Below are 137,665 nucleotides of genomic sequence, written 5' to 3' on the forward strand. Positions count from 1 at the left end.
GTCAGTATTTTGCATTTGAAATGGGTCTGGCTTGGTCCTCCCTAGAGGAGCGTGCTTTGGCATCCCTCTTGGCATGCCATTGCCATTTCATGCCAAGCACACCGCAACAGGCTGGCTAGCACTCTGGAACGGTGGTGCTCAACCTCCAACCCGCGGGTCGAATGTGGTCCGTGGGGCCATGCCGTCCTTCCCATGGGGCACCCCACAGGTCTGGCAATTCGGTGGCAGTGACATTAATGCTGCCACTGCTCCCCCTCCACCCCATTTCCACACCCATGGGGAGCCCTGCAAGCTAGATGGCATGGCTCCCTGTGTCAGATTGCATTAGTACCCGGGTCGCTCTGCAGTCAGATCCAGCATGCAGGTTTGCCCTGGACTGCACCCATGGAGAGACCTGCACGCTGATCATCCCAGGCTGGATTTGGCTTGTGGACTAATCCCATCTGTAGGATGTGGCCGTGCATGTCTAAAGCCCATAGGTGCTACATTGGGCACAGTGCATCTACAGCCGTGTAGGCGCTGCACTGAAAACCACGCACTCTAAGGATGCGTAGATGCTACCTTGGGACCCCTGCGTGTCTAAAGCCCACAGGTGCCATGCTGGGCACTGTTTGCCCCTAAATCCCCACAGGCATCGTGTTGGGAACTACGCACGTCTACAGCCTGTAGGAACCCTGCGCATCGAAAGCCTACAATGGGAGCCACGCAGGCCTAAGGCCCATAGGTGCCATGCGAGGAGCTGAGTGCATCTAAAGCCTGTAGGTTTTAAGTGGAGAAAGCATGCCTGCTGGGACCAGTGCACACCTAAAGCCCGTAGGTGCCACGCGAGGAGCTGCGTGCACCTAAATCCCGTGGGTTTGCTGGTGGAAACGGCTCGTGCCTAAACCCCGTAGGTGCGTCCCCCAAGTCCCGTGGGCTCCCCGCCCGCAGGCCGCGACCTCCCCAACATGGCGGCGGCGGCGGCAAGGGCCGGGCCCCCCCCATGATGGCGGCGGCGCGGGCCCTGACGCCGTGCGTCGCCCTCCCTTCCCCCTCCCGCCCTCCCCCCCCCGGCCTCCTCCCGCCGCGGCCGCTGGTCCCCGCCTCTCCCGCTCGGCGCTCGCCATTGCGGCGGCGGCGGCGGCTGAGGGCTCGCGGCGCCGCGTCCCCCGCTGCGGCCCCCGGCCCTCGCGCTGCCCCGGCCTCGCGGCCTCCTCCCTCCTTCCCTCCCTCCCTCCTCCTCCCCGGCCCGGCCCGGCCGCACGGCGCAGGCCCGCTGCAGCGCAGCCGCTCTGAGGTGAGTGTCCTACCGCGCAATCTCCCAGCTCCTCCAGCCCCGGCGCAGCCGCAGCAACGCGGGCCCCGCCGGCCCAGGCTCCCCGCGCCGCCAGCCCCGCACCCGGACCGGCTCGGCCCGGCCCGGCCCGCCTGGAGAGGCCGCGCCAGGCCCGGCCCGGCCTGGCCCGCACCGGGGTGGGGGGGAGCGGGCCCGGCCTCGCGCCGCGGGCGTGTGACCCCCTGATCCGGGGGACAGTCGGGGGGGGCGATGCAGTCTGGGGTGAGGGGGAGTGTCCCCCTGATGCGGGGTGGGAGGGAGAGGTGCGGGGCCTCTGGGTCCGAGGGGGGGCGGGCGGGGAGACCTGTGGCCCCCGATGCAGAGTGGGGGAGAGGTGCGTGGCCCCTGGGCCTGGGGTGAGGCGGCGGGTGTCCCCCTGATGCGGGGTGGGGGAGAGGTGCTTGGCCCCCGGATCCGCGGTGAGGCGGGGGGATGTGGCCCCCCGATGCAGAGTGGGGGGAAGTGTGTGGCCCCTGGGTCTGGGGTGAGGTGGGGGGCACATGGCCCCCCAATGCAGAGTGGGGGGGAGAGGTCTCTGCCCCCCGGATCCGGGGTGAGGCGGGGGACGTGCGTGGCCTCTGGATGCAGGGTAAGGCAAGTGTGTAGCCCCTTGATCCAGGATACAGGGGAGGGCAGGGGATATGTCTGACCCCCTGATTCAGGGTAAGGCGGGGGTGCCCCCCCGATCTGGGATAAAAGGTGTTGGGGGTAGGAAAGGTGCATGCTCTCTTGATCTGCAGTAAGGGGCAGGGCAGGAGATGTGTGTGGCCCCTTAATCCAGGCTCAGGGAGAGGGCAGGGGGCTGCTGCCTTGTCTTCCCTGAGAACAGGGCCTGGCTGACCCCCATGCAAGTAGTTTTGGAGCCAGGCAGGGGCTGAAGCATGTGGGTTGCGTCGACTGAGCACCTGGGTGTTGCAGCTTGCGGTGGCAGACACCACAGATATTACTGAAATCCCCATGCGCTCCGAGTGGAGCTGGCACCGAGCAGAGGGAGTGTGGGTGGGTAAATACCTAGTGCCCTCTCCTACCACATACATGTGGCCTGGGCTAGCGTGGGTGTCTGCCATCAGGGGCAGGTTGCTTTGCAAGTGTCTCCTCCTTTCCCACCTTTTGGAAGTTCAGCATGTGGTTCCTGCAACCCAAACAGCTTAGGTAAAGACGATGCAGATGATATTTTGGGGGTTCAGCGGTTTGTTTTAGAGCTGGTCAATCTGTCTGGTGGAGCTGGGCATTGCTGGGACAGAGAAGATAGCTTAAAGGTTGCTGATCAACCAGAGTTTTCTTGTATTCAAAGGGGAACTTGAGTTCCTTCATTTTTTCCCCTGAGTTTGTACAGCCCCCCCAGCACAGTGGGGCCTGGTCCATAATTGGGACTCCTACATATATGTCAGTACAAATAACAATTGCAGAAAAAAATGCTCCACTCCAAAGTTTTAATTTGTCTAAGATCTCTCTTTTTTTCAAATAACTACTCGCAATTTCCTGTTCAGAACATGGGGAGACTGTTTGTTATTTTCACATGTTCTAATCTTTTAATCTCTCTTTCTTTTTGCTTCATCCATTGTGCCCTCCTCTCTTGGTTCTGGCATGTCTGACTCTCATTTTCCTTGGGTCTTGAAGTTCGGTTTTTATTTAATTATGACAGACTTACTAGTGTTGCAAACAACTGGAGGAATGTGGCCTTATTCTCGCTTCTCCCCAGTTTTCAGCACAAGGAGGGTGTTTTAGTTACTGTGGTGGCTGTGTGGGGTCATATGGTTCTTAGCATTTCCTATCTGACATCACGGGTGATTCTTCTCACCCTTACGTCAGCTAGTACTTCAGCAAGTGCACTTGTTTTCAAGCATATTGCCCCGGCGTGAGACTTGCTCACTTTTAAAAAACTTTATATTGATTTATTTTTCAGGGCCTGATGCTGGGAAATAATCCCATTTGACTCGAGATCTCCTTCACCCCCAACTTTACTAAGCTTGCACAGTGGAGCTGTCAAAAGTCAGCAAATGTCAAAATTAGAGTTGCCCCCAGAGCTTTACTGCTGGCCTTTGTGCACATGCGTTGTGATGCTACCCCTAATTATATGATTGCGTTCTGTTTTTCAAATAATTAGGTAGTTCTCCCCCCCTCCCGCAGCATTAGACACATTGATGACGTATCTTGTATAGCTGCATAAAGCAGTTTGCACTAGAGCCCACACGTGCCTATGCAAAGCGTGTGGTGGATGAGGCGAGGGCTCCTTCAAATCCATTACCTTTACCATGAATAAGGCAAGACGATAAGAGCCCTACTTTGTTTAGCATGTGCTTTATGAGGGTGCAAGCAGCCTCATGTATTTGGAATAGCATTCACCTTTTATGAAATGTCTGTGATTCACAGGGAATGAGGCATGGCTTTTGCAGTTTGAAGTACCATTTATTGGTTATAAATATTTCCTAAGGTTTTTTGCCCTCTGTATGTAGCTGGGTTATTGCACATGCATGTACTACATACCTGCTTTGCTTGCAGTGTTGCATGAATGCTGAGAATATTGCTGTTCTGCTAAATTAAGTGTCTTAGCACGAGGTGTGAAGCGAAAGCGCTGCTGAGTGGATGATCTCTCGTAGGTGATGTGGCCTTAGGCCCATTCCCTGCTAAGAGGGCTTTGTCCATAGAACAGCCCTTGGCGAGGTGCATGTAAAGTGGGTACCTTATTATTTTAGATCTGTGCTCTTGTCAGGATGACTTACTGTTTTGCCCACAAGCAAAATGAACCACACCAGCAAAGTCAGTCATGCACAGGTTTGCCAGTTGGGAGCTGCAGTTCGTCAGCAAGAGTTTGCAGTGTAAGCCTGTCCTTGGGAGAATCCAACTACAGTGGACTCAGGGTATTTTGCTTCTGAATGAGTGCCTGCCTTTGGGTTTAAACTAAGGGAACTGATGCATTTTTATATCATACCTGGCTAAATTTTCTTGACTTTCAGAGAAAATGAGGATTGGAAGGGACCTTGGGAGGTCCCATCTAGTCCAACCCCCTGCTCAAAGCAGGACCAGCCCCAACTACATCATCCTAGCCAAAGCTTTATCTAGCTGGGCCTTAAAAACCTCCAAAGATGGAGAATCCACCACCTCTCCAGGTAACCCGTTCCAGTGCTTCACCACCCTCCTAGTGAGAGAGTTTTTCCTAATACCCAACCTAAGCCTCCCTCCCTTTCCTAAGTGTCCTCTTGGAGGCAGGTCTTCACACTAACACATGTCTACACTTCGAGACTCTGAACATTTTGGTGCTAGAGCCATGAATGACTGGTACCTCCCGCGATTGCGGGGCCACCATGGTGGCAAGCGGGGACCGCCCACAGCTGTTGGTGGCAAGGCGGGGCAGGAACCACCTGCAGAAGCCAGCGGCAGCTTTGACGACGTGGCCAGTCTTGGGGAGCCACGTGCCCCTCTGTGCCCCACCAAGTGTCATCTGTGGCTAGAGCTCTTTAAAACAGTTACAGTTTTTAAAATTTTTCAGTCATTCGAAGGCTTTTTGGGGTATTATCCCACTGTCCATTTAAAAAAAAAATTAAATTACCATTGTGCAGAAATAGTGTCTGGCAAATTTCAATTCCATAAGGGAAAGTTTTGGAAAACTATGAATGACTTCAAAGTGTAGGAGCTTGAATGCAAGCCCTTAAAACAGCTCAAACTGTAAATATTGCTTGTGTTCACACTTTCTTAGGATGCGTCCTTGCACTCGGTAACAATCTGAAATATTTCCACCAGTTCTTACCTGTCTCTCACTTACCCTTCTGTCCAGCAAGGAGTGTTTTCATGCTCTCTCTCAAAAATATACATTTTTTTTTTAATCTCCTCCCTTAATAAAGCGGTTGAAAAAAGAGATGGAGTTGAGTGACTCTGCGGTGTTCCTGTTCCCTTTTTTACTAAAGTAGTTAAATGTAGATTTGGACACATGGCAGCATGAGGCAGCAAAGACTCATTGTTGCTGGTGATACTCTGTGTGAGGTGAGTTTTTGATATGGCCTTGAGACTTGCTTACCTTCCTTGATACTATTTCTAAAGATTTTTTTTTAAAAACCAAGGAACCAAAAAAATACTACAACTTGAAAAAAATTGATTTGCTTTCTCCAGTAAATAACTTAGTTATTAATAATCATCCAGTTCTTTAAAATGTCCAGTACTGGTTTTATCTAAACTTGGGCCCTGGATCTGGGATGAGGCCTGAGAACAAGATAGTTTTCTCATTGTGTCTTCTTCCAGATCCCTAAACTTGCTGCATGTTCAGCAGCTACTTTCTTGGCATCATTTTAAATAAATTTTGAAAATCTGCTCTTTGGTCTTGCTTTGGATCTTCGGTATGTTTAGCACTATTTATTCTGTGTAGGTGATGGCTTAGGGTTTTTTTGTTTTGTTTTGTTAATTTTTGTAAATGGAGAAGTAACTTAGACCCTAGAGTCAAAGATTTGCTGCGGCTCTCTTAGCTACCCCACGGTCAACTTCATTAGCTGTTCAGGAAATAGCAGTTAAATATATTTGCCTAAAATTAGAATTGTTTACAGCCAGTTGCACAGCAGTGTAAGCAGTGCGAGGTTTGCACTTGTGCCAGGTTAATTTAGTCTCTGTACCACAAGCTCATCTTCCTCGTGAAGGGCTGTGTTGCTGGATGAAACGTTTTTCCATAGATTTTCAAAGACCCGGGAACTGCGGAAGTGATGGGTAGATTTTTGTGCACCAGGAGGTGTTTCATACCTTATTTTTGTGGGCTTTTCCAGGGGATTTAACCCGTCCTTTTCATGACCCTTGGACACATCTGCTCTCATAAAATACCAATTTAAGTTCTTCCAGAATTCCTAGATTCTCATCTCACCTTGTCCTTTAGCCTTTTACCTTGGGTGTGTAATTGTGTGTCAGTTATCCTTAATGGCAAGCCTCCCGTTATTAACTCTAGCTTTCTAGGACAGTCTAATATAATAAAAAAAAGGTGTACATCACCACAGTATTCAAGTAATAGAAAATAAGACATGTTCAACTGCAAGTTTACAGGTTTGAGTTGCAGTCTTCTTTAACACCCATGCAATTAGTTCTCAGTCCATTTCCATGTGACTTTACCTGTCTCTTCCACCCATGCTTCAGCTATCTCTCCGCTTCCTCAGATGCAGGCATTTGGATTATATCTTCCCTGGGACATCTTAGCAATCTGATCTTAGTTTTAGACATACCTGTTTTTTTTCAGACTATCTTTTTTGTCTCCTAAAATTCCAAGTTTGGTGAGAAAATGCTTTTGTTTTCCGGTGCATTTTCTCTTTTACACCTGGGTTTCCGGTTCTTGAATTTTTGTATAGGATTTGTGTGGGGCTTTTATGTGAAGGGCAGAAATATCCAGATGCAAATACATGTTTGTATAGTTCTTAGGAAAGCATTTTCCACATTCCTTTCTGTCTGCTCGCGCTCTTGAACACCCCAATTTGATGTTTTTTCATTGGTGTCCCTTGAGCTTCCACATCAATTTTAACCTCCCCTTCCTTACCTTCGGGGATTAGTGCATAACTGCTTTTTCCTTGCTCCTGTAGGTTTTTCTTCCCTCTGCTCCTATTTAATTCGGCTCATCCTGCCTCCAGCCCACTCCCATGCATTCACACCTTCTTTTATTCAAGGACAGTCTTCCCCTCCTGCTGCAAATTACTGCCCTGCCCATCAGCAGACCATATAAAACACTTTTTCCACAAACAATTTTGGCAACAGTCCACTAATGAGATAACAGCATGCATTCTGTCTCCATCTGCAGAGAATTCATTGCCCCCCCCCTTTTTTTTTTTTGGAGACTGGATCTTCATATCTGCATAAAGTGATTTGATTTCACTTCTTGGATATAGTATGCCTTTTAACTATGCATGTACTGGCCCATAATTTTAATATAAATAGCTGCAGATTTTGGAAAGGATCTTTTTTCTGCAAAACTGATTTACATCTACTATAGAGGGGCCTTCTGTCAAACTTCAGGAAATAGTCCCCAGCATTGACAGACTTTGCCGACCCTGGGATTGAAACATTGGGGTTTTTTTGTATTTTCATGTAAGATGTGGTAGGGCTTAACTCATTGGGCTTGTATGTTTGTGAAATGAGGAATATTTCCTGTAATAATGAAGCCTGAATGCATGAAGGTGGGCATGGGATGTGTGCTCGTACTGTGTAAGAGTGCTAAGTCAGCTTTTCCTGGGTTTTGTTCTAGCATTCATATTTAGTTCCTTTCTTAAGCATAATTCCCCCTTCTATTAGTAATGGAGCACGAGTCTGTGTACTGAAGTATAAAAACAGGTGTACACTCAGTAAGAAGCAGAGACACTGGTGAGTGCATTCTGCTCTGCTCGCTGCAAGGCTCACAAGTCCTGCTTCCTCATTTGAAATGATTTTTTGGGTCTTGATCACCTTGTTTCTAATGAGGATTGTATGTACAAGAAACGTGCTGGTTTTTTGCTTGTGCCTACTGAGACATGTAAATAGCAAGAAACTCATGTACCTAAAAACTAAGGATTGTGAAAGGCTTGGGGGCCAACTTTTCAGTGTATTGTACAGTTTTTGAACATGGTCCCAAAATGTATCTATTTTCAAATGCATTAATTAAACGTATGTTCCATCCTAAATTTGTCCAGCTGTGGAGTATGTTCCGCCTTGCACCTTTATGGAATGAGAAGTACAGTCTAGAAGAGTTATCAGTACTTTGTTCCCTCCCCTTGTTGCATAATGGTATTGTTGATCAGACTCCATTATGGCTTATGTGCTTCCCCAACGCTAATTAGTCTATGTTAAAATCCATTCAAAAGCTACGCCTCTGAAGTGATGCTTCACTTTATATTGCATCATCTTTATTTGGGAACGGAGTATAAATATTCTGCTCCCCTTAGTTTTGTATCACCAGCTACCTTCTAGCTCCTTTTCTTGAAGGAAACCTCGTTTAGATACTCCCCTCTCACTATCCTCCAGTATGTTTTAAGCCCCAGTCAGCCTACTTGCCCTGGGCAAATAAAGTGTGTTGTGTTGCCCCTTTTCCCCCTCACCAACAGTTTTTTTTCTACAGTATCATAAGTGTACATGGCAATTTGCTGATTAGTTAACCAGATAGGTGTTTTCCCTGGAAAGGAATCCAAACTCATGGTAGAGGCCAACTAGATTTTTGCAAATAATAAAAGATATCACCTCTACCATGAGTTCGGATTCCTTTTGCCTCTAGACCAATACGACTACAACTTGGATTCCCTGGAAAGTAAATTTTTATGGCTTTTACCCTTATAATATGGAACAGATGTAGCTTGTTCTCAGGGGGGTAGGAAGAAATGATAATACAAATTATTTGCTGCTATATTTCGCATCTGGATAATTCTAGCATATGAATACCTGGCATGCTTTTTCATGGTAAAGACTTACCTCTCATGGTAGCCATCCTTGAACCAAGAAAAGACCCAATTGGGTGGTGACTGAGTGGGTCTGAAATCTGTTTAGCTGGTCCAATAAAAGATATCACATTTACCCAAATAACTTTGTCTGCCTATGTCCTTAGACCAACACAAGTACAGCCAACAACTCTGCAGTCTAACAGCATTAGTACAACTGGGTTATCCCCAAATGTTTTAGGATCAAGGAAAGTTTCAACCCCTGGTAGTGTAGTACTCTCTAAACTCCTACCAGAATTGTGTCCCTTCCGTCCCAACACAGAGACAAAGCTGAAATAACCATGCTTCATAAAAATAATATTAATAGAAATTTGATGTTATTTATAACTATGCCTCTTTTAAACAGATTCTTTCAGCAGCTTTTAAATCTGGTGTGATTTGCGTGCGTATGTGAAATTGTTGCATGATTCAGTTTAATTCAAGCCCCGGTAGAAGGGCAGCCCCATTCACCAAATCTTTGTCTGTCCTGGAAGAAAACAGAAAATGGCCGAGCCATTGTTTACATGAAGTACTTGCACTGCTTCAACTTCTGCATCTTTTTACCCTTGTGACATTTTGCTTGCAGTGAAAGCTGGTGAATCTTTTAGAGGAGCTGCAGGCGCCAGTTTTACTAGCAAGCTCAGCTCTAACCTTGCAGGATGTAAAGCTGTGAACTTGGCAGAAGCCTGGCTTGCCCAGGATGCCTGCCGTCATCTTTAGAGAAGCAGCTTGTAGCCTCTCTTCCCCACATCTTTGAAGGAGCTTAGCTGACCCACTTTCCCAGTGAGCCTTGCTGCTCTTGAACTACAGGAAGTTGTCTGGAAGGTACCTGCCCTGCCTCTCCTTTCTCGTGTTCAGAAGCAGAAGGTTTTCTTTTTAGTTTTTGCTGACAAGTGACTGAGCTGCACCGCAGTCTGAACCCGCAGGGACGGCGTGATGTCATGTGAGATCACCAGAAAAAACCCTTGCCCGATAGATTTTGTACAACAAACCCACAGCTCTCTTTTTTCCTCCTGTCTTGTTCTGATAGAATTGGAAGAAGCAGGGCTGGAAGGGACCTCCACCGGTCATCCAGGCCAGCCCCCTGCCTGGGAACAGCCTTGTCCCAAGCATCCTATGCAAATCCATTGTCCAACCTCTTCGCTACCCAGTCAATCCTGTCCCAACACAAAACAACACCCTAGGGATATGTTGACTTAATCCTAGAATCTGTTTTGAAATCTTACCTTCTTTATGAAGTATGTGTAATTAGTTTGCTTGTTTTTGAAGATATCCTTACCTGGGATCCTGGTTTGTGTTCATTTGCCTAGAAACAGCACATACATTTTTCCCCTTTTCCTCTCCTAGATAGTCCCTGGGGTCTAGCTACCTTGAAAGCAGGCAGTTTGAAGGCTTCGGCATGGGGGGAGGAACAGAAGCAAGGCGGGGGGGGGCAGGTATGAAGGAAAATGAACAGCTTATTGTTTCCCTAATGCGTCTAGTAACAACTTTTCCAGCTGGTGTGTACTGCCTTCACTCCGTCATCCTTGTAGTTGCTCCTGTGGCTGGAACTGTTGCTCGCTACTTCCAAGTCCTAGATTAGATGATGACTGTGGATACAAATTATACTGCTTAACTATGCTGATGCAGTCCAAAGTTGATACAGGGCTTCCTTCAGTTGTAAGGTGTAGCTCCAGTGTGGAGTAAAACATACCTGCATGAGGCATTTGGGGGTATGGGCAAATAAACTGGTTACTGGGAGATTAAAGAGGGCTGGAATTTATCACATCACCTGTGCTGCCATAACTGGCCATGTGCATACCCCTACCTCCTGATGTAGGAGGAGGTTAAATGAAGGAGGGCTAAGTGACTCCTGTTCAGCTTACCGGGGGGTAAGAATGTATGCAGGGCAGTTAGCATGGAGCAGCTGATATGCAGTAAATCTTCACCGCCTTTTACCTCCCTGTAACTTGTTGGTTTGTCATGCCTCTCTAGTGGTTGCAGGGATTATGACTATCACGGTGACCGTATCATGCCGACTGAACAGCTGAACTGGTTTAGAGCCTGTGGGTTGACAGAGTCTAGGTGTGAAGGAAGCATGTCGGTACAATCGTCTAATGTAGGTGATGCCTGCTGTCTTTAACATGTTAAATTGCTTGAGTTTGAGCACGGGTGTTGAACTCTTCCCCAGGCTGGGTACAGACCATGGGACCAGCTATGGCAGGTCTGGTGGCAGCAGTGTGGGTCCAGGGGTGGCAGCAGCTGTGCAGAAGCAGGGGTCAGGCGGCAGTGGTGCAGGTTGGGCGGTGGTAGCCCTTGCTCCTAGCTCTCACTTGCCCCCTTGCTGCTGACAGCCACGCTGGCCCGTGGACCCTGAAATCCATAGCAGGTGATACCCCACTAATCCTGCCCCCCATCTTCTGGTAGCCTACTGGACTACTGACAGCCTGGGTGGAACAGTTCTGTGGACTGAATCTGGCCGTACGTTCGACATCCCTGAATTACTGTTGTGAAGCCTAGGCTTTCACTCAGCCAGTTTAGTGCATGTTGAAGGCAGGGGGCCTCATATGCCAGACCTTCACGCTCGCACGGTAAATTTGCACTCTTAAATCCTAGGCTAGACACAGGCATGGTGTGCCAGGCTGCCACCCCCCTCATTTAGATCCCCCCTTAAAACACTTCTATTGTACTTTTTGGTGGTAGTCCAGCATAACCACTAATCCTCTCTCTATAAAAGAGGATTAAAACCAGGAACGTTTGCACCTTAATTCAGCTAACTATGGCTGCTCTCTGTTGTGTTGTGGATGATAATCCTGTTGGGGGAAAGGACTGTGCCGTTGCACAGTGCCAAGAATGCTGTCACCGATCGGCAAATAACAGATCTCAGCAGTGGCCCTTACTGAGTTAGTAATTCTTTAACGACCATTTTGTGCTAATTAAGACTGTATCGACTAGAAATGACTAACACGATTCTGTATGACTGTATGATACATAGGTCAGAGGAAAATGGTTTTATATTATCAGGGTTACTTAATGGGGTTTTTAAAAAAAGATTCAACCATCACAACATCCCTTCAGCACTACCAAAATCCGGGAGAGAAATGTACTGCTTACAATGGAAAATCTACAGGCCGAGGAAGGCTGTCTCTATCCCAACCATGCTGCTGGTCCAATAAAAGATATCACACATGAATTCTTGCCTCTCAAATTTAAAGGGTTATGTAATTCCATAGGTAAAGCATGACCTTTGAATAGCTTGTTTCTTCTGCCTGTGTATGGATGTCCATGTGTCAAACAAAATCTTTTGTAAGACTGACAGCAGAAGCATATGCTCTGTCATCAATGTGTGTGTAATAGTTGGGGATAGAGCAGAGTTAGCAAAGCATATCAATGGCAGATTAGACCTTAAATGCACAATGTGGAGCTTGCACCGTCTCCTGAAAGAAAAGCATGAATGCTAAATGAGATTTCCATCCGGTGGTTTAGGATTTTTCAGTGCAGTTTAATGTCACGTTTTGGATTACATCTCCATAGATTGTTGTTTGAAGTTCAAAAAAAAAAAAAAAGGGTTCCTCCCATGTATACTCTCTCTGTCACTCCATTTTCTTGTCTTTACATCACCGTCCTTCAAGCCAAGATAGACAACTGGATGGAGTTGGAGCAAGGCTGTTCTCAGTGGGGGCAGGTGACAGAACAAGGACCAATGGGCTCAAGTTGCAGCGAGGGAAGTCTAGGTTGAATATTAGGAAGAACTTTCTTACTCGGAGGGTGGTAAAGCACTGGAACAGGTTACCTAGAGAGGTGGTGAATGCTCCATCCTTGGAGGTTTTGAAGACCTGGCTACACAAAGCCTTGGCTGGGATGATGTAGTTGGGGCTGATCCTGCTTGGAGCAGGGGGCTGGACTAGATGTGACCTCCTCAGCTCCTGTCCAGCCTCATTTTCTGTGATTCTATGATTGCCTTTCGAGCTGGGCAGAAGCTGCAACAAGGAACTGCGTGTTTCTTTTAGAGGGCTCAGCATACGCTCCCCACTGCACTATTTCTAATTCCTGCGAGCTGGGGAGAAATCTTGATGTGGAGCTGTCTGCACTTGCTGTCTGCATTCATGCCAAACCTTGAAGAGGGACATTGCAGGTTGCTTTGCATCTTGTGAAACAAATGTCAAGTTTCAGAACAGTGCCTTCATAGAAAATCAATTGACGTTTCAGCAGTGAATAGCAGTTATCAGCAGTTGATGATTGTATGTGAAAATCATAGTGGTTTTCTCTCAAGTGTAGTTCCTTTCCTCAGTATGAAATGCACATTTTCTCTGCAGTGGTGTTCAATTTGTGAATTCTGGTGGAAAATTGGAAGTAGAAGGATTGCATTCTCTACAGTCGAGTCTCCTCTTGGTTCTTTTGATTTTGGACTTGGCTACATGGAAAATTTACCAGCATAATTATACCGGTAAAATGCTGTAGCTGGGTGCTGGTGTTCCAAAATAAGAGTGCCCTTTTTCTAGTTTCTTTTGTACCACTTCCAAAATGGCATAAACTAAACCAGAAAAAGTACTTGCTTTGCACAGTAAATGTGTCCGCATAGGGACTTTCACCAGTATAATTATGCCAGTACACTTCTGTATGTAAAGAAGCCCCTTACTCATGGAAAAAAATCAGAGTAATAGATTTTAGGTGTACATTTTAAATGACTTTCAGAAATAACAGAACTTTTCAATTAATAATACTGCTTCATTATTAAGGAAATTGTCTGTGCTAGTGATTCTCAACCAGGGTGCAGCAGCACCCTGTGGTGACATGAGACCCTTTTAAGGGTGCTGTGTAAGAGCAGCACCGTGAGATGAGCAAATACCTTCACCTGATTTAGAAGATATACCCAGGCATTTCAAATAGGAGTCCATGGTGCCAAAAACGGTCTGACCTGTTGTGGTCTTTCTGAGTTTGTTGCAACAAGAGATCTCTTTTATTTGCCCATCGTCAAGCAATGAATAAATGCTAAGAATTGGCATTTTTTGAGTGGTGTATTGGGGCTATAAGGGTTGAAAGCCACTGATCTGCATGGATCCTACACTCAGTTTGCATAGGTTAAAACAGCATCCAACCTTCCCCAGTATGTGAAGCCCCTTACCAATTTTGACCCTCTGTAGAAACCATTAAAGCATGATTGATGGGTTCCACAAAAGCTGCTAGAATCTATGGTGTTGGGAGATTCAGCAACCTGTGGTTAACGGGAGGCATGAATGATTATATACTTTTTTCGTGCCGTTTTAAACACAGCCAGGTTTGGCTTCAAACATGTATAAATTTGACAGAATTAAATTACGGAGCTGGAAGCTTTGATGAAAATGCCCTTTCTTCTGTTCTCATTAATGTTGCTCTTGGAACAAGGAACAAGAACATGTGTTCAAGTACAGTTGTCATCCAGAAGCCTAGGGCAAGAGGCTTTCTCTGAGGTTAGAGCCCCAGACCATGTAGGGCTTAATAAATGTCAAGCAACACCTCCGATTTCACCTGGAAATGATTTCCCAAGCAGACTAGAGCACACAGTTCAGTTGTAATATGGTCCCGTGAGTCTAACTTATCTCAAAGGTGGACAGCCGTATTATGTGCCAGCTGGACCTCTCAAGCGACTTCAAGATTAGTCCCAGAAACAGCACAAGTCTAGCCTTGATATAGGGAAGACACAGATACTTTGTTTGTCTTAATCAGAAGAACTGGCAACAATCTTATGCCCGATCATGGATGAAAGGTGTTCCCTGGTTACAGAAGTGCTTGGGAGCAAAGGAGGCTCTTGCAGGACCCAGATGGCGTGAGTTAAAATGATGCAAGTCATCATGACTTAAATCAGCAACCAGCATCACTTAAATCATTTCTGCTTTGTTATTTTCTTAAAGAACGGTTCATTCTCATTGGCTCGTATACCCATTAAAGCTGATTGATTTGAAACTAAATATAGCCCTACTACATTTCCTCTTTTTTTCCTAACCAGGGGGGCACGCTACCTATAGGAAGTTATTGAAGCAGTTCTGTAACTCAGCATACATTTAATCCATTATGTGTGTTACATTAGCAAGTAGTGAAGGATGCATTTCTTATTAAATCATTTTTTTACTTGTGATTTGTCTGTCTGCATTTAGTTAGAAGTTGGAGTAAGCCCACAAGCATCATTTAAAAATTATTTTAAGTAATACCCCCCCCCCCCCAAAAAACCCAAACAAACCAAAAACAACAAACGAAGAACTGCCATTTACTGGGTTAGACCATAGGTCTTTCTTGCCCAGTATCTGGTGTCACAGAGAGGCAGAGAGCGGATGTTGATCTGGGTCTGACCAGGTTTTTTCCTACTATTGTTTCTCACTTGCAACCTTCAGCATTGAAGTTGTTGTGCAGAGGCTGTGCCCCTCACTCCTGTGCTCCTGATGCCCCTTCCCTCCAAGACTGTGTCAACTCCCTTTTTCAATCTAGCTAAGCTATCGGCACCTTGTGGCAGCGAGTTCCATGCTGTAATGGCACATGGTGTGAAAAAGAACTTCCTTTAGTTAGTTTTAAATGTTTACTGCCTGCTCATTTTATTTTGTGAACCCTGGTTCTTGTCTTGTGAGAGATGATAAATAAGAAACCCTTATTTAACTTTTCTTCACCATTTAGTATTTGGTAAACGCTCATCGTGTTCTCGTCCTTCAAGCGCCTTTCTTCTAAACTGACCAGGTCTGGCCTCTTTAGTTTCTCCTGATATGGAAGTCTCTCCGTCACACTTACCATCCTTGTTGCCATTCTCTCTGTACCCTCTCTAGTTCTGTTGACAGAATTAGCAGCATGTGTTGGATACAGAAGAGCAAAGTAAATTTATCAAACCATCCTTCCATTTAAAGCTGATCTCATTAAAAGGAGTTTTAAGCATAGTTAATGAATTGATAATTTGTTTCTGATCACTGCAGGCCAGATCTCCAAAGTACTGTATTGTACTGACATACTATGCGCACCTTGTTCTGAGAATGCAGAGTGAAGAAGAAATGATTTTTCTTAGAAAGACCTGCCACAGCACTAGCTCACCCAAGGCAGAGCTCTCCGGGCTGCATGGAGTAGGGATCATTAGCATCATTCCCTCCCCTCCACCTCTGCACGCCCACCAGTCAGCCAACAGCTGCTGCATAGCTGGTAACAGTTGTGACAAGGTTAAACCAGCAGCAGGGCAAGTGATGCTCATGATGGGATTCTCCCCCTGCTCCATATAGCCCAGGAGTTCAGCCCTATCTAAGCCAATGCCGAGCACAGCCCCCTGCCTCCATTCCAGCTCAGAAATCGTTTTTTTAGCTTAAGACGCATGCCTCAGTTTTGGATGGCAAGTGGAGGGGAGAGGGCGCGTGGTATGCAAATAAATACGGTAGTTTAAGTTCCAGAACATTGATACAGGCAACCCCCGCCCACACTCTTAATTGCTTCCTGAAAAACCAAGCGTTAAGTGAAACCAAAAGTATTTGATGACTCACGATGGCAACTGCAAGTGTTTTTAATGGCACAAGATGGTGACCACAGGTCTTATAGCAAAACTTGCTGAGCGCTAAGTGAAACCAGGTATCAATTTATAGTGAGCGTTATAGCAAAATAGTGCTAAGCAAAACAGCGTTAAGTAGGGGTTGCCTTTACAGATACAGTATTCCTTACTTAACGTCGTCCCGGTTAACGTTTTGTTATTATGTCGCTGATCTATTGGAGAACATACTTGTTTAAAGTTGCACAATGTTCGGGTTATAAGGTTTGGCCGCTGCCTACTAGTAGGTAACTACTGTGATGTAATTGGATTCACTTAACATCAGTTTGCTTAAAGTTGCATTTTTCAACAACGTAACTACGACGTTAAGCGAGGAGTAGCTGTAGTGAGAAGCACATACTCCACAGTTCGTCAAAGAATGGCAAAGCATTATCACTTACTAAATGTCAAGCTGCAAGACATTGCAAAGCTAATACGTGTTCTAGCAGAGCCTTGCAAGATAGATGCAGACCCTACTATCCTTGATCTCATAGAAAATGAGGGTTAGATGGGACCTCAGGAGGTCATCTAGTGCTCTATATCTCTCTCTATATAAAGGCATAGCTTGCAATCTCCCTATAGCCTCTCCTAGGAGGTCCCCAATCGTTCAGGATGCAGCCTCTGGTGGCCGTGTCCTGTCCCAGTCCATCAAGGGAGAGAAAGCACATGAAAGAGCAAATATACTGAAACCTATTTCCTGAACAGATTTCATTATAGAGATGCTGGGTCCTAAGAGGGAAGGCCATTGGAAACCACAAGGAGTGATTTAGCAGCCAGCTAGTGCTGGGGACAGCTGGAACCCTGCAGGCCTGTGTCCATCACCCAAGCAAGGCACGCCCTGCCCGGAGAACTGCTGGATAGGAGCTAGCACGCTGGGATCACAAGGTGCCTGTTGGTTAGCTCTCTGCAGCAGCATGTGAGAACAAAAGTGCCAGTGTGATCTTTATTGCCTAATGCAAAGCAAGCTTCACTACTTACAGTGCATGCTTGAATCCATTAAGGGTAAATTAAATTCCAGCCGCTTGTCAACGTTACAAGTAGGCTGCAAGCAAGGGGGCGCATATGCTGCGCTGGGTAGACAGTACAGTGGAATCACACCCCGGCCTTTGGGAGCTGAGGGCTAAACCACAAAGATCTGCTTCAATCGGTGGAGTCACTTCCCAATGTCCTGCGGGCAAGACACGTGCTAGGCACCCGAAGATCCAGCCAGTGCCTCTGCATGGGATCCTCATGGCGTTTCACGTTCCTCACTGCTGTCGGACTCTAGGATAGTCGCAAACATGTGACTAGTCGGAAACTTGCACTCCATCATAAAATCCTAGGGTTAGAAAGGGCATCTAGGCCAACCCCCCTGCACAAATGTGGGGTGCGTTATTCCTGAAGCATCCCTGTTTACTTGTCCAGTAAATGTCAGGTGTGCTGGAGAAAGATCTGCGCCTCTGCCCTTGTGCTGCTTGCTGTACCGAGGCGTGAACAGTCCCAGCCGTGACGCTGGCCGGTAACAGCACGTTGCTTGTCTGGTTCATCCTCAGGCATGGTTTTCCATGGAAGATGTACAGAGTCTAGTTTAAAATATCTGAATTGCAGGGCTCTTGCTGGAGCTTGGCCTGGTTATTAAAGTGAGAGATAGGGGGGTAGTTTGGGTAATACGTTTCCTTTTCCTCTGGTCTTGCTGCCGGGCAGGGAAGAGATCAGTTCGGTGGTGTAGGGGAAGGCAGCTCAAGCCAAATTCTCATGTTCTTTTGTTAACCCCAATTAATCCCAGATATTACTTCCTCTTATAGCAGATCATGAGCAGGTGCTCACAGTTGTTAGTTCTCTTTCTTTCCGCCTGCTATAGTTTGTCAAACAGAGTTATCCATTCGCAAATGCACCAGGCGGCAGCAGCAGGTCTTTCACTTGGCCACCAAAGTGAATGGCTACTAGTCCCATTCATGGAGTCCTCGCCCCTCTCTGGCTCTCTCGCATGGGATGGGATCCTTTGAGCTGCTCCTTTTGTGTCTGGTTAGGATTGCTCACAGATTTTATTTTGGGCAAGCCGTGCTGCAGCTGCTTTTGCAGTTTGAACAACAATTGACCACTGCAGTTGCTACCAGTGACATTGTCACCAGAATGCAGATCATGCCTCACAGGGGGGTGGAAAACATCTGACTTTTCATGGAAAACATTGGAGGCAAATACAGAATAGCGGCTGAACTCTTCCCGTAACTGTTGGGTTCACACTAGGTGATGAAGCCAAATTGCAAATGCACAAGTTCCCCCCTGATGTGATCCCTGTTAAATAAAAATCTCTGCCTCTGTTTGTCTTTGATCATCAAAGTTAATTTGAAGAAGATGCTGTGATCGGGTGAAGCCATGTTGGATTTTAAAGAGCAAGATGCAGTTATTTATTTGGGTCTACTATAAGTAGCCTATTCAAGAGGTCCCTTCCAGCCCTACTTTCCTATGGGTTTTTGACATGGATGATGCAATACAGATGTAAGCAAACTTGACTTTAAAACATGAGTTCATTCTCTGGATAGCTTCTGACATGCCCAAGACAAATGCAGATCTAGTTATGTACCTTGAAAACAAGAAGACCGTTTTATCGGTAACAGTTTGGAGGAGACCTAACACTGGGAAAACCTGCACTCTTCATGGCCTGTTTCCGCCAGCCACTTCCAGATCAGAAGTACATCTGTGTTCTCCATGCTGTTATCTCTGTTCAGTCTGTTTTTTACTGCGGGGTCTGGAGCACATGGGGTTGGACCAGACACTGGGTATGTGAGAGCTGGTTTCAGCGCCAAGTGTCAGAAATCTCTGACCCCACAGCCTCTTCCTTCATTCAAACTCCCTTCCATTCGGAGAGTGCACGCGTGTCTTTTTTTTATTTGAAGGAATCTGCTGAAGGAGCTAGACCCAAAAGTTAGTTTTCATTTTAAAAGGAGCCCTAAGCTGGAGTGTGAAATGGGTTAGGTATTTCGTGGAGTCTGGCGAGTGAAAAATGACTGAAGTAATTTCAAGTGATGGAAAGCAAATTAGATTTCAAATGCTCATCTCTAGGCTGAGACTCTCTTGATGGGCAGCATCCTCATCCCTCGCTCCTTATCACAGCCGAAGTAACACCGCTGGGAAGGAGACGAGTTAAAAATGAGCTCAGGGCTTGTCTGCCTAGGGAAGTTTTACCAGTCCATTCCTCTTTCTGGCAGCAGGGATATTTGTATTGTAGTAGAAGAGGCTTTTTTGATTTAGCTTTAACGAAAGCAAGACAAACTGAAGTGTAGGGGGAAGTGCACTCTATTTATCTAGTCAGGTATGCAAACGGGGTTGAATCCGGTAGGGCTGTGTCAGTTTTAAAATCACAGCGTGGCTACTGCCCAACTACATAGACATGGCTTCCATCGAATGGCCTCCATTGAATTCATACTGGTGTTTAAATTCATGTGCCCTATCATCGTTTTTCCTTTGCTTCCTGCCATCTCAAGTGCTGTGACCTCTCCTGATTAGTTGGTAGTTTGGTTCTGTTCTTCTGCGCGTTTGCTATGAATTGTTGTGGTGTCAACAGCAGATTTGCTCACAGTTGAATTTACATCAAAGAAATCTCTGGTCCAGAAAGAAAGGAGTGACTTCACATGGTGTTGAGGAAATTTTCCCTTTTTTAAGTAATTGATTTAAAAAAAAATTTTGGATAACATCAAAGACTGGTGAACTGAGCTCCCCAGTATCAGGAAATGTCCTCATCAGCACCATGCTATTAGAACAGGTTTGCACAGGCAGTTGTTCTGATTAACTTCATATGTGAACACTCGTATTAAAGCAAGAGCGTCTTGTTCCTGTTTTAACAGCAAGTGACTGTTAAGGGGGAACAAGGCATTCTTGTCCTGGGGGAAGTGTCCATGCGCAGTGTTCCTCCAGAACAGGTGTTAGATGTGCGCGTCCTGCATTGTCCCACGTTCACTGTGAAGTGTAGACAGGTTTCACCCTGCACGCCGGCCTGATCACTGCTTCACTGCAGAGGCGGAAAGAGAGTTAGTAGGCCGCAGTTTGATAACGGCAAGCAGAAGCTGGCTTACGTGCTCACTTGCCAGGACTGGCTTCATGTGAAGTTGCGGTCCAAAGGGTTTTAAAAGTGCAAGCAAAATGCCTATGATCTTTAGTGCGGATGTCCAGGAACTGGAGCTTATTGGAAGAATTTAAACGGAAGAAAGCAGGAGGAATTTAGTTATTCCTTTATTGCCTTAAATTACAAATTACCTTGAAAATATTAAATTTATTAAAGCTTTTTCATGTTTTCTTAAATGGAATTTTTCTAAAAAACAAAAAACTTATCCAGTTGCCTGCTCTGGGAACTTCTACTGCAGGCTACAAAGAGCAGGAGCAGTCAGCTCTTAAAGAGAGTTTCCACATACGTGCTTGAGAAAAGGCAAGAAACCTCCCCAAAAATCTAATAATGCAACAGTGAGATCAAGAAACCTTAATTCACTACACAAGGTACTTGGGTCTTGTTTGGAGGATGTGCGAGAGGTGAAACCATTTTGTCTGTCGTTTCTTTTTGCTGTTCACGGGTCCGGTTGTCATTGGTTGCAGCTTATTTTGGGAGACAATCCCAGAAAACCCAGAGTTGTGCTGTGAACTGAGCTATAACGAGTGTTAACATTCCCTCGCTCAAACGCGGAGGTGGAGATGTGCATGGTTCCCCACCAAAAATACTAATGTCACTTAGGCAGCTGTTCCTTTACTATCTCAAAAATGCGGTGCTGAGTGGTCCAGTCTAATACAAAGTGCCCAAACTTGACCCAACAAAAGCATCAGACCTCACTGTATCAAGGGGAATGGCACCCACCTCTGTGAAGTCAAACATCCTTCATCTGGGAGGTGCAGCTGCCAGCATGCAACGCTGCATCTTGTTCCAAGTGGGCTTTATTTTCAAGAGAATGAGGCAGCTTCCAAGGGACGATGTTAAATAAGAGTGTTTGAGCTCTTTGGTCTTCAGCACCATGCTTTGAGCATCCCCACTCTGCTTGTGTCGACCTTGTTGAGAGCATGCCTCTCTAAAAATGGAGACCACATGAATGGTGCATTACTCGGGCAAACAGAGAAGGTACCCCTTCAAGAAGCCTGGGTCATCAAACCTCTGCCCTTTAGGGTGTCTGTCTTTCCTTCCCTGTTTCCACAGGGCACGAACAAATCAAGCCCCTCTGTCCTCAGTTCTGGCTGATTACTTTCAGTCGGCCGCTCTTGGCATCCTGCTGTCTTCTTGGAGGTGATTGTTTTGCTGCTATTTCTGGATGGCTCTTACATTATGATCTGCCTTGTAAACAGAGTTAGGCAGTAGCATCATTGTGCTCCACTGGTCTTGGAGGTTCGTAGGGAGGGCTGTGAATGGGAAGGTGGCTTAACATTCAGTGTAATCTCTATTTAGATGCAGCGTTTCTTTTTGTTTGTGCTTTCATGCAGGTTTGAGTCCCTCTGGAGCATATTTCACTAGAAAATACAACGTAGACCACAAGTAGACGAATTTTTCTCACTTCCCTTCGTACTGTTCAGCAGCTTTTAGTCCCAAATGAGAAGTCTTTCCTCGTCTCTCAAGGGGCAGGCGCTGGGATTGTTCTTGTAACACTACAGGGTACCTTGGTTCATAAATGAGAAATTGTTTGACTCTTCTCTGTCTGGGTCAGGTCATGGGATCAGAGAAACTTCCAGTAGCGCATTAATCGGCGTGTGCCATTCACTCTTTTGCTGGTCCAAGTCATGCAGCTCCCAAGTAAGGGGTGAAATTTGAGGGTCCTGATTCCCAGGTCTCTGTTCTGGTCTCTGTCTTCCATGCAGGCCACCAAAATGAATGTCCAAACCAGATGTCAGCTCAGATCTTCAGTGACATGCCTCCCATGTGACCTGTCACCGGCCTGGGCTCAGGGTTCCTGTTTTTCATCTGGCAATGATGAACTGTGATTTAAATAATTTCACTGTAACCTTTAGAAATTATTTTCTATGTATAACAGCACTGCCAGCATCTGATTGATTTAAGCCTGCTGCCTAATAATACTTAACACTTCCCTGCTGCCTTCTATCCCGTGATTTCAAAGCATGTCATAAATAGCACTCTACCGTGGAGCCAGTCTTGCATGCAGTGCTCATAATAAGATGGCACAGTCTGGCTGCTAGCCGTGGCTGTCTTGTCATGCACATCACCCACATCAGAAAAGTACATAGTAAGGGACAAGAGAGAGAGCAGCTATTAACATCCAGAGGAGGAAAAAAAAAGGGTGGCTTGGTGGAGTTCAGGCCCCGGAGCAGCTTTGAAGACTTACAGAAAGAGGCTAAGGGGAACTAGGAAGTAAGTTGTCAGTCCCTTCCCTTCTAGAACGGGGAGCAGAGGAATCACAGACAAGGAGGGCTGGAAGGGAGCTCAGGAGGTCACATGTGGTCCAACCCCTGCTCCAAGCAGGACCAGCCCCAACTAGATCATCCCAGCTAAGGCTTTGTCCAGCCGGGTCTTAAATACCCCCAAGGATGGAGACTCCATCACCTCCCTGGGTAACCTGTTCCAATGCTTTACTGCTCTTCTAATGAGAAAGTTTTTCCTAATCTCCAACCTCAACTTCCCGTGCTGCAACTTGAGCCCATTGCTCCTTGCTCTGTCATCTGCCCCCACTGATAGCAGTCCAGCTCCATCCTCTTGGGTACCACCCTGCAGGGAGCTGAAGGCCACTATTAAATCCATCCTCCCTCCCCCTTTTTCCAGACTAAATAAGCCCAGTTCCTTTACCCTGGATGTCACCCAGGCTTGCACTTGGGACCAAAGCTGTCCTATGGGAATTGTGGAAGTAGCGACTCTGTTCCAAAAAGCTTATGTGAAGCTGCTCCAGCCCAGGTGCTGATTAGATATGCCAGTTATGTGGCAGGGAGTTGTCCTGTGTGATATCCCTGCAGCCAGCATGGATGACATTATAGTCAGGCTTACCTCAGCTGCCCCTGACACAGGAGGATGTGTGTGATGAAATTAGATCTCTTAAGAAATTCCATCTTGTACACAGTGGGGGTTGTGGGAGGACACACTCTTTCCTTTCTGTATCCAGGATCCTTTATTATGTGAGCATCGTCCTTCCCACTCTGCTCTATTTCTGCGGCAGGCTCTGCATTTGGGCCATTAGAAGCCTCTTGTCAAGGTCCTGGGTCCACTTGTTCTGCCAGAAACTGTATCGCATAACACTCAGCTCCACTCCAAGGATTCAGTCGCACGCTGCCAGCATTTGTACAAGCCAAATCAACCCAGGTGATCTGTGGCATGACAGATGTCAAAGCGAGATTGCCTGCACATCCAAGAAGCATCCTCTCATTGTCCTGTGCAGAGACTTTGTCCCCTGAACTTGCGAGGCACCGTTTGTTTCCTGTGAAAACATGAGAACTGCTATTGACTGGATCAGACCATAGGTCCATCTTTCCCAGTGCCCTGTATTGCACAGGGGCAGAGAGCAGATGCTGAAAAGGAAAAGGACCTGGATCTGTCCAGGGGTTTTTTCACCGTTCCTCTCTCACTTGCAGCCTTCAGCATTTAGGGTCTGGAAAGGTCTGATTCAGAGGCCATGCCCCTCACTCCTGTGCTCAATAGCTCCTGATGCCCCTTTCCTCCGAGCATGTGTCCAGTCCCTTGTTCAGTCTGGCTGAACTGTTGGCTTCCACCACATCTGGTAGCAATGAGTTCCACACTTTAATGCAGGGGCAGGCAAAGTCTGGCCCACGGGCCAGATATGGCTGGCAGTGGACTCCATTTCCCAGCAGCTCCTGCCCATGTGGCTGGGCTGGTTTCCATGCAGACGCAAGCAGCAGCTGCCTTGTGATAGGGTGGGGCTGGGGTTTCCATGGAGACTGGCCCCAGCAATGCTGGCAGGCAGCAGTGGTGCCAGCCTCTTCCTGGTGGAGGGGCTGAGCGGGGGCTGTTCTTTGGGCGGGAGCGGGGTGGGCTCAGCTGCTGCCACCTGTGCGAGGTAGACAGCGGCAGTGGCACCATGTCTACGGGGGCTATAGCCTCCGCCCCCAGTGCTGCTCCTGCTGGCAGGCTGCGGAGCTGCTCTGGAGTCCCAGCTGGGATCTTGCAGCAGTGACAGTGACAGTGTGTGGTCCAGAGCCAGGGCAGAGCCACAATCTGCAGCTTGCATGTTCTGGGCAGGGGTGTGCAGGTAGCGGATCGCGGCTCTGCCCCAGCTCCGGACCACGCTGTCACCACTGCAACGAGCTGGGGTAGAGCCATTATCCACTGCCTATACGTCCCTGTCCGGAGCACGCAGGCTGCAGTTCACATCTTTGCCCTGGCTCCAGACCATGCTGTCACCACCTGAAGATCCCAGCTGGGCTCTGGAGCAGCTCGCACCCTGCTAGCGCTGCTGGGGCCACCCTCCACGGAAACCCCAATCTTGCACAATCACAGCAGAGCTGCTGCTGGGGTCTCCATGGAAACTGGCCCCAGCCACGCAGGCAGGGGCTGCTGGGAAATGGAGTCCAGCCGCTGGCTAGATCTGTCTTTTTGTCCACCCCTGCTTTATTGGCACGTGGTGTGAAAAAGAACTTCCTTTAGTTTTAAACTTAACACCTACTTGTTTTATTCTGCGATCCCTAGTTCTCGTCTTGTGATGCAAGATTAGCACAGGCGGTCCTCGGACTTAACGACACAATTGGTTCCTGAATAACATTTGACTTGAGACGCAGTTTAACTCGAAACCAATTTTCCCATAGGAAGCAATGTTATAAATGGGGATTGGTTCATGAACCAAGGCCCGATATGCTATTTTCATCAAAATAACCCAGAATTTTGTACTCAGTCAATTATAGATGAGTAATATAGCTACATTAATGTATTTACATTGTAAATAGCAATCATATTGATTTGGAAGGACTTCTTTGAAGTGACTTTGCTGGACTTTTTGAAGGGTCCTTGGCTGGAGTTTTCTCAGCAGTCTCGGCTGCAGGTTTCTCTGGAGTCTCATCTGCTTTCTTAAAGAAAAGTGTCCAAGGAAGTTTGGACAGATGTTCTCCAGGGGGATGGGCAACGCAGCGAACTTGTTTGCTGGCGTGGCATCGCATCGGATCAAGTGTTGTAAAGTCAAAACTGACGCCAGAAAGTTGAAACAGGGTGTCAAGTTAGAAACATAAGTGTGAAGCGTTGTAAGTTGAGGACTGCCTGTAACTAATAAATCCATATTGACTTCCTTTTCACCATTTAGTATTTTGTAAGCCTTTATCATGTCCCCCCTCAAGTGTCTCGTTTCTACACTGAGTAGGCCTAGCCTCTTACAGTAAACCCTCCATACTGCTAGTCATCCGTGTTGCCCTTCTTTGGACCTTCTCTAGTTCTTCTATATCCTCAGAGCCTGGGCGCAGTTTTCAAGGTGTGGATGCACCGCAGATTTATAAGTATCACGATACTTTCAGTTTTGTTTACTGTTCCCTTCTTAATAACACGTATCATTTTGTTTGCCTTTTTGGTGGCTGCTGAGCACTTCGCTGATGTTTTTAGCGAACTGACCTCAATGACTCCCAGATCTCTTTGCTGTCTGGTAACGGCTAACGCGGAGCCCAACATCGCGTAGGTAGAGTTTGGGTTATTTTCACCCATGTGGTTCACTTTACATTCGTCGACACTGAATTTCACCTGCCCGTTCGCTTAGTAGCGCCAGGTCTTTTTGTAGTTCCCCACGGTCAGTCTTGGTCTTCACCACTTTGAATAATTTTGTGTCATCCATGAATTTGACCACTTTGCTACCCGCTCTCTTTTCCAGATCATTTATGAATTTGTTAAGCAGACCTCTGATCCCAACACAGGTCCCTGGTGGACCCTGCCATTTACGTCTTTTTATCCTGATAACTGCTCATTTATACTAACTGTTTGTTTTCTATTTTTGAGCCAATTTCTGATCTACAAGTGGACATTCTCTGTAATCCCATGATTACTTAATTAAGAGTCTCTGATGGGGGATCTTATCAAGGTTTTTTGGAAGTCCAGATGTATTATGATCACCTGGATCCACCTGCTTACTGATGCCTGTAATGGACTCTAGTAGGTGAGGCATAATTTCCCTTTGGCAAAGCATGCTGATTCCTGCCCAACAAGTCCTGTTCATCCATATGCTGAACTTTCATTATTGTTTTCTTTTACCAGTTTTCCAGAAACAGAAGGTAGGCTTACCAGCCTGTAGTTTCTTATGTTCCCTCTAGAGCCTTTTTTAAATATGGGACTCACGTTGGGATCCCCAAGTCCTCTGGTACCAAGACTGGTTTCAGTGATGATTAGGTTACATACTACAGCGAGGAGTTTAGCAGTTTCCCATCTGAGCTCCTTCAGGGCCGCAGGGTGAATGCCATCATATCCTGGTGGGGGAATCTCCCTGACATCTTCCACGGTGAAGACGGCTGCAAAGAATTTATTTAGTTTCTCGGCAATGGCCAGTCATCTTTTAGTGCCCCTTTCACAGCCTGATTGTCCAAAATCCCAGCTGGCTTCATGGCAAGTCTTGGGTTTCTAAAGTACTTAAAGAAATTTTGGTTGTTACTTTTTGTGTCTCTAGCAAGTTTCTCCTCAAATTCCTTCTTAGCTTGTCTTATTACGGTTTTACATTTGATTTGCTAGAGTTTATGCTCTTTTTTTATTTTCCCCTTTAGGATTTGACTTCCACCTTTTGCAAGAAGCCTTTTTTTCCAGCTCATTGTCTCTGCAACTCTGTTGCTAAACCATGCTGGCTTGCTTTTGGTCTGCTTTCCTTTTTTTTTTGATTTGCAGTCTGCTGCACACATGCTGCTCTGTGCCTCCAGTATGGTGTTTGTAAGTTGTTCCCATGCTGCTTGCAAGTTCCTCACTTCCTTAGGGGCCCCTTTTAACTTCTGTCTAACTAGCTTCTCCATTTTAGTGTACTCTCCCTTTTTAAAGTTAAAGACTACTGTGGCCAGTTTTCTTCTTGCCTCCCTTCCAGCATGGATGTCAAACCCAGTTGCCTGCTGGTTGCCGAGTGGCTCAGTAATACTTACCCTTTGCACCAGATCCTGTGCCCACCTTAGGGCTAGGTCAAGAATGGCCTTTCTTCTTGTAGGTTCCTGGAAGAACTGCTCCAGGAAGCAGTTTTTTATAAAGTCAAGAGACGTGCTCTCTGCTTTCCAGCTTGATGTTTGATTGTCCCAGTCTATTTGTGGGTAATGGAAGTCACCCATTATTAATTACTGTGGTTTTCTGCTGCCACAGCCTCTCTCCGCTCCCTTAACATGTCTGAGAAGCTGAGAGCTTATTTGCATGGGGGAAGGTGTGATGGGGCCATTGCTATCTTGGAAAGTGCCTCGTAGGTACATGGCAATGAATCTGGCAAGGATGGTTTACTTAGGGCAGGTCCCGTTTTAAGTAGGGGCCTGGACTAGATGACTTCATAGACTTCATACACATTTGGGCTGGAAGGGACCTCGGAAGATCGTCGAGTCCAGCCCCCTACCCAAAGGGCAGGAAGCCAGCTGGGGTCATAGGATCCCAGCAAGATAAGCATCCAATTTGCTCTTGAAGGTGTTCAATGTAGGTACTTGAACCACCTCTGCTGGCAGACTGTTCCAGACCTTGGGGGCTCGGACAGTAAAGAAATTCTTCCTTATGTCCAGCCTGAAACGGTCTCGCAGGAGTTTGTGACCGTTCGACCTCGTCATCCCTTGGGGCGCTCTGGTGAACAGACGTTCCCCCAGATCCTGGTGGTCACCCCGATAAACTTACAGGTGGCCACCAGATCACCCCTGAGCCTGCGCTTTTCCAGGCTAAAGAGCCCCATGGCTCTCAGCCTGTCATCGTAAGGTCTGTTTTCCTGACCTGATCATGCACGTGGCTCTCCTCTGGACTCTCTCAAGCTTCTCCACATCCTTCTTGAATTGTGGAGCCTAAAACTGGACGCAGTACTCCAGCTGCGGCCTCACCAAGGCCGAGTACAAGGGGAGAATGACGTCCCAGGATTTGCTCGAGAAGCATCTATGGATGCACGCCAGTGTTTTGGTCGTTTTACTAGCTGCAGCATCACATTGGAGGCTCATGTTCATTTGGGGTTAATGATGACCCCCAAGTCTCTTTCCTCCGTAGTGCTATCCAACGTAGCACTGCCGAGCTTATAAGGATGCTGCAGGTTTTTCCTCCCAAGGTGGAGAACCTTGCATTTTTCACTGTTAAACACCATCAGGTTCTCGTCCACCCATTTGCTGAGCCTGTCCAGGTCAGCCTGGATCACCCGCCTGTCTTCTGGCATGGATGCTTTGCCCCAAAGTTTGGTGTCATGGGCGAACTTCGCCAGTCTGCTCCTGACTCCAGTGTCCACATCATTAATGAAGATGTTGAACAGGATGGGTCCCAGGACAGAGCCTTGAGGGACCCCACTGGTCACAGGGCACCACGATGAGTGACTGCCATCAATCACAACCCTCTGGGTCCGACCACGGAGCCAATTTCCCAGCCAGTGGACCATGGTGGACCCAAGGCCACAATTGGCCAGTTTCGCCAAGAGGTGATCATGGGATGCCAGATTGAAGGCTTTTTTGAAGTCAAGATATATGACATCAATCTCTTCTCCCTTGTCCAGGTGATAGGTCACCTGGTCGTAGAAGGAAATGAGATTGGTGAAGCGAGACCTACCCGCAACAAACCCGTGCTGGCTGTCCCTCAGGATGTTGGCGTTGGCCAGTCCATTAAGGATGGCCTCTTCGATAAACTTTTCTGAGACCTTCCCCAGGATAGAAGTCAGGCTGAGGGGCCTATAGTTGGCCGGATCCACTTTCCTCCCTTTCTTTAAGATAGGCACCACCACATGGCCCTTCTTCCAGTCCTGGGGCACTTCACCAGAGCACCAGGAGCTCTCGAAGACCCGTGCCAGGGGCTGGGCTATGATGCTCGCCAGCTCCTTGAGCACCCTGGGGTGCAGATTGTCAGGGCCGGCTGACTTGAAGGTATCCAGCCTCTCAAAAGTGTTCCTTCACGAGGGCAGCATTGATGGAAGGCAGGGGATCTCCCTCACCCGGACCTCCCTGCCCCATAGCGGGAATGGGCATCCCATGGGACTGATGAAAGACTGACGCAAAGTACCCATTTAATAGGTTGGCTTTTTCCTGGGCGTCAGTTGTCAGTTGCCCCATCTGGTTCAGCAGGGGTCCAACGTTGCCCTTGCTTTTCCTCCGGCTCCCCACATATCTGAAAAAGGACTTTTTAGTGTCCTTGATGCTCGAAGCTAGTTGGAGTTCAGTTGCAGCCTTGGCTTTCCTGGTTTGCTCCCTGCAGGATTGGACCAGTGCAGAATAATCCTCCTTGGAGGTGAATCCCATCCTCCATCCTTTTGTAGGCTTTTCTTTTTAGCCTCAGGAGAGGCCCTGGAGAGCCAGGAGGGCTGCTGTGCCCTCTTGCTGCCTTTCCTTCAAGATGGAATAGACTTAGCTTGTGCATTGAGAATTGCTCCCTTGAAAAGCAACCACTTTTCTTGAACTCCCCTCTCCCTGGGGTCATGGTCCCTTAGGGCCTCACTGACAAGCCTTCTGAGCTTGTCAAAGTCGGCTTTCCTGAAGTCAAGAACTTCCGGGTTGCTGACTGACTTGCCAGCTTTACAGCAGATGGTGAAGGTGATCACTTCGAGGTCCCTTCCAGTCCTACTTTCCTATGATCCTAGAACAAGACAATAAAAAAGTTTGTTAGACAAGCAGGTCTGTTGTATTAGCAACACATCTTTTTTCATCTCTGGTGCTGTGCAGTTGTCTCCTATAAATACAACTTTGTCTTGTGTCAACTGATAAGACGGACATGATGACTAAACCTCTGCTCATCATGAGGTGACAGGTCTTCTGGGGATGTATTCGTTGGGTATGAAGATGGAGCTTTGCATTCGCCGTTTCTCCCATTTCCACGGGCTGCGTCTCCATATTGAAAAGTTGGGGGCTGCAGGCCAGACGGAAGAATTCTGCAGCTTGCACGTTTAGTGGTCCCTGTAAATTGCCATTTCTTCCATCTGCGTTTTAGCTTGAGCTTTTTCAGATACTGTGTGAAAGGTTCATGGATTCATGTTTATATGGCGTTTGGACAGTACAGTGCTCAATGAAAACTAGAGTTGTTTTTTTTTTTTATTCTTTTTTGAGTGCGTAGGAGGCACGCAGCTCCCAAAAATGCCTACAGAATTCCACTCGGGTTCCTTGCCAACAGAATTATGCTATCAGATGGATGGCGGCTCCGTGGCTGTGCAAGCTGGTGTTATCCGCTCATTTACCAGTAGCCAAAGGTGCTTTATTTCACGCTCGTGTTCAGACCACATTGATACTATCCTGATGCTCAAACTCTATGCAAGAGACACTTTTACTTGGAAACTACTTCTTGTTTGGTATTAGCAGGTTGCATCCAGGATTGGCTTCCAGCTTTGTGTCTTGAACTATCTGGGTGGGAGAGGGAAGTTTTATGTCTTGCTCAAACAGTCTGCCTTCGGACATGTCCCTGGGGTAACAATGATGGGCTGCGGTGACAAATATGAGTGCCAGCCTTGGTCACACCTCTCAAAGCGTGGGTGGGATGCAGTTATCCCCAGGATAACTGGTCCTGTGAGAGCCCAACAAAGACGATCACCTCAAGAGTACCACAGAGTAGTATGTAGAAGCAAGGATTGTCCAAATAGCCTGTCTTAAATTTACAGTGATCTGCCTTCTGGTGTGGCCAACAATTCAGTCTCCTGGGCCGCATCTAGATGAGCACAGATGTGCAGTATGTGGCACGGCAGCCCTGCCTGCAGCGCCGCGCGCTGCACATTCACATGTTCCCTGCACTGCTACCTTGCCGGGGCCGGGGGTGGGGAGCGTTGACCCGGGGAGATCCTAGGGTCAAAAAAACCCATACAGAAAAAAAAAAAAAGGCAGGATGGCACATGTGGTGGCAGCGTGCACCACCCAAAACCAGAGCCTGGCCATCCAGAGCTGCACTCCAGCTGCTGGCCAGGCTCCCAGCTGCAGGAGCAACGGGGCTGCAGCTTTCTTGCTCCCAGGACCCCAGGTGAGGCTGCTACACCCAGCACAGTTGCTGGCTCTAGCCTCCCCTACCCCACCTGGGATAACCTGCTGCACATCTGAGCACATGTGGCACAGGTGTTCCCCAGGGACAAGGAGCAGTGGCACAAGGTGTGCTGTAGCTACTTGTCTGCAGGGAACCAAACATCCGCGCTCGTCTGGACGTGACCCTAGAGAGCAATTGTAAGACAGATGGGCAGTCTTGAGGAGCTTGGGGGGAACTCGGATCAGAGGCTGAGGCTGCACACAAGGGTCAGTCCTAGTTGGTGAGCGGTATCCACTTCTGCAGTCCAGGCAGTGCCAGAAGTTAGGAGCCTGGGAATCCAGAATGCATGCACAATGTAAGTGGGACCAGGGAGTGGGGCAAGAACTAGGCTTGAGGGGGAACAGGAGCAGCTGCTGCGGGTTGTGAAACAATGAGCAGCCGAAGTCCAAATAAAGGGCTTGGCCTTACAAGTCAGGCCCAGCTTACTCTGCAGCCAGCGGGCTTGACTCTGCAGCTGATGCCCCTCTGAAACCAGGTGGTCCTGCAGAGGTGGCAGATTCTCCTAACATCAGCCTCCATCGGGCAAGGTAACTTCTGGTCCCTTTCTCCAAGCTGAATGGTGGGAGCATGGCAGGAGGGATGCTCAGCCCCATGTTATTGCTGTGCCTTAGTGGCATTATGTCTGTTCTGTGATCTTGTCTCCTTTCACAGTAGCTCTTAATGGAAGAACACGGAGTGACACAAACAGAACACATGGCCACTATCGAGGCCCATGCCGTGGCCCAGCAGGTGCAGCAGGTCCATGTGGCCACCTACACTGAGCACAACATGCTGAGCGCGGACGAAGACTCGCCCTCTTCACCAGAGGATACTTCCTACGATGACTCGGACATTCTCAACTCCACTGCCGCCGATGAAGTCACTGCCCACTTGGCTGCTGCAGGTAAGGCTGCCCAGGCACTCAGGAACATTTGCTTTGTGCCTCATCATTCACACTTAGGTCACAGTAGCTTTCCAGGTGGTAGCTCAATGTGGTGAGCTGCTGTCAGGACTGATGTGGGGGCAGGGGTTCCCAGGACTTCTGGTTCAAGTTAGGTTTCCTCTCGATGTGCCACAGTGGTTTCCTCTTGGGGCCCTTGCAAGTGCTGCTGCATGGAGCAATGTCTCTGTGGTAGCCATGAGGTGACAACATTAGGGATAAAGCTTTCATTTCTGAAGTATAATCTCCAGAGGCGTCTGCTGTACAAAAAGGTGAAAATAATGCACTGATGCAAGCTGGGACTGACTGGCTGGGCAGCAGCTCTGCATGCAGGAAAGGACTTGGGGGTGACAGGGGATAATAAGCTGGATATGAGCCAACAGTGTGCCCTTGTTGCCAAGAAGGCTAATGATATACTGGCCTGCATTGGTAGAAGCGTTGTCAGCAGATCAAGGGAACTGACTATTCCCCTTTATTTGGCACTGATGAAGACACATCTGGAGTCCTGTGTTCACTTTTGGGCCCCCCACTACAGAAAGGATGTGGACAAACTGGAGAGAGTTCAGCAGATGGAAGCAAAAATGGTTTGGGGCTGGGAGACATGGCATGTGAGGAGAGGCTGAGGGAACTGGGCTGATTTAGTTAGGAGAAGACAAGACTATGGGGGGATTTAATAGCAGCCTTCAGCTTCCTGCGGGGGGGTTCGAAAGAGGATAGAGCTGGACTGTTCTCAGTGGGGGAAGATGACAGAACAAGGAGCAATGGGCTCGAGTTGCAGCAAGGGAAGTTGAGTTTGGATATTAGGAAAACTTTTCTCATCAGGAGGATAGCAAAGCACTGGAGCAGGTTACCCAGGGAAGTGGTGGAGTCTCCATTGTTGGACGTTTTTAAGACCTGGCTAGACAAAGCCCTGGCTGGTCCTACTTTGAGCAGGGGGTTTGGACTAGATGTGACCTGAGCTCCCTTCCAACCCTCATTTTCTATGAATGCAAAAATGTCACAGGCAAATGAGTTTAATCACTGAATGGGAATAGCCTGACCTAGTAAATAGTACAAATAATCTGCTAACTGCCACACCATCCAGGCTGGAAAGGAAACTCACCCAGATATGGCTTGACCCAAAAGGATCCTTGAGCCCATTAGTGGAATCTTCCATGCAAGATGACAAGACAGAGTCATAGGCCCTTCCCAGAGAAAGCCCTTGAAATTTCATCCTGGGTTGGTTTTAACCCTACTGGTTTAAAATACAAAAAAGATGACTGGTCACCATCTGCCCTCCTGTCACGTCAGGCTTTCTTTTGGAACAGTAAAACTTTGATGTCCGTTTGTTGAACTGAAGGTGACCTGCAAGGCTATAAACAGTCATTGAAACTCACCTGCATTACTTAGTGCCATGAAGTAAGCATCAGGGCTGTATGACATGGAAATATATGGAAAACCTTGAAGAAGGTGAAACACAGCATCATACAGGAGAGCAAGTCCTGGGTGCAGCAGGGTCAGAATTTACAGCCAGATTGCTTTAAGGTCCAGGTGGGACCTTTTGGGTGAGAAGTGGGATAGCAACTAGGACTTAAGAGTCATGTGGGTCTTAGGAAAGTAGAGGGGAATAGGAAGGAGATCCAACCACAGGGACCAGGGCAGATGTAGCTGGGAAAGAGGTGTGAGCACTTGGGGCAATATGCAGAAGCTTGGAGGGAAGAATGACTCAATGAAATTTGATATGAAAGCGAGCAGAGGAACTCCAGAGATGCAGGTATGTGGGTTGGGGTCTGAGCTGGCAGCATGTGGATGGACCCTTTTGTGCCTACCATTAACCTGTGAAAGACTTAAGCCCTTCTCTCTCAGCAAAGGCAGAACTAGCAACCCATGGGAGATGAATGACTGGGTGCAGATGCTAGGTCTCAGTATCCCCACTGCTTGGAAGGCATTTTAATCACCAGTCATGCCAATCTGTCAGCAGTGCAGGGAACCTTTTGCCAAGGAAGTTAATGCAGGAAAGGAAATGGATGGGTCATCCCATGTCGCTTCTCCTTCTGGGGACATAGACACTCCCTCGGGGTAGCAGAAGGCATTGGGGGTACAGCAGTGATGCTTTAGAGCAGGGGTGGGCAAAATGCAGCCCGCGGGCTGGATGTGGCCCACCAGGTCATTCTATCTGGCCCACAGGGCCCCTAAAAAATTTAGAAAATTAATATTTATCTGCCCCTGGCTGCCTGTCATGAGGCCCTCGATGGCTTGCCAAAACTCAGTAAGTGGCCTTCCTCCTGAAATAATTGCCCACCTCTGCTTTAGTCGCCTCCCTCTGTTGCTCATTTCACCCTAAAGTCATTGCGGTCATTGTCACTGGACCCAATTCCAAGGTCACAGCCCGAGGCTGATGGTTTTAGATGACTAAAACCAAGTGCCTTATTTTGACTCGGATCTCTTCTGCTTCCCTCATTCACTGTTATTTAACACCATCATCCTCCTAGTCTTGCACCCATCTAACCTATGACTCCCTCTGTTGTATGTTGCTGGATCCAGCTGTTCCTTCACCACATACTGAAAACTCAACCCTTCGTCGTTGTCCCAGCAAGTAACCTCCCTATCCAGTCCCCAGCCATTTTCTGGCATCATTATTGCAACCTTCTCTCTGCTCTGATTTACATCCATACTTTGACCCGGCCCTCCAAAGTCTGTCCAGATTGTAGACCCTCCAGTAATCTTTCTTGGTTAGATTAGCAACCAGTGACCCATCCCTGCAGTGTCCAGGGCTGACTCTCCTTGTGAATGAGCTGGAGCGTCTCATCTTGGCATCGAGGTACCACGTGACCTCATTTGCCCCATGTCTGGGACCTCCTGTGTTATCACCTCCCTCAACTCTTGATGATATCAGTTCTGCATTTTTTATATATTCTCAAAATCCAGTCTTTCCATCTTATTTCATTTTGCTTTCTTGTTTCCTACACTCTGAGTAGTTTGGCTTATCATCACTGAGGGTGCAACACAATGGAGCATCAGCCTGGTTGAGTTCTCTCAGTATAGATACTACTGCTATTTAAGTATTAATTAATAACATTAAGTCGCTGTTAATTCCCTCACTGAAACCTCCTGTCGTCTTCAGTGTCCACCACTTGTGTGTTCTCAATTCAAAATCAAGCAAAAAAAATCCTTAAATATTTCTTCTCTTCTCAGCATGTTAGATTTTCTGGAGCAGTTTTCCCTGTGAAATTCTAGGAGTGGTCACCAGAGGGCATCATAACAATATGAATTGCTCTGATCTAAAAGCCAGCTGCTCCGGTGCTGATCGCTAGCCACCTGTGTCTGCTGAAATAGAGAGCGATGATTATTTATGAATTCAGGATAGAAACTGGGAGTACTAGTGTCTGGCCAGAGATGCTCTTGTTTCTCTTTCTGCTTAACTGCTTCCCTTCCCGATCAGATCACCACACAACCAATACCCATGTAAATTGGGCTTTGAGTTGCACGTCACGTGAAATTCTAGTGTTCACGAGTACAAAGGCCTCCCCGCGTCTGCAATTCTTCTGCTAGAAGGGCCAAGTTGCCATCTCTTTCCATCTTAAAGTGACTGCCTGATAAAACAGCAGCAGCAGTAGATGCCCTTCTCCTTCTCCCCTCATACCTGGAGCCAGAGGTCAGCCCCTCCATGGTTGGATCAGAGGAAGAAGCTGTTTCGAAGATACGAAGACTACTGTGTCTTCTGGAGAGATACATAGCTAATCTTAGATCACTGAAACACCATGGTGTGGTGCTTGATTTTTCTGGTTCTTAATCTTTCTGCAGCAACTAACCACCAGACTACTAAACGAACAGTCTTCCAGCAAGAATGAAATAGGTTTTGAAATACTGTGTTGGGGAAACTGAGGCAGGGGACAGTTGTTTCCTGCTCAGGAATCCAGGAGCAGAAGCAGGAGCAGGATCCAGAGCTTCCTGAAGTCGAGCTCTGTTCTGATACCTTCAGGATGTTAACAGGAGCGTCGACTGCCTCTGCCCTTCAGCTCAGCGGTCAGAGAGCAGAGCTGCTTGCTGTATAACATCAGTGTCTGAAATTTGATGATAGGGGGGTTTGATTTGTTTTAACCCTGTGATTGCTGCATTCCTTGCTGCTCTACAGATCCATCAGGGACATCACTGTTCCCTGGCAGCATGGAGTCCCCCTATCAGAGATCATTTCTGTCCTGACAGTTGTGGGACATAGAAGGATTTTATGGTTCATAGTGAACTTCCCCAGTCATGTTGGCAGTAGCAGCAGCAGGTGTTTGTGCCATAGGGATGTTGCCTTGGTAGTTTCCACGTAGTCTGTACAGAGCCACTTGACATGCATCACCCATGTAGCAATAGGTATGGCTGTTAAAGATCTACATGCAGGGACTTAGGTTAAAGACATTGGTACAAGTGCTTGTGACATGGCCTCTCAAGCCACCTCTGACCCAGAGAAATCAAAGAACCTGCATTTTAAATTCTGAAGGTTTAAGGTAGAAAAGCCTTCTTTAAGCTGGGGGTTTCCTTTCTTCCTTAGCCTTGGAGGAAGAGAAATCCAGTATTTTTTCCACTCCTTAGTGATTCTCCTGGATTTAAACCCTTGTGCAGGGTTTGTTTCATTTGCATTGGGTAGAAAGAGGCAATCAACCCCAAATACATCTAGGCAACTTTCACCTGAGGTCCAACTTGTGGCCAGGACCGGACACAGGCATGGGCGAACCAGGTGGCTGCCCAGAAAGAGGGCCCCAAAATGGTAATTTCTTTCCATTGTTTGATAATTATTATCATTATTTCTGGCAAAAGGGGGTCCAATACTAAAAGTATGCCTGGGACCGCCAGGAGTCTAGGTATGATGCTGCTTGTGGCCTGCTGGCCTGGGTGGCATTGGTTGAAATGCTCTGATCCAAGATGGGGGGAGATCTCACTGCTTTGTGAGAGCTTTGTAAGCAGTTCTGGTTTCTTTGCTCTTGCCGTGGATGGGAGGTAGATGGGGTGAGCCCTTCAGCCCTGGTCCAGCTGGTGTAATGCTCCGTTCCCCCTTGTCCAGGTAATAAACTCTGCTCTCACTGGGCCTTTGTCATTTGTCTGCAGGCCCAGTGGGAATGGCAGCTGCCGCCGCCGTGGCAACGGGTAAAAAACGAAAACGGCCTCACGTTTTTGAGTCTAACCCGTCCATCCGCAAGAGGCAGCAGACGCGCTTGCTGCGGTAAGTCCCTCTCCTCCCACAGCTGCTGGCCACGTCCACCTCTGTGTCCCAGTGCCTGGCTGTTGCTCACAAGACCATGGGTTGCTCAAAGCTGAGGACCTACTTGGCAACCTTCCTGGAACTTGAGGGCTGCGTTCCCTTTGCATAAATGGCTCCAGTTGCAGCTCTTGTGTCTCGGCTATGCCAGCATGGCCCCCGGGGGCTGGAGGGGCCGTTCTGGTGGCATGCACGATTCATTTCTATTCCTCCCTGCTCATGCATTCAGTCGGTGTCACTGAGCTTTTTTCTACTTGAATTCTTAATGGATCTAGTAATGGTTATCTTGAAAACCCCCGGAGTTGCCATGCCCCAGCTCCGGGTAGCAGAAAGTACTTCTTCCTATTGCCCCAATGCCTTCATTACCAAGATTTGTACTGTGCTATGAGCTGTGACTCCCTTGGAAGCCCTCCCGGCTTCCTTTGCATCTGTACCTGCCCTCCCTCGTCCAATAGAGCCTGCCACAGCCCTTTGACTCCCATGCTGAAAAGTGATACTGCCAGCACTGCAGCCCTGGGGGAGGGGAAGTTTCTTGGTCAGAAGCTGAAGCAGCTTTGGAAACTATGGGGCCTGCTGTACTGTGGGCCAAAAAACTTATCTAACCCTTTAAAACAGTTGTTTTAAACATCTGGCCCATGGAGCTGTGGCATCTGGCATCTCTAGGAGCTGCATAGTTCAGGAATTTGAGAGCAAAGCAAATAGGTGGCAGGGCCCACTGCCGAAATCCATGGACAGAGCCCTATTAGGAATGTATTTTGGTTGGGTGGGGTGGGAGCGATTGCTGCAGTAACCTCCCTTTTCCCCTGCCATTGCTCCCTGACACTGCTTGCTCTGCCTCTAGAGGTGGGTTTGGACCTGGCCAGGGTAGAACCGCTTTGCTGGCCGTGTTTGAAAGGATCTCCAATGCCATTGATCTGCCAGCTGGCAGATTAAAATAAGTCCTCATTTTCCAGGATCTTGCAAAGTTCAGTTGTGGAAAAATGAGGACAAGCCATTACCCAGAATGCTTCCAGATCTCCAATTGCTTCCCATGCAGCAATTTTCTTTTTTCCCCCCAGCCTTTTATGAAAGCTTTTTTGAGCGGTCTCAATAGTTTCCTTCCCCCTTTTTTGCCATAAAACGCTAGTATCTGGGTTCCTCTCCCCTGTTTTTCGTCCTCCTACTTCGTAAGTTTTCGGAGGTAGGTGAGTGACAGTTAGTTTTGTTTTACCTCTGCTTAGTCATCTGCTGAGTCGCATGATTGAGCTTGTATGTGACCAGACAGAAAGGGGAGAGCAGAGTTAATATTTATTATTAAATAATGTGCATCCAAAGTAGCTGGCAGGGTTCATTTTGGTTTTCCTCCTCCTCCTGGGCCCTGACAACACAGCCCTGGGCACTGAGAGATTTCTGAAGAGCAAATCCTCTCCTCTTTTGGAGGGTAGCAGCATGCATTTTCAAAGTGACATGTTCTTTATCCCTTCCCTCTTCGCTCCGCTGCAAATGACTTGGGTAACACATTGGCCAAGCGTTCTGGTTTCCTGTTGTCTGACAGTTAAACTCATTAGAAGACTTTTGCTGTTTAGTCAGAATAATGCAACATTTGTTCTGATGTTCAAGCCACTTGTGTGAGCCAGATGAGAGCTGGTTAGAGCCTCTGACACTGGAGTTGCTGCAGAGCTGGTGTCATCCAGCAACGCTATTCGACAATATAGTCACTGTTGGCCAGTGGCTCAGAAGTGCCTGGTTTAATACCATGTGCAGCAGCAGCTCACACGGGGAGAGCTGCCCCTGCCACTTGTTGCATACACTTTCCATAGCCTGCTCTACCAAAGGCCCTGCCATTTCCTTGTTACTCTCTTGCATTGCTGACGTGTTATAAGAGGAAAGAAAAGATAAGGGACCATTCCCAGGGACTCCCTGATGTAATGGGGCTGAATATGCAGGTTTCCTCTGGCCATATGCTCCAGTGTTTCTGATTCTCGCTTGCTGATGAACTCTGGTTCTGGTTCGGGGCAGGAGTGCAGTCCAGTGCATCTGCAGCAGGGTGGGTCCTATCCATGTGATCTTGCACCTGTCACATGTGTCAGTGCTCTCCCCATTAATTCAATGCTGTAGTCAGCAGACATTGTGCTCCAGGATGGTTCTTCTGGTCTCTTCCAAAATCAGCAGCTAGATCCTAATTGTACTGAGCCCAGAGGTTTGATCTCATTTGGTGAATCCTCTCTCCCCTTAACGTGACTGTTGAGCAATGCACACTTATTTCTATACTAACAATTTTCTGAAAGTATTTCCTTAACTTACGTAGAAGCTCCACATGCAGCTTTTGCCTGGCCAGAGGCACCTGCAGAAGCAGAGGAAGGACTTCCTCTTCCCCCTTTCCCCTGAGCTTTGTGACTAGACAGTGTCGAGAAGCGACATTGATATCTCAAAGGGCAGTGGGTGGAATGAGCTATTGTACTCATTGCTTTCTGTTCCCCTCCCTGTTTCAGGAAGCTCCGTGCCACGCTAGATGAATACACCACCCGAGTGGGGCAACAAGCCATCGTCCTTTGCATCTCACCCTCCAAACCCAACCCTGTTTTTAAAGTGTTTGGCGCTGCACCGTTGGAGAATGTGGTAGGTCTCAGTGGGAAGGGAGCTAAGCAGCTCATTGCTCCTGCCTTGCAGTTCTGCTCAGAACCAGCTGGTGGTCTCAGCTTCGAGTTTGAGATATTCCAATCCACTGGGGACGGGTTCAGATCTGAGCCGGAAAGACAGTTTGATCCTGATGGGTCTTTCAGATCAGCCTTTAACACTGAGGTCCTGTGTCCTTTATGTGGATGTGGGAGATCACCTAAGTGGGATCTTAACTTTATTCTGTAGCTAAAGCTTCATTTTCCATCACCTCTGTGATGTGAGCTATTTGTGCAGCTGGAGTCTGCTCTTACCTCAGAATAGGCTGTGGTTTAGTCCTTTTGGGGTCTGTAGGTGCAGTGCTTTATTGGGAAGATAGGCAATAAGACCAGAGGCCTGGAGCTAACATTGTCAGCCCTGGTAAGTGATGGGTTGGGCAGGGGTAGGACAGGGAGGAGCAGACTATAGGTCCTGCCGTCTTCAATGGTTGGGTGCTGGGAGGGAGCATAGGGACTTGCAGAATATGTGTGTATTTATACCTCTAGTTCCCAACTTTTCACATGTAGCAGCTTTGGGGTATCAAACTATTCGCTGGTGATGGTACTGGCCAGTAGCCTCCTAGCCAGTTTTTTCCACTGCAGCTTTGCTCACTACCCAAAGGTTGGATTGAGGTTCAGCCTCTGCCCTGTTTGTGGTGACCTACAAGACAGCTCAGGCTTCTCCAAGCCTCAGTCTTCTGGCACTGCCACAGCCTTGTCTCCACTGGGAATTAGAGGAGTGAAGTTAGTGGATGGCTGGCAGGGCTGGCATTCCTCAGGCTGGACACGTGCTTCATTGTTAGTGGCAGAAGGTGAGAAGGCCCTGCTCAGGATGGGGGGATGACTGATCCACTTGGTCTGATGAAGTCGGAGACCATCACAGTCATTGAGGACTGGGTAGGGCAGATCAGCCAGCTTGGCTTTCAGTGTTTGGCTCTCACTGTTCTCAGTGATGCAGGTGACAGAACAAGGAGCAATGGTCCCAAGTTGTAGCAAGGGAAGTTTAGGTCAGGTTTGAATTCTCCAATATGGCATCACTATCTGTTAACTGGAGAGGTTGGTGGGTAAAAGGGAGCCCTTTGCATTCATTCATAGAATCATAGAAAACAAGGGCTGGGAGAGACCACAAGAGGTTGCATCTAGTCCAACCCCCCCTGCTCAAAGCAGGACCACCCCCAACTACATCATCCCAGCCAGGGCTTTGTTAAGCCAGGCCTTAAAAACCTCCAAGGATGGAGACTCCATCACCTTTCTAGGTGACCCGTACTAGTGCTTCACCATTCTCCTAGTAAGAGAGTTTTTCCTAATATCCAACTTAAACTTCCTTTTCTTCGACTGGAGACCATTGCTTAAGTTGATATTGGGGAAAAAAACTTTCTCATGAAATTAGTGATAAAGCACTGGAAGAGGCTACCCAGAGAAGTGATAGAGTCTCCATCCTTGGAGGTTTTGAAGACCTGGGTAGACAAAGGCTTGGCTGGGATGATGTAGTTGGGGCTGGTCCTGCTTGGAGCAGGGCGTTAGAGTAGATGGTCTCCCAAGGGCCCTTCCAACCTTCATTTTCTGTGATACTGTGATTCCATCCAGCCTCTCAGCCTCACGGTGGGAGGAAAACAGCAATATTTTTCCCAAACTTTTCTCTGAATCTCTTGCTCCCTCTGTTTGCTGGTGTTACTTGCAGTTTCATCATCTTTTTGCCGCAGCTCCGCTCTCTAGTCTTCAGGGCCGATGGGTATTTTTACCTGCAAGCTGGGGCATTGTTTGTAGCATCTTGGGGAAGGCACGGGGGCCCGCCTCCCGTTACCTAGCACCCTGGCCTCTCCTGTTGCTCTTTACTTTGTTTATCGAAGCCTAATGATTCCCCGCAGGTGCGCAAGTACAAGAGCATGATCCTGGAAGACCTGGAGTCAGCACTAGCAGAACACGCACCTGCGCCACAAGAGGTTAACTCAGAGCTGCCCCCCCTAACCATTGATGGGATCCCTGTCTCTGTGGACAAGATGACCCAGGTGAGCGGCCGGGGCAATGGAAACTTGGAAGCAGTAACGGAGTATTGCAGGCTGTGCTCAGACCCTGTTGGCTTTGGCAGCACAGGTTCTGTGTCCCGAGGGAGGCTTTGCTTCTGCCTCTCCAGCGAGACTTGAGGGGCCTTGGTTAGACATGAAGCTTTATCCTGGGCTATTTCCTGCATGAAACCTTAGAACTCTTGAGAATCCACTTGCCCTTTTCGTTTGGGTCAGTGGTGTCCTGCCACCCGTCTGTGAATGATGTAGCTCTAGGTGCTGCACCTGTGGGTGCTAATATCAGGACAGGTGCCTGAGGCAAACCAAAATGGGAGCTAAGCCATGCACGTTGTCTTTTGCCACCTTTCCCTCTGTCCCTGAGGCTGTGGCTTGGAGTGGAGGGAAGCTTGCTGATAGCGATATTCCAGGACCAGCCCCATTTTCTCGTCTCGGAGGCAGGGGCAGCTTGCTTGTACCTGGTGGTTGCAGTGAGTCGTCCGTCCTGGGGGGGCAGGGGATACTGCACCCTCTTCTGGCCCAGCCTGTCTCTGAACAGACATGCACTGGCATGAAATCTCCCTATCCCTCAGAAAAATGGGCAGGGGGATTTGAAGGGAAAGGTCCCCTGGGAAGGGAGGGATCAGGGCAGCTTTGTATATAAATGTCCTCACTCCCGTCCCTGGAGGTGGCAGGAATGGGAAGGATTAACGCTGTGAGAAGAAGGTGAGCGAGAGGCTCTGCACATGCTCATCTTGGCTGTTTGTTGCATCCAAACAAATCTGAGTGTTGGCAGGGAGGAGAGAGGAACTCCAAGGGCACAAGGGTGAGGGGATGGAGTGAGAGCGGGTGGTCGGCTGCATCCAGGGAGTCTCACGATGGAGCAGGGAGGGCTCATCTCTGCAGAGCACAGGAGACACCAGGCACCTCCTTCCTCCATAGCCACAGTTTGTCTTCGAAGGAGTGCTGTTCCCAGGCAGCTTTGCTTTGCATCTCCCAAAGCACTTGTGCATGAAGTGCGAGGCCAGTGTTGCCTGGCCTCACCGGGTCCCGTAAGTTAGGAAGAGAGGGATAGGAGTGACTCTGGGGTCAACAAGCCTGGCTCCTTACGACTGCAGGCACCCATCTAACACACATGTGTCCAAATGGGCCTATGTGAGCATCCTCTCTGCCCCTTTCTGCACATCATGGCTGCAGAGCACCTGATAACAAAAAACCAAGCCTTGTGTTGTGCCACAGGAAGAAAGCAAGGGGGCAAAGAGACATTTGATAGCTAATATATTAGAGCATTTTACCTGATCTCTGCGTATAGCCTCCACCTTTGGGATTTGGGAGTAGCAAGAGGAAATTAAGGGTTTGAAGAAAAGAAGTGCTTGATATGGAGAGTGTTTGTGGGGAGGGAGGCAGCTGGTCTCTTATGGGCAGGAGCTGAAGGCTGGAAGATTCAGGTGCCAGCAGTGATGAGAATGAGGGAGGAACATGGAAGATAGTGATGATGCTAGTGGGATGGAGGGAAAGGACCGGTGAGGAGGCAAATGTGAGGTGCAGTTGTCTTGGGAGCGAACAATTCCTGCGACCTGTTAACAAATTTAAGAGACTTGTTACCTGGAAGGTGCAGAATGCATGTCCATGCATATTCACAGCTGTTAAAAAGCAGGGTTTTGACTAGTAACCACCTGGCTGTTAGTGTGGCCTGCACCTACAAATAACCAGTTTTCATCCTCAGAATCCCCTCTGCTAGCTTTACTGCACAGAAATCTTTCATTTTTATGACAGTGTTAGAAATGCAACAAGTAACATCAAGGACTCTTTAATCACTTCCCCTCCGGCCCACGGCTGCAGCCCCTCCACTCTTGAATGTTACCTTTTTATTAAAGCAAGTAATACCTTCTTGGGATAGATCAAGAATGGAAGCAGCTTGGTGTCTTCTGGGGTCCAAACCTTGGACTCAGCTATCAGCTGTTAAGGAAATTCTGCATTTCGAGATATGAACTTTTCATGCAGTCTGGTGGCCCTGGGGGTTGTGTTGATCTATAGTATCCAGTTCCTGGACCTTCCTTTTTCTATTTTTCTAGCTTGGGGTTCCTTCACTGCCAGGGTGAAAGGTGGCAATCGGAGTCCTGGAAAAGTTACCTTCACAGATTTGTTAGGTCTCTTAGCTTCCTAAAGAAGCTCCACTTTCTCCTTGACTAGAACAGTTTCTGAAATTTTGCCCCGAAGGGCCATTTCACCAGGGCAGTCCTGGGTGGTGGGCTGCATCCAAGGAGCTCACAAGCCACATTTGGCGTACGGGCCACCCTTTCAGTAACACCTGCTCTAGAACTAGATTGCTTTTGGATGAGGGGAATGAACAACTGACTGAGCCCTTCCCGGCCCTGGAGGGCTGAGGCAGTACCCAGCACAGTGGGGCCCGAACCCCAACGAGGAAGGTGCACGCTGCCAAGTGCTCTGAGAATGAACAGGATGGCAGAGGGGCTGGCTGGTCCAAGCCTGCTCTGTGTCGGACTTCCCCAACCTCTGGACCCCGCAGAGTATTTGAGCCAGGGCTTCCTACCACAGCAGCATTCTTAATAAAGTTGCAAACTGCTGATGCAGCCATGAAGTACTGTAGGAGGCCTTTTATTTTGAGACCTAGTGAGGTGCCCAGCAGTAAAGAAAGGGTCTAATTAGGAAGGCATTTCTTGCAGAAGTGGTGCTTTTTATTGAGAACAATCAAGTAACTCTTCAGCCAGGCTAGTGTTTCTCCCAGGCACTGGACAGACTCCCCATTTATTTTACATAAAACCCCAATTATCAGACCTGAGGTGGGAGGTCACTTTACCACTTCTCAACTTCCTCATCTGCAAAATGGGGGTGTCTTTGTAAATGGAGACTTCTTTGAGAGCCTTGGATAGGAGAGGGCTGGACCTGGGCAAAGTATTACAGCAATAACAATTCTCACTACCATGGCTCCTGACTTGCCGTGGCATCTGAAAATTCAGCCGATCTCTTTTTGCCCTTTAAGGCACCTTATTTGGGTAACAGTAACAGAGAAGCTGCATTTGGAGCGGAGTGAAAGTTTTGTTGATTGTAGACTCCAGATCCTGATCCTGGAGCTGAACACCTCTTCAGGGCTAAGAGAAGGAAATGTTTGTGCCAGTAAAACCTGGGTAGCACTCTGGCACTGCAGGGAGCTGAGATTCTCAATCAGTAGGCACGCAATTTTCAGTCATTTCTCAGAGGTTTATAAATATGTGAAGTGTCAAGCTCCAGGGCTCTACAAACACCTGAGTTCAGGGTTCTGCATTCACATGGAAGAACAGGATAGGCCACTAGCACCCGAATCAGTGCAGATAATGCACTAGCACCCAAACCAGTGCAGATAATGCACTAGCACCTGAAAAGGCCACTAGCACCCAAACCAGTGCAAATAATGCACTAGCACCCAAACCAGTGCAAATAATGCAGCATCTTGCGTAGCTGTAGAAGTCTCCCGGCTGGGCAGATACAAGATTTTCCGGTTCCCAGCTGATGATTTTGATTTTTCCAGGGTTCTACGCATTCTTTTCCGGATGTTCCCCTTCTTAGCTGCTCAAATCTGGCTTTTTCAACCCCTTCTATTTTGTGCCTGGAATATACAAAGCCCAGTAGAAATACTCAAACACACAAACAGGGCAGGGCAATTAAGGGGTATGTCAATGGAAAAATGAAGCCTTGGCTTTGAGCAGCTGCAGGTAGCCTCAGACAGGTGTTAGAGGCATTAGGTTTAGCTCACTGAAGAGGAGATGAAAATGACTCTCCTCCTGTTAATTGCCCTGCTTCTTTGGGGGCCTTGGGGGAAATAAAGCCTTCTCTAGCCTGAGTGCAGCATGTTTCCATGGATTTGCAGAGGGGGAGTGCTGCCCACCTGTGCTGTGCGTGGCAAACTCACTGCAGCGGAGTTGTTCCTGATGCCTTTACTCAGGGGAACCTCTTCCATTGCGCTCACTGTGCATTTTGACTATGGGCTGAGCCCAGTGGAAGACCTGCTGTCTACTAGCAAAATGTTTTTTGGTGAATGAGGTTTAGTAGCACCTAAGGTCCTGTTCTGCGCCTATGCCAACAGAAACCATGGAGTCTGCTGCAAGTTGCTTTCACTTTTTTGAGAGTCTTATTGCACAGTAATTTTGGGCGGCTCCTGGAGCTGTTAACCCCTTCGTGGTTCACACATTAACACCTTAAAGTGCCTTAAAGCACTTGTTATGCAGCAAAAAGTTACACCACTCCAGGGCAGGGTTACCCCTTAGTCTGCACCACCCTGGGCCTGTTTTGTTAAGGTGTGTCTGCTCCCCATAGATGTGCCGCTGAAGTTGAAAGTATGACTGCTGGAAACTTTCAGCCAGTTAACAGTTGCATAGCTCACGAGGCATAAGATGTAACAAGGCCCCCAGGGCAGGATTTGTCCTTTCACTGAACTTTCATTTCTTTGTTCAAACACCTTCATAGGACTTGCAGGCAAGGATGAACCCAGCCCCCCAAACTTGTTCACAGTGGTTTGTTTCTTGTGGGTCAGCAGCTGAGCCCCAGACCCAATTCCTTCAGTGCTAAGCTGCTCTGGGGAAGCAGAGTTAGCTAGTCCTGGCAAGAGCTTGATTGGGGGTGCAGATTTGGAGCCAACCTTTAACAGTGCACTGCAGGGTGCAGAAAGCTGCCTCCATCAGCTCCTTCATTTGGCGTAGGCGCTTGTACCTCCTTCACAGCACCCTTCTAGGATGGAGCTGCCACATGCAGCATTTGGAGGGTTTCCAGACTCTCTTGGCAGTCCCGGATGCTGTGGGAACTAATGCGGTCTAGGGATCTCTAAGCAGCAGTGATCACTTTGATGCTCTTGGCTGGAGGATGCATAGGAGTCTGGGCAATGAGTCAACACCTCTAATATGCTGCTTTTTCACCTGACCAAGGCCTGTGGTGATGGTGGAGAGGAGAGGATGTAATGTAATGCCAGAGAAAAAGGACTTCAAAGGACTGGGGCAGCAGTGCTGAGAAAAGGTTGTGGCTGGAGCACTTGTACATGGTGAACTCTCAAAAAGCCTTTCAGTGCTGTTAGAAGAAACCATGCTGTCGGAGCCAGGCTTGACTCCAGTTGCGCAGGTACAAACCTGCTTTATTTCCCTAGCACCTCAAGAGCCAGGTCTTGAGTGTCTTTGGCTTCCACTGAGACCCATTAGTTAGGGCCCTAGATTTCACAGTTGCTTCAGCAGATGATTAAATCTGCAAAGCCCTCTCTTGCTCTGACCTGTCATGGACAAGAATGAAGAATGAATGAAGGTGCAGCAAAAGCTATGTGAGCTTAACAGAAAGGATATTTGTGATGAAGAGTTTGTTGGTATGTGGACAGCTGCCTCATTTTGGATAAAAAATTAATTGGGATTTCTTTTAGCACGGGACTGTTCGGTCTAAAATTTGCTACTGCAGAACGGAGTTTTCCCACCATTGAGGCGAGGTGGTCAGATGCAGTCTCACCGGTCTGGGGCTACTGTGGCTACTGCTTCACCTCTTGTGTACTTGGCTTCCCCCATGCCTGTTGCATTTGTCTGGTACTCTCCCTTGGAGGATCCACAGCCCTGAATTTGTGCAAGCCACTGCAAGGCTATTATTAGCAGGTGCTCTGCTCTGGAAACTGCTTTCTTTGCAAACCATAAGTTTAGGCTTGACCCGTGTTAGCTGCATCTTGTGCAGTTCCTTATTCCCTTTGACATTTGGGGACTCTAACAGGGTGCAGTTTGGGGTGTTGGGCACTGAAGGTGGCTGTGATGAGGATTAACTCATCTTCCCAGGTTCATCTCAGTCCTTCTCCTTAAAAGGCTGCTCTAGCCAAGGCATTAAAAAACCTCCCTCACAGTGCCTCCCGTACACCTTGCGCTTCGGCTCACCAAGATCCCTTCCGAGTGACAGAAGAAATTCAGAACAAATCTTTACGTTTAGAAGCGATGAGACTTCACCGGAGTTGGTCAGTCTTGGATGGGGCCGGTGAGGGTCTGGGAGCTGGGAGCCCACCTCGCGGGGCAGGTTCCCACCTGTGCACTGCACGCGGGGAGATCCGGGGCCCTTGTCTGAGTGCTGCAGCCTGCACTTCGTGACCTTTGTGAGTAGGCCAGCTGAGGGGCAGCCCTTGTTGTGATGCTAATTAGAGAGGTCCTGTACTCGAGCAGGTTGCAATGCCTCTGTCGCTGCTGCTGATTGTCTCCCCAGTGGATTACAAGCAAACCCTTCTTAACAAGCGCCTTGAGTAGCTTGAGCCTCTGAACTCCCGAGGACTAGTAATTAATCCATCTGTTAACAAGGAACACAGCTTGCAGCTAGGCGCTCTCTGAAGGAGCCATTTAACTCTTTTTGTACCAGGCAGCCAAATTCCATTCATGCGTTTAATTTACTGACAGCATTTCTGTGGAGCCTCTTGCCTGAGACCTAAGCGCTTTGCTGTGTGACAGTTGTCCCCATGGCTCTAGATGGGCAGTCCTGCGGCACAGAGGGGTAGAGGATCTGGCTGATTGTGCCACTGAGTTTGGGCAAGGCCTTTAACCTTTCCTGGCCTCAGTCTCCCCATTTCTGCTTTGGGCAGTGCTTACTTCCAGATCTCAGAGGAAAGGAGCTATAGAAATATAGGTACAGTTACTGCCCTTGGGTGTAATTTAACATTTGGGATCTCCTTCCTTCCCTGAAACAGCACAGGGGGTGCACAGAGCAGTGAGGCGGTGATCTAGCTTTCTACCCTTGTTCGTGATGTCTTGGCCTAGGACTGGCTTAGTAAGTATTTGAGGAGCTGAAGTTCAGGTGGTTTCTGAGTGAGATCCTGAGGCCTCCGGTGGTGATCTTAGCTTTATGCCAAGTTCACAAGGAGCGTCCCCACCATCCTGTTAGGCGTATTCCCCCTCTTTTTTCTGGTGTCTGATACAGGGTGCTGTGAAAGGGTGTTGCATGCAGCCATGAGTAACTTTGAGATGCATTTGTGTAAGATAAGGACTTTACCAGTCAGTTAAATTTTTTTTTTTCCAGGTGTCCCCCATCCTGTCAGCTTGGGGTTTGGTGCTGAAGCACCTGAGATCTGGGCTGGTGCATGTGGCCTTGCATGAACAAAAGCCAGCGTCTCCGTGGTAAAAAATTAAGCCTGTTTGGGGGCTGTCTGCTCCCTGCTCACTGGCACTTATCGCGGTTGTAACCAGAGGCAATTGATCCCTGTTACCTGAGCTGCCTTGCGCTGCAGGCTTGTGTAACCGCAACAGGAGGATCATAAGCAATTAAGCGATGGAGGTGGTGGTCACAACAAGCAATTCTGGGGGCAGCAGTAAACCCAGAGAATACAGTTCAACTGGTTTCCAACAGAGCCACTAGCAGTTGGGGGTGAGAGGTTGGGAGGTAGATGCAGTTTTATCTTTATGTAGCTTGTTTCTCTTTAAATCCTCTGATGCTGGCATGCTTTGGTGATGGTGAGCATTAGATGGTCAGCTCCTTGGAAAAGGAGGCCTTTTGTGTTGTGCTTGTGCAGCTCCTGGCACTGTGGGATCCCACCCTGTTATTGGGACCTGCACTATGAACAGCAGTGAGCAGGGCATAAAACTCACAGCTCCATATGCAGCATTCATCTCCATGCTAACAGCATTTCACAGTAGCATTTCTTGCTAATAGGCCTGTTCTCTGGTCCTAAAAGACTGTCTCATCGCACTAGCACTCTTGTTCCAATGGAGCCATTTCACTCTTTACACTTCCCATAGCTTTTTCAGGAACATGTCTGTCAGGCTGGCCTGCCTTCTATCTGATAAGACAAGAGTCTTATTTCCCGTGAAAAATCCAGTAAGATCTGTCTATATTATTGGAGCACAGAAAAAGGCAAATTTCTTAACTGGAGCTGTGCATTGAAAGTCTGTTCTCTTTGAGACTTCCCTGTAAAATGTAAGTGCCTTACATCCATAGATGCTTCTCGAGCAAATCCCGGGACGTCATTCTCCCCTTGTACTCGGCCTTGGTGAGGCCGCAGCTGGAGTACTGCGTCCAGTTTTGGGCTCCACAGTTCAAAAAGGATGTGGAGAAGCTTGAGAGAGTCCAGAGGAGAGCCACGCGCATGATCAGAGGTCAGGAAAACAGATCTTACGATGACAGGCTGAGAGCCATGGGGCTCTTTAGCCTGGAAAAGCGCAGGCTCAGGGGTGATCTGATGGCCACCTATAAGTTTCTCAGGGGTGACCACCAGGATCTGGGGGAACGTCTGTTCACCAGAGCGCCCCAAGGGATGACGAGGTCGAACGGTCACAAACTCCTGCAAGACCGTTTCAGGCTGGACATAAGGAAGAATTTCTTTACTGTCCAAGCCCCCAAGGTCTGGACCAGTCTGCCAGCGGAGGTGGTTCAAGCGCCTACATTGAACACCTTCAAGAGAAAATTGGATACTTATCTTGCTGGGATCCTATGACCCCAGCTGACTTCCTGCCCTTTGGGCGGGGGGCTGGACTCGATGATCTCCCGAGGTCCCTTCCAGCCCTGATGTCTATGAAATCTATGAAATATATCCCAGCTGCATTTCAGTGCCTTGTAGAGCTTTGGCCCTTACTTTAACTGCTTTCCCTCACATTAGGAATTGAAGGTTAACATTGTATTAATATACGGTGTGCTGCTTTTTACTGCTGTAGTTGGCTGACTTACCTTTGTCACCATCCCACTGTCTGCTAATACAGTGTTTCAGCTAACACTTCGGATAAGGTGGCACTTCCAGGGTTTCTGAGCCATTTCGCTGAGTGGTTTCAGTCTGGTAATTTCCTGGTGAAAACAGAATCTGGTCATTTTTTATGCTAACCTGAAACCCCCAAAGAAATCAAGATTTGCAGTTCTCCTCTAATGCCCTGTGCTCTTCGTTGTAGGCGCAGCTGCGAGCTTTCATCCCTGAGATGCTGAAGTACTCAACAGGGCGTGGGAAGCCGGGCTGGGGGAAGGAAAGCTGTAAACCCATTTGGTGGCCTGAGGATATTCCGTGGGCAAACGTCCGCAGTGATGTCCGCACAGAAGAACAGAAACAGAGGGTACGTGGCCCCCTGTACCGTTGCTGGTGACCCCGAGCACATTCCCTTACAGCAGGACCCTTCTTGTATGTGAGAACAGCAATGTCATAATTTTCCCTTGTTCCATGTTCAGGTTAAATATCTGTGCCCAGATCTCATTGCATTGGTTTTTCTCCTGCCCACATTTTGGCTGGTCTTCAATCTCAGGTGTCAGCCATTCACTCTGCCTCTCTTGATTTGTCATTACTTTTCACCCAAGTGGGCTGGCCCCAAACTAGTCCAGGGGAAGGGACCTGATACAGTAAAGGTAGGAAAAGAGCCATTGCTTTGGATTGGCTGTGGTTGCCTGCTGCTAATCTGCTCTTTTGAGCTCCACCACTCCTCTCTGCTTCTGTGACGTTATCCCCCAATCCAGCTAATATGGCGGCAGCAGCCTGTGCATATGGCTAGAGAAGCAGAGCCCTGGCCTAAGCTTTGGGTCTGCTGTCTCCACACAGCTGAGCTACCAGGGAGCATGGGTCCTGGTCTGAGAGACAGACAGCAAAGAATGTGCCCCCCCCCGAGCCATTTCTGCACATGATGCAATGGCATGTAGAAAAGTGGGGGAAAAGAGACTGGAAAAGGTGCGCACTTCAGCTGTGCCAGAGAGCGTTGCATGGGGATAGAGGAGTGAAGCCATGTCCGTGTACCACGTGGGGCATTAAAGAATGGTGGGAGCTGTAGGATTAAATCCCTGCACAGGTTGATGCTTTCTCTGGTGCCTGGGGAAGTAGCTGTGAACTGTGGTATAGCCGTGTCAGCGCTGTGCTGGGCTTTAAAGCATTTAAACTCCCTGCAAATTCATTTGTCCCATCAGAGAAATTCTCTCCACACTGTGGGATAGAAAGGGCTCTGATGCCAGAGGAAGCAGTTCAGGGGGCAATTGCTGAATGTTTGTGAAAGGCCTACCTGCACCGACTCTCAATTTTCCCTTTTTCTCGGCAGGTGTCCTGGACCCAGGCATTGCGAACTATTGTGAAGAACTGCTATAAGCAGCATGGGCGTGAGGACTTACTTTATGCCTTTGAGGATCAGCAGACGCAGCAGCAGACAACAGCCACCCACAGCATAGCACACCTGGTACCATCACAGACTGTGGTACAGACATTCAGTAATCCTGATGGCACCGTCTCCCTTATCCAGGTGAGCAGAGCCTTCCAGCAGCCTTAGTTCCACACTGAGCCCCATGTATGATAGGAGTTTTTAATGACATTGCTTTGTCTGTTGACTGAACATTCATTTTTCAGGAATCTTGAGTCTGTTTTAGGCATCTTAGACACTTCTATAGGCTCCCGTTTCTATTGTACGTGAATGCCTCTGTCTAATGTCTGTGTGTTCATGATGCCCCTGTAAGGTAGGGAAGTGACTCCATCCCCCATTTTAAAGAGGAGGAACCAAGGCACGGCAAGACAAAAGAACTTGCCCAGGGTCACACGGGATAGTTGTGGTAGTTCCCTGAACTGAACCCAGATCTTCCATGGCCCAGGCCAGTACCCTAACACCTGGGCCATCCTCTTACTCTGGGTGCCTGTCATACCCAGCACAGTTCCCTTTGGGGCCCCAGATTGCTGGTAAGTTTTAAACTGCAACACCAGTCTCAATTCTCCTAGACCCTAGCAGTTACCTTGCCTTCCTTGGCTTTCCAGTCCTACCCAGTGACTTACCATATTGTGGTACACAAACATAACTCTTTTGGATGGTCATTGGACACGCATCCATCTGAGCCATGCAGTAAACCAAGAAGGGGTTACCTGCACCATAATTTAGGTGATTTCATGGACTTTACAGCAGTACTCTCCAAAGGCTCCATGTACTACAGCTACCACAGCTAAGTTGCATAGAACTACAAGGGACACCCTGGGCCTTGATTCCAGTGCCCTGCTCTCACAGGCAACTTCTGCCTTTCCCTTTGCTGAGCCACAAAGCTCTAAAACTGGTCAGGCTTCCTACCCTGAGCATCGCACTACATAGTATAGATCTGTATTGTACATGCAAAACATAGGGAAAGAGGGGCAACAGCTGGCAAATACTCCTCTAGTTTCTTTGTATACGCTCGACTAGTGGTTGAAATAATAGATCATTTTTGATCTCATCAGGGTTCACGGTGGTTAACCTTTGTTTTGATAGCTCTGCTGACAACTATGAAAATGAGATATCAGAGAATCATAGAGAAATAGGGCCGGAAGGGACCTCCAGAGGTCACATCTAGTCCAACCCCCTGCCCTACCCTATGCAAATCCATAATCAAACTTCCTAGTAAAACTACTATCAACCCTAACCCAACACAAAATATAACACCCAAGCCTACCATGAGTAAAGCAGGGGGACCGCAGCAGCCATGGCCTGCTTCTGTAAAAGATTGTTAATATATGTTTAAGAGATCCCAGATAGAGGGCCTCCCTGGTATTTTTGAATCCATATCAGATTTTGAATGGAGACTGACCACATCTCACCAACCCACTTCAAGAAAGGGGCTGGCCCATTGTGTTGCTGTGTGCTGGCCCACTGTGACCCCTGGTAATTTTCTGTGAATTTGGGACCGGGCAGGGAAGGAGGGAATCGCTGAGAAACAGACCTCATTTTCTTTCATAGAATCATGGAAAATGAGGGTGTGACGGGACCTCAGGAGGTCACATCTAGTCCAACCACCTGCTCCAAGCAGGACCAGCCCCAACTACCTCATCCTAGCCAAGGCTTTGTTGAGCCAGGCTTTAAAAACCTCTAAGGATGGAGAGTCCACCACCTCTTTGGGTAACCTGTTCCAGCGGTTCCCCCTGCTCCTAATGAGAGAATTTTTCCTAATATCCAACCTAAACTTCCTATTGCTCCTTGTTCTGTCGTCTGCCCCTGAGAAGTCCAGCTCCATCCTCTTTTGAACCCCCTTCAGGTAGTTAAAAGCTGCTATCAAATTGCCTGTGTCTTCTCTTCTGAAGACTAAATAAACCCAGTTCCCTTGGCCTCTTCTCATAAGTCATGTATTGCAGCCCCCCAACCATTTTTTGGCCTTCCGCTGGACTCTCTCCTATGATTCTCATTCATAAAATCATGGACAATGAGGGTTGGAAGGCAGCTCAGGAGGTCACATCTAGTGCAACCCCCTGCTCAAAGCAGAACCGGCCCCAACTACATCATCCCAGCCAAAAACCTCTTATGTCTGTGTTCTCAGCTGTTAAGTGGGAATGATGACAATTGCCTCCCTGGCAGGGATGTGAAGATGCACTGCAGCTTTAAATGCTTTGAAAAGGAATAACCGTATCTGGAAGTAATGGTTAATACTGCTAGGGGTTGGGGTGCAGGACCCCGTGGCCTATGACTTCCATGCTAGGTTACCTCAGTACTTGCCACGAATGCCTCCAGCCTGCTGTTACACTTCTGAGGCATGTTAGCTTTCTTGTTCTAAAGGACTTGATTGCTCTTTTATATCAAGGGAACCCTGGGATGCATAGTGGTGAGCAACTGAATTTTGTTGATTGTTTCCTGGTGTTTCCTAGGTTGGCACAGGTGCCACGGTCGCCACGCTGGCTGACGCCTCCGAGTTGCCTACCACAGTTACCGTCGCACAAGTGAATTACTCCGCAGTCACCGATGGCGAGGTAAGGGCGAAGGTCTGTGTGTTTGCTCATGTGTGCCGTGTACTGTGGGGATGTCTTGCAAACCTGCTGGTGTGCTTGTATCTTTCATGTATAAGCTTTGACTGGGAATACACATGCTTACTGCTGGGTACCGTTTTGGTAAAAGCAGGCATCAGCTTTAAAGCAGCACTGTATTTGAATTTTTATATGGGCCAGAGTTGGGAAATGCGAGTTGAGGGTTAATTCTGGCTCTCAGGCATGTGTGATCATGCCCATCATACCCTTTTATCAATCCATGGTGCATCCATACCTTGAATACTGTGCCCAGTTGTGGTTTCCACACCTCCAAAAGGATATAGAAGACCTCGAGGAGGTCCAGAGAAAGTCAACAAGGATGGTTAGCAGTATGAAAGGCCTTCCATGTGAGGAGAGACTAGAGGCCAGACCTATTCAGTTGAGAAGAGAGATGCTTGTGGGGGGGACATGATAAGGATTGACAAAATACTAAATGGTGAGGAAAAAGTCAGTTGGGGTTTACTATCTCTCTCAGTACAAGAACTAGGGCTCACAAAATGAAGCTAGTAGGTAGTAAGTTTAAAACTAACAAAAGGAATTTCTTTTTCACGCAGTCTGCCAATTAAAGTGTGGAACTCATTGCCGCCAGATGTGGTGGACACTAAGAGTGTAGCCAGATTGGAAAAGAGACTGGACACAGTCTTGGAGGAAAGTTGCATCAGTATCAGAACTTCCTAGACCTTAAATACTGGAAGCTGCACAGGAGAGAGGAGCGGTGAAAAAAAAAAACCCTTGTCAGACCCAATTCATTCTTCCTTTCAGGGTTCTAGTTTCTACCCCCGTGTGACACAGGAGACTAGGCAAGATGGACCTATGGTCTGACCCAGTAAATGGCACTTCTTACGTTCGCTTTCTAATAGTTGTGCATGCAAGATCTCAGTCCCAGTGTCCATTAGTGCCATGGGAGAAGATTCATGACTGATCACGTGTTCATTGTTCTAGGGATCAGAAATAACAGCTTCCAATATGCAGCTCCCCAAAAGCACTCAGTTTTGTGTTTACATCTGGGGGGTCTAAAGTGCAAGTCCCCTGGCTACAGCAAACGGCTTTGTGTTTAACACCAGCTGAATTGGTGGCAGAAAAGGACTGCGGTGTGGCCTTGAGCAAACTGCATCATTTCACTCTGCCTCAGTCCGCTTCTTGGGAACAGGAGGAGAGTTCTCCGTGGTGTCTTGTAGAGGCACTGAGGCTTTATTAACATGCAGGTTTTCCTCTGGTGATAAGACACTGTATAGATACTTAGTAAAGTTACTGAAAGCCCTGTTAGAAGCCCAGTGCATTCATGTTACTCACTCGTAGTTTCATCCAGATTTTTCAAAGTTGCATTTCCCGTTGAGGGCTTTGTGGTGCCAAACCAGGCTTTTGAAACTGAAACATCTAAACTTACGGTGCCAAAGCCCCACCTTGCTCTCTCACATCAAGAAACAAAATGCTGCTTTCTTTAAAGACTGTTCCTAGAACTCCCACAGCTGCCAGGATTTTCTTCCCCTCCTCCAACCCCAAATTTGTCTTGGAGTCAATGAGGCTGCTGTTCCACTCCAGGCTGTTGTCTGCCCTCTTGGCCACCTGCCGAAGTTTCTGGGTGAGGTGCCATCCCTGTGATGGCGTGCAAGGGTCAGCTTGCTCTGCTCAGTGAGGATTGGGTTTTCACGGCAATAGGTGGCAGTACAAAACAGCTTTGTTCTGTGCTAGGCTGCATTTCCATCTGAAAAACCATAGAGAAACAGGCTGTTTGTTTGGGGCTCCAGCCTTGAAAAGTACTTCGAATTCACACGAGGGTTTCCAGCACCAGTTATCTTTCTCTTCAGGCCTTGGGGAAGATGCGTTCAAAGGCACAAATGGCAATTAGATGCCTAACTTCCCTTGGCTTTCAGGGGGAATTAGGTGCTTAGCTTGTGCCATGGAAAACCTCCTAATTTACACAAGACAGGAGTACCTATTAGTTAAACTTTCCTGTAAAGACAGGTCCAGATTTTTGCTGGTGGGCCTCATTATCTACGTGCCCATTTTCTGCTGGGATTTCCCTCTATTTCATAGAATCGTAGAAAGGCAGGGCTGGAGGGACGTTCCAGAGGTCGCGACTAGTCCAACCCCCTGCCTGAGGCAGTGTCACCATCCTATGGAAGTCCCTGTCTAATCTAGTCCGAAACTGCACAATCAGTGTTGCTGGGCAACTAAAAGACCCATTGCCCAAAAACACCAAGAGCACCCAAACCTGCCACAGGTTAGGCAGGGAGATGAGGGCTGTCAGTGTCTTGCTGCTCACAGGTTGCTAAAATGCCTCTGAGTTCACAAAAGTTGTGGAGGGAGCCTTGAGCCTACAGATGTTGAGAACTACTGTGCTAAGGTGCCACCCTGCCCCATCTTCTGCCTTTGAATCTTTCCGCTCATTCCTTTCTCCACCACATCAAGTATGAACTGTTTCTCATCACCTTCAAGGCCTCTCACTTTTAGTCTACAGGCAACCCCCGCTTAGCACTCTTAATTGGTACCTGAAAAACCGAGCATTAAGTGAAACCAAAAGTATTTGACAACCCAAGATGGCGGCCACAGTTGTTTTTAATGACCCTAAGTGGTGCCCGTGAGCATTATAGCGAAATTCGCTGAGCGCTAAGTGAGATCAGGTATCAATTTCAAATGAGCGTTACAGCGGAATAGCACTAAGTGAAACAGCGTGAAGCAGGGGTTGCCTGTATTCTGGTATCTTAGCAAGCACCCCTCACTCCTTTCCCTGCCAGAAATGCGTGCCTAGATCCTGTGCTTGTTCATTTGGCTCCAGTACATCGTTGTACTTCTTTCTCTGTTGCCCTAATTGCATGGAATATTTTTCTTGAACTAATCTGTGAAGCTTCACTACTGTCCTCCCACAGCTTTCTCATTGTAACCCACTTCTGAGGTGAACCCTGCCAGAAACTACTGATGACTAGGTAGAGGGCTCTGTCTGTCTAGCTAAATGTATTGTGTAGCCCTCTACCTAGTCGTCATCAGTTTCTGGCAGGGTTCACCTCAGAAGTGACAGATAGATAAATCACACTGATAGACAGCAGATATAGTATTGCATTCGTTTATATACATTGTGCCTAGCTATATGAAATAAAGGATCTGGATTTCTGAATCTGCCTCTACCACTGATACAACATGGAAGAGATCACCAAAAATTCAAAGAAATAACTGTACCCAGGTGGGATAGACTGCATGCAATGGAGTAGATTTCCAATTCCGAGGGCTGTGACAGTAGCCTGTGAAACTTCCTGATGGTCAGCAGAAGGAGGCATCATAAGAGGATCTTCCTCATACAATGTGATCCACAGAATTGGAAGCTTAAGGAACCTTCATTCTTTGGTTCCAAGATACGCTGATCCCAATGCCTTGTATTCTGACCACGGGTTTGTGGCCACCTGCTCAGTGGTGTTGCCTCGGATGTGAAGGAATTCCTCCCAAGTGGAAGAAGGCAGGCTGGTATAGAGAAAGAGCTGCTGGGGGTCAGGAGTGGGGGAACTCTGGGAAGTGCAAGATTCTGAAGCCACAGAAACGTTGTTTGTGAGGGAAGGATGGGCTGAAATACCTAAAATAGATGAACAATGGGATGATTTGTTATTTGCACAGCTGCCTTAACAAACACAAGTGTAGAGTCATGAGATGTAAGAGGTGCTGCAGGTGGGTTGATGCAGCTTACAAAGAAACAATGAGAATAGTTACATATTTGTACAGCACCCAGCACAGTGGGCTTCTGGTTCATAACCTGGCTCCTAGGTGTTGCAAGGATCCAAATAAATATGATGACAGTGCTGGTGGGCCCAAGAGGCATGGGTCACCACACACCAGCAACCCAAATGTCAAGGGTCTTGCTGGTGTGACTGCAAAGGAGGTGGTTTGTGGGTCCTCCCTTTGGAGGGGCAACACTGGAGAAAGGACAGAAATGGTTTGAAAACTTAGCAAGTGGACCATGAGGTCTTGGGCTGCTCAGAAGCAGGAGCCTTCATCTCAGGAGCGAGTGAGAGAGAGTCGGAGACCTTCCAACATTATTTCAGCAGCTGGGTCTCCAAAGTGCTCTTAAGGGACCCTTTTTTCCAACAGAGGTGCTCATGGGATGTCTTGAGCAATAGGAATCAAAAATTTGAAGGGCTCTTTGAAAGGCATCTTGAATGCCTATGACTGTCTGTCTTTAAGAAGTAGCCACCCAGCTGCAGGTTGGCTCAGGGACAGAATTCACTGTCCCTGAGCCTGTTTCCTCTCCCCTTCCTAATAGGTGGAACAGAACTGGGCAACGCTACAGGGGGGCGAGATGACTATCCAAACGACGCAAGCTTCAGAGGCCACGCAGGCGGTGGCATCGTTGGCAGAAGCAGCGGTGGCAGCATCTCAAGAGATGCAGCAAGGAGCAACTGTTACCATGGCACTCAACAGGTATGTATGCAAAGGGGAGCCATGGGGATTGGGAAGGAACACAGTCTTTGAGAGGCTCCTTTCCATTAGGTTGGCTTTTTGTCACACTCGAGAGCAGTGCAGAAAACAGTGATACATTCAGAAGAACATTTTCTGTGGTCTCAATAGAGACTTTTCCCACCATGAATTTCAAACCCACCGAGAGCCCAGGTATTCACAGATCGTTTCCTGGTGTCCCTTTGTAATATGAGGAGGGCTAGTGAAATGGAAATGTACCATGAGGAGGGTGCATTCAGTCCCCATCCTTCTCGAGAGAGCCTGTTTGTACAGTGAGTATCCAATTACAGAAATGAACTTGCCATGCAGGTAGGGGCCATCAGGTGCTACGAACACCTGTTGAGTAAGCTGCTCCATTGCTCTGTCAATATTGTCAAGGGCCTCTCTGTTAAAGGTATGAAGCTGGTTTTATTAGGTATCTGGCAGTATTGGTCTCTGAGTGGAAATCAGGCGGCCAACTGTAGAAGGTGGTTGCCCTGTTTGCTACTGGAGGAGATTGGTAGGATTGTAGGAAAGTAGGGACCACACATGATAATCTAGTCCCCAGCGCCCTCCTCAAGGCAGCATCGTTCCTGATTAAACCATCTCATACAAGTGTCTGTCTAAGTCAACAATTGGTGACATTTCCTGCTGCCTGGAGAAGAACTTGATTTGGAGTGAGCTGTGTTGGTTGTGTTTTTAGGCAGAAAGGCATCTTGACACATCATGGTCTGAGAGTGAGGTGGGGTAGCAGCCTTGTAAAGGTTAAAAGCTTTTCTTTGAAGACCTGCTGAGGAAGGTGTTGAGTGAGAAGAAGCAGACAACCCCAGCCATGAGGAGAGGGGGAAGAATGTGAAGGGTATGGTTCAGAAGGACTTTTTGTCTGATCCTGCATTGAGGTTTTCTTTCGTCATGCATCTTATCCGGTCTCTGCATTTGCCCTGTCTCCTTGTTCTTTGGGTCCCTAGTTGAATATGTCAAGAAAAGAGTGAGCAAAGTATGCTGAGTGGTTAGTGTGGGGTTCCAGGAGCCCTGTTCAGTCATTGTTGAAACAACCACCATCATGCCTGTGATATTCCACAGTCAGATTTGCAATGTCCACTGCAGCTGGCTCAAGGGCAAACCTACAACTGTTTCTTCTGTGTGTAGAGGAAATCGCCTTCTCGTTCTTTCCCCGCCCCGCTCTCCTTATCCCATATCATCCCCTTTGGCACCCAGTGGGAAGAACCAGGTAAAATGTCCTGTTCTCATAGGCTGAAGGCAGTGCCTGTGCTTTGCAAGAGGTTGGGACTTGGACTGAGGGAATGGATTCCCATCTGCCACCACATTAAATTGATTCCCCTCTGTTTTTATTTTCAGCTGCTCATAAAAGACCTCTTGTCTGTAAGAGGAAAGTTCCTCTTTAAACGTAAGTGAGCAAATCTTGCAGGAGACAACACGAGAAGTGGCTGAACTTGTTCAGGGAACCCTAGGAAAGGCAGAGCCACACACACTGCCCCCCGTGCCATGCAGTGGTCATTGTGAGCTTCCTGCAGGGACTCAAAGGATGGGATGCAACCCTTAGTCTAGGGGACACAGAGATGCATGTCAGCAAACTTGTCAGAAGTGGTCAGTGGGTGGTTATCTAGTATTGGACATGGATAGTCCTGTGTTTGATTTCACCCCATCGTTGCTAGTTAAACCTCTTTAGAGCCATAATAATGAGTTCCTCCCCCCATCCCTGCATGGCCTGTGACCTTCTAATACTTGCATATTGCAATGAGTCACTACACCAATGGTTTTCCACCTTTTTGGGGGTGAGGTGCCCCTTATTAGATGTGAGGTGCCCTTCCATCACCTTTGTGAAATGAGCAGACCCAAATTTGAAATAACTGATTTATATATTGAGGCCTTGCCTCCTTGTAGATGGGGAGGCAGTTGGGGTGTGGGATTGTCTAGGCTTGAGCCTTCTCATACCTTGCTTATCTCCTCACACCTTGTGACATCCTTCAGAGGACCTAGCATTTCCGTCAGGTGCCATGGTACCCTGGCTGAGAATCACTGCATTACGCTGACAGCATCCGGGGTGAATGCATAGATACATCCGTATCTAGAAACCAGCTCCGCAGACATATGCCTTTTCATAGGACCTTCTCTCCAGCACATGCCCCTGCATGACTTGCCCCACCCTTAGTCAGAGGCAGCTTAGATGACAGGATTATTAACTTTAAATATCAGGATCCTTCACAGAAATATCTATTCCCTCTTAAACTGTAGTGTCAAAGCCAGCTTAGCCTTTCAGGGGGAAGATGGAGGCGGCCTTCACCTTGCCTCACATTTCAAGGCTTTCAGCAGACATTTTCCCTGCTTCAGGGTGGCTGTTGGTAGGAAACTGTGTGCACTGCAGGGGAAAATGTAGAGCCCGGTCCAGGCTCCTGTGCTGTCATGGTGCAGGTTACTTTTTGATGGCAGCGCTGTAATGGTGCCCCAGGAGGGCTTGTTAGCAAGCTGCAGTACAGCTGAGCTGATTCAGGGGCTCTCCATATATACGGGAGAATATGGCTGCCTGCAGAAATACCTGGAAGTGTCGAGGTGTTAGCGTTGGCAGCAGTCAGGAAGCGGAGGTGTATATTGAATATTTTTGCAGGGGTTAGGGTGAGGTTTCTGCAGGCACAGCCACTTTTCCCTGGCATTGTATTCCTTACTGTAGGCTCTGTGATAGAGCCACCAGCCTACCGAGACCCTTAGGCCCCTGGCACGTGTTGACATAATTGTCTGATCTTTCCAATCAGCTGATCCTCGGGATTGGGTAGGGCAACCCCAGATCCAGCACATGCCACACCTCCAGTTTAAAGTGCGATTACAAACCAGCTGTAAAGATATTCCAGTTTTAATCTTTGTGGCTCGTTTGCCATTATATCGCATCACAGATTGGCTGAACATGTGGCATGTTACATTTTATCAGTCAGTGATCATGTTAATCATGCAATAAATCTGACAGGGCCCTTAATATCTTTCCCTGATTGGCAAGAAATCTTGCTATGGGTTGACTGACAGAGTGTGCTCCACATTTAACACTGAATCATCCTCGTGACTGGACTTGGGAGAGTGAAACCATGGTCTGGCATCTGGAAGATCAGAGTTCTCTTACAAGATCTCCAGAGCTATTGGAGTGGTGCTTTGCTCCTCACAGTCCTTAAGGAGCATGGAGTTGCCATCCCATAACCCGTCCCTCCATCAGGTGCTGGCAGAGAGCATGGGGGTGTCCAGTGGTCACCTGCAGAGCAGAGTCATTGTAAACGGCTGATGTGCACCAGTTGTGATGAGTGGTGGGATCAGTGAATCACTGGAACAGGTCACCCAGAGGGGTGGTGAAATCTCCATCCTTGGAGGTTTTGAAGACCCAGCTAGACAGAGCCTTGGCTTGGATGATGTAGCTGGGGCTGGGCCTTCTTGGAGCATGGGGTTGGACTAGATGTGATCTCCTGAGGGCTCTTCCAGTCCTCATTATCTGTGATTCTGTGAACTGAATATGAGAAGCAGTAGACCTCTTCCAGGAAGAGAAGATGAGGGTGTATGTGTAGGCAGACTTAACCCTTGCCAATATGCATTATCATGAGTGGAGCACAGTGCAAATGGGAGGAATGTTTATGCGGCAAAGATTTATGTTCAGGGTTACAGCCTTCACGGCTCTTTGAAATAAACAGTTGCCCTTGAAAGTGAATTTAAATAAATCCTTCTCATGGCTGGAAGGCTGCATTACAGTAGCAAGCTAAGTCCTCATTCATCCCTGACTTTACTGTATTGGTGTTGCCTTTCCCACACTGTAAATGTCTTTATACCAGTGCAGTCATGCATTCCTCCTAGGTGACAGGAAGTGGAGAAGCAAGAAATTGGAATTAAAATGGTTAAATAGCAATGTATGGGAAGTTTGCCAAGACAAATGGCTTTCCAGTAGAAATGAGAATCCAACCCAAAAGAATTTAGTTAAAAGGAGCGTAAAACCCAAATAAAAATTAGAAACAGACAAGCATAGTTTCATAGTAGGTAAAGTCAGAAGAGACCTGAATAGATCAAGTCCGACACCCTGCTGTGGGCAGGAAAGAGTACTGGGGTCAAATGACCCCGGCTAGGTGATCGTCTAGCCTCCTTTGAAGACCCCCAGGGCAGGGAGTACCACTTCCCTTGGAAGTTGGTTCCAGATCCTAGGTGCCCTGACAGTGAAGTAGTGCCTCTTGATATCTAGCCTGAATCTACTCTCAGTCAAGCAATAGGAAGACTGAAAAACAAATCAGTTGGAGTACTGGAATATGAATGGCACTATTAAGAAAGGGTGTCTTGTATGATGACTTTGCCTCACTCCTCACCATAGAAACTGTTGAGGATTTTCTCACATACATACAGTGAAGAACTGTCAGATCCTGCTTTCAAAAGAAGGAGGTTCTGGATCATATTTATGAAAGACAAATCACTTAGTTTGGGTGATAGTCACCAAGAGTCGTAAAGACCTTGGAGAGCTGAGCCACTAACAGGGTAACAAATTACTAATGAACAGAACTGGGGAGAAACAAGCCTTTTAGCTTGGATTTAAGGAAGGCAGGCAGGACAATCTTGGGAAAAGCAGACCAGTGAATGATACTTAAGGGCAAGGTAGAGTGGTTGAAATGATAAATAAAGGCATAATTTAAAAACACTTAAGTGCCTGCAGTGTGATGGAGATACATTAGATGGTTTCCGTGCAGGGAGTTTCTGCCTCTCCAGTCTGCTGGAATTCATGGAGCATCCAACAAAACAGTGGCCGAAGGGAAGCTGCTTGATATAACTGACCTGGATTTGCTAGAGCCTTTGGCAAAGCCTTGTGTGAAAGGCTACTAAAGAAGCTGAGTGTGAGTTGAGAGGGATTCTTAGACTAGGAGAAAAGTACATATGGGATGGGCCAGTTGGGTTATCTTGTTCTCATTTCATCATTCCTCCACTAACAGGATCCATTCCTACAGGATAATTTCAGCTGTTTTGAGTTGGTGAGAGCACCCATCCATCCACCCTAGTTTGTGTTCCCTATGTGCGCCACTTTGTTCTGGTGGATCCTGTTGGAGCTGGGTTGCTTTCCTTCTAATCAGCCTCACTCTTTCTTGTCCTCTGCCTGCAGTGAAGCAGCCGCCCATGCTGTAGCCACGCTTGCAGAAGCCACCCTTCAAGGTGGCGGGCAAATCGTCCTGTCTGGTGAAACGGCCGCGGCAGTGGGAGCACTCACCGGAGTCCAGGATGCCAATGGTAAGAGGGGAGCACAAGTGAGTTGGGTTGTTTTTGGTTTTCAGTGGGTGGAATAAGTCACATACTTATTTGCTGCCACTGTAAGGGGATGACTCTCTGCAGGGGTAGTACCTTCCACCTCTTCTGCATCAAACACTTCCCTAGTGAATGCTTCCTGGCTGTATCTTTCCCCATGAGGTAGTGCAATCTGCTGCTTGCTTGCTTTATGGGCCCTTCTGTAGTGCATCTCAGTTGTATCTGGTCTGTGCAGTGACTTCTCTAACTAGTAAATCACAGGTTGCTGAAGTGGTGATGGTTATTAACACTGTAATGCAACATGGAGCAAGTGGAAACCAGCCACATGTCCTGGGTTCCTGTTAGGCCTTGGCTCAGGTGCTGCAGTGAGCAAAACACTGCTTCCCGTGTTCTGGGATGAAATGAATTGGTTATTTAAAGGATTTGGTTATGCGACTGAACCAGCAATGATCTTACAACCTGGACAGTTGTGAGAAAATGCTGCCTTGAAAGACTGGTCCATTTTAAATGTAATCCTCAAAGTGGAGAGTGGCACATAACGAGGTTACTGGGTGATGGGCGTTGAAGTTTTTTTGTTTGTTCTGCTAGTAATTTGGGTCTCAAATTCAGCCTCTGCTGAAATAATCCTAGTCTAGTTTTTAGTATTTTTAAATTGCTCCCCTTCAGGTGTGAGAAATGCAAGGGGGAAAAACAGCAGCATTTTTTGTTGCTCATGGTACATTTGTTGTTACTTTCTGGGGAGCCAGATGACCTGGAGAGGGAGCCCAAAGTAACCAACAGTCCCTTTTCCAAAAACGGGGAACTTAGGTGTTGCTCTTGACAAAGAAGTCAGGGATTTGGAACCACAGCCGAGCGTGGAGGTGGCCGGAAAGCCGTGCTTCCCCAGGGAGAGGCCCAGCCAGGAATGTGATGCCTTTTTCAGCCTTCCAGAAGGGTTTTGCCATTGATCAGATTTGGAAGAGGCCATCTGTGTCCTTTCAGAAGTTAAAAGCGGGTGAGCGAACCTGGCGTGCCTGTCCCCTTCGATCCATCTTCACCGTGCTTTCATGCTCTGGATTCCTCTGGGCAGTTCCATGTCTCCCTAGGCTCCGAGTCATTCTGCCTTATTCGGGCAGCATTAAAATGGTTTCTAATGTGCTCAGGTTTTACAGCGGGGTTTGAAATCAAATGGGATTTACAGTGCATTAGGGGGAGAGGCTCATTGGCAGTGTTTTCCTGTGTGCAGAACTCGCCCATGATCCCTCCCCTTGTTTCCTCTCCCCTTCGATCGCTCTAATCTCTGGTGGTATTAAAAGGAAGGGCTTTGTCTCTGCAGTAGGCCTTGCATGCACCGAGCAGTTAGTTTGACGGGAGGGAAGGAGACTGCAGCATCCATTGCTGTCCTGCTAGCTGGGCACGGAGGGATTTTCAGCCTTGATGTTGCACTTTAGATTAGTCTCCTTCCTTCCCCAAGCATCCCAGCTGATGGTCAGAGCCGGAGCGGGCTGAGCTGCTGCAGGTTAGCTCATGTACTGCAGGGGGAGAGCACGTACCCAAGGAGTTACTGCAGGGTAGCTGCACTGCCTGTCCTCACCCTCCTTCACCTCATAGACCCTCTTTCACCTCCAGCAACCTGCCTCTATGTCCACGGCCCCACTGACAGCAGGGCATGAAGCCCAGGTGTCCTCACTTCTGGTTCCTTCCTTCCAGGAGGGATTCTCCCCTTCCTCGGTTCCTCCATCACACGGTCATTTTTCCATGTGCTGTCGGGAGACCAGATGATCATTAAAGCAATACGTCCCTTATAGGAGAAGCAGGCTGATTTATAAAGAGAAGCTTCTGTCTCTACCTAGACACCGTGGTGACCAGAACTGGATTCATTATTGTAGAGGACAAGAGAGCCAAGCACTGTAGCTGGACTGAAAAAGGCCTGTGGATAATCTTATGATCAGTAACATTTATAGCTAAGGGAAACCAAATCTCCTGCCTTGGTGCAGTATAAAACTAGCTAAGTGCATTACAGCCGCCTCCTTCTTCTGGAGCATCTGCCATTGTGAGAGGCAGCACGCTGGCCCTGACGTCCCACGAGTTGGAGCCCTCATCTCAGAGGCACGTTCTTAAATACTTGGAAAGAAAATAGCACGGTGCTGCAGGCAAATGTCTGGGGCTGCAGCGCAGGGGCTCTGAGAGGGGACAGCCAAGGCCAAGATGGGTTAGATACCTGCTGGCAGATAGGCGCCTCACTGGTATCTGGGAAGGTGCAGAACCAATAGTCAGAGGCAACTCATGCCTGGGTTTGCAGCAGTAGTTTAACAGCAGGGGAAAGTGAGATGAGGAGAGACCCCAGAGTAGCCCTGCTCCCCCTTTGCAGGTTGCTGTTGTTCCTCTGGGCTCAGACGTCTTTGGTTATGAGCTGTCAGTGGGGTTTTGTTTGTGACAGTGGTGCCTTAGTGACGCGTGTGGGGCTTGGAGCGTGCACCATGCAGGTCGGTGGATGCAGGGTGCCGGAGACGGACCCCAGTGGGTATGTTGCACAGCTAGCCTAGAGGGGCCAGCTGCCAGTACAACTGGAATGGCCTGAAGGCTGGAGAAGAGGAAGGAGCCAGGGCTGCCGAGCAAGGACCTTGCCTCCATCTCTGTAGCAGATGAGATCGAACTGCAAATGTGGGGCTGATTAGACCAACCCCCGGCAGTGCGAACTCAGCCTGTCCACCCCCAAGGATATTCTCGGTCCTGACCTGTAGTACCCCTGCCCTGCAGCTCCTGAGCCCCATGGGGGGCTCTGCCGAGGAACCTCCATCTTGCCCAGCATCCCCTCCTGACTAGGGGCACTGCCAGGCACTCCTGCTGGCACAGGGGCTGTGTGAGGGGGTACAGACAGTCCCAGGTAGGAGCCTGCCAATGAGCTGCAAAATTATCACTCCCCATTTTGAGCTGGACCAAAGTGAGTCAGGCCGAGAGACCAGGGTGCGCCGGGATTAGCAGGCTGCAGTAAAAGCAGGGCGAGAGCATTAGGGCGGTTTGACGTGAGCATGGGTGGATTATCAGTCAGGGCTTTTGCAAACAGAAAGGAAATAAGGCATCGGGGTAGAAAGGCATCTGACAAGTTAGCATGGGGTAACTGGTGCTTGGCTTGGCATTCCTCCTCTCAGAGGGACAGGGCTTGGGTAGCACACAAGGGCCAATGTATTGCTTGTGCTTTTTGTATCGCTAGCAGTCATGCAGGAAGACTTCTCTGCACAGCCAATGATGAGGTGGGTACTTTGTTGGACTCTGGATGCAGTTACAGTCCAAAGCAGTCCTGGACCATTCCCTGAACTGTGTATTGCCCAAGATGTGGAGAAGGAAAGAAAAGAGCAAGAAAATAATATGCAGGGCAAAGCTGCACATGAAGGAAATGATTTATCTAGCGTCTGGAGGTCTTGGGGCAGAACGGTGACCCTCTGGTAACTGGGGCGAAGGAATCCTGTCCTTTGATGTGGCTTAAACACCAAACCCACAGGAACTGGTGTCTCCTGTGAGCCTCAGTTGTAGGGGGAAACAACCCAATGGGGTGCGGAGGCTGGGTGTTTCATGAAGCAGGGATTCACAGATTGTTTGGGGCTGGAAGAGACCTTGTAGATCATCGGGTCCAGCCCCCCTGCACTAGGGAGGACAAGTAGTGGGGGACAGCATGCCTGCAGGTCCTGGATGGGCAGGAGGGAGTTAGAACTGGGTGTGTTGCCCGCAGGCAGGGGGTTAGACATGGCTGGAGAAGGGCCAAGGGAGATGGTCCTCACCGGTGCAGCTTGAGAGGAGGTTGCAGTTGGTGGGGTGTGAACCTGCACCTCTGGGTGCAGCGTCAGCAGTGGGGATCTCCCAGGTGCTCCCCTGGGAGCAGCATCAGTGTTTTCTGCATTGACAGTTCGTCAGTCTTTGCCTGCCCCTGTATTCTCTTGTGTACTTTGGGTGTGTAACGACAGCCCCCTCACCTCCCTGTTTCCTCACTGACAATAGAAACCCAGGGGATACATAGCATGGATGAGGAAGTCTTTTTTGAAAGACCTGAATACACCTGGCGTCCCCACCCTGCAAACCCACTGCTGTTACTATGATTTCCAGCACTTGAATGACAGCTGGGCTGTTGGATGCTCTGGGGAGGGGCAAGCATTGCCCCAGGACTGCCACATGCCCTAGCACCTGGGCTTATGATCCCTTCTGCTTTTGGGCTCTGCTGGTTCTTGCCAGGATACAACAATTCATCTCCCCTTTGCAAGGCAAATGCTGCCACTTTTGAACACCTGCCATGACAGCGCATGCTTCTGCCTCTGTCCTGAATTGCTCTCATGCATTAATCCTGCCTGGCGCTGACTGAACAGCCAGCATAGAGGCACTGCTGATATTGGGCTGGCATGGGCGCTGCGGCCCTTTGCTTTGACCTGATGGGACTGATGATGCGGGGGCTGCTGCGCCCAGTTAGGACTAACGTGGTGCTGCAAAGAGTGACTCCATCATGGACTGCTTCCTCCAGTTCAGATACCTCCCTCTCCCTGAGTCAGCATGGGCCTGCTGAAATTCAGGTCCCTGGTTAGGCCTTCTGAAAAGGTTCCTTAAACCACCGTGGGGAGGGAGTCTCCATCTGATGGTTAAATCAAGGAGCTAGCGCTGGAAGCCAGGACTCCTGGGTTCTGTTTCTAGCTCTTCCAATAACTGTGTGACGTTGGGTGAATCACGTAATGTGTGCCACACCTCACGGAGCAGCAAGCCTTCATTGGCTGTGCTGTGTTTTGACATCCAGAGATGAAGGACTATATTAAAAGTAAAGTGCTGGTGTTCTCCCGGCTTCTGTTTTCTTTCCATGGAGACCTGCTTGGTGCTTGACTGGGGTGCGCCTGTTCCTTACGGACTTGGCTGCTGCAGCTCGCATGAATTCTCACCGCCCGTTTGTCTCTGCAGCGTGGGTCGAGGGAGGCATTTGCATGGCGAGAAGGCTTGGCTCTGTAGGGACCACGGTGGGTGTCTGCTCCCTGGATTTGTTCTGAAGTAGCATAGAAGAAAGTGAATTTTGCCAGAGACTGGGTTTCACCTCCCTCACCCTGCCCCCAAGCTCCTTCCAGCTTGGTCCCTGCTAGAAGCAGCTCTTGATTTTGCAGGTTTCCAATTCCACCGCACGGGATGACCTAGAACCCATCACCCAGCTCCCTGCTGCCCCTGTCACAGCTCCTGCTTGTCACCCGCCCTCCACATTTCCCCTTCCCCACCCCGGGAGCCTGGCATCCACTCCCCTGATCAGGCCGCTGAGACTTACAGTCCCTCCAGCTGTCACTGCTGATGCTGTGCTGGTTTAAGCACAGGGCCATTTACCTTCCACGTGCCCTGAATTAGGGGAAATGGACAGGAGGGCTGGGTCTGTTTAAAAATTAAAGCTGATTACAAGGCATTAACATTACATTTAAAGACACAGACAGTAGCCTCCGTGCTCAGCATCGCTGCAATATGTTCCCTTTTGTTCTGGGCTAGAGGAGAGCATGCTACTGGAAAGGAGCCTCTCTCTTCTCCTCTGGGCTGCTTGTTTTATTTGTACTTTAAAAATAGCAGCTTGCGGGTATCATTTCTGCTTGCTGCTTGAGCAGTTCTACTGCTCCTGCCCCGAAACCAACCACCCTTTGAGCGTGATCTCTCCAAAAAGGCTCCTCAGTGCTGATTGCAGCTTTCTTTCCCTTCTCCCAAGGGACGAACTACTCATGAGCATGTGTATTAGGAGTAAGCCCGCTTTGTCAGTCAGACAGGAGGCACTGTAGTAACATCCTGCCTTTCACTCTGCAGCATTTCAGGCTGCTACATAACAGAATCATTCTGGCTCTGAAATGCACCCACCTCTGGGGTGGGCAGCAGCAGCGAGTAGAAAACTATTTCACGTGAATGGCTCTGCTCCAATGCAACAAGGACTTTTCAGGGAATAGTTCGTCTTTAGATGTGGCTTTATACCCACAGTGAATGAAGCATGACTGTATCAAGAGAGGACTTCCCTGTGACTGAGTAGCCTAACCAGAATTGTAGCCCTGGGTGGGACTAGTCAACCAGCAACTCACCTGCTAAAACTAGCATCTCACCGGCTCAGACTGGAGCGCACACCAGCTGGGGAGGAACATCTCTGCAGGGGAAATATCCCTGACAGGAGCTGTATCTAAGATGTTTGTGTCTTAATAAGAGCTCCTGGTGCCTGCCCCAGAGGCTTTCTCCTTCCCACACATAGGGTCATTGTTCTCCCATGTCTTTCTAGGGTTGTCTCCCCCTTTCTTCCTCGCAGCAGGCAGAGCTCCATGGTTTGGGATTTGGCTGGATGTGGTTGAAAGTTGCTCCTGCACGGATATGCTGCTTGAACAGGAACGCGTCATGATTCTGAGTGCATTTGAAGTCTGTTTCTGTGCTGTGTGTATTGCGCATCTCTCTCTGTGGCCACTGTCCCCCGCTCCCCCCTCCCCCCAGTAGAGGTTTCATCCCAGTGCCACCAGTGTGAGCTGTAGTTAACAGAGCTGATAGCACACTGGGATGCATTAGCCAGTGCATTGCAAGCAGGGCAAAGGAAGTGATACTTCCCCTCTGCCCAGCGTTGGTGAGACCCCAGCTGCAGTACCTTCTCCGGTTCTGGGTGCTGCACTTCAAAAAAGACGTGGAGAATCTTGAAAGGGTGCAGAGAGGGGCCACGAGAACGATTTAAGGGCCTGCAGGACAAACCTTATGAGGAAAGACTAAGGGAGCTGGGGCTGTTCAGCCTGGGGAAGAGAAGATTGAGGGGGGACTTGGAGGCTGTCTATAAATATGTAAGGGGTGAATATCAGGAGCTGGGAGAAAAACTGTTCACTAGGGCGTCCCAGGGGAGGACAAGGAGCAATGGCTGTAAACTGCTAGAGGATGGTTTCAGGTGGGATGCCAGGAAGAACTTCTTTACAGCAAGGGTGACCCCGATTTGGACTAGACTTCCCAAGGAGGTGGTGCCGTCCCCAACCTTGGACATCTTCAAGAGGAGACTGGACAGATGCCTTGCTGGGATCATTTGATCTCAGCAGTATTCCTGCCCAGAGCAGGGGGGTTGGACTCGATGGTCTTTCGAGGTCTCTTCCAGCCCTTCATTTCTGTGATTTCTATGATTCAGTCTTCCTGGATGTCCCAGAAGATGCTTCAGAAACTGCACTGTGTAACACCTCTCTAGGTGGAGGTACTGGTAGAAGGAAATGATGGAAAGGGAGCAGGTTAAAAGCAGCAGCCTGCTGTGGTAGTATTTCTGGTATGTGCTTGGGCAGGATAGATACCATCGGTCTCCTTCCCATAACAAATCCCTTGGCTTTCGGCCCACCAGAGAGCCCCATGTGTCTCGCTGTGACACACCAAGACATTTGAAGTCCGGGCCAGTTTTGCTAAATGTTGCTAAACCAGGACTCTGGGATTTGGGCTCTGCTTCCTTTGCTGATGCCTTGTTGCTCACCGTTGCTGATGTCTAGGCTGTAGCACAACCTTGTCTTCATTAGGGGAGAGGGTGAGTTCTTACCACGTGTTGGCTAAGGGCCGAGTGAAGACAGCAGGCGGAGATGCATACTGCGTGGTGAACTGCCTTCCCTTCACACAGCAAATCCTAGGGTTAGCTTCCCTGTGGCAAAGCTTTCCTAACAGATCCATCCTGACTCACTAGAGCTGGGGTTTTTGAGAGGGTCATATAAGTAAGAGCCCAAAACTGTTCAACTACAGCTGTCAGGGATTGGGTGCCTGTTTCCCTAGGCATCTCTGAGTAATGGTGGTCAAAGGCTTTTATCTGAGGATGGGTGATTGTGTAAAAGCCATCCTAATGAGGGGGAGCGGGATTGCGGTCTGTTCAGTGTGCATTTCCCACTGAGTCTTGTGTCAGGAGTTGAATTGGCCCAGGCCCACTGAGCTTGAGGGACCAGTGCTTCCAGAAAAGCCAAGGTAATCCCATCCCTCAGAAGGATCTTAGGGATGTGGATGCATCGGGTCCGTTTTGAAGCAGCCCTGCGGAGAGGGGACTCCAGACACTCGCCAGTGAAAGGCGGTGGTAGCGTTTTGCAGGTAGCACCAACAGGGGTTTTGCCAACTTAGTCGTGTCAGCAAGAGGCCTGGTCCTGGCCAGCAGGGCTGCGTAGCATAGACCAGCTCGCGGCTGATGGCCCGGCTGCTCCCAAACAAATGCAGTTCGTTCCATGCACCTCCACAGTTGAATTCAGCGCTCAGGAAAGGGCTGACTGAGCATAAAGCCAAGTGTATGAGATGCTCCACAAGCACTCGGGGAGTCCCAGTCACTTTGGAGCCTGGGCAGAGAGAGACGAGGCAGCACCCATGTCCCCTTTTGGTACAGCTTCAGACTACACAGCAGGGCAGTAGAGGGGAGTAGCTAGACGAGAGGCTGCTTCAGGCTCGGGAGAAGCTGGTTTCTCCTCTGACTACGCAGGTGGGCAACTGGGGCCAGGCACTCTGCCCCTGGCTTTGTCAGGTGTGTGGGTAGCATCTGATGACGTACGCCATCACCTGCCACATCCCATACTTTTCTGAGCCAGTTAGTCTCTGAGGTGCTGCCCTGCCCTGCCTTCTGTCTGGGCGTCCTCATGAGAGGTAAACAGGGCTGGGGTTGCCTTGAATTGGTCTAGATCAGGGGTGTCCAGCTGAAATGGGCCGGTTGGACGTATTCCCTGCCAGCAGCCACAGGGTGGGTCACCTGGCCCGTGGGTCTTCTCACAGTTGCTGGCAGCCACCGGGTTAATGAGACACCCCCCCCCCCCCACCACCATTTCCTGTTGCCGACTGCCACTGATTTTCATTGCTGGCAGAGATCGAAAACCATAAATTCAATGGCTGGAAAACGTGAGCGTCAGTGGCATTAACCACCTGGGTGCTAGCTGCATGGAGCGTCTCCAGCCCACAGGTTGCATGTGGGATACCTGTGGTCCAGGTGATGATGGGCACTGTCATTTCCATAGCCCCTGCTCCCGTGTCTCCGAGGAGCCTTGTGCAGTGGGTCTTGTTTGTGCCATTAGGGCACTGTTCCCTGGCTCCTGGCAAGCTGCCCGGTGGCCAGCTGTTGAGTTGAGTTTGAGTAGCCCCTGCTTCAAGACAGGAGAGGCCACTAGAAAATGTTATGGGTTTTTTGCTGGAAGGAAAAACCTAACTCAAGGGCAGCATTGAGCTCCAGGCTTTTAATGGATGCCAGCGGCAGAGGGATGCTATCTGATCCAAATGGGAAACTGGCTCCCATCCCAGTAAGCTGTTGTAACCCTGTAAGGGCTCTTATGAAATGAGAGGGCTCTCGGGCACTCCCCCACTGCAGGAAGAAGCAGCACCTTGTAGGTTAAGCTAGAAGCAGGGGCTTTCCTAGGCAAATTTCTCTTCTTTAGCACTCTGAAGCAGGTGTCTACGTCTGTCCCCTCCAGAGGGAAGTGGCCATGACATGCACGTTAGTTGGAGCTGTGCAGTCAGAGCTGGGTTTCTCTTTCCCTGCTGAAGGGTTAGCCCCAGGCACTGCTGCCCCCATAGTCCTTGCAAACTCTTTCCTTCCATGACGTAGATGGAGGATATGCACTCCACTGCCAAGTCCCGTGATGCAAAGCAATGTATCCAGGTACAGCAAGCTGTCAATTTCCAATTGCTCGCACTGCCCTTAGAAAGCTCCATCCCTTCTTAGCCAGGCTTGGAGACCTTGGAAGCCCCTTATTTAAAATGTTTGCTGCTTTAATTGTAGAGTCAGTCCATGGTTTCATTTGTCCTCTCCCTCCACTCCCAGGAGCAGGGACTGTTTTTAAACACCTTAAATACCCAAACCAGTCGGTCTTGCACCTCCAGATGTGACTAAGCATCTGGTCCATAGCTGTTATTCATGCGCATTGTCTTGCTGCAGTCAGTGGAAGGAGCCCTACAAAGAGGTGGAGGCTGGAGCCCCACCTGGGCTGTGGCTAGGCTGGCAGTGTGGGTGGCGTGTGTTTGAATTCCTCGTCTGAGCAGGTCACACAGGACACTTCTGCATTCACAAGACGTATCTCCCCACCCTCTGTCGCTTGCTGTCTCCTAAGCTTCGATGGCTTGGGTTTGGGAAAGGGCTAGTTGCTCCTGCTAAGTTGGGAGTGAACAGGAATGCTGTCTCCCCCCAGCACTTGACATTGCTCAGCTGGTTACTGCACGTGTGGTCTTTGTGTGGAGCATTAGGCCCTGACCCCTGCCGCCCAGCTTCCAAGGGAAGTGGTGCTGGCTCCTACCTTAGGGGTCTTTAAAAGGAGGCTTGATAACTACCTGCTGGGGGTCATTTGAGCTTAAACTTAGTAGGGGTCATAAGAACCCTGTATTCATTCCTGCCCATGGCAGGGGGTCAGACTAGATAATCTGTTCAGGTCCCCTCTGACCCTTCTTCTATGAAACTATGAAACCCATGGGTAACAGCTGGCTGCAGACCTGTGACCGGCCAAACACTCGTCACAGATTGAGGGAGCTGCTGGCAAAGGCCTGGGCGGCCATTCGGTCATTTCCTGATGTCCCGCAGCGGACGCTCGCCTGCCCTCCTCCACCCACACAACCAGGGAGATCAGCTTGGTGAGCATGGACCTGCTTACAGTGGAGGCTGCTGGAAGGGCTGGCATGGCAAACCGCTCTTTCCTGACCCGGCACCCACAGGGGACTAGCTAAAGCTGCAGAGGACAGCGGGTCTGTCCCTCGAGCCCCTTGTCTCCCAGTGACCTTCTCAGCTCCGGGAGACAGCTTGGCTTTGCTGTAAAGCAGCTCATGTGACTGCAGTAATCCGCAGCCAGTAAACAGCTGGGCAGGAAGATTGCAGAAGGAGTCGCCCTATTTTCCCGCACTGCGGGCTCTGCAAGAGAGCATGGGAGCCGGGCGGCTGGTGCTCTGGACCCGCTTCCCCGCATGATGCCTTGGCCTCATGGCACAGCCACATCACCGGCTCCCCTCCAAGGCCAACTCCCACCAGGCGTCCTGCACACTTGGACAGGAAATAGTCATTTAAAATGGGCTCCACCAGCCCATCAGCAGAGCAGCGCATTTGGAGCAAATCCAGCCACGGCTACAAAACGCTCTCGTAGCCGGAAGGCGCCTGCATCGGCGTGAAGCTGCTAAATAAACTGTGGTTTGCGAGAGGTGATTGCTGCAGAAGTGGCTTCCTTTGGGCCCTTCCCAGATCTGGACCTGAATCTGACTCTTTCCCCACCCCGCTAAGAATAACACCCCTGGGCTTTGTTATTTCCAGCCCTAAATAACTCTCTTTCGGCGGAGTCACAGGCCGCTAACATGCTCGGCTAAGGAGGCTGCTCGCCAGCTGTCCCTAGGCTGGGCTCTTCCTCTGAGTGACAGCTCTGCACGTGCCGCCTGGGACTCCACGCGGCGACGTGCTGACAGCGTGCCTTCAGATAAGAGAAACTCCTTCCCCCGAGGAGTTCCCAGTCCAAAGCCTGGCATGGAGAGGGCACGAACTGGTGGGGAGAGGCAAAGGAGGCGTTAGTGTAATCACAGCGCCTTTTGCTGCCCCTCGTCCTCTTGTCTGTTTTTAGATCGCAGTAACTTTTCTGTCCTTGTGAGGGTGTGAGCGAGTGGGGAACCTCCGGCTGTGGATTCCTGAACTTCATCTCTCTGCATCCCTGGGGAGTTACGCTATGAAAACTTAAAGGATTTTCAAGGGGAGCCTTAATTGGTATTAATTGGGTTCTGCCTTCTAGTGTCTAGTGCAGTAGAGTACACACCGTACGTGCAGCCACAGCATACCGTGCTCATACGTGACCCTCGTTCCTCGGCCTCGGCCCTTTTCTGGAATTCGTTAGGTAAAGAGCAACCACTTCGTGCCTGTATGGTCTTTGGTTTCTCTTTTGGGTCTGCCAAAAATGCCAACAGGGTGTATGCATGGCATGGATAAGTTGTCCGCTAGGACCTGGGCCGAGACAATCCCTCATTTCATATAAGCTCTGAACAGCCTTCAGAAGTGGCCATCTGTTACTCCCGGCCTGTGACAGATTTGAGCAGGAGATCTAGCTGGGAAAGGCTCTGCTTTCTATTCCCCTGAGCCATCACCAGGGGAAACCGTCATTTTTTTTGTTTTCAAGGGCTAGTGGCGTGCACAAAAATGCATCCATTGTATTTAAAATGTGTGTGAGTGAGAGAGAGAGAGAGCGAGCATGTCACATGTATGTGCAGTTATAAATATATAAATTTATAGTGTGTGCACATAAATGCAGCTGCATTCACAACTCCTTTTCACTGCTGGCACATGTACAATAGTTTCAACTCCTTGAAGTCACTGAAATCAGTCACTGGAGTTTTCTCCATCAGTGCCATTGGCTCAATGACAGTTTCCTACCATTTTAAGCCATGTGTTACATTAAATAGTCCGTGAAGCATCTTTGCTGCTGATTTTCTGACGTAGAGTTTTCAAATGTGTCGGTCTTCTACGTTCAGGTGTGACCTGGACACTAAGGGCACCTATACATGTGTAGCGAAGTTGCTCCAATGCACTGTAATTACAGTGCATCAGAGAAGGCTTAATTAGTTGAGTCTGCTGGAGTATGGTAATTACCACGTTCCAGCAGACTCCAGTGCCACGTGTATCAGCATCCCTGCACTGAAAAATGGCAGCAGGGACACTTAAAAGCTTGTTCGATGAGCTTTAGTTAAAGTGCCCACGCCACTATTTTTCAGTGTGGGGACGCTGATACATGTGATGCTTTAGGCGCTTTAATTAGCGTGGCTCTTGGAGCTGCTTTAATTAAAGCCCCCTCTCCCAGAGTACATGTATAAATGCCCTAAGGAGTTCAGAGTTGCACTAAAAGTTAGTGGTACTTTATGTTTTAAGTCAGGCAGGACAGAAGGAAGTCTGTGACCATGGGGAGTTTCTTCTTTCTCTTCAAGCATCAGCCAAGATTGTTGATGCCTTCTGTTCTGTCACTAATGGTAGGGAAGAGGCAAAGCAGCCAGGTATATCAGGAGTTTTCTTTGCATCTTCGTCCGTGACATCCCACTGAGGGTATGCCAGAACTTCAGGTCCACATACACTAGATCTATGCAGAGGGGACATCTGAAAGAGCCACAGATAATGGAAAGAAATGATCATTCCTTCCACTACACCAGTGGTGCTCAACTTGTTAGACCTGAGATGCACCTTGTTCGACACAAGACTGAAGGCACCCCCCAGAAAATGTCGACTCTTAATTTGCACTCTTTTTTGGACTCCAGAAGAAATTAGGTTGCTTTTCTGTTGCAAATAGCTTAGAAAGACCACAGCAGGTCAGGATGTTTTTAACACCATGAATTCCTATTTGAAACCTCTGGGTTTATCTTGTGAATCGTGTCTGCCCATCTGACATTGAAAGGATCTCAAAGGACCCTGGGGTGCTTTTTACAGGCTGCTGCACTGTACAGAGACTTGCTAACCACTGTAAAACCTTGTGTGTGTGGTTTTTAATTTGCCCCTGACATGCAAATATTGCATACGTTAGTTATTATCAGTCCCATGGTCAAACCTCCCCATTTTTTTTTAAATCAACAGATACAGGGAGTTTAAATAGCTTGAATCTGCCAGAGGCAGCCACATACCGCAAATGGATACTGAGAGCATTAGAAACTTTTCTCACCTGTTGCACAGCGCAAGCAGCAGAAGAAAGTTGTTTTGTTTTTTTTAAAAGAGTGTTGACTGTAAAAACTGGTTCTTTCCTTACATCTAAGCCATGTGTTTGCTGTGATTTATAGCTGCCTTGCTGACGGTGTGCAGGGCACTGTGGAGCAAGGGATCTTTGCCAAATAGGGCACTTGCCCTAAAAAGGTTTGCAGTCTTCAGGCATTGCCTGTGAGAGCCCAGAACAGGGTAACGGAGCAGCACGTGGACGTTGTAGCAGAGCTCTTTTTCATGGCGAGTCGGGTTTAGAGAGTCCTCTGATGGAGGAGAGGGATAGCTTCTGACAATATTCTTTGGGGTTGTCTTCATAAAGACAGGATTAGCCTTGCCTTGTGTTAGCTAGTGTGGTAACTCAACGCGGGAGCAGGTTAAAATCCTCACTGTGGCAAGGCTTTGCCCATAGAGTTTCACATGCATTAGCAGGTGTAGGCAAACTTAAGGTTCCCCCCAGTCTTTTCCCCAGCCTGCCTTTTTAACCCATCTGGAAGGTACAGGTTGCTTTATTATTCCGAGGATTCACAGAAGCTAACTGCAACTAAGTGTGCACCATTTTTTTTCTTAGTGAAGATGGATCCACAGAGCTCCAAAATCCTCAAGAGAAGTGAGCGTAAGTCTGCCGTGCCTTTGGTACGTCACCTCCAGAGCTGCCCACCAGGCTGAGCTTGGCAAACTTTTCTTTCTGAAGGGTGACCAAAGGCTCAGAACTGGTGGCCTCTTAGGTTCCACACTGGCTTCGTAGCACAGGTTTGAAATCTTTCTCTGGCTGTGCACATGGAGCCAATTTGCCCTGGACGCCATTAGAAAAGGTCTAATACAGAACTCCACGAGAGCAATTATACAGTATCCCTCTTCTGAATGCAACCACCCTTCAAATAAATGCCGCAGAGTTGGCCTAAGAAAGCACATTTAAGTGAAGAATCTAAGAAAGTCCAGCCTTGGATAGTCTATTTTCTGCTATATTATTCTGAACCACCAGTTAGCATGAACCTGTTGCTTGGGTTGGAGGTTTCTTTCATTTCTCTCTTACACACATGCACACTAAGACTTGCAGAAAAGAAAGAACCTGCATCTCTTGGCCTGTTTGTCAGCCATAAATGCAGCCCTGCCTGTTAGCTGAGAGACGCTCCCTCTTGAGCAAGTCAGCAACAAGAAGGGAAAGCATCTTCCAGGTGAAGCCAAGTAGCTGCTTTATATTTTCCCATGTTAAATCCTATGTAGCGTAAATTAATGTCCGTGTTCGTTTTGGATGTGGTGTGAAGTATGTTAACGTTTAAGGCTCTTTTTGAGTCAAAGTCCATTATAATCTTAAGAATCCGCCGAGATGTGTTTCAGTGACTGATGGGGTAGAGGGAGAGAACCTGGATTTTGGGAGCTTGCAGGCCTGGCACTGGGCTGCGATACTGAGCAGCCACCTCTGGCCTCTTGCTTGTTCCTCCATCACCCTGGGAATAGCAGAGAGCATTTATGGGTGGTGGCCTCACTTTTTAGGAGACTAGTGTTCAGCAACCGCAGTTCTCACCCACCCTTGCTTTCTAGGCTTTCCATGCCGTATTATGCCAGTAGCATAAAGGTTTGCATGCAGTCACCTTGGGGAAATGTGTCTTATGTTAGTGATCCAAAAAGCCATGTATTCATACCTAGAATCATCTGCAGTCCTTTCCCATTCATGCTGTCCCAGTTAGGTAACACCAATAGCATTTTGTATGGAGTTAGGAATATGTACCTTGTCACATCTAATATAGTGATGAGGCTCCAGATGTAGACACCCAATATGGCTTTTAATTCTATGAAGGCCAGAAGTAATTTGTGTTTGGCTATCTGTCCTCCATGAGGAAAGTGAAAAGGGCCTCTTTCCTATCCCCATGGGGGTTTTGTGGCTATACCATGCGCAATGGTATTTTCCCCTTTGTTCAGCATTTTATGCCTGCATTTTGTCAGGGTTCCTAGCAGAAGACTGTTCAGGTGGCAAGTGGAGTCTAGCAGATGTTTCCACAGGTGAGTTGATTTTTTTGTGCTGGTTGTATGAAGTGTTGAGTTTCAGCTCCTGGTTGGTATGACTGGCACGACTGGTTTCTTTATGTTTCTGAGCACCTGGGATATTTCTTGGGCTGAAGAGGGACCCACCTGTCTGTCTCCCCCCTTCCCTCACACTTTAATGGGAGGGGAATCCTAGAAATCAGATGCAGATTTACCACAGGTGTTGCATTTCTACACTTTGGGCTAGATCCAAATCATTCTCACGGACACCTGTTGGGCTTCGGTGGAATGAAGGCCCCTAAGTTGCAAAACAATTGAGATTGATCCCTCCCGCTTCTGACAGTCGGAGGACTGCTTAGGACCCACAATCATTAGCTCCCACCTAAAACATTTCCTCTGTGTTTTTGCCTGTTGTTGGCTTTTCTGAAGCATCTAGAGATCAAACTCCTGCCTAAGCCTCATTGCAGTCCAGATCAAAGGCACCTAAACTCTGTCTGAGTCCTGCCGCTGTTAGTTGTTCCCAGAACCTGCCTGGTGCCTGTTCGATGCTGCCAGCGTACACACGCAGCACCCCGTGGGCACTGGTCATTGCGGCAGTGCCTGCCTCTTGCACCACAGCCTTGTGCTTCCACTGCCCCCTGAAGGGACTCCAACCCACACCCCTCACTTCCCAAGAGAGTGCCCCCCTCATGAGGCTGCAGGCTAGTTTGGATGGATAACCCCACATTACTCCTGTTGAATACTGGGTACTCTAGACTGCAAGAGTCATGTGGCAGAAGGAGAGCGAGCAAGGGAGAGCTTGACTCTGTAGCCCCGAGAGAAGTGCAGGGGCCAAGCAGGGTAGCCCCGGTTATTTCTGTTTTTAATTAGTAATTATTTAATGTAAAGTGCACACATTTTGTCACTGAACTCAGTGGTACTGTCAGTGCTGTAGGTGTCCTGGTCAGGCAGGTGCCTTCTGCCTAGGTGCTCTCAACCCTGGGATGATGGTGGGCACCTAGCATGCAGCCCTGGGTCAGACACCTAATTTCCAGTGGGAGAGAGTGGGACTTCAGACCTGCCTCTGTGTCTAGCACATCCTATTAACTCATCCTAAGTACCTGCCTGCTCAGCACATAAGCCCTCTGGCTCCCTGTGTGGAGATGGCTGTTTGTCTCCATTCACCATATAGGGATCCTAAGCGCCCAACTTTCTGCACTCAAGGTGCCCTCTCAAGGCAAGGCCCCTCTGCGATCAGTATCGCAGTGGTCAAGTGAAAAGTAGTTAAGAGGATGATTTGGATCTTGTCTCCTGCCAGATTCACTGATCCAGGGTTGAGTAGCAAGCAAAGGTGCGAGATGAATGTACACCTGCATGTTGGGTGTGCCAGGACCCTTTAGCTCTCCTTACTAAGGCTAAACTCTCATGGAAGTCAGCGGGATTGTTACCCAAGCCAGGAGTTAGCCTGGGCTTGGAATGGGTATTTCATTGATATGTAAGTAACAACACAGGGTGAGGGCAATGGGTGTGCAATTCAGCATCTTAAGGAGCATGCCTATAAAGTACAAAACACAAGAGTTGAACAGAGCAAACCCCAGAGCCAACTGCCACCAACCCATAGGGGCTGAGAACCTGTAGACATACCTGCTCAGTCTGAAAGCCCCGTGAAGGTCAGGGTGAGAATACAGGCATGCATGATAGGCCTGTGGGCTCCAGCATACCTGTGTGTACTCCCCAGACCTTTGCTGGTCTTTCACAGACCGAGTAGATCTGTCAGTACGACACCTTCCTGTTTAGCTATGTGAATAACGATAGCATGCATCTCTGATAATACTTATCTTGGTCTGTGAGGAAGGCATGCTGAGGGCCTGAGCACAGGAGCCCTAAGTGCTGCCATAACTCATCCTGCATTTCTTGGATAATTATATGCACCGGTGGAGTAGAGGCCACTCTTAAGTCCCTCTTAAAATTGTTTGAAATTTAAAAGACCCAAGGATATTTTTTATTAGACCAACTATATAGCTGGGAGAGCTGGTGGACAAGTTTTCAGGTACCAACTACCCTTCCTCAGGATTAAATAAATTTTAAAAAGCCCTTGCAAGTTCAAATGGCTTTTGTGTAGATTTTAGACTCTTCAGAGTTGGTTTTGTCCTTCAGATGAAATTAATAAAGCTGCTACATCACTTTTAAATGGAGCTCCACCTTCCTCCTCAAGAACAAGCCGTTGCTATTAACAAAGTCATCTAGAGAATATGGGGTTCTAAAATGGGTATTTTAAAAGGAAAAATCAGCCTAGGTATATAATCCTTACTTTATGAAAAAAACCCTGTAGACTTTACTAGGGATTGTACAAATACATTTTTGTAGGCAATATAATAGGATTCTATACTGTTCTGGCTGTACCTGTATTTGAAGACCCAACAGGACTAGACTCCAACTGAGTAGGTGTTTTCCATCTCTAATTCTTATGAAGCGTTGTCCTGAGAAATCCTCTCTAAAACAACCTCTGCTCCCTTTCCTGTGTCATTTACTTAAAAGAGAATGAAAATTAAGTTTCTAAATTTAGTAAAAGATGGAAACCATGTTGTTCCCTCCCCCCCCCCAGCATTTTTAGCTAGTTATCAGAAATGCCTGGCAACAATGCAGATAGCTGATCTGACCAGGTTTGCCCTTCCTTACACTGCAAAGCCAGCAAAACGAGGGAACTTAGCAGCATGGTAGCTTAGTACATTAGCTGTTCACCAGTGACATCCTACAGCATTAGGAAGGGCTTGGGTCACAAGGGGAGCAAACAAGTTTGGTCTCCTGCTCCCATACAGAAATTGGCCAGTCACTTGAAAGAGGCCCCAAATTAATAACTTAAGTCTGCACAGGGGCAAAGCTGGGGAGGGAAAACTTGCCTAGTGTGTGTCAACACTGTGTTCCTCTCTCGTTTTTGAGCTCTAGTTACTCTCAGCATCCTCCAAAGATGAGGGAGGGACAAATGACCTAACCAACAGGTGTCAGCTCCAGGCTTGGACTTGGTTTATCACAAAAATGCCCAAGCTTCTGCTTTGCTACCTCTTCCAGCCCTGCTCGCTTTTCAGTGACAATAAAACGATTGTTTCAGCTACAGGGTGATGAAGCACTGGAACGGGTCACCTAGAGATGTTGTGGAATCTCCGACCTTGGAGGTTTTTAAGCTTGACAAAGCCCTGGCTGGGATGATGTAGTTGGGGCTGGCCCTGCTTTGAGCAGGGGGTTGGACTAGATATGACCTCATGAGGTCCCTTCCAACCATTGTTTTCTATGAGTCTGTGAAGTGCTTGGGCATTTTGAGGCATCCTCTCTGCCATCTCTTCCCAAAAGGGAGCTGAATGTAAGAAAGTTTGGTCCGCCAGTAAGCACGATTTACTTTCTCCAAAGACAGCAGTAAGTGCAAGAAATAATGCTGGCAAGCTCTGCAGAACTTCCCTTCCTGGCCTCCAGTTCCTTGTGTAGAAAGGGGACCCCTAGCTTTGGCTCATGCTTGCTGTAGCCAGAGAAGTGGTGGGGTAGGAGATGCTGGGAGAGAAAAGTCTGCTAGCACATTGTCACAATAGGTTTTGCTCTCAACAAGAAATGGGGGGAGGAAATCAAGGCCAAGAAAACACATCTAGGGATCTTAAGCCGAGTGGGTTGATTCTTCAAATCCTGAGCAGCCAGCAGCTTCCAGTAAAAATAAGCCAGTTTAGCGGGAGCAAAGTGATCCCTGAATGCAGGGTGCCTTGGAGTCCAGCATGTGCTGCTGTCGTGAGGCAGGGCGGAGAGTTCCCACTCACCTGATCACTGTTGGGTCCTTCAGCACTTTGTCTGCCTCACACTATTCTGACTAAGCAGAGGAGGAAGGCATGCTGCAGGAACAGGATGAGCCAGGACAATGGGAAAAGTGAGTCACTGTCAATTTTAAGTAGCATTTGGCAGCCATATGGCAGGTAACGCTGGCGGCGTCCATAAAGTGGCAGTTTGATGCATGTAGCTGTGTGTGTGCAGGGCTTCAGGGGCAGACTACCCTGGCTGCAGAATTGCTGTCACCTTCCTGGGAAGTTTTCATTTATTGGATGAAAACCATAGGGTTTTTGTTTTGCATGCTGTGCTTGGCCGACAATCCAAGAACCAGTCCAGGCCGAAGCATTGGCCATGAACAGGTATGTGTTTCTAGCAGTGGAAATTTTCCACCACTAGAAATAAGTCTGGGAGATGGAGCAGCACAGGCATTCAGCCTGCAACTGCCTCTTCTCCATCGCTTCTCATGCCCTCCTCCAACTGGGATCATCCTGGTCTGGGGAAAGCATGGGGAGTGGCAACTGCTTCAGTTCTCCTGGTCCTTGGGCAAAGCCAGGATCATAGTGAGCAGATCAGGGGCTCTAGTGTAAGGAGTAGGTGGGGAGCAAACAGCGACTGCTTCTCTCTCCGCTGCTGGTGCCCAGCAGCAGAGCGAGAGTGGACTAAGCAGTGCAGCAAAGCCCCTGCCTGCGCCTCTCCAAGTCTGTGGGAGGGGCAGGAGCAGCTCCTCCCCATGCCTCCTCCAGACCAGGGTGACCACAGTTGCAGCCCTTCACCACTCAGTTCCTCTGGGCTCCTGGAAGGAGTCAAACAGCAGGGAAGTGTACATATGTTCATTCTCCCAGGAGAAAGTCTGCTAGGGGCAACTTCTACCAGGTTGGAGATGGATTATTTTTCTCCTGGAACAGCCATTTTTGTTCCTGGAGAAACCATGGTTTCTACTGGGAAAGTTGAGATTCTCCCAGTAGAAATATAATGTCATAAGTGACCTGTGTTTTATTATAAATCATGGGTCAGGATCTGCAGCTTCCCCTTTCTGGCTAAGTCTCCATCCATAAAGTACCCTGCTGCCACCGCTTTTCTTTTTGCTGTTCATTTGTTCTGTAAGTCCCCCTATTTTTGGGTGGATCTGTTCTGTTCTAGGTTGTGCGTGTGTGCAAGAGAGTGAGAAATGGCTTTTTCCAGAAGCAAATGGGGATTTAAAAGCACATTTGAGGTCATAAAGTCTTGCAGCTTTTTTCTTAAACCAGTGCCGGGCGGGGCAGTTTCCACCTTTCCTGCCTGAGAGGTGCTGTGGGGTGACTAGTGCAGTGTGAGAATACCGTAAGGCTGAGACATGGTGTTGGGGCTGTCAGATGCCCCAGCCTTTTAATCTTGAGGGGAAAAAAAAGAAAGCACGTGAAGCAATCTCTGCCTCCAGGTTGTTTCTGCAGGGCAAAACCCCTGGAGTTGTTGCACCTGTATCCTGTCCTGGCAGGTGTGTAGTAGGAGGAGGGTAACTACTTTGCATGGTGTCCAGGCCATGTCTCCTCCCTTCCTCCTGTTCCTCCTGCCTGGTTAATTTACAGAGGCCCCTATTTTACTCTTAGAGATGTTCAAATTCTCTGATGACCTGGAGCATCTTCACTGTTGATTGCTTAATTGATGACCCACTAAAGGGGTCTGATTCTTTTTATCCAGAACGGGGAAGGGGAAAAAGGGAGCTGGGTCCCCTTAATGCACCTCAAGTAGAGCTTCCAAAAATGTACGTTGCTCACATTTGGAGATCGTGGTAGACCCATCTCCCAGCTGGAGCAAGAGGGATTCTGTAATGGGGCAGTGCAGTGTTACCAAGGGCAGTGCCAGATGGTCCCCGGCTGATGGCATGATGGTCTCACTTCTTGCTCAGACTTGTAACCTGGGCATTGTCTTTGACTCCTGTCTCTCCTTGGCCCCACTCACCCTGGCTGTGTCCTGATCTGTAACATCTCTGAAATGGGACCTGTGGACAACTACAGCATCATCCTCTCCCAGTTTGATGACTGCATTCCCCAGTCCACATCGAATCCACGCACAACACGTAGCGTTGGGGTCATGCCTGGCTCAGCCCTGCTCCCTGCCGCCCAGCACACTCCCCAGCCCTTCTGATGGCTGCTAGCAGTGTTGGCCTTTGTCTGCATCTCTTGCAGGCACCCTTTTGGGCTTCCTTCCAGACAGCCTCATTTCTCCCCTCACCCCAAACTAGTCACAAAGGCCCTCTCTTTTCCTTGCTATTGTGATGCTCTGGGTAGCTGAGAGCGGCCTGCTGGGACCACTGCTGTACCCAGTATTTGTGTGACACTGCACAGCCAGCCTCTGCAGATGCATCTCATGCATTTCCCACTAGTTTCCTCCTCCTATTCTCATCCTCCCACTAGTTTCTTACACTCTTGGGCTCTCTGGTTCTCATTCACATTGCAAACTGGGGCAGGCAGGAGCCTCCACTGATTATGCGTGTGCTGAGCGAGCCCTAAGGAGCCCTGATCGAGACCTGTTTTTTGGGCACTATCCCAAAGCAGGACACGCTCATCCCAGCTGCACCCTCCTGCTCCAGAGCCATGAGCACCCGCTTCTATTGTCTCTGTGGCTTGGTGCATTATTAATAATGTTTGTTCCCAGCCCTTCGCCAGGTGGGAGCAGGGCTGAACCGCAGCAGAGCCAGCAAGCAGCTGCATGCCTCTCACTCCCCCACAGCGATGGGGAGAGCACTTTCATGCAGCTGGCCCTACTCGCAAGTCTGTGGTGGGAAAGATGCAGGAGTTTTTGGCCTGGGGATTTCCTGGTTAATACATCGAAAGGGTCCAGCCTCCGTGCTTGAGGGGACCACGTGCCAGCTAGATTAGGGCTAATCAGAGCCCAGCGCAGGGACAATCCTGGCCCCGATGACGGTATCGCAGCGGTTTAATCGTCTTTCTCCCAAGGGCGATCATCTCTGCTGCCCTCACGCCTCTCCTCTTCCTCTGGGTTGGTGCTGCTGTGTCAGATGCTGAGGGGATTTAGCTTAATCCTGTGCCAAGGGGGCCGTGCGGGCCTCTGTCTCTTGGACACTTCCAAGGTGTGCTGTGGCATGGGGCTGAGGCAGCACCCATGCTGCCGTCTTTCCACGCTAGGCTTGTCTCCCTAGTGCTTTTCTCTGAAAGGCAGCAGCTGCTCCCTGCTGTACCCTGGCACCTGTCTTGGGATCAGGCACACTCACCTTGTGTGCCCCTGGCTGCTAAGGGGATCGGTCCCTTGCAGTAGCAAAGTCTTCGGAGGTCTCTGGGTAGTAGAACATGCCCTAAAAAAAATGCCGGATGTAGGACACGGATGCAGCCCCTCTGAATTTCTGCAGTGGGTAAATGCTTCCTAGAGTTTCTCTGAAGCACAGGTGTTGGCAGAGCACATCGAGGGCTGAGATGAAAAGTGCAAGAGCAGTGCACGGTCCTGTGAACTCTCTGCCACCCCAGCCCCCGGGTCACCCACCTGCACAGGGCGATTAAGACTTAATCCTTCCTGTCTGCACAGTAAGCGGTGCAGGGATACTGAATAACTGCTTCATGGGGCCATGCACTCAGGCCTTGGCCGGTGAGATGTGGCTTGATGCTGCAAAAGATCAGGAAGGAATTTGCCCCCAGGGTCTGATCGGTATAGACTGCAGGGATCTTTTGAGTGTGTTTTAGCAAACTCCTTCTTGTCCTTGCAGTAGCAGGACACTGGCAGTGCCCTCATTCCTCTCTTTACCTGTAGCGAGTTGGGCTGTCTTTGGTGTTTCGTGTGGTGTGGCTGGTAGCTGTGTATGAGGGTTATTCCCAAAGTTTTTAAGAATAGGCTCAATGCACACTGGTCTAGTCAAGGCTGACTTCCTTGAGCAGGGGGCTGGACTAGACATGACCTCCCGAGGGGGCTCTGCTAGCCCTGCTTTTTCATCTCTTCTGCATTGTACAAGTCGCAGGCCTGTCAGGACAGGAGCCCATCATGTCCTAGACTTTGATTGGCCCAGCCCCAAGACCTGAATGAATGGCAAACCTCTATGAATGGATCTGGGGTTTTGAAAAGTGGGGTGCAAATGGTGTGGGGCATCATCACATGTAGCACAGCGTGCATTTTTTCCCAGTTAAAGCAGAATGAGAAGTTTTACTAATACACTGGGGGCAGGAACAATATTATTCAGTATAGGATCAAAGCAAAACTGAGTACAACTACTGAAATGTGCACTAAATTGCTAGATTATATAAAAAACATTTTTAAAAAAACCACAGCGAACTAGGTGAAAAATAGTAAAAAGATATTGCGCTGTTAGTCCTGTAGTCATCGTAGTTAAATGTACATCTCTTCAGAGTCACAAAACAAAATCTAGCTGCCTCCATGCCTCCAGTGCTTCACTGGCAGTCATTTCTACATATGAGTTAAAGTTACCTCACCTGAATTAAGGTTTTTAGCTGGAGCTAAAAACAGTCTGCAGGGCTGTGAAACAGGAGAGAGACATTCCCAGGAAGGGCTAACAGACAGCAACATTGCAGAAGAAAGGATAGTCTGACTAGTGGACATCAAGACTGTTAAAAGGAAGAGAGGGCTGTTAACACCCATGGAGTGGAGAGAGATTAGTAGGAACCAGGAAGATGACAAGTAACCGTGAAGTCAGTGGACTCCCTCACAGCTGCCTGAATAGAAACGCTTCTGCTCCTTTGAGGCAGTTGGTTTGAAAGTTTGGGTGGAGCAGGAATCAAAGGGGGGTGCAACCGCAGCACGGTCCTCCCCCCAACCACATCTGTGGCTGCAAACACCCATCTTCTGCTTTTTGTCTCCCTAGGCCTCGTCCAGATCCCCGTGAGCATGTACCAGACTGTGGTGACGAGCCTTGCGCAGGGTAACGGTCCCGTGCAAGTCGCCATGGCGCCCGTCACCACGCGGATAGCAGACAGTGCCGTCACGATGGATGGGCAAGCCGTGGAGGTTGTGACCTTGGAACAGTGATGCTGCTGCAGCAGGATCATGATGGTGTTTTTTTCTCGTCTCTTATGCGAATAATTTTTTTACGCCTCTCCAGAGATGCAATCAGGTGGCACCGAGGCTCCCGGCTGGGGAAGCAAAGGTTTTGTTAACCTTTTTTTAAAAGGAGGGGAAAAACAAATAGCAGAGGATGTGTGTTCAGTGCATTTTTATAGCGCCGCTCTGATCCCACAGGAGTGAAAAGCCCATTGCTGACTGGACTTTCCTTCCGCTGAGATTTAAAACCAAAATGCAGCTCCACTTCCCCAACCCCCTGACCCCCAGCCCTCCACCCCGCATGAAATATCTCCCTCTGAATCAGGGTGAGATTGGCAAGACTCACTCCCTCCTGTGTCCCCCCGCCCCAACAAGAATTCACAGTGCCCCCCGGTCGGAGACCGTTCTACCCACGCTAAGCCAGTGCCACCACGACTCCCGCTGTGGCTCCTGGTCACCCCCACTTTGCAAATTAGGTTACAAAGATTTTAACATGGACTTTAAGAGAGACAGTTTGGGAGCAGCCCATCTTGGAAGGCACGTGCCCAACAGCGGAGGCCCAGCAGCAGCCTGTCGAAGGGGCAGCGACGTCCTTGGAGGCAGCACCTGGCTCTCAATAAAGAGGAAAGTTCTGGGGCAAAGCCAGCGGAGAGATCCTCGCCACGCTCCCTCATCTCTCCCTCCCCGTCCCCCAGATCCACACCGGAGACCTGGACTTGCCTCTCCCACACCCTTCCAAAGTAGCCGCCACGTGAGAGTCTTCTCTGCCTTCTTGCCGCGGCTGCCAGATGAGCAAGGAGACGGTCCGAGGGCCTTGGGCTGTGGGGTGAAGGAGGGGGAAGGACTTGAAGCAAGTGGAGGAGTCTCTGAGCTGTGCTTTTCCCCCTTCCCTTCCTCAACTTGCCCGCCAGGACTCGCGCTGCAACCGAAGCGCGTTCAGCCACATCGCTGAGAGGTACGTCTGATCGCATGCAGCGCGTCTGTCGCTGGCGTGACCGGAGCAGCGCTCGGAGCGATCTGAGCAGACGGTCCCTTATCGCTCCTGTGCCCAGAGGGCCCGTTCCTCGTTCAGCGCACTTCCTCGTTCAGTGAAACATGGGGATGAAACCATGAGCGGCCCCATTTTTGGGTGACCCCGTCCCTTAGCCCCCCCCAGCGTCCAGCCCCATTCGTGTCCCACAGGCCACGTGCCTGCTCCTGCTGTATGTGCATTTCCAGCACGGCTTTGCTGCTGCTAGTTTTTTTAATCTGCTTCACATGAAAAACCTCCAGACCAAAACAGGCCTGGGGCATTTTCAGTGACTGGGGGGTTTTTTGTTGTTCTTTTTTTTTTCTTCTTTTTTTTTACTTGACTTTCAAATGGGCCAAACCTTTGCTTCCCAAAAACAGAACATGTTCCCCCGCCCCACCCCAAGTCGAACTCCTCTCCCTCTTAGCTGCACCCCCTCCGGTGTGTGCCGCTTTGCATGGTATTTAATTTTTTATTTTAAGTGGCCATTAACACCGTTCTCCATGTCTTTCTCCGCCTTCACGAGAGTTTTCAGATTCTTGTATTTACTTGTTTTATATGAAAAATATCAAATGTTCTTTGTATACGTTTTTTCTGTACTTTAACGAGGGGGCGGGGAAGATTTCCATAGCAGCAGTCCTGGTTCTCCGATTCATTCTTTTTTTTTAACGATTTTTTTTTTTTCAATTGTCGTTGTGAAGCTGTCGGTGGCTTTCGAGTCCGTGTTTCTTTGGCGATGAAATAACGTTCTTTTAGTCTGAGAGATTCTCCCCTCCCTCCCCACAAAGGAAAAAAAAAAGCAGTTGAGTAGCAGAGCATGGAATAATCCCTGTTGTTTTCCCATCCTATTATTGCCTCATTCAATAAATTGTTACAAATGTGCTCGCCCGTGGTCGATGTGATGCTTTGCGGGGTTTGGGTAAATGGAGGGAAGAGGTGTTTGAAGAAAAGAACTACTTCCCTTCCTTGCCTGGGTTCCTGGTAGCTGACAGCTGGCTCCTAGGAGCTTTTTCTCCGCTGACGAACTGCCCAGCTGGGAACTCGCATTGACACCAAGGGGAGTAGGCGATTGAGGAAAGATGCACAGGAGTATGTGGCCAAAGGACTTAGGGCTTTCGGTTGTTTTTTATAGTCACTACGAAGCTGCCGGTGGCTTTCAAGTCCGTGGTTTTTTGCTGATGATGAAATAACCATCTTTTTTTTTTCTTTTTTTTTACTGTTTCACAATTTCTCCAGTAAAAGGGGTGTGCTCCTGTTACCTTAGCTCAGCTTGGATGCTAAATCATAGAGAAGTGGAGCTGGAAGAGACCTCTGGAGGTCATATCTAGTCCAACCCCCTGCTTGAGGTAGGGTCTTTCCTATCCAAACCAGTCCTTTACCAGTCCTTGCCCAACCTGTCTTGACGCCTGCTTGCCGGGGTCATAGTTTCATAGTTTGTAGGGTCGGAAGGGACCTGAGCAGATCATCAAGTCTGACCCCCCGCCACAGCAGGAAAAGGTACTGGGGTCAAACGACCCCGGCAGTCTTTCCTGCCCAAGTGCAGGGGGGCTGGACCCGATGACCTGTAAGGTCCCTTCCAACCCCCAACAACTATGAAACTATCGCAAAACTACATGTCAACCCTGTTCCACAGCTATAAGACATTGCCCAACACCCTAACCTGCCAAGTAAAGCAGGGGGATGCAGGTGATTGGTGTCCCACTGCTGCAAGGGTTCATTGGATGATAGGAAAGTCATGTTGGAAGGGACCTGACAAGTTCGTGTAGTCCAGCCTTTTGTTCAAGGCAAGATCATCCCTAAATGAACCATCCCAGCCAAGCATCTGTGCAACCTGCTCTTGAAAACTTTCAAGGATGGAGATTTCACAGCTTCTCTAGCCAGCCCGTTCCAGTGCTGGACCACGCTCGGTCAGAAAGTTCCTTCTAATCTTCAACCTAAATTTCCCCCGCTGCAGCGTGAGGCCGATGTTCCCTGTCTTGTCGTTTACGACCACAGAGGAAAGCCCATCTCCATCCTCTCTATAATCGCCCCTCAGGGACTTGAAGACTTGTGTCAAATCCCTCCTCAGTCTTCTCTCCGTAGTGCTTTCAACCTTGCCTTATAAATCGTGTCTCCCCAGCCCCAGTTGGTTTTGCTGCCTTGCTCTGGACTCTTTCCAAACTGTCCCCATCCCTCTTGAAGTGTGGAGCCCAAACCTGGTTGGCTCTGAATAAAGCAAAAAAATCACTTCCCTTGATTTACAAGTCACACGGGTGAGTTGTTACAATGGGCTTGAGAAACCCCAGGAGGAGAGCCGTGTTCCTTGCTGGAGAGGAAGGCAAAGCCCCTCAGTCTGGAGCAATCTCTTCCTGATCCCAAATGCAAAGATCAGTCTGACTTGGAGCAAAAGAACAAGACTCTCTAGCTGGGGTTCAGTCCCAGTCTCAAACCAATTAAATTAAAGGGGTCAGGCTAGCTTTATTCATAGTTGCCTTCAGATTCTCATGCCCGAGACTGATGCTGCCAGAGTGACTTTTGCCACCTGATAGTGGCGTCCTTCTCGGGGTCGCTGGAGCAGCTTCCGGGTGTGGGTTGAGGAGCAGTGTGTGGCTGGATTCCCTGGCCCTTCACAGGGTGGAGAGGTTGGCCCTAGTTATTTAACCGCTTCTAATTTGCAGCTTCAAAGCCTGTTGTTATCATTAAGTAGTAAGTATTAATTAGTGCCACTCTCTTGGCCAGATTCCGGGTGGAAGAAGGCTGTGCTCCCTGCCCAGACTGACCCTACAGACTCAGTTCTGGAACTTCATTTCATCTGACTGGTGCTCATCACCTGTGCAGAAAATTATTTTATGTGATGCAGGCTCCTTCCAGTGTGTGCACAAGTGATGCAGGAGGAAGGGGGACAACTTACGCACTGGATCAAGCCAGAAATGCATTAGAAAATGAGGGTTGAAGGGACCTCTGGAGGTCACATCTAGTCCAATCTCCTGCTTAAAGCAGGACCAGCCCCAACTACATCATCCCAGCCAACACTTTGTCAAGCTGGGCCTTAACCTCCAAGGATGGAGGTGCCACCACCTCTCTAGGTAACTCATTCCAGTGCTTCGCCACCCGCCTAGTGAGGAGGCTTTTCCTAATACCTAAACTAAACCTCCCTTGCTGCAACTTGCGCCCATTGCTCCTTGTCCTGTCATCCTCCCCCATGGAGAACAGTCCACCTCCATCCTCTTTGCAGCCCCCCTGCAGGGAGGTGAAGGCTGCTATTCAATCCCCCCATCTCCTTTTCTGCAGGCTAAAGAAGTCCAGTCCCCTCAGTCTCATTTCCTAAGTCATGTGCCCCAACCCCCCAACCATTTTTGTTGCCCTCTGCTGAACTCTCCAATTTGTCCACATCCTTTCTGCAATTGGGGGCCGGCCCACAACTGGACACAGGACTCCAGATGTAGCCTCACCAGTGCAGAATAGAGGGGACGAATCACTGCCCTGGATCTGCTGGCCCAGATGCTCCCATACCCCAGCCAGACCTTCCAGGCATTGCTGTGCTGGGGAGGATGCCTGAGCCAGCTGCTCGTGCCCTGGGTCACTGTGTTGGACCTGGCTTCTTGATCCCATTCCCAATGTTGGTGTGTGCTCCGCTCCAGCTGTTTCATTTGAGGTGCAGCTCCCCCCTTCCTAGTCCGCATCAGCCAAGTTGCTCTTCCAAGTTCCTCCTAAACGAAGGCTGCACTTGAGTGATGGACTCTACTTCAATCATCCATGAAGCCCCCAGTACCCCTGCCCAGATCAGCAGCCCCGGGAGATGGGAGAAACCTCGAGGATGAATGCAGGGAAGTGCCTGTTTTCTTTATTGCCTTTCCTGGTCTCTTTATCTTTCCCCTTCACTCCTATCCCCACCTTCCGGCCCTGATGTCTATGAAATCTATGAAACCTTGAGATGACATCCTGTGAGGGCTTGCCTGCCTGTCACCTCCGCTCAGAGGCACAGCCAGACCCTGCTCCCTTGTCCTCCCCCCCAAAACACCCATCCCAGGGAACAAAGGCCACTGGGCAGTGGAAGAAACTGGTGCTGAACTTCAGTGTGTAACTCCCTCCAGACTCTGCTGCCGCCTTTGGAAATGGGCCTGGCTCTGGGCGGACCTAGGATCTAGACAGGTGGGGAAAACAATGTGGTGCATCATCACATATACCAACACGCGTTCTCCAGTTAAAAGGAAGCTAGTTGCTTTATTTATAGGCTAGGGAGCTTGCACTTTTATTCATTTTAAAATCAGAGCAAAAACAAATAGAATTATTGCCATGTGCACTATAATTCACAAGACAATACATAAAGTTAAAAGAAACCACCACAAACTAGGCAAAAAATAGTCAAAAGAGATTGTATCATAAGTCCTGTAGTGAGTACAGTTAAATATGTAGCTCTTAATTCAGATTCATAAAACAAAATCTAGTCTTGAGCATCTTGACAGTGCCTCCAATACTTCGCTGTCAGTCATTTCTGCGCCTGATTTAATATGACTATGCCCGAGGTACAGTTTCTTGCTGGAGCTAGAAACAGTCTACACAGCTGCGAAATGGAAAAGAGACATTCCCAGAAAGGACTGACAGCAAAAAATTGCAGAAAGGATAGCTTGACTAGTGAAACATCAAGACTGTTAGAAAGGATCCAGGTTTGTTAACACCTGTGGAGCGGAGAAAGATTAGATGCAGGGAGGTGACGATGAGTCACAGTCAATGGCCTCCCTCCCTGCTGCCTGAATAGAAATGCCACTGCAGGCAGCTGGTTTGAAAGTGTGGGTGGAGCAGGACTCAAAGGGGGCCGTGACTGCATCTGGCTGCTCCCTTCGACCAGCCCTTGGGAAGCGGCAAGTGGAGGGGGTGTCTGCGGAGATACTTTCCTTCAAGCAGGTTTCTTTGACCTCACCCTGTCTTGCCCTTTGCTCCTTTCCCACCTAAAGAGCAAGTGACTGTGCTCTCAGGGCAGCTCAGAGAGGGCTAGGTGGACCACGCTGAGCGCTGAGAGACCATGGAGTTGGCTGCCTCTGGACTGGGTATAACCCAGGCCAGCTGGGACGATCTGCAGCTGTTTGGAGCAGGCCTTTGGCATGAGAGTAGCCCACTGCCGTATCCGCTAGCCCAGCTCAGCCAGCCGGCGGGAAGGCAGCTGCCCATCCCTGTCCAGGAGCCGGGCGCTGGCAAGCGAGCGGTCCGGGGGAGTCCACCGCCTGCCGCAAGTCCTAGTGTGATGCAGCCGTCAGGCTCAGATCACCCTTTGATCAGTCCCTCCTGCATCCATACGCCTAGCTGGGATGAGTTTGCTAGGTCCCAGCCCTGGCACAGCCTGCACTGGCAGCTGCCGCTGAGAAACCCCAAGAGCTAAATGGGCCCTGGAACATCTACCCACCTGCTGCCACAGCGAGGGCCATTCCCAGCCCCCTCCGGCCCTGGCATGGGCAGAGTCCCCTCCACAGTCGCCCGTCTTGTCGGTGATCACCAGGCCCGGCTGGGGGACTGGGATTTGTCCTCCTCTAGCCAGCCTCCCCAGCTGCTCTGGGGGCCTATAGGTAAGTGGGGTCAGGTCTGGTTGGGAGCAAGTCGGGAAACCAGCCTGGGGCCAGGGCTCTTTGGTGAACTAAGAAACGCCCCATTAGCATTTCATCCTGGAGACCTCCTCGCTTTTGAAGATCCCTTAGAGGCAGCCAGGCATGGAGGGCTGGAGAGGACCTCGTGCCCCCACTCCGCTGCAGCAGGATGATGAGATTTCCTCTGGGATGGAAAGGCTGGAGGTGGCCTGGCCTGTCATGGGTGCAGGCTCCTTCCCCTCCCCATCTGGCTCTCCAGCCCAGGAAAGGCTTTGTCCGTGGGCTGCGGGATGTCTCCCCCAGCAATGAGACAAGGACCCTTTCTACCCCCCTCCGTTTCTGCTACGGAGGCTGGGTGCTGGATGCAGCCCAAGCTGGGGATGGGGACTGGGATGTGCCAATGCTCCTGCTGGCACCAACCCCACAGGGTCCTGGCTGGAGGGTCTTGCCTCTCTGGTCAGGGTCAGACTGGCACCACATTTGGGGTCAGGAGGGAATGTTATACCCCATGGCCAAATCGGTTCGGAGAAAACCAGGAGTCAGGGCTTCCCCTGCAGATCAGTGGCACTTGCTCCAGCCCCTCGGTGCAGTGGCAGCTCGATGCTGAGCCCCTTGCAGGGGACCGCCAGCCTCTTACTGCCAGGCATCCTGTTTACGGGGCACCGAGCCTCCACCAGACACAGCACCTTTCAGACACTGGTCTCAGCCCTCCTGGTCCTGACCAGACAGAAACAGCCACTGAGTGAGGGCAGCAGACAACCCGGGGCTGGTGCTGAGCCCTGGAGCTTAGGGGGAGCTCTTGGAAACTGCTGGCCAAAGGCTGAGTCTCTGCTTGCCCCTCGCTCTGGGTCCGTGGCATTGCCCCCGTCCCTCCTGGCAGCACCGCAGAGCCAGGCAGGCCCTGGGGGCTGCGGCTGTGGATGCTGGAGAGGGACCAGGACAGCCTGCTCCTAATCCTGCTTGGGGGAGAGGGAGGGCAGCTCTGCTCAATAGCAGACGCGGGCGCCAGGGTTTTAATCTCCGCTAATCGGGCCTTAATAAGCAGGTCACAGCCTCCTGCTGTGGTCTGCTCCTGCCCAGCCCAGCATGGTGGTCCAGCCCCACCATCTGACCCACGGGCCAGCCCCCTGCCCCTCCATCCTGCTCTCCTGGCCCCAGGACCACTTCCAGTGACCCACAAGCCTGGGCCTGAGGGCTGGAAAAGGCACTAGCTATGGCCGGACCTCAAACCTGGAGCTGGGTGCATCCCGAGTGCAGGACCAGGTGCCCGGGTCTTGGACGCAAGGGCAGCTTGGTGGTCAGTAGGGGCCTTCAGGCCAACCTGTCTCCTGTCTGTGTGTGGCCAGGTGGAAACTGAGCCAGGCCAGTGCCATCCCATGGCAGCCACCCCACAGCTCTCCTCCCTGCTGCCCTGGGGGCCAAGGCGCACCAAGGCCCCCTTGCTTGCACCCCAGTCCCCATGGGGCTGCCATGGACTAGTGGCACATGGTTTGCTGGCTCAGGGGGCCGTGGACATGTGGCACAGGGCTGCCTGCAGCATTTGCCCCCCTGCAAAAGCTCAGGAAAGCCTGGAGGAACAGCAGGACTGTGCCTAGAGGGACCACGGCTAGCAGCCATGAGCCACGGCACGAAGCAGCCAGCCCTGGGCAAGCTGCTGCGCTCCACCTTCCCAGTGGACATTACCGTATTTACTCAAGTCCAACAGGGAGCAGCCACGGAGGAGGAGCCCATCGTGGAGGCCCTCCACAGCCGAGCCGAGCTGCTCTTCCGTGCGGAGCAGGAGAGGGTCAGGCGCGTCTCTGGGTCTTGCCACTGATCTGATCCTGTGCTTGGACATTGATAATGCATGGATAAATTTTCCACGTCTGGCACTTAATTACTAGAGGGGGCAGGGTCACCTTGAATTCAAAACCGTCTTGGATTTGGGTAAATTCAAAATCGTCTTGTGCTCACGGCTCCGCGGGGTCGAGGGGGTGTGATCTGTGGGCGGCCACATGGCTGGGAGGGGACGAGGCAGTGAGAAGCAGGCGCCCGGGGGGAGCCAGCCCCCGCCCCACGCGGAGCGGCCGATAATGCACATGGCCAACGACATGTGAGTCGGAAGCATGCCATCACCTGAGCCGGTGCTTGTTGGCAGTGCAGGCTGCCGGTGGGTGGGGGCTGGTCACAAAGTGCCTTGGGGGGCCCATCAGCCCTTTCCGGGGAGAGCATGGGTGTTGCACCACCCTGCAGTGGAAGCTCCCCCAGACGGGCTCTGGTCACAAGATGCCGCTTGTCGGGGTCCAGGCGCAGGCCCTTCCCACAGGGCCCCCTCCGAGCAATCGATAGCGCAGCCCTGCTCAGGCTGACCTTGCTGCATAATTCATCAGCTCAGCCGCAGCAGCCAGTCCTGGGAAGGGAGCGGGGCTGCAAAGGCATTTCACAGCATGGCAGTGGTGGCTGGACCATGCGGCTGTGCCCTAAGCTCCCACCTCTCCCCACTGCCCTTGCACACCCAGGTGGGGACCAGGGACCGGGAGCCCCAACCCTTGCAGCGTGGGCTGGGCACGCACGGCGTCTGCAGCCACGTACCTGCCAATGCTGTCTGGGCCCCAGCTTCACACAGCTCCATCGGGCCCCGAGGCCGGCTGGGAGCTCCTCCAACCCGCCTGCCCCAGGGGCCAAGGGTGTCAGGCCGTGGGAGACCCCAGGCTGGTGCTACGCTCCAACCCGGTGGGGCCCGGGAGCTGCCCCCATGTGCTGCCCCCTAATAACAAGCAGCCGACAAGGCCTCATCTAGTCCTCCTGGCTGCTGGTGCCAGGGGGTCTTCAAGGGACAGTATTTCCCCCCCGTCAGCATCATTTCTTGCTACGTTTTACTGGGTGAACATCCCCGGCACCACCCACGGCACCGTGTAAGAAACAAGACCGCCGTCTCCAGGCTGGACTGGTTTAATAGGAGCTGCTTTTAAATGCAAACCAAAGCAAAACCCAGGCTCAACCTCAGTGCCAGGCCTGGACTCGGGGGGCTGCTGGTCCTGAACACCCCCCAGCCTCAGGCATGCGGCAAGTGGGTCCTGCGATCCCCCAAGAGAGAGGGTCCACGGCTGCCGTCGCTCCCCCACCACGCTCCTGAGGCAGCCCGTTGCTGGTGTCCTCTGCAATCAAAGCAGGGCACAGGCATGGACGAACCAGCCAGCTGCTGGGGCCCAGACAGAAAGGGGACCCAAAAATGGTATTTATTATTATTGTTATTATCATGCTCTCTGGCGAAGAGGGGGGCAATACTAGAAGTTTGCCAGGGGCTGCCAGGAGTCTAGGCACGGTGCTTGCAATCAGCCCCCTTCCCAGCTGTGAGGCTGCTGCACAGATGGAGCCAGCAGGCTGGGGCTGCCCGCGGCCCCGGAGCAGGAGGGGAGGTCAGGCAGCCCCAGGCGGTGCAGCAGCCGCAGGAGGGGAGGCAGCAGGATCGGGCGGCTGCTCCTCACCCGCACAGCCTGGCTGCGGGGCTGGGGACCGCAGCATCCAGCTGGCTACAGCGGCGCCTGCCACCTGAAAAGGGGCTCCATTCTGCCAGCTTTCCCCCCCAAGTCTGGGCCTAAGCTTTGAAATATGCAGGCACCGCTCAGGATTTGCACCCCAGCCTCAGAGCGGCGATCCCTCCCCTGGGGCACTGGCTTGGGCAGAGCTGCCCCGTGACCCCAGGCTGCAAGCGGGCAGGGCTGGTGTAGCACTGGTCTTGTCCCCCCCTGCACATGGGTCATGCCTACTCTCCCCAAGACTTGGGGCCAAGCCAGCTATGCCACGATGGAGAAAGAGGCCTCCTCACCTCCCACGGCCAGTGGCGAGAAACAGAGCCCGTGGGGGTTCTTGCAAGCACAGGCCACCGCGCGGGCACCGCAAGCAGAGGGGCTGCAGGAGTGTAAATCCAGAGCGACACTGGCCTGGAAGATGCCCTTGGCTCATGGAGACAAACTAGATCACTCCTCTCACTCTGTGCGGCGTGGGCAGCTGCCTCTGCTGCAATACCTCGGTCCAGCCCCGGAGGAGAGCCCTGTGTGGTACCTGCCCTCTGGGTTAGCCCTGCCTTTTTGCACCCGCCCGGGGGAGGAAGAGGTGGGAAAGCAGCAAAACAGAAGGAGAGGCCGAGCAACACGAGAGCATAAAAATTGCCATTGACCCTGGGTCTGTTTGGACCAGTCTCCCGCAGGGGAGTGACTGGGGGTTTTTCTCCCCCACCTCCTGTTCTTTTCACCTTTGCAGCCTCCAGCATTTCAGGCCTAGAAAGACTGAATGCAGAGGCTGGGTCCCTCACTCCCGTTCTCAATAGCTCCCAGTGCCCCTTTCCTCCAAGCACACATCCTGTCCCTTTGCAAATCCGGCTAAACTCCCAGCTTCCACCACGTCCAGCAGCAGCAAGGCCCACCCTTTCATTCCCCGCTGGGTGAAAAAGGTTTAAACTTACTGCCGGCTCATTTCGTGCTGCGAGACCCCTCGTTCAACATAACCATGGCAAACGAGGCAGGACCTGGGCATCCGCGGTCTGGAGACCGAGGCGGGATTCACTAGCCGTGTCCATACCAGCGCGATGCAGGGGACAGACAGCGAACCGTTGTTCTCGCTGCAGGGACAGGACAAGGCGCACGGGGCCTACGTGGAAACCCGGGGTTGAGGTTGGATGCTAGGGTGAACTTGCTCAGCGCTGGACCAGCAAGGACGGCAGAGTGGGGGGGACCCCACAGGCCCCGAAGACCAGCTCTCTGCTCTCACAAGCAACCATTTATCCACCAATTCCTACAACCTGCCCGTTGCAACCAGAGAGCACGGTCTGGTCCCCGCGGCGAGCTGGGGACTCTCCTTCCCTGGGAATTTTGCAGCACAGGGCAGAAAAACTCTTGTCCTGATGCTTGCGGCTGGCATAGAGGGCCCCGCCATCCCCGGTTCCCTACAAGCTTGGGGGCTACCGCAAAGGGAGACCCTTCCCCTCCATCAGCTCCTGGATGCGGTGCCCAGAGCTCCAGGCTCCTGCGGGTACGCACCCACCCGGCAGCCCCTCGCTGCCCGCGGGCCGAGACAGCGGCGTGGAGACCAGAAGCCCTGTGACCTCGGATGTGCAGGGAAGCCGGCAGATCACCTCCCGCTGCACCTACCCTCGGCCACTGACAGCCCCCGCGGGCAGCTCGCGAGCGTGGTCCTGCAGCGGTGGGGTGGCGGCGACGCCGGCTGTGCCCTCGGGCGGTAGTTGGCAAGTCTAGAACCACCGGATCCTGATACCTCACCAGTGTGAGTTCTACCATTGCCAAAGACAGCGGGAGGGCCCGGGCTCGGTGGGGCCGTGCAGCTGGGCGCAGACGAGTCGTCGTCCTTCGCGGGTCCGGCCCCTTTGTCCCTCGCCGCCTCGCTTGCAACGCCGGCCTGCAGCCAGCGTGGCGCACGACAGCTGCCCTCAGCACCGTGCACCCTGGCGTGGCCCAGCTGAGAGCACGGCAGCCTCCACGTGCCCCTGCAGCGGGATGCCGAAGCAGGGAGGGGGTCCGGCCTGGGGTTAGGGTGCAATCGGGGCCCCAGATCTCGGGACGCCACCGCTGCCCTCGGTGCTATGGCCTGCAAAGGAGTCGTCGTGGCAAGGGGGACAAGGCGGCCCAGCCTGTTGGCATCCCAGGTAGCAGGTACAATGCACGTCTGCTAGACAAAGCGGTGGGGGCTTTGTAATGCGTGTGTCCTAGGTTCTCTACTGCTCAGGGAGACTCGCCCTTTGCCCAGGCACTTGGGACTGTGCAAGGCTGGGCCTCTCTTCTCTGCTGAAAGGCAGGAGGAAGTGGGCAGCTGGAGCCAGCCTGCATGGTAGAGAGCTGGGCTGGGGTGTGGAGCAGGACCTCGGCAGCTGGAGAGCGTGGTGGAGGACGGGAGCAGGGCTTTCTGCGTTCACGCCATCCCGCAAGGAGCTGGCATTAGAGGGAAAACCTCCTGCGGCCTGAGGGGCCAAGGCAGGCTGGACAGAGGTTGCACTGGGGGGGTTTCCCCTGCCTGAAGTGCAGGAGTCCTTGGAGGGCAGAACGGCATCTACAGCCTTAGCATCGTAGTGCTGGTCCATGGCTCAGTCAGCATCCAGAGTGACTGACACCACCCCCTCCCAGTTAACATAGCTGGCCCCCAGGCTCCCCCATGCACAGGCTTCCCCTCGCTTATGCTGCTTGGGAAGAAAACTCCCCCCGGCCCAGCTCCGAACGGCCAAAGCCAGGGGAAATGGGTCTGGCTCCAAAGGGGCTTGTACGGGGCAGGGCTCTGCCACCTTTTTGGGGCTCTGCCACCAAGCAGGACCCAAGAGCTGCAGGTTGAGGTCTCAGCTGTGCCACCGACTGGCTGCGTGACCTCAGGCACATCCCTTTGCCTCCCTGCCACTGGCTACACAGGCCATGGGCATGGGTGAGACCTTGTAGCAGGTTACAATGGGCAGCCAGGTCAGCCGACGGGCTTGCGGGGTGCCTGTGTCCTGCTCTCAGCCGCTCCATTCGCGACAGATGGCACGGGCATTACAAGGCCGCAGCCTGAGCCACGTGGGGTGTTTTTAAGCAAGAAAATGGGATTTGTGGCCTGCGTCACCCCGTGGAGATCGCCAGTGGGGTTGGCCCCATGGTCTTGTAGCACAGGCAGAGAATTCATCCACCTACCACCCCCCGGGGTGAAACCGGAGAGGACCCACTGCCAGGGCTATGCGGGAATCGAGTGACTCAGGCTCTCCCGGCAGCCAGAGACACTCAAGAGTACCCCGAGAAACCAGACTCCTCTCTTCCCTGCTTCCTCCTCACTGCCCTGCCCCGCATCCATTTTCATAGTTCATAGTTTCTAGGGTCGGAAGGACCTGAGTAGATCATCTAGTCATTTGGGCTTGGCTCAGCTGGCCGAAGGCATTCCCGGTTCCCTCCGCATTAAGGCTGCTTGCACCGAGCCCATAGCAAGCAGTTTCCCTCCCCGTCCTGGCGACACCCAGCCTGAAGCCTCCCAGCAGCGTGGAGCCAGGCGGGACAGGCTTGCACCACACGCAAAGCAGAGTGCGCTCCGAGATGATGGCGGCACAATGCTCCAAGGAGCCATCTCAGCACATTTGAAGCCATCAACACATCCATTAAGGCCCCCGGTTCGCAGATTTGCGGTTCCATCGTCTGTCGTCAGAAAGCCTAATACAGAGCACTATGCAGCCTCCCTATCAGTGGAAATATGACAGGAAGATCTATGGGGATTGATCTAATTTCCCCGGTCAGGAGGATATGAGCAGCAAAGTGGAGCGGGGCTTGGACTGCGCTGTCGGGAGGGAGGGAGGGGGGATAATGTCGTAAGGCCAACTCCGTTATCGAATGAGCAAATGGACAGACGTCAATTCGCCGGCCTCTAGAGATGGTGCCTTTTTTTATTCATATGCGCTCACCTTCCTGCCCCTCCACCCAAATTAGCACATCCTAAAGTGAGGAAACTGATTGTGAACCATTTGGTTAAAACAAAAAAAAACACAACAACCCCCAAACTTTGTTTTTTCCTGCTGCCTTTGCAAAAAAAAAAGTGTGGGTATTACTGTGGGAGGCATGTGGTATGCGAGACATTACAGTATTTGTGGGGTGGGGGGCAGCGATAATGGGGTCCCTGCTTTCCCACCCACGGCACAAGGGAAATGCCCCCGGAAGTCGATGGCGCTCTCGGGGCTTACCACGATCGGGCTAAGTTGAGCTTTTGAGCCCTCCTGGGGTTGAGCAGGGGAGAAACTTCACCTGCTGCCTGCTCCGAGAGGTCTCCTGGACACCCCCGGCAAAGGGAAGGGAAGGGAAGGGAAGGGAAGGGAAACCATTTAAAGAACAGGGAGACGGCTTTGTCCCGTCAGCTCCAGCACAGCTCCATTACCGACCGCTAAATATTTAAAAGCCCAATCAATGCACTGGCAGGTGGGGCTGCAGGATGTTTCTCCCTCAGACGGGTTTTGCATTACGTCAGGAACGCCCCGTGCAACCCGCCGCAGCAAAAGCGCAGGGAGCGGGGCCCAGTTAATATTTTATGCTAAATAAGTGGCTGCCTCGCTCCGAGGGACGGGGAGTCAGGGTGAACCTGATACGTCCCAATTAATATTTCATCAAATAAGTTTAGCCTCTTGAGCTGCTTACGGCATAAGCCAGCGGCTTGCTGTTACCTTGAATTCGTGCACCGGTAGGATTATCGTAGACGAGGCTGGCAACGCTGCCTTCAGTGAAGGGTGCCTAGTGTTTCCTAGGGTAAGACTCTGCTGGCAGGGGCTTTGCCGGCTGCTTGGGATGCTCCATGCTGGAGCAAGCTGTGGTTTGGGCCTCGGGGAGGGTCTTACTAAATAACCCTTTGAAAGACTGCTCTCTGCACACGCACGGTGCGGGTCTGTTAGGCCGGCGGCTCCATTTCCCGAAGATACTGAGTGCGCTAGACATGCTCCAGCCCGGGGCTGGGCAGGCATTTCTCTGCTAGTGTAGCCCTGGGCTGCTGCAGGGACATTCAAGTCTGGGGCAGGAGCAGAAAAAACAGTCCCAGCAAAGTGCAGGGAGTGCGGAGAAGCAGCAGCCCCACCTCAAGAGGGGAGAGGAGCCAAGCCTGGAGGAGGAAGCAGGAGGAATGGGCTGGGATGCAGAGGGGAAAACCGAGACAAGGGCCCAGGATGGAAGAGAACAGCAGGGCAGCGACGGGGGGGAGGTGGCAGTCAGGTCTGCTGAGCAATGGGACTGCAGCAGGAAGAGAAATGGTCCTGGAGGGGAGACCGGCTGGAGAGAAGAGCCTGGGCCCGGCGGCGGAGCAGCGAGCACAGGAGGGCGCTGGCGGCGGTGGGGTGGAGGTGCTAGGGGCAGAGCGCAGGGAAGGGGTCTGGGAGCGGACTGGCAAGGCCAAAACAGCAAAAAACAAAGAGGATCTGGGACAGGCAGGCCGAGGAGCGAGACCGGGCAAGGACACGGAAGAGAGTGGGGCAGAAGAGCCTGTTCCCGATCTACTGTACTTATTTGCACACCATGCACCCTCAGATCCCAGCCACCCCCGTTCTAGGATGGCAGAATAAAAAGTCAAGTAAAATAAAAAAAAAAATTTCACCTTTTAACCGAACTATTCAGATCCGCTTTCCTATTTATCATCTGGGGGAAACGGCGAGCATGGGATGCGAATGACTCGGGTACCTGCTTCCAGAGCCTGGAAATGCAAGGAGGTGCCAGCCCCAACTCGCCATCCCTCCCCTGGGAGCCAACACCTACAAGGGGGCATCTCCACCCCCACAGCACTGACAACAACCTCCGGCTGCTGTAGGGTATGCCCTTGGCACCAGCCCTGGCAGCGGACCAGAGACTCCAGCCCTCTTGGCAATGCCCGGAGGAACAGGAGCTCTTGCTTGACCTTCTCGCAACCCTGCAAGCCACATGCACAGGTTGTGTTAGGAGACTCTTGCGATGCAACGGCTGATACCCCGCAAATCGGGTAACCTCTGTTTGCTACCGGTAACAGCCTCCTTCACTGCACAGCCCTCATCTGCAGAGGCTGGACCTCATGAGGTCGCTTGCAGCCCTGCTTTCCCATGATCCTGTGCGCTGAATGAAGCACAGGCCCCCCCGAGAGCAGGGGGAGGCGAGGGGCAGCAGCCAGGCCACAAGACTGCACAAGAAGGGGAATTGAGTTTGTACATCTGGGCACTGTATCTTCCCCAGAGCCGTGGCTGGATGCTAATGGCAGAATCGAATCTGGACCAGCCCCAAAAGCTGCAGGTTTGACCCTGCCAAACTGACAGCAGCTTTTGGCCTCTCAGCCAAAAAACCCCCAGCCTACTCCCAATTCAGCAGCAGCTATGAGAGGGTTAAAACTAGCCGTGAGCTGAAGACTTCAGCCCGACTGGGAGAGGAGGACGGCTTCGGCCGCCATGACAGCGTCTCCATGCTTCCGTTCCAGTGCAGACATCAGCTTCCCTGCTGACGATGCACACCCCAATTTTGGCGGACTGAACTTTTTTTGGGGGAAAGGGGCACAGAACAAGGAAAAAAGTTGCATGTGGTATGTGAGTTTTCCCCAACACTGGAGGACTAGATCCAAATACCATCCTTCAGCGTAGCCCTGTCCTGCTTTGTTCATTTCTGCTCAGCTGTAAGGTGCGGGCGTCGCAGTCCAGGCCCCGATCTGTAGTAAACCGAGTCACCCCTGGCTCTAGCTACCGTCTAACGTTTTTCCTCCTGCTCAACACATCAACCTCCACTGGCGCTGGGCGTCCGAGTTGCGACCGAGCAGCTCAGTCGCAGTCTGGCGCCTGATCTCAGTGAAAGCACGTCTGCCCTCCAGGTTCCCCGCATACTAACGCACCCGACCAGCTGCTTCCTGGGAGCATTCATGAGCGCAAGGATTAGCGGCACGAATATTCATGGCAGGCGAACGCCGAATGGAGGCGGCAGGACTGGAACGCAGTCCTTCAAAGGGAAATCTAAGCCCACATTGGCAGGAGAGATTCCTGCCCTATGCAGGAGGGTTCGTTTTAGCTTATTATACCGGTATAACTGGGGAAAAACTATGGTCATTCTTCTTCCAGAAGGTCTCCGCCCACCTTTCAGAAACCACTCTGCATCCGACGCAAGCTGGGTTGATAACCAGCACACCGATGCTGGGTTTGAATGGCCATGCAGGGCTTCTGGCCCCCCATCTTCTGTTCAAATCAACAGTTCGGGGCCTGGGACACAGGACTGGTGAGGAGAGGCTGCAGGAACTGGGATTATTTAGTCTGCAGAAGAGAAGACTGAGGGGGGTTGAAGAGCAGCCTTCACCTCCCTGCAGGGGGGCTGCAAAGAGGATGGAGCTGGGGTGCTCTCAGTGGGGGCAGATGACAGGACAAGGAGCAATGGGCTCAAGCTGCAGCACGGGAAGCTGAGGTTGGAAATTAGGAAAAACTCCCTAGGAGGGCGGTGAAACACTGGAGCAGGTCACCCAGAGAGGTGGTGCAATCTCCATCCTTGGAGGTTTTTAAGACCCAGCTAGACAAAGTCCTGGCTGGGATGATGCAGTTGGGGCTGGTCCTGCTTGGAGCAGGGGTTGGACTGGATGTGACCTCCGGAGCTCCCTCCCAGCCTCACTGAGTGCGGTTCTAATACAGCTTCCCCCGCAGACAAGCCCAGAGTGACTTTTGATTTTGCCCTGTGCAAGATAGCAAGTCTAGTTCTGGGCGCCCCACAATAATGAGGGGAAATTACCATATGCTTCCAGGGAAAATTGTGACAAGAAGTGAGCAAGTCTCCTCTTCCCCTCAATGTTCTTGTTGCTTTGGATGAAAAGCAGATTTGTTTAACAAAAAAACAAAACAAAAACAAAACGAAACAAAAAAAACAATGATCTTTTTAATGTAAAAAAGCAATGGAAATATTTTTGCAAGTGTTTCGCACATCAAAATACCATATCACTGCAGAAGGCATGACACTTATAGCATCATAGAGAAGTAGGAGAAGAGGAAGGGATCTCCAGAGGTCACATTTAGTCTAAAACCCTGCCTCGGGCAGGATCAGCCCTGTGCAAACCAAAGCTTCTCAGGGTCTATCCCAACCATGCAGCGGCTCCAACAAAAGAGATCACCCCCCCACCCCAAAGTCTGCGCCTCTCACAGTTCCTGGACCATCGTGGCTACAACATCGCTCTGACACTACCTCTCCATGGCAGGCGTTTGGATGAGGAGGTCTCAGACCTTGCCTATCCCTTCTAGCACAAAAGACACATGCTCACTCAGCTGACTCTTCCAGCTTGAGCAGCCACTTCTCTCCCATCCTGGCCCTTGTGGCGTCACTGCAAGATGGGTAGAAGATGCTGCATCAGACCCCGCGTACCGAGGAGGCCACTTCCTCCCCGGGGCCCACAGCACAGCTCTGCACATGGATTTAGTTGGGGCTGGTCCTGCTTTTGAGCAGGGGCTTGGTTTGGATGGCCTCCCGAGGGCCCTTCCAACCCTCCCTTCCCAGCATTTCCTTCGGAGAGTGCGAGAAAGATCCAGGAACCGAGTCTACCAGCCAGTGCCCCAGGGCAAAGCTCTGAGCGATGTTCCCAGGCGCCGTGGAACGGGGCCGTTTTACCCTCAGTGAAATAAAAGTAAATTCAGCATCTTCCACGGTGGGGAACCCAAAGACCCATCCCGCTGCCCAGCTGCCCAGAGAAGCGTGCCCATTGCCATGCAGCCCACAGCAGTGCTTTGCAGTGAACTCCAGGTGAACGGCCAGGAGGCCGGCCCACTTGCAATTAGGTAGCCAGGTCCCCTTGGACCTGCAGCTCGGCCCGCGGGCTCCCTGCTGCCAGGGAAGGGGTTAGAGACCTGCAGGGTAACACCATTAGTGGCACCCCAAGAATATAACCGACCTCTCCAGGGCGAGTAGAAGAACTGGGATGACCTTAACATGGACCCCACACAACCCGCCCTTGGCACAGCACCTCCTCCAGTGTCCCCAGCCTCACTCATCTCCCCCTTGGCTGCACTGGAGCCCGCCGGGAGGGTGCCAGACTGACACCCTTTGGCATAGAGCAGTGGTTTTCAGACCCCCGCAGGCATCCACAGGGGTCCGTGAAAGAGGGCTGTGATCCATCCAAAGTATGTGAATACCCCATCTATCATTCAAAGGGGTCTGCACCTCCAGTCACACGTTTCCAGAGGGGCCCAATGAAAAGAAAAAAGTCAGAGACCACTGGTGTGGAGGGTACAAAACCCCTCCCATTGCTAGGCATGTAGGCAACAAAACCAGACCAGCTTCCACAGTCAACCGCAGCCATCCGCCTTCGCCAGCAAGGCCCCGACATCCCCGCGATCAGGGCTCTGCTCGCCCCAGCCCAGAGCAGGATTTCCGCAGGGCAGGGCTCCCACCCTGGACACCAGCCCTCCCCGAGCCACAGGCTCTCCAGCTAGTGACGGCACCTCGGGAGGCAGCCAGGGCTTCCTGGCAAGTAGGCGGTCGGTCACATCCCGCAGGGGAGGGCGCTTGGGACTGGCCACCGAAGGCAGCCGGTCTGGAGGAGACGGCGGTATGCCACAGGGAGAAGAGGATGCAGCCTTCAGCCAGGCGCAGGCCAGACCACGACGGGAAGATAATCCAGAAGCGCCTCCAAGGCCCGTGGACGGCGGCGTGGGCTCTCCGCGCAGCTGGGGCTGGCGGTTGCACCTAGAGCAGCCGCTGGGACTCCTCCGGCCTAGTCTTCACCCACCGCTGGACTCCGAGACCGCCTCGCGCTCGAGCGCCAGGCAGCCGACACGCGACTCGGCATCTTTCCCTAGCAGCTGGCTGACCCGTTCGGCCAGAGCGCCACCAGCCACGAATGCAGCCCACCCCTGCAGAGCAGCAGCAGCATCCAGGGCCACGGCCCACCCGGGCCGGCATCCTGCCTCCAGCTACGCCTGGTGCCTGCTTCGCCGGAGGACGGAGGAAGATGCCCATCCCCGGGTAGGTTTCCCACCTCCCTTTCACGGAGTTCGGTTGACGCAAGGTCCCCGTGAAAAGGTGATGTTGCTCCCCTGAGCACGGGCGGAGAAGCCCTCGGGCAGGACGGTGCCTTCAGAAGAGCTGGAAGAGCTTTCTGAGAAGTCCTGGGCAGCAGAGAAGTCCGGCTGACAACGGCCAGCGTCTCTCATCCCCTCGTGGACGGACGGCGTGGCCAGGAGGGCCGGCGAGTCCGCCAGCTCCCACGAGCAAGTCAAAGCCCAAAGTTGTCACGTGCGTCCCGACTTGCTCTGCATCGGCTTGCTCTCACGATCTTACTCTTCGCTCGAGGGTCCGTGCGCTGACAGTCGTCCCAGTGGGCGTCTGTCCATGCTACGTGGACTTGCTCTCATGTACACCCCACGTTTTCAGATAGAAACGTGAGGATCGCTCTACAGCACATGACATCTTAAAAGCTGCCTACAACCTCCCAGGCCTCGTAGCGCTCCCAAAAGCAGCCAGGAGGCCAAAGACCTCGATTGCTTCAACTAGAAGAAAATCCTCCCTCGTTCTTGGTGGCGTAGGGCCCATGACACACGCTGCCAAGCTCTTCTAGCTCTATCCACCCGAAGGCAGAGGGCCCTGCGTGTCAGCAGGTGCATCCCACCGCTTTGGCATGTTTTGCAAGCGACAGCCTCCTGTGCCCTCCTTCACGGACCCAGATGGGAAAGTACGTGCATCTCCGGAGACGTCGGAGCAGCCCCAGGGCTTCTCCTGTGGAGCCGGCTTGAGCCTTGAAGCTGAAGGCCCGGATCGCGCTCTGCGTCCTACACGAAGGAACGGAGGGGGAGCGAGGCGCAGGCTGAAGCCCTGCAGCCCCCGGACCGTAGGAGAGCTCTGCTCTAGCTGCCCGGTGCCGCGGGCCCCCGACGAGTCTCGGCGCCCGTACCGCCCTGCTCCGGGACGGCGAGGCCTCTGCAGCGCACGCTTCTCGCCCCAGCTCTTGCCGCGGAGTCCATCTCCTCCCATATTGGCACTACACATAATTGCTCAAAGTATACGTACAAAAGCAAAAATGTGCTAGTGCCAAAATGGGCCAAGCAGAGAACGGGGTCCTCAAGCGGGGTGGGAGGGAGCCCCCGGCAGGCTTTCCCTCCCTGCGCGCCCCTTGGCCTGGCGCGCCCTCCTCCGGGAGAGGGTTTCGGGGGTGGACGGGCAGCGGAGACGAGGGCCTTGTGGTTCTTTCTCTGCTCTGTTTATGGCCCTATGGTAATTCACTGATAGCGTGTTTTCACAGTGAATTCTACCAGTGCCATACACAGAACAGGAGTAACGTTCGCCCCAGCCGTGCCCGCCGCAGACGGTCGAGGAAGAGGGACCCCGGTTCGCACTCGGCGTCCCTTCAGCCAGAGCAGGCGTCTCTGTGCCAGCTCCCAGCTGCAGCCCTGCTAGGGCACGGACCCGCCCGGGCCGCGGACCACCCCGATCACCTGTTCCACGGGGCCCACCCACACTGCGACAACGGCAGACCGGAGCGAGCGCGCACGCTGACCAGCGGCAGGGCTTAACCAGCCTTGATCCGACCATATGCCTCCTCTCCAGAAGGCAGGTATCCGTTATAGCAACCCGGCCCCCGGCCCCACCGGCCGGCAGGGCTTTTTGCCTGATGAAAACTTAAGACTAAGCTGGGAAGGATTTGATTTTAATTAGTAAGTGTCTGCCCTTGTGGGAGGGGAGGGATTGATCAGGATATTTACAGGAAAGGCAACGCTGGCCTCCCCCCCTCGGATCGCTGCCCGTGTAAGAGATCCCGCCCGCGCTATCCTGTTGCGCCGGGCTTCAGCCTGCAACATGGAAAGGGTTTAAATGGTAGGAAAGATATTAAAATATTTTCATCTGATGCTAAGATTTCACGTGGCCCCGACTCCTCTTTCGTGGCCCGTTGCTTTGGACTCACCTGGCACCGGAGGCTGGCATTACAATAACTAGAAGGGCGGCGGGGGCAGGAAGTGCGTGCGCGGTGGGGTATTGCGAGCTGTGCATGTATGCACACGCACGTGTGGTGGGGGGGTAGGGGCGTGCGAGTGTGCATGGGGAGTGCGGCAGAGGGTGTCTATGTGTGGTGGGGGGAGAGGGGGGTGTTTATGGTATATTAAATGGGTCCCAGGGGGTGGGGGAATAAAATCCAGCCTCCAAAGCGAGATCAAACACCACCACTGACCCGGAGAAACCTCCCGAGGGGCCAGCAGAGTCCACGGCTCAGGCCCCGACGGTCTCGGGAAACGATCCGCTCCAGGAAATATTCCCGACTAAAAAGCCGTCGTCTCCCCCCGTTCAGAGGCCGGTCCCTGGAGAGCCGGCCCTGCCGCCAGGCCAGCAGCCTGCAGCTGCACAGCCCGCGGCAGAATCTGCTCCGTGATCTGCCGTGATAATGCCGAGGCAACGATGACCTTAATCCCGCCCGGAGCACGGCCCGGGCACGGCGCAGCATTCGCACCCTTGCACCCGCCCGCGACGCAGCTAACCCGGGGGACAGACCCTCGAGCCCGGCCAGCGGGGCGCCTGCTCCTGCCCCCGGGCTCAGACCCCGGCGGCTCACGCTCCAGGGCCCGCGGGGGTCAGGGTAGCAATGCTCTGCTCTCGGCAGCGACTTCGGGAGCACGCAGGTCGCTTCTCCCTCCCTCGTCGGCCCGCCCGGGAACGAGGCGGGATGCCATCACAGCCCCAACCGGGCTGGCAGTGCCCAGAGCAAAGCCGCAGGCCCGCGGCCGGGCCCAGCCCCTGCGCTGGGCCGGCAGCCTGACGCGCAAGAGGCGTGCCAAGCTGACCTTGCAGCCGGGGACTCGGCACATGCCTCTTCCCGCGGCACAATGGAGCTTTGTGAGCAGGGGGCAGGGGCCCTTGGCAAGCGGGAAGAGCCGGGCGGATCGCAGCGGAGGCCTCCGCATGCCCCGTGCGGCGAGACCTTCCCTGGAAGGGGAAAGGAAAGTCAAAGGGAGAACCGATCTTTGGCTGCTGAAGGGACGCGAGAGAGAGCAGAAGCAGACAGAAGAGACACCGACGGCAGTGCCTGAAGTCGGGGGCCAGGCAGGGAAGCATGAACCCATTTCCCAGATGGGGAAGTCGAGGCAGGGAAGGGCGATCTGGCAAATACATGCCAGAGAGAGGAGTCCGACAGAGAACGCCCATGGCTGGGCTGATCTAACCATTGCACCACGCTCCTTTGGCTGCCGGCCCAGCAAAGCGGGGGGAAGGCAGAGCCAGAGGACAAGACAGTCGGATCTCGCTGCTCCCACGGATGTGTACTGAAGCTAGCGAGAGGCCACCGCGGTCACCCGGAGGGGACAGTTCTAGCTCAGGCCCTGCCTCTGGACTTCTGACTCGGGGGAGGGGGGAGGAAGGGCATGGGAAGAGGACCTCAAATCACTGCCAACAGACTATGGAGGTTTCTGGTGCTCGCTGCTGGCCCAGGGCAGGGCACAGCCAGTTGGAGCCAAGGGATTTGCGGAGGGACAAGGGACGCAGCTTTTAGATGGGGAAACTGAGGCACGGAGAGAAACTCCTGGTGTGCTGACCCCCAGTGCCGTGCACTGTCCTCTAGGGAGACCCTCGCTTGTGGCCCACACCGGGGGAAGAAGTCCCGGAGAGGCCGGGCGGGGCAGGGCAGGGGACGGGCCTGCGGCTGGGCTCGCGGCCTCGGCCCCGGGCCCGGGGGGACCTGCCGGCTGGACCCCACCGGCGCCCCGTGCCTTCCTGGCAAGCCCAGCGCCCGCATCCACGGCATGAAGGCGGCAGAGAGGCCAGCCAGGAACCGTTTCGACTTGCCCGGCGGGCCTGCCAGGCAGACGAGCACCGGTCGCAAACCGCTGCCATTCGGAGCGGATCCGGTTTCAGCGCGGCCTCCAAGTCCTGACCAGACCGCCCGGCTGCCGCCGGCCCCGCGAGCGCGCCAGGGAGGGCCGGAGGCATCGCAGCCCGCTGCTCGGGGGGAGACGAGACGAGACGCTGGGCGCAGGCCTCCTCCACCCTCCGCATCCGACGCCAAGGGCCGCAGAGGGCGGAGCGGCCGCCTCGCCGCACAAGCGCGCTCCCGCGCCCCGCACCGCAGCCCGTGGCCCCGCACGGGCGGCCCCGGCTCCCCGGCCGCACACCTACCGCCGGCCCCGAGGCGTCGCTCGGCTTCAACCCCGCGAGCTGGCAGCTTTCCGCAGAGGCCCGTTGAGTTGGGGCCCTCGACCAGAGACCGGGGGGGCATTTGGGCGTTGCAGCTAGATGCATTTCAGAGCCGGCTCCCTGGGGCCTCCCTCGTGCTCGTGTTACAGGAGCAGATGGAGCCCTCTCCCTCCGGCAGGCCCCCGCGCAGACACTGGCCTCCCTTGTAGCAGCGCCGCACCTGACTCGACGCGCGGCCGCGGCCCCGGGGGGGCTCTGCAGGCGGACGCGCCCACTGCGCATTTCCTTCGCTCCGCTCCAAGGCCCTGCCTTTCGTGTCCGACCCCCCCGGCTGCTCCGCCCCGGGGCCGACCCCACGTCCACGTCCACGCGGGGCAGGGCTCGGGCCGACCGGGGGGGCCGGGTGCTGTTCAGCGCCCTCCCCCGCCCAGCACCGACCCCTCCGCTCCGCAGACCGGTGCAAACCGCCAGCTAAGACTATTTGGGCGCTCTCCTTCCCGAGCGCAGCTACCCCAAGCCCAACGGTGCCTTCCGGGGGGGGGGGGGCTCGGGTCTTAAGGCACCGGTGGGTCTTCACGGCATTGCACGGGCAGCCCGAGGCTTCCAGCGAGCTCTTGCACTCGACAAAGCCCCTTGCCCGAGCACCGAAGAAGCATCGCAGTGACGGCAAGACTTGCCTCCCTGCCCTGGCAGTGGGATGTCGGGCCCAGAGGAGCCATTTCCCAGCCCTGCTCTGGGCGCGGCCTCCTACAACAGGCGGATCGGTTCAGGGAGCCCCCACCCAGACTCGGCTCCAAGCCGACCTAGCCCCGCTTTCCCTTTGCTACAGCTGCTCCCCCGCCGAGCTCTTCCCAGGAGGCTTGGATGCAGCTTCCCCACCCCTCCGAGTCAGGCAGGGTCATTATTATTCCCATTTGACAGATGGGAAAACCGAGGGAGGGACACAAAGGCCGATAAAACCAGCAGCTGCTTTTGACGCTAAGTGCCTGGCTTGCTTGCCAGAGGGGCTGAGCCCCACCAGCTCGGTCCCACCGCCGCCCATCTGCGTGTAGGAAGCAGGGGCCAGGCCCCGTTATTTGAGGCCCCTCCGGCAGGTCCATGTCCAGGGGACTTGCCCGCAGGCGCCGGCCCCTTTCTCCCAGCCTCCTGCCCCGACACCAGAGCCGGCCCCGGGGAGACCTCAGACACCCGAGCCACTTCCCGCGCCGCACCCGCACCCGCACTGCAGCTTCCCCGCTGCCAAGCTCCCCGAGCCTTTCGCCGCGCAAGGCTACAAGCAGCCACCGCTTCTGCCCTGGGAGAAAGCGACCCATCAGACACCCGCGTCCGCTGTCCTGGGATAAATCCTCGACGGGTTCGCAGGCTGCGGAGCCGTAACGGTTTATCCCAGGACATTGCGGGGTGCATCGGACCAGTTACCCCGGAGCCAGCAGCAGCACGTTCAGCTGCTCCCCCAGCCCGATGAGCAGGGCGAGGCGCGGGCACGCCGCTCTCCCGGTCAAACACGGGCACGGCGTGTCCGGGGGCAAATCAGCGAGGGCTAGGCACTGCTCGGTTGCGCGGGCTGCGGCTCCCGCGCGCTTGCAACCAACGCGCACCAGCCGGGGGGATGCAGCCCTTTGTGCCAGCCCCGGCCAGCAGCCATCGGTCTCGTTGCCCACGCAGGGTGGCCGCAGCCACTGACCTCCTCCCCGGCGGGACTCGCCCAAAGCCACCCCCGGCCAGACACGGATTTGGCCCCGAAATCTCTGGCAGCCGATGCCTACAAACCTCTTCCTCACCCGGAGCCTGCCGCAAGCGCTGCCCAAGGCTCGAGCCCGACCCGCACCCGGCAGCTCTGATCCGCTCGACGCCTGCTCCTACGAGCACCGAGCCCGGGCTGCCCCTTGCACCGCCCACCGGACCCGCCTCCGGCTCGCGGCCGCGTCCCCGAGACCCAGCCGCGGTCCCGGGTGGGAAAGCACGCGCAGCTACGGAGAGCGGGGACATCAGCGCGGCCCCAAGGCTGCCCCCGCGGAGCAGGTGCCAGGCTTGGGCCGCAAGCCCGGATCCTGCTCCGTGTCCTGCACGCGCAGGCCGAGGCGGGCAGAGAGGAGCAGACTCCGGCCAGGTCGCGTAGCAGCCGGGGGCAGGGGCAGGGGCAGGGGCTACTCGCCAGCCCCCTCGGCCTCGTATCCGACAGCGTCACCGCCGCCGCCTTATCCGCTTGCCACATCGCCCCCCGCAAAAAGGGGGCACACTGCTTTGGAAAGGCAGGGTGGAGGGCAAGAAACCATCGTGCCTGTGAAATCAAATGGTTCAGAAACTTCCCTCGTTTAAGACCCGCCGTCCGATTTTCAAATGGCGAGATTTAGGGGGAAAGCCGCGTGTGGTGGGGAATAAATGTGCTCTGGCTCAGAGACCCAAGCTCGCAGAGGGGTGGGGGAGAGGCGAGCAGGACCCTCACCGTCCAAAGGAGCCCCTGCGCGGGCGCGAGGCGCCCATCGAGGCAGGCTCCGCCGCGCCCGACCGCGCAGCGTGGGGAGCTGCCAGGCCCCCTGGCCCCAGCCCCGGTGGCTCGGAGCCACGGCCTGGCGCGAAGGGCAGGGCCCTCAGCCCTTGAGGAAGGGGCAAGAGTCAGGTCCGGGCAGCAGGGCCTCGTCTCCGGCCCCCTGCGCCCCGCCACCCGGCGCCGGTTGGTGTTGGGGAGGCAGCCGTGCGGGGACAGGTTTGGCGCGAGGGGCTGCAGGGGCCTCCGCTTGCGAACCAGAGCAGCTCCTGGCCCCGCAGCTCCTCCTCGGGCCCCGCCGGGGTGCTGGGAGCCCAGGGCCCACCCCAGCCCCTGCGCGGGGGCCCGGGCCGCTCCCCCGGGGGCCGGGCGGCTGCGGCAGAGCCGGGAGCCCGGCGGCACGCTGGCCCCGCCTGCCCCGGGCGCTGCTGCAATGCGGAGGAGGCCGGCGGGGCCCAGCCGCACGCGGGGAGGCGGCAAGCGGATCCCAGCCCCGGCCACGGCCCACCGCGGTCACTGGGGAGACCTCCCGGCAGCGCCAGGGCGCGGCAGCCCTTGGCCGCCGGGGGGCAACGCGCTTCGGCCCACCCGACCCCTGACCCCACTCCTGCGCCCCCGCCCCACGCGGGCCCGGCGGCTCCGCGCTCCCGGGGCCCACGCGGGAAGGCGCCGGGGCGCAACGTGACCAAGGTCAAGGAGTGGCGCAGGGGAAGGAGCCCCGGAGTCGGTGGGCCGCAGCCCCTCGGGAGACGGGGCCAGCCGGGCCACCGCCGTGCCTGCCCCGCACCAAGGGAGCTGGCGATAGCAGGGGGGCGAGGGGCTCCCCGGCACCCGCGAGGGCGAAGCGGGCGCAAACCCGCGGAGACGCGCCCCTGCCCCAGCCCAGGCGGGGCGCAGCCGGCCTGGGGAAGGGCGGTGGGCTGCGTCGCCGCTGGGCCCCCGCTGCACGGGGCCCGCCAGCCTCGGGGGGCGGGAAGCCTCGTCCCAGCCGGCGGGGCCTCCTTCCACACGCACCACGAAGCCCGTGGGCCCCCCGTGGGAGAGGACACAGCCGCCCGCCGCCCAGCTCTGCCCCGGCCCGTGCCTCGGGGCTCACCCGGAGCGGGACGCGCCGGGACGAGGATGAAGGCTTGGCCCCGCCGGCGGGCACGGCCCCGCACCGAGCGCCGGGCGCCGCCGTGGAGGCCGCGGTGGAGGGCGGCGGCCCCGGCCCGCTCCCGCCCGCTCCCGCCCCGCCGCCTCCTACACCTGCCCCGGCGCCCCGGGCGGAGGCCCCTGCTGCCGGCCGCTGCCACGTGCCGCGGCTGCAGACCCGCCCCCGCCCCCCGGGGCCCTGCCTGGGGCGCTTTACCCCAGCCTCCTTCGGACCGACGCCGGGGCCGGGGCCGGGGCCGGGGCCGGGGCGGGGCGGCGAGGCCCGGGGCCGAGGGGCGGCGGCGGGGCCGGAGCCGCTCCCGCAGCCGCGGCGGCCCGGCCGTCGGGGGGGCGCCTGCCCCGCACCTACCTGCCATTGGCTCAGGTGCGGCGCGGGGCGGGGCGGGCGCTGCCGGCGGCGCCGCGCCCCGGGGCCCCGCCGCGGACAAAGGGCCCGCCCGGGCCGGGGGCCCGCGTCCCGTCCCGTCCCGTCCCGTCGCGCCGCCCCGCTGCGGGGAGCCCCGGCGGCCGCGCGCGGACACACGCGGCGGGACTCACCGGGCGGGCGGGCGGCCGGGCCGGGCTCCGCCGCCGAGCTGCGGGGCGGCCGCGGCCGCGGCTCTTATAGGGCGAGCGGGGCCGGGGCCGGGGCGGGGGCCGCCCCGCCCGCCTGCCCCGCCCCGCCCCGCCCCGCCCCGCCGCTCGGCCCGCGGCAGCCGCCGTGCCCGCGCCCGGCTCTGGCTGCGGCGGCGCCGCCGGGCCCTTTATAGGGCGGCGCCCCCCCGCGCCCGGCGGCCGGCTGCCGGGAACCCGAGCCGGGGGGGTCCGGTTTCACCCCGCGCGGGGGACACCCGAGCCCGGGGGCTCATCAATACTGCAGCGCGCGGCAGGTGCGGGGCGGGCACGCGGCACCGTCTGGCCGCGCGGGGCGCCACGGGGGCACGGGGTAACGCGGGGCGCGCCGCGCGGGAGACCCCCGAGGGCAGCGGGGCTGACTCGCGCCCCAGGCGCCGGGCACCGCCGCGCGCCCCTCCCCGCTCCTTGCGCGCGTGGGCGAGCACGGGGATAGGTAGGCGGTCCGGCCACCCGACGGCCGTGCTACAGACGTGCACACCGCCCCGCGTGCCCGTGCGTGTGCAGGCACACGCTCGAGGGGGAACCCGGCGTCAGCGGCGTGTGCAGGTGCGAAGGGGCAGAGAGGCGTCCGCGGCCTCGCGGGCTCCCTGCGTGGCACACCCAGGCCGGGCGGACCCGCGCGCAGGGCGTGGGCGTGTGTGCACGCACAGTCAGTAGCCGAGCGTGTGCGTGTGTGTCCACATAGACATAGGTAATACAAGCACACACACACTTACCTCCTCCCTCTATTATACGCCCCTACCGGGTGTGCTATGCACGCAACTAGACGTGCACGCGCGTGGGTTTGTGTGTGTACAGGCGCACGAATTATAGTCGAATAATGGTAAATGTGTGCGTGTGTGGCTATAAAGCCTTAGAGACTGTGCACACGCCGGGTACAACGCACAGCAGGCCGCTTGGGTCTCGATCGCACGCGCGTGGACCCGACCCGCGTGGGTCCCCCCAAGTCGTCCGGGATCTACCTGCCCCCGCGGCAACCTACCGAGAGCCGGCTGTGGCTGTGTGTAGGTACCTGCGACCATGTCTGTTGGACACGCACAGATTTGCACGCCCATTGTCTGCATGTGTGCGTGCACACACGCCACGCGTGCGGGTGCCAGTTGTGCCGTCTGCATAGGAAAGTCCCCTGCTGTGTGTACTGCGCACACGCGCGGGCTTGCACGCACAGCGTGTGTGTTGGTGTGCGTATACACGCGTGTCACAGGCGGGGAAATAATCGTAAAATGTGTGTGTGTGTGTGTGTGCCGCTGTCCGTTGCACATACATGCACACCTGGCGCGTCTTTGCACGGACACGCACACGTCCCCGCTGCTCCCGCGCCGATAGCACGCGCGTGTGCAGCGGCGGCGGCCCGTGGTGCGGACGGGCGTGCAGTCCGGGCACACCCACGCCTCGGGTCACCGCGTATGTGATGCGCGTGCACAGGGGCACGGCCGTCTACTCGTTTCGTGTTTGCACACGTGTGACGGGCCCGCGCGTGCCTGGGGACGGTGCGTGTGCGCACGCCCCCGCGGCTGCTACTTCGCCCCCACGACACTCCGGTTCGCGCGTGCCCCCGGAGACACGCGCGCCCACTCAGCCCGCTGTCGGACACTTGCGCGTGTGCCCGCCACCCCACGACGGCCCTGTCGATGCGCGTGTGCCCGCAAACACACAGGGGCTGTTTCGCTGCTTCGCACACGTGCGTGTCACCCACGCGCCGGGACAGCCCCCGCCCCCGCCTGTCGGGCGAGTGCGCGCGTGGGGCCGAGCCGCGCGTGTCCGGAGCGCCGGGAGGGTGTGCACGCGGGTGTGCGTGTGTCCGCGCCCCCCCCCCCGGCCCGCGTCTCCATGGCAACGTGGCCGGGAGGGGCGGGAGGGCAAACCAGTCTGACCAGTCGGGGCGGGGGGGGGGCGGCGCTGCGGGAGCGGATCGGGTTGCGGGCCCGGGCGGGGGGCGGGGCGGGTGAGCCCCTCCTGCCCCGGGCGGGACAAGCGGGGTCCAGGCCGGCACGGGACACACGCACACGCACACGCACACGCACACGCTGGACATGCAGCCCAGCCTGCAGGAGCCGGGAGATTAGAGCCGTGCCTGGATTAGCCCCGCCACGCCACGCCGCGCCACGCCACGCCACGCCACGCAGACAACAGCCTGGCGGGCCAGCGTGTGCGCAGACAGGGAGCAGCCGTGTGGATGCGTGTGCAGGGAGGGACTGTAGAGGGAAAGCAGTTTGCATGTGTGTGTGAGTGTGTATGTGGGAGTGTGAGAGAGCACAGGGAGCGGTGTGGATGTGTGTGCAAGGAGAGACTGTAGAGGGAAAGTAGTTTGCATGTGTGTGTGAGAAGGAGAGCACAGGGAGCATTGTGGGTGTGCGTGGGGGAAGCAGTGTATAAGTACAGCTGATGGCACATGTATATACGTACGTGTGTGTGCATGTGAGAGTGCAGGCAGCAGTGTGGATGTGCGTGCGAGAAGGGACTGTAGAGGTGGAGCAGTTTGCAGGTGTGTGTGTAGGAGTGTGAGGCACAGGGAGCAGTGTGAATGTGTGTGCCAAGAGGGACTGTAGAAGTAGAGCAGTTTGGGTGTGCATATGTGTGCGTGCGTGTGCGTGGTAGGGAGCAGTGTGCTTGTGCGATTACGGTCGGATCCAAGTGGAAAGAGCCGGCTGGCGACAGCGCACGGGCGGGGGAGGCTGCAGGTGGGAGCCGGCAGGTGTCCCAGGGTCCCCAGCGGGTCAGGTTTTATTATGGAGAGAGCTAGTGGGTCTTTATATATCATGCGTGTGTGTGCACACGCACATGCACACGCACACACACACTATGGCTAGGCTATCGGGTACAAATCTACCCTGCCTTCTCCTTGACCTCAGGCTGAGCACAGCAAACTCTGCCACTTTCCCCCCGTGCTAATCCCTGCATGGAGATGGCCTTCTCTGGGGTGGGGGGGCTGCCACCCCAAGGCCCAGCTCCGCAAGCACACCCGCCCTCCCGCAGCCGGGCACAAGGCGCCGGGCGAGCCCCGCGCCAGTCCCGGAGAAGGGGCTGGAGGGGCAGGTGCCCCTTGGGCCTGGTGCTGGGGAGAAGCCAAGCCCCTGGCGTGAGCAGGGCCGGCTCCGGAGCCCGGCGTGAGCAAGGAGGAGCCGGACTGGGCCAGCGCCCTGGCGCATCGATACCGAGGCTCCCATCGATCTCCACCCCCGAGCAAGGCAGAGCCGGAGACGGGGAGGAGGGAAGTGGAGGGAGGAGAGCAGAGGATGGGGAATAAAATGAAGGGGCATCGAGGCCGGCCGGCGAGGGCAGATGCCCCGGGGCAGAGGATTAATCACAAGGTTGGGGCGGGGGCGGGTAGTCCTGAGTCTGGGGAGGGAGCATGTTTTTGTGCACGCACATGGGCATGTGTACTCGTGTGTGTGTGTACACACAGCCCACAGCGTTAACCACTCCCTCGTGCTTCCCCAGCCGCTTCTGCACGGGCGACCCGCAGAAAACGGCCGGATGGACAGCCCCTTGGGACGAGTCCGGCCCTGGCACCGGGACCCGGGGCCGCCTGTCTCGGCAGAGGTCACAGCGGGCGGGGGGCCTCGACGTGGAGCTGTGCGGGGCAAATGGCGTCTCTGGAAGAGGGAGAGGCCGCGTGGCGATTCCCAGACAGCCCGGGGAGAGCGGCAGGATTTGTTTGTAACCAGAAACACCCGCAGTCGTCTCCAGTTGCAGCGAGGCGGGCCGAGGGGGGTGCTGGGAAGGTTTCTCCCACGAGGAGGGCGGTGAAGCGCTGGAGCAGGTCGCCCAGGGAGGCTTTGAAGGCCCGGCTGGACCACGCCTGGGCCGGGATGATGCAGCTGGGGCCGGCCCTGCTTGGAGCGGGGGTTGGCCTAGATGTGCCCCCCGAGGTCCCTGCCAGCCCCCGCGGCGTCCGATTCTCCGCTCCCAGACAACCCGCCCTGCGCGTAACGAGCAGCGGGGAAATGGGCCTTTCCCCTCGAGGATCCCAAAACACGCGTGCGGGAGCGCGGGATGGCTGGCACGCAGCGCCCGCCACGCAGTCATCGCGGTTCCCGCAGCGCCCTCCGCGTGGGTGAGCCTTGCTGGGGACAGGAGAAATGCAGCCCGTGGCTCGGGGAGCTCCCGGTCCCATTCGGAGGTTGCGAGCCTTTGCCGTGCCAGGCTCCCGCCTCGACGGCCCACGAAGCACCGCGGCGTTACCCCCTGCAGAGACTCCCGGTCTAACGCATCCCGCAGAGCAAGCATGTCTAGCCCCGAGCCCCCCGTGCATCCCCAGGGCACCAGTGCCACGTCCGTGCAGACGACGCCTGCAGACCCGGGCCCTTTCTTCTCGCATCGGGGGCTGGTCCCAAGCCTGTCGCAGGTACTGGAGTGACTCCGACGCCGTGGCTCAGCTGAGCGAGACCAGCCAGGAGTGGAAACAGAGATGGAGCCCAGTTCATGCCTTGCAAAAGGCGAGAGGGGCTTAGAGACCTGCATTAACCCTGCGCATCCCAGCCTCGGGCTAGGGATAATCCTAGTCACCCGTTCCCTGAGCCCTGACACTCGGCCCCTCACCAGCCCAGCCGTCTCCCAGCTTGTCCCCAGCCGCATGTCCTTGGAGGTCCAAACCAGGCCTTTCCTGCCACGCCGTGCCCCCTCCGCACAAAAGGAAGCCGAAGCAAACAGAAAAACCAGCGCCCTTGCCCAGGCTCGTACAGCAGCACCCTTCTCCAGGCTTACCAAGGAAGCCAGGTCTTTCTCCAGGCTGCAGAGGCTTTTCCCCCTTGCAGCGAGGGTCCTTTTTAAGGCTCTCATCCAGCAGCTCGCTTCCCCATGCAAAAAACAGCGAGCTCCCCAGGCTGCTCATCGTTTACCATCGTTAAGGCCAAGGGGGTCAAACTCATCCAGCCCAGGGGGGCGGAGGAGGATCTCTTGGCTTGTCCGTGGGTCGGACTGGGACTGCGCGCTGGAGGCAGCACGTAGGGCCGGTGCGATGGAGCCCCGTGCTGGCCCCCGCGCCACGTCCCACGCACCCCGGACCGAGCCCAGCCTGGGGGAGCTCCAGTCCACCCGGCCCCCCCCCCCAGCACTGAAAAGCCCCCAAACCAAACTCCCCTGCTCCCATCTGCCCTTTCTGAAGACAGCGCCGCATGCCGAGCGGCGTTAATGAAGGTGCCCCATTTTGGAGCATCTTCATCCGAACCCTTATGCAAGGAGGGTTCGGGCTGTTGAGGGACCGGGTCCTTTCTACCTGCTCGGCAGCCATGCACTTGCGTTTGGTCACGGCTGCAGAGTGCTTCCAGTTGTCACTTCTGTCTGCGCCTCAAGTGCCTTGCTCAGGGGTGGGGAAGAAGCAGGACAGAGAAAAACGCACCGGGGGTTGTGTTAGCTAACCTCCATGGCAATGAAAGGATGGGTAGAGACACGTCAGGGAGAGGGAGGTAGTCCCGCTGGCCTGAAATCAAGCAGCGGGGCGGGTAGAGTCGCCCGCCAGCCTACCCCAAGATCCATGCCAGGATCCAGCATGCGTGGACTGATCTAGCGCGCGGGGCTACGTTATCTGTCCCACTGGTCCAGAAATTTGGCAGCAAGGGAGTAGCAATTAATGCTGCCACCACTCCCCGACCCCTACCACATTTCTGGAGCCGTGGGGCTGCATGACTCTGGGCCTGTGGGCTGGATCCTGGCCCATGGGCTAGATGTCGAATGCCTCCTGGACTAATTGAATCGGAGGCACATTAGCTTGCGCGAGCAATAGCTCACTTGGCGTGAGCCACGTTAATCGGGCTGTGACGCTGGAGCGAAGAGCGGTGCTCAGAGCTAGCTCCAGAACCAAGGGAACCGCAGTCGAATAGAAACGCTAATCCTGCCAAAGGCGGACGAAGGAAAAGGGTCGTTACTGCCCGAGGAGGGCAGGGAGGTTGGTGGACATGGCAGGTGTCCGGCAAGGAGGTCAAACCCCTCTTCCCGGAGGGTTAAACTCTAGCTCTAGCTGAGCCTGTCCCCTGCACGCCCCACCACTGCCTGCGGCACCTCTCCCCGAAGCTGCTGGGCGGCCCCGCGCTGCCCGTGGGAGACCGGACTCCAAGGATCGGGGCCCGCTGCTCTCAGGCTCTTGCTGGGCTGTGATCCTCCCGGCCCTACGCGTCGCACCTCTTTGCCAGACGGGGAAACTAAGGCACAGCCTTCCCCCTCCTCCACAAAGGCAAGATCCCCATTGGTTCCTTTTCCCTCTTGCTCACGTAGCCAGGTGCCACTCTACCATATTTTCTGGTGTACCATACGCCCTAAATACGACGCCCGCCTTGTTTTGAGGAAGGCAGTATGAAGTGGGGGGGGGGGAGACTTTTTCAGAGTTAGGGCTGCACAGAGCAGGGGCCGAGCCTCATCTTCAGCTCATTCTCCGGCCCACTCAGGAGGAAGCTACAGGTTTAACCCTTTCACCGCCGAACTGACAGGAGCTCTTGGCTGCTCAGCCAAAAGCTGAAACGGCAGCTGGTGCTGAAGACGGGACTCTGGGGGTGGGGGGGTGGTTCTAGGATTTTGAAAAGAGACAAAGTCTGCGGGCCTGTGACACAAGGAGGAGAGAGAAGCCAGCAGGCAGCAAGAGCAGGTCAAGTATATTCTAACGAGCCGTAAAGTCAATTGACTCCCCGAGGTTTGCCTGAATAGAAATGCCACTGCTGCTATTCTGGGCAGAAGATCAACCTCCTCCCCTTAAGGCACACACCCTAATTTGGGAGGGCTGATTTTGGGGGGAAAGGCACATGTGGTACTTAAATACCACCTTTGTAACAGTGGATCATCCCGTATGCCCGAGGGGGGTATACTGAGGTTTTGACTGCGTAGGGTCAAGCAGGGGAGAACAGGATCTGGTGCCCAGGAACAGTCAGCGTTTAAATAGTTACATCGCTTTCGTATTTACCTGCATTTCGAATTTCTTCTGGTCTTTAATGCGCCGCTCCCTGGGAGCCCGTGGGATGAAGGGCGCGAGCCGGCGGGGTCCCCGCACATTTGGCACTGGGCGCTCTGCAGTGCGGTAGAGAGGGCAGCACAAAAACAGCTGGTGCAACGAGCTGAACATTTCCAAATCTACCCGGTCCCTGCTGTGCCCCTCAGGAGGAGAGCCCCACGTGTCGGTAGGTGGACGCAGCACAGTGGGTTGCTTTTCACGGAGGCAGGTGTGGTCTCTGTGCTGGACAATCCTGTTCAGGGATCCTCAAACTAGGGTTGTAACCTCCTGTGGCAGGTGGGACAATTTAAACATGGGACCCCCAGCTCCCCAGAAATGACCGTGGCGAGGCCAGGAATGGCGGGCCCGAGTGTGGCCAGGAAAGCCCAGAGGTGCCTAAATCTCTGTGGCTGAGCATGCGCACAACTGCTGGTAGCAGCCTAGGTTATTGCCTTCTCATTGCCCTTGGTATGCATGCCAGGCAGGTTACAGCTGCCCTCGCTGCAATCATGTCATCATCTGCCAAGTCCTGAGAGGCCGGGTGGGAGCTATAGCTGCCTTGCGTTGGGTCACCTTCAATGCCAGGGCTGCTCCTGGGAGCCAAGAGCCTGACTAGCGCCGGGCAAAGACAAGGCTGCTACCAGGCAGCTGCAGAGCCCATGGGACCCTGTCCTGGATTTTACACCCTGGGAGTTGGTGGCTTAAAGTCGGGTTCGCAGACTGCCGTCCAGACGGAGCCCGTTTATCATTGCACCGAGCTGCGCGCATGATAGCCGTTGGCCGCACAAGGCAGAGATGGGGCCACAGTCCCCCCCAAAGAAAGCCCTCAGAAGTGCTGTTGATAGGGAGCATGCTGAGGACCGATCATTAGAAAAAAAGAAACCAAAAAAAGTTAAGGCTGGATTTTTAAAGGCACCTCTACCTGCCCTGGGCTTCTTGGTTGGCGCGGAGCAAGGGCAAATGATGGCATAGTCCTCCTGCTCAGCAGAGGAAACTCCTCGAGTAGCGTCACAGCCCCGCGAGCTGTGGGTCCCGACAATTTTGGGCTCTAGGATCATGCGTTGCCTTTTCCAAATTCAGCAGCAGCCAATTCCCGAGATTCGTTTCACTTGCTTTTGTGACTACGGGAAAAGCAACAGAGCAATTTTGCTGTTGCAAACAACTTTGCTTTGGACACTCTGGATTTCTATGGACGTCTCTGGGTTTCTCGTGTGAATCGCACATAGGTGATTGCACGCCTGGCTGCACTAGTATTGTGTGACACCCTGCAGCACCCTTAAAAGGATCTCATGGCACCCCACGGTGCTCTGGCACCCCGGGTGAGAATCAGTGGCCTTGAGGCTGCAATCATAGGCAGGTCCTTAATGCACCGACCTCTGAGCAAACACGGACTGGGAGAGACAGCCCTGCCCTGAGCTGAACCGGAGCGTGCTGCTACGTGGTGGGAAACTGAGGCACAGAGAGACAACGTGACTTCAAACGGGCCAATTGTGGCAGAGCTGTCTCCTGAATCCCACCGCAGACTCCTTGCAATGAACCATCTGTCCCTGAGACCTGTTTCAAAAAAAAGGGAATCCAATTAAGGCCCCAAAAATGCCCTTCCTGCCTTGGCTGTCAGAGTCCCTCTGCACGAGGGGTGCCAAACTCCCCTGTCTCTGCGGGTGAGAAGCAGAAAGCCCCCAGTGCTACGGGGCTGGAGGTCTCCCTTATGCACCAGGTCTCCAGGTTGTAGCCGTACTGGTCTAGAGGAAAAGGCAACCAGGACGCAGAGTAGAGATGCGGTCTTTTATTAGACCAGCAAGATGTATGCATCTGCACTGCAACAGGAGCCCAGCCCTGAGCCTGGCTATAAGGCAGGTAATACCCAAGTACTAACCGGGGGCAGATTTTGTAATGGGGGGTGCAGACGGTGTGATACAGCATCATCTATACAACAACTCATTTTTCTCCCATTAAAGAGAAATTAGAAACTTTACTAATATACTAGGGCCACATGATCCAGTTTAAGAGCGAAGCAAAACCAGATATGACTTTATTAGAAAGCGCGCTCATTTGCCAGATAATATATTAAGCTGAAAAAGCACAACAAACTAGGCAAAAAGTCAAGCGCTATTGTTTTATTGGTTCTGCAGTCTTTATAGTTAAATGCGTGCATCTTAGTCAGATTTGTAAAACAAAAGCTAGCCTTCTTGAGCGTCTTGACAGTGCCAACAACACCTCACTGCCAGTCTTTTCTACGCCTGAACTAAATAGGACCACTCCTGAGTTAAGGCCTGCGGCTAGAGCTACAGGCAGCCTGCAGGGCTGCCAGCTAGAAGGGAGACATTCCCAGGAAGGGCTAACAGACGGCAACACTGCAGAAGCAAGGCTAGTTTGAAGAGAGGAACAGCAAGCTCACTAAAAGCAGAGAGCGTCTTTAACACCCTTGGAGTGCAGAGAGATTAGCAGGAATGATGGCGCCATGAAATCAGTCGACTCCCTCGTGCCGCCTGGATAGAAAAGCTCCTGGTTTTATAGTCGCTTGCTCATCTGGGCCTGGCGGGCGGAGAGAGAAGCTGGTGGTGAAGTTGTTCGCGAGATGAAGCCTGCGTGCTGAGTTCAAGGGGGCAGATCCTGAAGGCAAGTTAAGTACATGACGTCGGTCTGGGCATCCAGATCTCAGAGGGACGTAGATACCTGTAGGCCCCTAGTGCTGGATTTCCTCACATACCGCACCCCAGCCCCAAATAAGGGACGCACCTGGTTTTTGAAAGGCAGAAAGAAGAAGAAAAGCTCTTCCCTTTAAAACGCCGACTTGTAGCTCCTGCAGCTGCCAGGAGAGAGGGGGTGCGAAAGCATTACCCCCACCCCTGCAGAGGTAAAAAAAAAAAAAAAAAATTGCAATTACCATATTTCTTCACTTATCCTGCACCTCCTGACTGCCAGCACCTGAACATTTGGGGGGAAGGTGTGTGTGGTATATGAGAAAATACGGTACTGCAGAGCGAGCGACTCGTCTGACCCCGCTCACTTTGACCCCAGCGTAGCTGAAGTGCGGCGACACCGGATGAACGGCAGCGCGGGCGTGCTCTGCTTCGGCCCCCCCGCGGCCCCCGGGGACACGGCCAGGTCTCCGGACCACCTCGCCCGGCCCCGGGAGAGGAGAAGGCCTCGCGGTCTGCCCATCCGCTCCCTTTTATTTTTGTGCTGCCGCAGGGCTCAGCTGCCCCCCCATCGCATGCCAGGCCGTCGGGCAGCTGCTATGGAGAAGATGAGTTATAAAAAGGCCCAGTCTCCTTCGGGGAGAGGATTACGCTGCCGCTCGAGCCTCCGCGCTGGGCTCAGAGGGGCTGATGCCGATGATGTAATATTGATGCGAAGGGATTAGGAAGCTCTATCGACGAGATCCATTAGCCGCGAAGCTCAGCCCAGCCTGGGTCTGTCTCATCCCTGCTCAGGGCCAGCTACCCCAGCCCCGGGCGTATCGATCCGAGGGTCCCAGCCCCTGCCATTAGCAGGGATTACACGCAGCCGCTGCTAGCTAAATGGCCAGGGTGCAACGCGGGTCTGGTTTGTGAGCCGAGTCCCCGGCGGGGGACGGAGATGCGGCGTGCGACCCTCTGCAAAATAAAACTCCCCCTCCCCGTGCACTGGGCACTAGTGGCGCGCCAGGCCAGCGTGGGCCCTCTTAGGCCGGCCCGGTCGGCACCGACTCTGCCCACCTGAGCAGGAGGTTAAATAGACTCGCTCCCGGGTCAGCCCCGCTCCGGGGGCCGGCTGGCCTCCTCCCTACGAGCCCTTGGCACTGGGGGCTAAGGCAGGCACTCGGTTGAGACACACGGCCCCTTGCCTTCTCCCTGGGCATGACTTCTAATCAGCCTCAGCGATCAGGAGACTGCTTTAAAACAAAAACCAAATTCACCTTAGAGGGGGGACAACCCCATTCGGCTCATTTCAGCCTCCCTTCCCCGTCCCGTGCCGACGGGTGGGACGTCGCTGGGCCCAGGGGTTCATTTTAGGAGAGAGAAAGCCAGGACAGTGCAGGAAGATGAAGAAGGGAAAAGGAAGAAATAGGGGGAAAGCTGGAGGGGACAGGACAGGGGAAAGCCAAGAGAGGCGAGGAGGGAAGGTGAAAATGGAGCCGACGGGAAAAGAAACATTGACTAAGGCAGGAATGAAAAGAATAAATAAATGGGGAACAGCAGGTAGAGGAGCCTTTTAACCCATGGTGGGGTGGCCACTGCAGACGTCCTTGGATCCGGCCGGTCGATCCAGCCACCTCTGCTACTTGCGCCGAGAGGGACCCCCATTTCCCGGCGGCAATAGTAGGCTGCTATCCTCTAGCGATTTGCAACCAGGGCGCCGCAGGACCCCGGGGTGCTGCCGGATCCTTTTAAGGGTGCTGTGCAATACTGGCGCTTCCAGGTATGCAAAAACCGACCGAGGTGTCAGTGTCAAACCCACGCAGCCGCGGCGTGGCCTGTCCGAGGCCTTCACAACGGGATCGTTGTTATTTGCTGCCAAAGTCAAGACGTGAGGGGTTTTTGGAGGGGGCCTCGGGGCCGGCAAGGAGGCGCTTGAGCCTAGAAAGGTGGAGAGCCCCTCTTGGAGCTGACCCCCCGAGGGGGAAGAGGGTGCTTGGCCGGGGGCGGTGCCTTTTCTGCTACAACCTGGAGAATACAGACGCTTGAAGGGGAAACGACACCCTCTTTTAGGAAACAAACAGGTTGCACTGGGGGGTGGAGGAGAAAAGCGCCAGGGTTTGTGACCCTGCAGAAAGAGAAGCTGTCCGTAGCCCCCCCAGCGAACGCTGAGATCCCCGGGCCCGGCTGGAGGCGCAGTGCTCGGCACGTCTGCGCTGGGAGGCTAAGTGGAAACCTAAGACGTGCCCTCAGCCGGGCGGGCAGCGGTGCATTAGTCTAATGGCCTGGCAGGCTCCCGGCCTGGGCTGCTTGCCGCTGTTACCGCCAGGCACGGCCACCGAGAAGCATTTTGCCGTGCCGCGGAGACGGGCACCAGCCCCCCCAGCCTGCACTGGGCTTTTAGCATTTGGGCCGTGCAGCCCCGCACTAAGCAGGCTGCTTCGCCCGCTGGATTAGACGGGATTATGCAAATCTCTGCAGAGCAATGGCCTCCACCAGCAGCCCGACTGGTGCGGGGGAGGGAAAAGGAAGTGGGGTTGGTCTCGACTCGCTGTCCTCACCTGGCTTAGCCTGGGTGGGCCGCGAACGTTTCCCCTCCGCGTCCGGACGAAGCAGAATTTGACCCTTGGATGACTGTATTTATTGAGACGCAAGGATTTCTTAGGGGGATATTTTTGATGGAGCTGGGAGGACGTCAGACCAGCTCCCGAGTACGCTAGGTCGCGCTCCGGCGGCCGAAGCCGGCGAGGAGGAGGAGGCGGGGTCGCGGACCTGCATCGCCCCGTTGCACGCGCGGAGTTGTGCACGCGAGCGCAGGGCCTGCAGCTGACGTTACAGCGGCTCTGGTCTTGTCCCAGCTACATAGCTGGTCCAATGAAAGATATCACCCAAAGAAATCCTTGCCTCTCGCATAGTTTCTGGACCGTCACAGCTCCAACATGACTCTCCCGCTGCTACCATATATTTATGGAGCCCCCTGCGCTCCCCCAAAGAGGCGGGTGTCCCAATACTGCGGTAACGAGCCTCGGAGAGCAAGCAAGGCAGATTCACACAGAGAAAAGGCAGGATGGGTAACGTCTACGGGAGCCCCGGCCCCCATCACCGAAGCGGGGCACCCGCGAAACCGGTGCTCGCTGGCACGGGGCAGGTCTCGCAGAGTTTCCAACGGGAAGCGGAGAGGCCTGACGCGGCCAGGGGCACGCAGGGGCGCAGACCGTCGTCTCCCGGGGGGCTGCACCGTGCAGTGCCGCGCTGGGTGGAGATACCCAAGCCGGGGCTCGTCTAGGGAAGGAAATTCAGCGCGCTCAGGTGGGCCATCAGCTCAATGCCCCGTTAGCTTTGGACATCTCTACAGAGCAAGGCATCACGCCGCGCAGAAGGCCCCAGCCTGGGTCAAAAGGCCGTGCGCTTGCAAGAAGTCGCCAGATCTTCCCAATGAGCAACGGCTGCCACCGGTTTGCCCCCGAGTCCGTGGGGGTGGAGGGTGAAATCCCCCATCGCAGCGGGGACCGGTTCAGGATGGATGCCGGGGGCACGGCATCAGAGCAAACCAGCCCTTGGCAAAGGCTTTGAGAGGAATAAATAGTTTGCTTCATCCCCCGGAAATTGCCATCGTCGTCTTCAGCCCTCGCAGCCCCAGCGCGCCCTGCCGCTCGGGAGCGAGCGGGCGGCTTTGGCCGAAGGGCCGCTGTCAGGGAGGAGGCGTTTCTCGGAGGGTTTCGTTGTTTCGCTTCTTCGGGGCTTTTCGTGGGCCCGAGGCGGCTCGGCCAGCCGGTTCGATGCCGGCGGCACCCGGGGCCGCGGGGAAGCAGCATCTCCCTCCCCGGAGCCGCGGGGAGCCTGGCCTGGAGGGACGCGGGGGCAGCTCCTGCGGCACCGACCACCGCCGGCCTGGTGCACGAGGCGGCTCCCACGCCAGTCGCCTTTGACACCCGCGGGCCAGGGCTCGCTTAGCGGGTGGGCCCGTGCCTCGGCTGGGAACTGGTCTCCAGGAGAGGAGAGACCGGAGGGGCCAGAGTAGCACAGCGGGGCCTTCTCCCCCACGGAGAGTAGCGTGCGCCCTGCCCCGGGGGCTGCTGTGCATCACTCGCCGGCACCGCTGGGGCACGGCGGTGCCCCCCGACACTGAACCCTGGAAGCGCGCCGCGAAGGGGCGGAAGAAAGGCCGCTGCGTGCCTGCCCGCGCGGCCCGATCGGCTCGGCACGGGGCAGGCGGGCTCCGCGGGACGCAGGCAGGTCGCCCCTCGCCTCTCCCCGTGCCCCGCGTCCCAGACGGGAGCGGAGGGGGCGAGCCTGCCTCGCCGCCCCCCTCTGCGGAGCAAGGCCCAGTGTCAGCCCGTGGCTCTCGAGGGGGGCTGCTGGGGCACGACACCCCCGTGCGTTTGCCGAAGGACGGACAAAAGCGGAGAGGAATCACCCGGGAACAAACCAGACGCGCCGGCTTCCCAAAACAGAGACAGCCGGCGGCGCGTCGGCGCGGCGGCACGAATCCCGTCCGCAGGCCGCGAGCGCGCGGGACCCGCGCCTGCTCCGGCGCCCCCCGCCCGCCGCGTGTCCTCGTGCCTTCTCCGTGTCCGAGCCGCCATAAATATTTCAGCATCGCAAACCTCCCGCTGCACCGCGGCTGTCACACGAGACGAGCCCTTGAATTAATAATCCCCAGCAACAGCCGCCTGAGCAGGGCTCGGGGCCGCGGGCGGGCGCGCGGGAGGACGAGGCGGCCCGCCGGCCCTCGCGGGGAGCGTCGCTGCGCTCGGCGCCCGGGGTCCGAGCCCGGGCCAGCAGCCTCCCAAGCCTCGCCAGGCGCTCGGAGGCCAGGCTGCGGGATGCCACGCCGCGGGCCCGGCCCTCGGCTGGGACGAGGCGAGTCCGGCCCCAGCCGAACAGAGACGCCGTCCCTCGCTCGAGTCCCCTCGAGGTCCCAGAGTTGGCCTGCGAATGCCCTGGCTAAGGTCTCCGGGTCCATGCGGCCCCCAGCTGCCGGTCCCTGCCCCGCTTCTTCTCTCTCGTTGCCCACCCGTGGCGTTCACCGTGCTGGTGCCAGCGGGCCCTCCCCTCCCCGGTCCCACGGCTTCAGCGACCGTCTTCACGCCCGCGCCTCCCTGCCCCGGCCCGAGCCCTGGCCCGTCTCGCCTCGGTCCGACTCACGAAAGGCACTTTTTCATTTCCCAGCCTGCGGCCGCCTGCTCCGCAGGTGCAGCCGGACTCGACGCCGCTTCGCCCCCGACCCCGGGTGAATCAACGCTTTGGGCAAAAATAGCCAGAGTAGCTAAACATCAAGGCCCGCGAGCGGGAGAGCCCGCCGTCTGCGAACACGTCGCTCGCCGCTCGCCGCGCGTCACCGGCCCCCCGCCACGCGCGGGACACGTGCCCGTAGCGTCGCTGGTCACGACGCCCGGGGTCCGGGTCCCCGCAGGGCAGGCGCCGTCGGGGGGTGCTCACGGGCGCCGAGCAGGGGCCGGCCGAGCACGGGGGCGCATCAGACCTCCTGCCCCTTCCCAGAGTTCAGGCTCCCTTCGGCCTGCTCTCCCCCCGGCACATCCTCGGAGGGCCTCCCTGAGCCGCTCCCCGGGGACCCGCGTCTCTCCGGGGCTGGGTGGGAGTCCGAAGTCTGCCTGAGCGGACGCCCCAAGCAGCTCTGGCCCCCAAATGGGCCGACGGCACGGGCACCAGGAGGAGCTCGCCCGCCCGACGCCCGCTCCAGCCGGGCTCCGGGGCGAAGGCGGCTTTCCCGCGACGTGGAAAGCCACCGCCGGCATCAGCTCCCCGTGCTAGGTCCCCGGGGCTGCTGCGCCGTCTTCCGGCCCTCGGCTCCTGCCGTCTGGGCTCTCTGCGCTGGTGCGCTGGGCCTGCCTCGCGCTTTCGGCTCTCGCGCTCGCCCTCTGACCCCTGACTCCCGCCGGGCCCCCCCACCCGCCTGCCCCCGGCTCGCTGAGCGGCCTCGGCCTCGGCCGGCTCGCAGACGCTCACAAAGGAGCGGGCCGAAGACGTACGAAGAGGAGAGGAGAACAGGGGGGAGACGAGGCTTTGCCGTCGCCCACGCCCTGGCTCCTGCTGCAGCGAGGTCCGCGGCGGGGGAAACGGGTCAGCGGGATGGAGGCAACCCTTTCCCAGCAGACTCGCCGCCCGCTACCAGCGTCGGGGCGAGCGGGGCCGCGGGTGGGGAGGCGTTACGAAAAAGCTTTCGGTCGGCGGCAGGTTTCTTTGGGAGTCGATCCCGCGACGGCCCAGAGGCGAGCAGGCAGGAAGGAGGCTTAGGGCAGGGGCTTGACCTAGACAAAGAAAGCAGGTTGCAAACGGAGGGCGCCCCAGGCGGCTGTCGCGGACGACCCCTTCGCCGTCGGGGCGCGCGGCCGAGCCCCACGGACCCGTGCAGGCTGCGAACGCAGCAGGCGGCAGAATGAGGGGCCGGAGGGGCCGTCGGACGACTGGGCGCATCGAGGTGCCCACCAGGCCGGGGGGCGGCCGGCGCTGCAGCATCCTTGAAGCCGGAGGGATGCGAGCAGCCCCCAGGAAGCTGGTGGGGACAGTGCGGGGCCTTGAAGACCCTCATTGACCCTCCAAGCGTCCAGCCAGGCCACGGATGTGGATGTACGCGCTCCCAGCTGCGCGCGCCGGGGCAGCGGCACTGAGTGGTTAGACTGGAGGCCAGGTAGCCCCTGGGGTCGGTTACCCCAAACAGGATCAGGCCCGAGGGGTCTTTGCACCGAACAAGCTCTCGGCACCAGCAGCCTGGCAGTGACCCCACTCTCCCCCTCCCCCCTCCCCCCGCGCTGCAGCAAAACGCCTGGCCCCGGGCTTGGCGCTCAGCCTCCATCCCCAGAACATCATGCATTAGTAATGGCCACCGATCGGGCTCGGGCTGACGGCGTTTTTTCCGGCGGGGAGAAACAATGGGGCTGTAACTAGAGCTGGACCGAACAGAGCGGGCTCGGGTGTCTCGGGCCCTCTCGGTTTCCCGTGTGGGGGCCGTGATCCGAGAGTCGCTTGCCCCCCCGGCAGGTATCGGGATGTAGCTCGTGGGATGGGGTCAGCCCCACGGCGCAGGGCGATGGGTAGCAGCTGTAGCCGAAGCAGGGGAGGCTGGAGGCAAGCAGCCGGCGATGGGGGGGATTTATTAGCTGCATCACCAGAGTCCAGCCTGCGTGGGGAGGGACTGGGCATACTGGACCCCCGGCAAGGGGCTCTCCAGGTAGCAAGGTCCTTTGGCGTGCGGCAGGCTGGGGCACCTCTGTCTTGACGGCGGGCTCGGGGACGATTCGTGAAACCCGGGACCACTGCCGCGGCTCGGGGGCGCTCCCTGCTCCCCGACGGCAGGCCCCGGGCGCTCCCTGCTTGGGGCCCTGGGTCCGTCCAGGGGCGCCTGCCGCCGGCCTGGCCCAGCCGGGGTGCCCTGGCTTCACCTTGCTAAGCCGCTGAGCCGGCTGCTCTCCCCCCGCTGCCCGCGAGGCACGGGTCCAGCCCGCCCTGCTGCTGCAAGCTGCCGGCTGTCTTTCCTGGGGGGCTCTGGGCCGGCTGGGCTGGGCGGCACGTGGAGACCCAGCCAGGACGGCCATCCCGGGGCTGGGGCTGGCTCTGCAGCCCGGGAGGGGTGGTCACCAGGGTACCGCAGGGGAGAAAGCAGGGGGCCCGCTGACACTAAATGCTCCGGCACGAGCAAGGGGCGGGAAGGCAGGGACCCCCCGAGCCAGGTCGCCCCTCGCTGCCTCCCCCCAGGGCGTGCTCTCCTTGGGCAGCGGGGCCACGCATGCCCCTCGGCTCCTGGCTCCTCTGGCCTCCCAGGGGCCACGCCAGCGGCCGTGTCTGCACCCCACTTCCACCCCGGGCGCCGGGCAGCGGGGGGAGCGGAGCAGGGAGGCGCAGCGAGCCCCGTTGCCTCCGGCCCCCGGCCCGAGGGGCAGGAGGAGAGACGGGGCCACATCGCACGGCCACGTCGGGGCTCGGCGCCAGGCTGGCGCGGCCCAGGGCGCGCAGGAGGCAGAGCAGGAGGTCCACCTGCTGGACAAGCTGAAAAGGGCCAAGGCAAAGCATGGTCTGTGCCTCAGTTTCCCTCAAACAGGGGCTCACCCAGCCTCAGCTCAGTCCCAGCCAAGGCCACGGGTGCGTATAGAGGGGTCAGGGCTGGTGCCTAGATCTGCTCGGCCCCCTTGATGCTTGGCAGGGACCCGGGGGCCTAAAACGGGGCCTCTCCATCCCCGCCGGTGCCCCTGCGGAGCACAGCAAAGGGAGAGGGTGCCTTGCCCTGCTGCGGCCTCGGTGCCCCGGCAAGGGGCAGGGGAGCAACCCCGGTACAGCCCAGGTCCAGAGCTAACTGGAAGGGCTCTGGCGGAGGGAAACCCACCCCCGTCCCCTGAAAACAGCAGCTAGCTCCTAACTGGCAGCTTCTGCGCCCTCCTGCTTGCCAGGGACCCCAAGCCAGCAGCGAAGCAGGGCACGGAGGAGCTCCCGCGTGCCAGCCGCGTCCCACAGAGCCAGCCGGGCGCTCCTGCCCTGCATCAAAGTCACCCCGAGGGCATGGGGGCACCTGGGCGTGGGGGCGCTGCCAGGCACGGTGGCCGGTAGATGGCTCTCGCGTGACGCTGAGCACAAGTGACTTTACCCTCGTGTTGCAAATCAAGGGGCCGTACAGGGGACCCACTGCATGCAGGGACACGGCTCTTTTCCACCAGGAGGGAGTGGGCTGCAAGTCGGGTCCGGCGGCGGAGAGCAATGGGAGCCGGGCGTGCAAGGAGCTGGACGCCTTCTAGGGCACAGGCTCCTGCTCACCCGAGTCCTGCGGCAGTGGGTACTCTCCCACTTTGTAAAGCAGAAATCGGCACCCAAGGACTCCTGCTTCACAGGAGTGGCGTCTGGATTCCCCCTCCGCACACGCAGCCCCGCGGGGAGAGGGCCTGGGAGCACAGCGGGCTCCACGTCGATGCCAGCTCTCTGCCCGCGGCTGGGCAGCAGCAGAGAGACGCCCCGGGGTCTGCCCCGCGGAGCTGGTGGCAGGACGGTAGAGCGGTCCCCTAGCGCCGAGGCGTGTCCTCCATCCTTCTTGTAGGCTACGGGGGCTCAACCCTGGGCCTGTAGGCCAGGTGCAACCCACGGCACCATTACATCTCCCTGCAGGTCTGAAATATTCGGCGGCGGGGGAGTGGTGGCACCGCTCTCCTCGCTGCCGAGTTTCCGGAGCCGCAGGGAGCCCTCGGTCCCGAGTGCCAGACCAGGCGTGCAGGGCGACACGGGGCCCGATCCCAGCATGCAGGGGCCAGCCAAGGGCGCATCGGACGCCGAGGCTGGAGACTGTCCCCGGCCCCTCTCCCAGCTTCCCCCGGGTGACGCAGTGCATCGCACGCAGGGGACTCGGCCACCGTGCTCGCCGGTCCCCCGGCTCCCTGTGGCCTGGATTGCTGCACCCCGCAGCAGGCTTGTGCCGGCAATAAAGGTATCACACCAGAAACCTGTCCAGTGCCGCTTTCGATGGTAGCACTGCAGTGCATCTCAGCCCCCGGGGAACCGCTGTGCAGCTGCACTCCCCTGGGTCCACCCCTGGCCCCAAGACCTGTTTCCTCCCACCTCATTTGGAGAGCAGCCTATTCTTCTGCAGACAAATACCCTACAAAATCCCTCTTTTTTTGGATCCAGAACAAGCAAGGGGGTTTTAATTTCAGGCTTGAAAAAGAAGAGAACGTGACGGTGTCGGGCAGCTAATCCCCTGGGGTCAGTGGGACGAGGCCAGCTCGGGGTGATTGAGTCCAGGACATTAGAGACCGCCAAGATAACTGCTCCCATCATGGTTACCTGCAAGGATTTGCCTTGGTGGAATACGTATTTGTTAGTTAAAAGGCATTTGCCTGCCAAGGTCCTGGAACGAGGAAGCTGCAGCGATCATTGGAAGCGCCTGTCTCCCCAGTCTAACAGCGTAACTGGGAATAGGGGACACGCAGGCGGCAGGGGCTCGTCTTCTGCACCAGGAATCGGTTCTGGGACCTGCCACTTCCCCCTTCGTCCTTTCCACAAGAGGAGGTCCATGTCTCCAGTGCAAGGCAGCTTGACGGTCCAGCTCAGGGGGAAACCTCCACAAAACCCCTGACCAAGCCCCGAGTTGGCCACCGCCCCACCAGCCGCAACTAGGAAGGACTCGTAATTTTTGAAAGGGGCTCCCGTAAGGGTAAGGGGATGACCGCAGAGGAGACGCTACCCCCAGTCCCAGCCAAGGCAGGCACAGGTCTCCATTATGCACATCGTTCCTTCTGCACGGTCCACCGGCTCAGATTGAATCGGCCCACTCGCTCCTAGCACCGGAGTTTGCAACAGGGCGCTGCCTTCATGAAAAACGCAGAGAAGCGCCAAGGTCGGGTATTTATTTTAAAGCTAAAAGCTGTTTCACTTGCTGAGCGAGCTGCTGTAATCCCTGGCGGCTGCTTATTGTGCAGCTGCACCGGCAGCTGAGCAGAGACTGTTTCTTTGCTTAAAGTTTCCGAGAAGTTTTCTTCCGGGGGAAAAAAATTATATATAAATATATATGCATAGATTTCCAACTGCTTCTGTCCACTTAAAAGCAGCGCATGGCATGGGCCAGGACAGTGGCGGCATAAAGCTGATGCATGTTTTATTTGCAAGTCCGTGCTTGTAGCCAGTGGCCTTGCAAACCTTTTTTACTGTCTGCCCACAAATCACTTCCCCGGGGCGGCCTCTGCCTCCTACTCTTAGCAATGTCCTCGGCCCAGGCCTGGCCAAATTCAACTGCAAAGCAGCACGGTGCCGGACTTTACCTCCCATCCCTCCCCATTTTGTGAAGTCTGGTGCTTGGCCTGATCTAAGTGCCGCACACCCAATCGCTGCCTCTATGGGCTCGGCTGGCACTTCTCCGGCCAGGATGCTGCCCCAGCAGCCATACCACCCAACTCAGGGCTTTGGTTCACAAATTCTCTT

At 53.4% G+C, this 137,665-nt stretch overlaps 1 protein-coding gene across 4 annotated transcripts; it reads left to right on the forward strand.

The window, feature by feature from the left end:
• The first annotated feature begins 1,049 nt into the window (after positions 1 to 1,049).
• Positions 1,050 to 90,707, forward strand: NRF1 (nuclear respiratory factor 1). Of its 4 annotated transcripts, none has more exons than XM_090041493.1 (12): positions 1,050 to 1,276; positions 31,944 to 32,172; positions 37,282 to 37,396; positions 39,904 to 40,030; positions 41,934 to 42,074; positions 50,936 to 51,094; positions 52,058 to 52,255; positions 54,604 to 54,705; positions 59,009 to 59,166; positions 64,310 to 64,434; positions 80,012 to 80,068; positions 88,641 to 90,707. In XM_090041493.1, exons 2-12 carry the CDS (start codon positions 31,950 to 31,952, stop codon positions 88,802 to 88,804), a joined length of 1,569 nt encoding a protein of 522 aa, XP_089897619.1. In that variant the 5' UTR covers positions 1,050 to 1,276; positions 31,944 to 31,949; the 3' UTR covers positions 88,805 to 90,707. The 4 variants fall into 4 exon arrangements, with proteins under 4 accessions (XP_089897619.1, XP_089897616.1, XP_089897618.1 ...); XM_090041490.1 differs by having other exon boundaries at positions 1,137 to 1,276; positions 31,941 to 32,172; XM_090041491.1 differs by lacking the exon at positions 1,050 to 1,276 and adding an exon at positions 31,545 to 31,816 and having other exon boundaries at positions 31,941 to 32,172.
• The last annotated feature ends 46,958 nt before the right edge of the window (positions 90,708 to 137,665 follow it).

Source organism: Crocodylus siamensis, chromosome 4 (assembly GCF_052110815.1).
Source record: "Crocodylus siamensis isolate JL-2025a chromosome 4, ASM5211081v1, whole genome shotgun sequence".
NCBI classification, from domain to species: Eukaryota; Metazoa; Chordata; order Crocodylia; family Crocodylidae; genus Crocodylus; species Crocodylus siamensis.

Excerpts from the sequence above, each read along its gene's own strand:
- NRF1 (XM_090041493.1), top strand. The coding sequence starts at position 31,950 with ATGGAAGAACACGGAGTGACACAAACAGAACACATGGCCACTATCGAG. Across the intron at positions 51,095-52,057 it reads CAGAAGAACAGAAACAGAGG|GTGTCCTGGACCCAGGCATT; the intron begins GTACGTGGCCCC and ends TTTTCTCGGCAG. Across the intron at positions 80,069-88,640 it reads TCTAGCAGATGTTTCCACAG|GCCTCGTCCAGATCCCCGTG; the intron begins GTGAGTTGATTT and ends TTGTCTCCCTAG.